Source organism: Micrasema longulum, unplaced genomic scaffold, assembly GCF_059751315.1.
Source record: "Micrasema longulum isolate JH-2025_06_02 unplaced genomic scaffold, ASM5975131v1 h1tg000480l, whole genome shotgun sequence".
In the NCBI taxonomy this organism is placed as follows: domain Eukaryota; kingdom Metazoa; phylum Arthropoda; class Insecta; order Trichoptera; family Brachycentridae; genus Micrasema; species Micrasema longulum.
Window position 1 is genome coordinate 733956 of NW_028277677.1, and position 144179 is coordinate 878134.

At 30.8% G+C, this 144179-nt stretch overlaps 1 protein-coding gene across 1 annotated transcript; it reads left to right on the forward strand.

Moving 5' to 3' along the window:
* Positions 1-65700: 65700 nt before the first annotated feature.
* Positions 65701-105035, forward strand: LOC148281291 (zonadhesin-like). Its single transcript, XM_088226928.1, has 14 exons — positions 65701-65901; positions 69644-69823; positions 70540-70710; positions 74941-75123; positions 76466-76639; positions 76890-77093; positions 77280-77453; positions 90097-90270; positions 94328-94504; positions 96554-96772; positions 98114-98311; positions 99504-99677; positions 100877-101089; positions 104239-105035. The coding sequence occupies exons 1-14, from the start codon at positions 65814-65816 to the stop codon at positions 104436-104438; spliced, it is 2529 nt and encodes an 842-aa protein (XP_088083054.1). The 5' UTR covers positions 65701-65813; the 3' UTR covers positions 104439-105035.
* The last annotated feature ends 39144 nt before the right edge of the window (positions 105036-144179 follow it).

The following is a 144179-nucleotide window of genomic DNA, read 5'->3' on the forward strand; positions in this document are numbered from 1 at the left end:
GTCACCTTGATATTCAGTTTTATTGCCTATTTATATATATTACTAAATGTCAGAGCATTGAAAAGTAAATTGACTGATTTAAAACTAATATATAGTAGATGGGAGACTATAATATCCCTATTATCGTAAAATTCTAGCGTGAAAGGAATCTGCACAAGAGATTATCTGCTTGTAACTTTTTTGGCTTCCATTATCCGAGTATAAATGAACGTCTCTATATCTGAAACTGGGTCCGATAACAATGAGACCCTTATGACGGTTTTCTTAAATTGAAATATTACAAGGAGATGAATAACACTTTTGAGAAGGGAATATAGAAATCTAGGCATCTACAAGGCTTATGACCTGTCATTGGCTGGTTAAGATGGTCACATTACACACTGTAATATTTACCATTCCGCTTTTATTTGAACATCTATATTCTTACATTCGTTAACGTTTTTTTATTTATTTTTAAACTAAATATTTGCGTTCTTATGATTATTTATTTACATACAAATATTTAATTTTTAGGGCCATTTTCAACGAGTTGTAAATAACTCACTATTAAAAAATGGATTTAAAGTTGGAGTAGCGTGAGAGACCAATGGTCCGTGGTTCGTGGCTGTGAGAGTGAAGTGATATTTCGGAAGAAACTTAAAACCCACTTTTTCTCTTAATCATTTGAATAAATTCTTAGCATGTGGTGACAAAGTACATTATTTTTCTTAAACTAAAAAGTTAAAATTAAATTTATATCTTTATATAATCACTTTGTAAAACGCCCTTGAGGTATTATATTACAAAAATGGCGCTATATAAGTTACCCGTAATAATAATGATCGATATTTATTGTTTTAAAATTATTTGTTTAATGAATGCCCGGCAAACGAACCCCACCACGAGACCGACTAATCTCCAGTCGATTTCCTTTTGCTGGATTTTTACCTGAGAGTACTCGCTAAATTTAAATAATGGTTTGAGGTTTGAACCCCACTTTACCCCACTTTTGAGATTCGAACCACGGTCCATTGGTCCGTGAGTTCGAGACACTAGCCACAGGACCACAACCTGATTTAATGTTTGTGAAGTTAAAGATGACAAGGATGTTAATTTCATTAATAATCTTTACTGGCAGCAGACGGCTGTGAATGTAACGAGAGATATTGCAATTAAGCGTAGAGTGAGACAAGGCTGCATATTATCGTCCCTTTATTTGTTAACTTATACTCGGACAAGATATTTAAGAATGCTTTCTCTGATGTCAGGAAGGGAATAAGAATTAACGGCGAAATTATCAATAACATCAGATATGCTGACGATACCGTTATCCTGGCTGACAACGCATGTGTCCTTCAGGAACTTCTTAGTAAAATTGACGAAACTGGTAGAGTAATGGGCTTGAACATCAATGTGGCCAAAACAAAGATGATAGTGTTTAGCCGAAACCCTTACAATAATGCTGTATAACGAATAAATGGTCAAACAATCGAGAGAGTGACTAACTTTAAATACCTCGGCAGTCAAATCACTTCTGATCTGGATCCGGATAAGGAAATTAGATACAGAATAGAAATAGCACGATCAGCATTCAATGGCAGGATATCATTCTTCTTCAGTGAAAGTCTTAATTTAAAACTGAGACAGAGGATGGCCAAGTGCAATGTGTGGTTAATACTGCTCTATGGGGTTGAAACATGGACTCTTAAGGTGAACTCCATGAACTGATTAGAGGCTTTTGAAATGTGGCTTCACCGGTGAATGCTGAAAATCCCGTGGACAGATTTAGTGACCATCGAGGAGGCGTTGAGACGAGCCAGTGCCGAAAAATAACTACTGTCCTCAATAAAACGGAGAAAACTCGCAAATCTGGGCCATATCATGCGCGGAAGCAAATATACGCTTCTACAGCTGATTACGATGGGAAAGCGTGGAGTTGGAAGGCGACAGATGTCCTGGCTGAGAAACATTCGCGACTGGACGGGAGTGCGCGGGGTTGAGGCGCTGTTCCAGTTGGTGCAAGACCGGAATGCCTACTCTAGAGTGATCGCCAACGTCGGGGAGACCTGATATGGAACAGAAAGAAGAAGAAGTTAAAGAGCTGAAACTTTTATTGATGCGGGTGAGATTCATCTACTTGTATTATTTCGCCTACATGCTAGGCAATGCCTGAAAAATATACCTTGAATCTTCATCCATTTTGAATCAATTGGTTGAATCACAAAACCAACAAAATAGTATATCCACTACTCTAAAGTATTCTCCAATACTGATGTAATCTTAGAGTATATATTATATACTCTAAGATTGTAATACGTAAATTTTTCAATCTTCCTTTAGAGTAAAATTCAGTTCCTTATTTCAAAAATTTTAACAAACTTAAAACATTGTCGACTTATGTTTTTATTCAGAAACAAAGCTTAAGGTGAGAAAAACACATCATGTTGTCCTCACCTTCAAGTTCTTATCTGCATTATTATTATAACTGTGTAACCTACGTAGAAGGCGACGCCTGAAAATATTTTTTATTTTTCATACTTCGTCTTGGACGAAATTTTGAGTTTATCATATTTTTTGTGGACAAAAACTGGATTCAACCTCCTTGGGAGTTGTTAATATTTACATATTACAACAGCAATGAAGCACGTTTTTAAAAATTCAATCGTTAATAAAGTAAATCGAATTTTCTGTACAAAAATGTGTAAAAATAAAAAATTTCTTCGTCGGTAATCTGTAATTAAACATGTTTCGAAAAAAAATAGAACAAATAAAAAACTTTAAGGACAATAGAATATAACTATTTTCTGTTTTCCTATTGCAATCCGGGCAATTGTATTTTCTGAATAACAACTTCATAGTTGAGGGTCTGATAATACTCGTAGTATACTACGAATAGACAAGCGTCATTCATCAGTTGAAGATACTTTCCAGATCAACAATGAACCATATTTGTTATTTTCTAAATAAAACTCAGGATTATTCTATAGCTTCTCTTGCTTTAGGAATGGTTGACTAGACTTGTCTTTCAAAGAGCATAAAAATAAAATCACTATACTTATCATGCACTCATGTAAAATCAATAAAATAAGTAATATACAATTAATATAAAAAATATACATTGAGGTTGGAAATTTTAATAACCAAGAAGAAAAAATAAGAACTGCTATTAAAATCACTGATTCCGTGTTTTTTTTGGAAGTTTTTTTTGATAGTATTTTTATCTAGAGTACTCTGCCAAGAAGCGAAGATAACTATGTATATTTTAAGAAAATTGTTCACAGAGTTAAAAGTCTTTAGTTTGTTTATCCGATGGTTTTACATAATTTAAAAGCTGAAGTGCAACTTTCATTGAAAAATATACTTCGTAATTTAGAAGCGAATTTTTTAACAAACAATCATTTTCGTTGTTAGTGAAATTAAACCAATAATTATAATAATAAAAATACTTTAAAGTTTAATTCCACTTTTATTTATAATTTTTTTATAAGTGACCGGGTTTTGTCGTGACCGACATCGTCAGACTGGTGCGAGACTAAACAAATTTCTATGCCATATACAAGTGCAAGCAGGGGTTGTAAATCATAATTTACTAAAAATTAAAAAAAAATATTCAAAAAAAAAAAATAATAATTATAAATAAAAGTGGAATAAAACTACGAAGTATTTTTATTATTATAATTAAAATGCAGTTACACCAAGAAATGTCAGTAGAAAAACTCAATATATTAAACCAATAATGTAATTGTGGTATTCTTCATAAAACTTGGTTGTGAAATTTCCTAGCTACCCGTAAAGTTTCTACTGTAGTATTTTAATAATTGGGATTTGAAATCTTGCGTTATTATTTTAAAATATTTTTTTCGAAATGCATTTGTTTTTATTTTATTTCGTTTATTAAGAACAACAACAGCAATACAGAAAAAATATGTATAACATTATAAGAAAAATATAAAATAAAGCCAATTAACTTTTCCACATAAATGCAATTTTACAAATCCAATTCGGTTACATATTAATAAAGATGTGCTGTGTACGAGTTTTTGTGTGTAACGATGCGTGGGGTATGGGAGAGGAGTATGGTCCTGGTAGGTACGTGAATATGTGTGTGAGGGTGGGTTTATCGAAAGGCTGAGTGTGTGCATTGATGCGAGTGAATAGAAACATCTTAAATTTATAATGTAAAAACAAATTCTTATAAGAAAACAGAATTTTGTAAAAATTATTTCGTTGTTTGTGAATTGTTATTTTAAGTGTGGGTTTACTACAATGAAATATATCTATGCTATTAGCGACAGGCGCCGTGGCGCAGTTGGTTAGACGGCCAACTGTGAAACTAGCGTCGCGGGTTCGATTCCCGCCAGTTGCAAGAAAGATATCCAAGAAAGATTTTTTTCTCAATTGGTCTGGGTGCTTTGATGTATTTTTCATTACCTCTTTCCATATCCCCCCTATCACACCTGCTGACAAGCCTCAAAATAGAGGCTTAGCGGGTTATTCCTTTGAAATAAAAATAAATAAAAATACATCAAAGGAGAGTTCTGTGCATTTCATTTTTGAATGAAAATCATCATCAAACGTTTACCCACAGCTGATGGTGCATAAGCACTGTGTGAGTAAAGTAAATGCAGCGTATCATTAGCTATAGAAAGATAAGGTGATGAGTCATACGCTTCTTGTATCAGTCCAGGAACTGTGAAGTATTCCTAAAACCACCCTATAAATAAATATTTCTTTTTATTTAAGGTGGGGTCTATGCAAGCTTCCAACGTCACTGCGTCCTGCGAATACCTATTGAGACAGGTCTCCAAAAATAGTTCTCTCCCTCAAAGCTCGGTTTTTAAAGAGCCTGGCTACTGTGTGGAGGGTGAGAGTTCTCATTTTGCTCAATCTCCCCCTCCAAGCCCAGATTCGTAAAGTATCGGGCTATCAAGTAAGGGGCGAGTTCTTAAACATCCTCAGATTGAATTATGGGTTTTAAAAGTGGTAGATTTTGTATCCAGCAGACAAAGACAGGTCGGTAAGTGGGTATATACCAGTGTTTTCCAACATTTTGTATGTGCGACGTCCTTACTGACTTAAATAGCTGGCGACCCCCCCTACCCCCCGGACTAACTTTGATTATTTACTATTTGAGGAGATTGATATTTCAATTTCAACTTGGGATTAAAATTTTTGATAAACAAACAACACAAAAACACCAATACAACGTATCCCCGTGGGGGTGGGCTGAGAGGATTGAACGATATATCACTCTGTCTTTGCATACAGACCTCGCTTCCTTCACATTCATAAATCTTCTCATGCACGCACGTCGATTATTCCGACTTTTGACATGTCCGTCTTCAAATATTAGTCTAATTCGGAAATGTCATGTCTTTCTCACTCTTCCTCGTTTTTTCCTATACCAAATGTTTAAATGTATTTTTTCCTTTTTTGGTTGTTGGAACATTATTTCGATGTCATATTATCATTTAATTTTCTGTATAAAATAATAAATATACAAAAGTTATTTAAGAGTCCTCCTCACAAAGGAAACCTGTTCTAAGGAGGACATTACAGTGTTAATTATTTTTTTTTTTTAATTTATTTTATTTCTACTATCCAAATTTGTAGTCGGCCTCGTGGTGTAATGATCAGCACGTTTGCCTACCACGCAAGAGGTCTCGGGTTTGATTCCCGACATGGTTGAAATGAAATATTTATTAAAAAGGTGTTTTTACACTGGAATATTTCATAAGCCCTGAACTGATTTTCGAAGCGTAAGACTAATCATTTTACCTTCATGAAACAAAAATGATCAAGATACGCTGAAATTGGTGCCCTATGCACCATATGGTTCGGAAAGGGAATGATGATGAAGATGAGGATGATGATGATCATCCAAATTTTCTCCAGCCAGATTTCAGTTTCTCTATTGAGATATTGTTTTTTATCAATTAACTTGATTTTATGTGAAAGCATATTAAACAATTTGGCAGAAAAATAATCCTTGTACCTTTGTAAAAATGTTGTGTTAGGGAGGAATATTGACAATGATATTATTTATCGCCCTTGTTGTATATTCATGTCCCTGTCTAGCAGAATAATTTAAGCGCTCGTATCTCAGGCACATTAAAAGCTTTAAAGATTTCTGTAGATGGGGTATTTATTGGTACCTTACGAATAAATTTTGTTGCCTTTTTGTACTTTAATTATTCGTTTAAGATGCGCAACTACAGCGGACCCTTTTCTTTTAACCCCTTATTCTAAATAAGATTGCCAAAATAAAAAGTACCTTTTTTATGATGTTTCTAACAGTCTTAAATAAAATTGAAATAATAATTTTAAAATAAGTAGTTTATATTTTAAATGATACCCAATTTAGATTCCTTACATGTGATATATTTTTTAATAAATTTATAATCGTAGGTATACTTTGCATTCAAGAGCTTTAGAGATAGAACGTCACATATTAGTTCGGAGGCTGTCGGCGTGGAAGAGATCCATCGCAAACGATCTCTCTTTCGGTCTTCTTTTATAATGTTTTTACAGCGCCTCCTGTTTGCCGGTCGCACATATTGTGAGATGTTTAGGAACGGTTGAAATGTTTTACAAAATAGTGAATAATTTAAACAATTAAATGAAAACTATGCATAATTAGATATGTTTTGTTACCCAGAAATAACAAAGAACAAAAAATGGAAAAGTAACACTTTGAAAATTGGAAATTAAACAGCTGTAAAATAATATATTTTTGATCAAACTAAGCTGTATTTAGTTTACTCAATGCAGTGCCCTCTGAACGAATGGGTGCGGAAAAGGGATTGACGATGATAATGATAATTATATAATCATGTTTGGCTGATTGTAGAAACCTTGGTAAAATATTGATCAGAAAATACACGTTTCCACAGATATTGATTTTAAAACTTACAAGTAGAAATAAATTGTCTTACGCTCTGGTGGAAAATTTTCAAATTGGAAATTGTACCAAATTGCACAAAGCTACAGTTCGATGCACAATCGTGAAATTCCGATTTCATAATATGTAAAATACCATTTCAATTATCGACCAATTTTGTTTTTCTTTTAGCTATTGGTAGGAAATTTTCGTGGAGTCTATGTGGAAGAAGATGGATATTCATTTGGGTGTTCACTTTTTTTTAAACCACAGATTGTTTTACTTACTCATTAGGGCGGGTCGAATACGTCGATTTATAAATTATCGAATCCAAACGTTGCTTAAACTTGCGTACCACAATTTTTATTTTCGGAAAAATGCTTTTAAAAAATCCTGGTCCGTGGAAATTGTAGCGCAGAGTGCATAAAGTTTGAAAAAATGACAAAAAACATTGATTTTTTTCTTAAAAAAACAAAGGTGACTGTTTATATTTTTTATATCATGTAAGTCATTTGAGTTCCCCGATGATATAAAAATTTATTTAAATATATCTTGAGTATACGCGAAATGATTTTTTTATTTCATTTGATTGAAAAAATTGAGTTTTTACCTTTTACATTTTGCAACTCTTCACCCAACTTGTCTCAGAGTCTGCAAATAAAGTAAGCGTACAAAAAAAGAGTTGACTTTATTGGAACAACCTTTTTATCGGATCAATAATGCCAAAATTCGATATCAAATCTGATGTTAAGACAACGTCCTTACTTAAATAATTATTTTATTATACATATATATTACACCCCAATTGATTTGTTAGTTTAGTAGGGTGTGCGTGGAACTCGAATTGCAGCTACCTCCTTGTGGTGAGATGTGGGTTATTTTTTATAATTACAGTAAACGGTAAAAATCCCAATTTTTCACTAAAATTAAATTTAAAAATGTCTTTAGCGTAATTTCAAGATATTAAAAAATAATATCACCAGAAAACTTAAATTAAGTACTTAAAAAGTAAAAAAATTAGATTTCTTTTTTTTTGAAAAAAAAAAATAAGGTTTTTTTTTAAACTTGAGGCACTTTGTGCTACGATTTGTGGAAAGCAGAATATTTTTGTATTAATAAGCATGCCAATACGCAAGTTTGGAGGCCTGTTTGAATTCGATAATCGTAAAATCACTATTTTCGATCCGGTCTCCTGCCCATGGCTATGCCGGTAGGTAGAGCAATCTTGTTATTTTATCGTCTCACCCAGGATATCGATATATTTTCATGACAGCGGAATTTTTCTTAGAAAAGCAATTTCTAAATTGTAATATCTAAGTCAATTTTTTTGGGTTTTTCTACTGACATTTCTTGGTGGAACTGCATTTTTAATTATAATAATAAAAATACGTTTAGAGTTTTATTCCACTTTTATTTGTAAATTTTTACCAGTGACCGGGTTTCGTCGTGACCGACATCGTCAGACTGGTCCAGTCTGACGATGTCGGTCACGCCGAATAAAACTATATACATATTTTTATTATTATAATGACCTTTTCAAATATTAAACATACCGGTTTTGTAAAACAGCTGGTAATTTATCGATTATAATTTGGAAGCTGTATTTTCTGTAACGTTCTTAATGCCAATCATAAATAAATGAACTGAAATGAAATTTTAGACTCAAATGGTTATTTTTTGTATGGTAGAAATATTTCAGTTGTTTCAAAATATCTAGTGCGTTTATATTATAAACACGTATATTCGTATCAGATATTTAAAAAAAAAAATCATGCACCTATGCATTAAATGCGTTTTTTAATTAACCAAAATATTTATATTTTGGGTATATTTTTAGTTAATACCACTACTAATTCTAATTCCTTATCTCCTCTTTAAAACGTAAGGTAAAGTAGCTTAATATTTAACTTCTTCTTCACATCTTCTTCTTTTCCACATCCGCTCCTAAGTGGAGCATGTGGAAATCACCAGTTGCCTCCAGGAGACCCTATCGCCAGCCAGCACTCGGTTCTTCCCATGTCAATCCAGCGCCCCTGAATTCCGCCGAATAAAGTCTAAAGATCGTCATTGACGGCCTCCAGGACGGCGTGAGCCCGCAGGTTTAAAGAAGAGGCAACTTGGGTTTGGGTTCTCCTGAGGCATGCGCAGCACGTGTCCAAGCCAGGTCCTCCGCCGCATCCCCAAGACGCTAGTTGTAAGAGGCTGCTGCGTCCGTTCTCGGACTTCAAAGTTAGTTATAAAATCGAACCACCTTATACCTAATATTCTTCTCAAGCACTTACTCTCAAAACTTAGAAGTTTGGTGTTTTAAGCTTTAGTAAGGTGCTAAAATTCGCACTCATATAGGAAAACTGGCGTTATACAAATGTTGAATAATCGGCATTCCGTTTTGACCGAGTACCTATAGACTAGAGTTCCAGACTACACGCATCATGTTAAAAGTTGCTCCAGCAATTCTTAGGCGGGTTGCGAGCTCTTTATGCATGCTTCCATCCTCAGTTATGTGTAAGTATTTAAAGCTGTCAACTTTCTCAAGTTTAAACAAGGCATAAATATTATGTTTTTTATGTTTTTACCCATTTTTATACTCATAATATGCGTTCTCTGACATACCAAAGTGTGCAGTTTTTGTAGTTTTTAAGTATTTAAGTATACGTAGCAAATATTTTTCAACGTTTTTTTAACTTCTTCGTTTTCGGTCGGATTGGAAAATATTGCGTAAGCAATAAAGCAGCGATGTGAATACTGTACACTAAGTTTAATAAATAATACATAGGACACAAGTTGTGTAAAACAAGGTTCGAACATTTTGATTTGGAGTCTGGGACATCACAACAAGATCAAAATAAAATCTTATTTTCAAGCTTGAATGTTCTAACCCTTTTATCCTCTTAAGATTATTCTTTTAAACTACTTTTTGATCTGATTTAAATCAGGTGATTTGGTATGGTCAAGGCCCTTTACTACCAATATTCGAGAAGTATCATAGATTTAGCAAGTTTCAGCGATATGAAAATGGAGTATTATTTTCCGATAAACCCACACGCAAGCTAAATTGACCACAGCAATTCAGATCACGTTTTTCTCCGATAAATATGGCGTTATGAATTTCTTTCGTAAACAAACGATATTCTTCTTCGCTTTTTAAGAATCGTAGTAGCCTTAAGTAGATTCTAGAGAAAGGAAAAATCTTTTCCGTTTTTCTAAAGAAAAGGATTGTAATCATACCTGCTTAACAATCGTAAAATTCACGGAAGATAAACAAATATATGTTTTTTTATAAAAACATATAGCACTTTAAGTAATATAAAAATATTGATAATGCCTTAAATTAACTAAAATAAGATCCGTCATATCAATTGTATATACAGCGATGTTCATAAATTTAATAGTTTGATAAATAAAAAGGCAAATCATGAAATTAGAAAAATCATCGGAAGAAACAGGTTTAATAAAAGGTGTACTAGTGTTTACGGAATAGAAAAAGGTCATCTAAAATTGGTGTATAAAAAAAAGGCAGAAAAATCATAATTTCCGTTTTTATGACTGCTAAAAAACACAACTTTTTCAATTTTCTAACATTTTTAAATGCACCTTTTTTTTATGACACATTAGAAATGATTTCATGAATATAATATGTTGATATAATATGTTTTGTCATAAACTATAAAAACACCACCAAATCTATCGTCCATAGTTTTTGTCATTTTTCCAATTTCAAATGACTTTCAAATTTTATTGTAAATAATCTCCTGACTATATGAAAAACAAAAATCAAATACATCTAAAAATAGCCGATAAAAAATACATGTATATTTTATTAAACACATAATTATGGAATTTTTTATTTACAATGAATTTTTGTGTGAGTTTTTTTTATTGATTAATTTCTAAGTTTTTTTTATTGCAGTGTTTCTAAATTTTCACCTGTTTAATTTGCTTTCATGACACAAGACGTGCAAGATTTTAAACATTTTTATTTGAATTTATTTAATGAGCATTTTTTTCTTATTTTGTGGCATTGCGCATATTTAGTTATACATAGAAAACAATAATTGGCCTATCCTTTTGGTTTATTTGTAAATATTGTATTTTTTTATAATGAAAGCTATTGTTTTCTTTTAATAAATAAATTTAAAAAAATATTTTTTGAACAATTTATGACAAAAGGATTTCTTTATTTTTAGTATATCCGAAAGCATATAGTGTATAAAGGGCTAGTATCTGAAGCGTAAAATTTATCACCTTACCTTCCATGTAAAAAAATCTAGATACACTGTAATTGGAGTGCCAATGAAGTGCCCTATGCACTTCTAGGTTCTCAAATCGCACCGTACCTCGATATTTTTTTGTTACACGAAGGTAAATGGATTATTCTTACGCTTTAGGTAAAAATTGGAGTATAATTATTTTAATAACGTAGCTTACAGCTGAGTTCCTAAGATTAACTAATCAAATATTTCGAATAAAAAATCATTATCTAGCTACAATTTTTTTTTATCTCGTTTGAATTAGTCTTGGAACTATACGAATGAAATTAAATAATAACTTATAAGTAAATAATAATGAGATATGTATTTAAATAATGTTTTTTTTACGATATTTACTTTAATTCCAAAAGTCTTGAAACGATGCAAGATTTAACTTAAAGCCGCTGTTATAAAAAAATGGCTAATTGCATTGATCAGAGGTTGAGATAAAAAAAATATCACGCAGTCAGGTGAATAAATTCGTAGTCAGAGCTTTAATAGAGTTTCATAAAGCATACGTATTTGAAAGTAAAAGTATTTGGTAACTTTTTTTATTTTATTTGACTGCATCGTTAGTAAACGTTTCAAGTACTGGGGATTTCGTTTTGTATGTCTGCCAGGCCCGGCTTAAAAGCAGGATTATTTCTTTTTACAAAAAACAAGTTAGAAAAAGCAAGATCGTTAGGTCTTTTGTAACCATCTTTTGGACGAAAAGTGCAGAAACATGTTCATTTCGAACATTGTACGATAATCTATAATATAATACAAATGGATTATATGTACGGCATATTCTATCGAGAATTTTACTTTAATATTTATTATACCACGACTACGAATATCGATATTCTATCGTACCGATAAACACGTTTAGATGTTTTGTAGCCGCAAAAATTTTACACTAGAAATGTGTTATATTGATTTTAAATATTTAAAGCATAAACTTTGTGGTAAAAATTTGGGAAAACTAACAGTTTAGTGCAGTGTGGTAAACTGTTATTTTTTAAACATCTCCACGAAACAGCTTAATTTGTGAAACAGTAACTGTAATTGCTACTTTTATTAAAAAAAACAAAATGCCCACCCCTATTCTAAACAGCAAACAACCGCGATCATTAGGAAAAAAAAATACCATGTTTATGAAATTGTCGAACAGGCGAGCTAATATAAAAAATAATACTAGATTTATTAATATAAAAAAGCTCTGCCTGAGTTTGTCGCAAACGAAATAGGTACTTCATAAAAAGTCATGAGATTCAAAAGAATAAGAAAAAGAAAAATAACAAATAACATGACAAATAAATTAATGAAAAACATACATTTGTATACAGCAGATAAAACTATAGTATTTACAGTATAATATGTGGATGTCACTAAAACTGTCATTAAAAGAAATGTGTATTCTTCGAATATTGCGATTTTTCATATAATTAGTCTGTGAGAGTGGAATGTCGAAGAGTACAGAATGGTGAGTTCCACAGACAGGGACTCGATATGAAACGCTGCTAACAACTTCTGGGCTATCAATAAGGTAGGTTATTAACAATTTTAAAAGAAAAGCTCCTATCCAAAATTATTCGCCGAGTTTCGAGATTTGGAGTTTTATGAAAATCAGCGGACTCAGTCCTACTTGAAAACGTAACATTATTTTAAAAATTAAATTGTGTAAGAAAACAGTTTTGATTATATTCAATAAGATTTTTATAAATATTATATCAAAGATTCCAAATCGGAGAACCATACTCTAGGCAATACGTACGTACGAAAAAAAATTTGCTTAGTGCGTCAGTTCTTGTAAAAGATTTGGTTGATCGTATGACAAACCCTAACATTTAGTTAGCTTTTTTTACAGTATTTTCAGTATGTTTGTTGTACGTAAATTTACTGTTAACTACAACACCAAGTTCACGGACTTGCAAAGAAGAAATTATAATCAACTCGTTGATTTTATACGAATGGTTTATTTATTTAGAACAACCGCGGTAAAAAATAATTTGGTGACACTTTTTAATGTTAAAAAACAATCCGATTTTAATACAATACGTGTTTAATCTATTAAGGTCTTCTTGAAGATTTATACTGTCTTGATCATTATTAATAGGTAAGTATACTTTCTAAAAATACTGAATTGTGTGATGTAAAGAAACTTCTACATTGTAACGAAAAGATTTGATGTTTTATGTTAGAAATATTATCTGCTAGAAATTTATGCATACTTAAAGGGAAATTTATTTAGCATAAAACTACAAAAAAGCAATTCACTAAATCACAATGAGAATATGGATTCACCCCTTAAATGCAAATCTTTTCAGTCGTAAATTTCTGAATCTAGGATTGGGTAAGTGTTTAAATTATATATGTTTATTACAAAGTGTTTTATCAATTATAAATTTTAAATATTAATTCCAGACAATATGCAGATTATTTGAGTTTAAAAAAAAAATTCATGCTTCTTTAATTCATTGTCTTCAAATCAATTTTATGCAAAACAATTCACAGAAGAATATTGAATTTAATTTTGTACGAGGGTTGCCTTTTATATTTCGTGATTATACTTAAGAAAAACAGAAATTTTATATCGAAAATGGCTTTGTTGTTTTTCGAGATAATCTCCATTATGATTAATACATTTATGCATCCATTTGAACCAATTTTTTAATCACCTTTTCCCCTCTGACTGAGGTACCTCTGAAACATGCATTTTGTACGACTGTCTTTCTCATTATTTATATTTATGTTAAAATCTCCAATAATTACATTTAATTGTCTTTCTATAATGTTGTGTTAGCACCATTCGTCAAAATATTCCATAAATTCATTTTGTCTAGCGTTTGGAGAGCGATAAATAATAGTGGATAATCCTTGGTAAAATTTGTTTTTATTTTAATGGACAATATCCATACAACTACTAATGAAATATTTTCGTTGGATTTATTTAAAAAAATAATATTTCTTCTGAGCAGCATTATGATTCCTCCAGTATATCTGCTATGTGATTTGCTCCGAACCGATAAAAATTGTCTTCTTTTCCTTGTTTACTAAATTTTTTTTTTGTTTTTTATATTTCCAATTTTCTCAAGTACACAGAAAATTAATAGCACCGTGCAGGGGGGTTAAGTTAGGTAAGGTTAGGTTAGGTTAAATAGGAAAAATAGTCAACGAATGTACAAAACATGTATAACATTTTTTTCAAATACACTTTTTCAAAAAAAATATTATACTTACTATCTAAAAAACCTTTAGTTTTTTATTTCTTATTTACATCATATCAAATATACTCAATCGCAAGTATAAAATACAAAGAACGAGGAGCAAAATTCATAACAGGGGTAAGAATATATATTTTTTTAAATAAAAATAAATATTTGCGTTCTTATGTTTAACCAAAATATTTAACTTTGGGGGCCATTTTCAACGATTTGTAAATAACTCACTATTAGAAAATGGGAATCAAGTTAGGGTAGAGTGGGATTCGAACCACAGACCTTTGGTCCGTGAGTCCGAGACACTAGCCACAGGACCATAACCTGGTTTAATAAGAAAATGGCCTAGAATAAGAAGGACTGGGTAAGCAGAGGATCGAAAGACTACCCCCGTTTGGCAAAGACAAAACAAAAGAACGTGTGCATTCCACTCGGAAGAAAGCAAAGTTTCAAATTGATTGGCATTTCACAGAAACAGCTGCCTGTTCCACTATACAACCCACTTAGAGGGGCGCGCACCTGAGAGACTCCTTAAGTAATAAGGTCTGGACAAACCGACGGAAGAATGCAAAATCCACGTTGATGGCATAACCCCTATCAAACTATTCAGCATCTCATATCTGATAGAATACAGTGCCACATGATGTGTTTTGCCGAATGATTACCATCTTTACCCACACTTAAGTCAGGGCCGAGTCCAAGCTAATAAAACTTCCGCCTAAACTTCCCATTTCCCGAAAAAATACATTCTGCTCACTCAAATTTATAATACACATTTGGTCATGATATTCACAATTACAAAACGTGTTACTCAAGGAATCTTCATGTGCCTAAGTTTCGCTCAACAAAGTTCGGCAGTAGGTCTTTGGAAAATATTGGCCATTCCGAATATAATAAACTGCCCGATGAGCTAAAACACGAAAAATTTATTAAAAAATCCAGAAGTGTCGCAATCAAAAAATATTTCTTAAATCTTTTTAATAGTGATAATTATTAATGTAATTTATATAGACAGTGTAAATTATTGTGTTTTACATTTCTTATACAACAATGTTTTCTTTCTATTTCGGATGTATTAATATGTATGCTATTATATATTGTCAAAAAAATGTTTTTTTTTATGTACGATCCCAAATGAGTTTGTTCGATAACTCCTGGGAGTATAATATGTACTTTTTGTATTATATGTTTTATAAATAACAAAAAATAAAAAATAATTTAAAAAAAAATAATGATAGTACGTCGTCAAAAACTAACGCACTGGCGTATTTAAAAAAAAATCCTAAGTAAAATTTCAATGTAAAATATAAATGAACTTAGTTTTTTAACAGACATTTCATGATGGAACGAAATTATAATAATAATTAAGTATCATCATCAAAGTCATAATTATACTCCTTTGCCGTACCTAATAGTATATTGGTACACCAACCGCAGCGTACCTTGAGATGATCAGGTGCCAGTCCAGGTATCATGATATATTCTAGTTTAAAACGTAATTTTAAGTAAACGTTTTGTCAGTCATGTCAGGAATCGAACCCGAGACCTCTTGCATGGTAGATAAACGCACTGACCATCAGAGCATGACGCGGACATAAAATACCAATAATAAAATAAAGGGTTTTTATAAAACCTTTAATTATTTAATAACATTTCGATTGTGCTTTAGGTAACATAAAATCTCACACCAAACGCGAGAGTTTGTATTTTTTTGGTATGGTATTTCGTTTCGTTTTTTTAACATTTGTACTTTTTGCCTTATAATTATTTAAAAAATGTATCTGTTGATAAAATATTTTCGACAAATAAAAATAAAATATTTTGATTGCTTTATAAAATTTTTTGATAGCTAAGTTTCTTTTTAGAGTAGTCAAAACTCAAAAACGTACTTTATTACTAGGAACTTTTGATTATAAATAATTATTTTGACGCTGCTTTTTTATTACGATTACGATTTGTCATTACCTAAGTTTGAATTTGTTGCTTGTCTTGCTTAAGCTATAATTTTCCGTTGATTTAGATTTTAGCAAGTGCTTTAACAGCCTTGTTTTATGGCCAATTTCAGCAGTTAACATTTATTGGTCAATTAAGGTTCTAACTGACTTAAGGCAAACGTTCTAAATACATTTCAATTTAATGGGTAATTATTTTTTCTTTTTATACTAATCCGTATAAAATTTGTAAATATTTATGTGCTCTTGAATTTGAAACTCGTGATCAAATATTTTTTGTTTGTCTAAGAACTGATAAATATAATTTTAATTATTTCACTGTACAACGTACCTATCATCATTTCTCTAACCATCCTAAAATGACCTAATAAGAAACATTTGTAATAAGAACAATTGAACGTAGTTATGCAGAACGCAGCCAGTCCACAAGATTTGAAAAATGAGATATTGGGGTTATCGGATGCAGTAAGGTCAATTCTATGTTTTGCTAAAAACAGCTAAACCACATTTATACTAAAACCTGTATCACTATCTAAAAATAGTGTCGATCACAAAAACGGCATTTCTTAATTTGTAGAAAACACCCACAGGACTAGAAAAATCTTACGCTTCTTAAAAAAAATATTTAAACTGGTCGAATACATAACTAGATTCTTGTTTGTAATATTTAAAAAAACTAATGTATTCATTGTTTATCATTTGCCGAAAACAAAAACATTCTAACTGATGTGTAGATTTGATAATTCACTTCTCTCACAAAGGTGCTATTATATAAGTTTAACTCTTCTATGGCTGGCTGCTTTCTGTATAACTACGTTCAATTGTCCAGGGTTCTGTTTATATCTCACAAATACAACTTTATTCTTAATCTGCCTGGATATAGAAAAGATTTGAACAATATATTTATTTTAAAATAAATAAAACAACTTTGTTTTTAACCACTAATTTAATTTTTTAATCGTTTTCAGACATACCCTACTCTGCGTTCACATTAGAAAAGATTAAAAAAGAATATTCCGTAGACCAATAATCAAACAACCTTTCAATATAGCTCATTATACGATGTTCCATTGTAATGGTCACCCTATACCTATTAAAATCACACCTTACCCACAGCAAAAATATTTTCATAATATAATCTGTGCATGAAAAGGTTGTTTATTAAAATGTATGTTGTGTTGGTTTTATATATTTGTGCAACAACTGTGGTGAATGTGTATAGTGAGTTTAACATGTTAGTTGAATATGTGTCCTGACGAAGAGACCAGTAGAAAAATCGGTAAGTGGTTACATACAAATATTTAAAAGTCGGTTGAATTACCTTCGAATTCGGTTGAATTCGGGTTTACCGAAAAATCGATAGAGTTGGCAACACTGGCTACAAGAATGCCGAGGTGATTCAGGTGACACAACATGTAAGACGTGGGAGACTAGGGCGTGGAGTTGGCACGTGGGGTGTCGCGGAGGAGGGAACCGACGTGAAGTGAATGGGACATCCCCCAGCAAGTGGCTACGTTCAAAATGACAGGATACGATTGCAATGTGTCATACATAAAAAGCGTCACGCATCAGATACGTCACGCTACATTTTTTTATTTTTTTATCTGATTATCTATGATTATATTGTTTTATATTAAATTTGAATATACGGAAAATATAACGATAGATAAACCGAATTTGATATTTTTTGTTTCAATGAACGTAACTTTTTTTTGAAAAGCAGTTTTGAGGTTTATTTACCTATTTTTGATTTGGTAATCGTGGTTAAAAAGCAAAAAAAAAAATTAGAGGAAAAAAGGGCGTTAACTACGTATGAAGATAGAACAAGGGCGTGTGCTTTCCCATCATCTTAAATAGACTGACCGATAAAGAAAAAAGTGAAATTAATATAAAAAAAGCAAAAACTGTTTTGAACATGTTTCCTCAAATTCGAAATTCCGCGTAAAAATAAAAAAAATAAGTTTTGTGTATCTAAAAACAGTATTTAATTTTTATTATTTTCTGTATTCCGTTTCCTAAAAATGACTTTAAAAAAATCTTATTAATACATAATATTCATTATATTCATCGTTCCCTTTCCACACCTAATGATGCATAGGGCACTGCATTGGTACACCAATCTAAATGTAGTTTAATCATATTTTTTTTCATAAAGGTAAGATGATCAGTCTTACGTTTCAGGTACCATCCCAGGGACTATGAATTTTTTTAGTCTAAAACATTTTAACATTTCATGTCAACCATGTCGGAAATCAAACCCGAGACCTCTGGGATGTTAAGCATACATGCTGACCACTACATCACGAGGCTGACTAAATATTTGGTATTGGTATTGTTTAAAGATTCGAAGAACGAAATCTCTGCTAATAAGCGGCGTTTGGAGTTTGACTGGCATTTAAGTATGCGCGCAAAAAAAAAGTTTTTTGTACAATACAGCACTTCTGCCAATTACAATGTACATAGATTATATTACAATTTTTTTTCAATTATGAAAAAAAGTTGTGTACGGGGTTCTTTAAACCCTGTCATATCCGAAACCACGATAATCAGTATGGGCCAGAAGACATATTAGCATATTTAAAAAAATATTTACAACGAAGAAAATTTAAAAAAATAAAATATTAAAAAAAAACAAATGGTTGCTTACTTCTGCAGGGGAGAAGCGAGGGGGGCGCGGGCGTGCGGTTGACAGTGTATCAAGCTTCCTCCTCCCCTCCTCGTTTCACCCCAACATGAGTCAGCAAGCATTTGTTTTTTATTTATCTTTTATTTTTTAAGGTTTATGTGGTACTCAAAATTTATTTTAATGTGCCAAAATGTCTTCTTGCTCATACTGATCATCGTGGTTTCGGATGTGACCGAGTTTAAAGAACACCTGTATATTATGTCTTCGGTGTTTTTTTCTGTGCCCATGGGTGTCCTATTTTGTATTCCGTCCGTTCAATTATAACACTCATTTCCAACAAATCTAGAATTATTTCAGAAATATTGCGCGTTAATGTGCTAATGCTTTAAAAGTTTTTGCTTTGATTCCATAGATTATAGGAAATAATCCAATGGCATCAAATTCCAAGATCGTGGTGGAAATAATGCTATCGACGATCTTGTCGCGCAGTAACTTAATGATTTCACAAAGTGTCTTTATATATATTTGGCGAACTGAACACTGATTTTTGTACCTTGGAGGATAAAACATGGATGTCCACTTTTTTGCCATTTTGAAGTTAAAAACGCAAAAATTATCGCTACAAGCTATTTTATACGTGAATAAAACACCAAAGTCTACTTTCGTCTAAACACTTTGTATCCCGGAGCCGTGTATACACGTGATTATATAACCATGCGTTGAATCCCGGTCCCGTGTTTTCATGTGGTTTACCAGCTGTCTAAAAAAGTGCATTTTATTGACATCTAGTGACTTTTATTAGTACTTTTTCGCTGCTGGTAAACCACGGGACCGGGACACAATGCATGGTTATTATAATTACGTGTTTACAAGGCTCCAAGATACAAAGCACAAAAAAAAGAATAAGGCTCTGTATATGTGCGAACATTGCAATGCGCAATGTTGCTCTTTATAAATGCCAATGTTGGCAAAACTATCATAGAAATATTACTGATTTTATTATTTCAAATAAATCTGAGAAGTTTAAATTGATTTATTTTCTGGCATTTTCATAATTATGACACTTTTTAGAAACTCTTCACAAAGCATGAAATTTCACAAAAATGGGCCGGGCACAGGGTAAATTCTATGTGTATTCCGCCGGTGCCAAAGTGTTAAAAATGCTTTTTTAAGGTTGAAATAAAAATATGAAGTCCACTTTGTTCAAATGCTAAAAACATCAGTATACATCCCACATATACTATCTAAATATGTACTTTAATTATTTTTTAAAAAATCTTTACATTTAAAGTTCATTTATCGATTGAAATTACCTAATTTGATTCAAACGCTATGGTATTTTGGAACTCACACAATCCCAAAATCTCGTTTCCTGTACATTTCGTCCAAGGTGACTCCCATGGTTAATCCTTAAGGTACAGTTTTTTAAGGATCGAGGGTAGATCAGAATATCGCGTATCGGAACGGTTGCCTGAGGGTACTCGTTGATTTCGACAATTTGTAAGCGCTGATCGAGCGCAAGGTGTTCCATTATTAATTTAAGTATTGTTACAGAGCAAAACGTAAAAAATAACTAGCATCATAAGTTCGATAAGAGAGCATTTACCAATCGAAATTTTCCTTCAAAATAAAGTTCTTTCAATAGCGGGTGAGCTGGAATAGCATTTTCGACTCAATGGCCACTCTCAGGTAAAAATTCTGATAAAGGAAATAGACTGGGGATAAGTCGGCCTCATAGTATAGTAGTTGGTATACTCTCAAGTTTCCAGGTTTAATTTCTTGGAAGGTCGATGTTAAATATTGGTTTAAATAGTAGTTTAACACTGTAAGATCTTACTCTCCTTAGTTTGGTACTTGTAGTAAAAGACTGATCACCTTACCATCCATGAATCAAAAATGATCTATCGGAGTGTCAATAAAATTCGCTAAATACATATGGGTTCCGATAAGGTATCTGTTAATTCTAGTGAACCACTTACTGACTTTTCTTTGTCTACCGGTTTCGAGACGTACCCGTCTCTTTGTCAGGACACTAATTAAACCAACATGCAAACCAACATGCAAAACCTTCTATATACATTCACCATAGTTGTTGCACAAACATTTAAAACCAACAATACATGCATTTTAATAAGCACATGCACTGATTAGGACAAACATGCACTGATTAAATTATGAAAACATTTTATGTTGTTTGAGAAATAGTTGAAAAAAGGTAAAGGGGATGGAGGAATGGGGTGAGCTTAATATATTTAATTGCATGACCATTACAGTGTAATATCGTATAAAGGACTATATTGAAAGGTTGTTTGATAATTGATCGAAGGAACATTATTTTTTAAAGCTTTCCTAATGTGAAATATTTTCATATTCCTTTTCTTCGTTTAAGCAATTTAAATCATGACTTTAATGAAAATACAAAAGTTAAAATTTTACAAACAAATAATAAAGGGTTAAAAGTAAACAATATGGAAATATGTATGTAGGTTTTGCATGTTGATTTGTATGTTGGTTTAATTAGTGTCCTGACGAAGAGACGGGAAGGTCTCGAAACCGGGAGACATAAAAAAGTCAGTAAGTGGTTATATATAAATATTTAATATCATTTAGTAAAATGTTTGACCACAAAGTTAATGCTTCAAATATTAATAATAAAATATATATTCCTATCAAAACAAAAAAGTGATATATTTAATATTTAGGTTTTCATAGCGGCTACGATTTCTACGGATCGTAGATACAAAATATAGTGGTTTAAAATTAAATTTTTGTTTCTGTACAAGGTCAGAATATACAAAAAATGTATGAGACCCATCATGACGTATGCAAGGAAGCGTGGACTGACACTGTTCCTACCAGAGGGCCAATTAAACTGCTGAAATAAAGGTCTTAAGGGCCATTACTGAAAAAACACTCAGATACCGAATACGTAATGCTGTAATTAGAGATACGTGCGATGGAGCAGATCCAGACGAAGATACAGGAGGGACTATGTAGACAGACTTGACAGACGTGTGTGCACTGCGGCCAATAAAATCCCTCCCGGGATGATATTCCAAACGCTCTCGTGGTCGTAGAAAACACTTTTATCTCGCGTATTTTGTATTTAAATACACAAGACAAAAGTGTTTTCTACAACCGTGAGAGCTTTCGGAATAACAACGCTGGACAACGTCAGCCTGGAAGAGCAACCAAGAGATGGATGAACGGTTGAACTTCATCATCTTTTGAGAACTAGTTTTCTGTCAGACAAATCTTAGGATCTCTTAAAAGATATCGAAAAATATGAAGAAGAAGACTGTAGACTTTTTCATAGGATACATTTGAAATAAATCTTATAACTTCTTTCAGTACCTACTTTTTCCAATACCGTTTTTGGATGATTTTTATGATAACGTAGCGTGACCTTTATAATTGTAGTTTTAAAACATGAACATTTTTTAACATGTAATTTGTAGATCAAATTAATATCCTTACAAATATGTATAACGCAAATAATTTAATTAAAACAGATAGGCCCAAGCAATAATAGTTGATACATCATGTATAGTATAATATGGCAACTCAGCTTACCTAAGATAATATTTAACAATTAATAATGACTTACCTCTACCGCGAACATTCTGTTTGATCATAAAATGTGTGCTTAGGATCAAAAAGCAACTCTACTTGTACGATATGGATGCAAAGTAATATTAAAATCAATACCTTGAGAATTTTAAACAAAGAGTTCCCGTGGGATAAAATATAATTATAATAATTATTGCAACTAAAATAAAGTTACTTCTCGGTAAAGTTATTCGAAACATCAACTTGGATTTTTTGACTACGAAGCCCGACCATCGCATAAGGATATTTTCGTTTTGGCGTCTGTGAATGGATTTTCGAGTAGTTAACTTATGTTGTCCGCCTCGTGGTCAAATGGTCCGATTCCTAAAATATAAATTACATCGACCAAAACACTGACCTTCTTCTTCTTCTTTTTTTTGCATTACTACGTTCATTTTCCTTTAGAAGCGGGATCTGGAAAGTACGGTCGCAGTCCCAATTTGGAACTGCCTTTTTTACTGTCAAACAGGGAAATTTGAATAAGGCGAATGTAGTGACCGTGTGTATTTATCCTCAGTTTCTATTATTATCATGGTTTGATTGTTTATTTTTTTATTTTTTTTATTGATAAACAAACAATATGTTAAAAATATGTAATAAAACTTTTTTTTTGTTAGTGTGGAACACCCATGCACACGTCAAAAAAATTAACACCGACGGCAATTATGTGTAAAAACTAACTTGAAAAAACAACAGTGATTACATGAAACTGAAAAAAGGACACTAGTATTTAATAACATTTTCGGCAAAGAGGCAGATGCTTTAATTGTAAGTAAAATATTATTCATTTAACAATTAAAACGTATTTTAAAGTCAAACAGTTTTTTGATTACTCAATTATTATAATTTGTGTTCCCAAGAACATTTGATTACTTCATTTATTTCAAATCCACTCGACAAAGAGATAACACATATAAAAAAAAGAGTTCAAATGTATTTTATTAAATGCAATTCAATTATGTTCATTAGGAACACTTTATTTTCGTTGTTTAAATACAAACATTGGCTTCCAGCGCTGCCACACACATTCTATGAACCGGCAAAATCATATTTTTACAAAAGGATTTTCCAAGTAAAACGAATTCACCACGTTCTTTGATATACAAGCTGGTATTTCCCAAGGATCGGTTTTAGGACTAATTCTAAATACCTTTTACACAGCGAATATACCAAAAATAGAGGATGTCACCATTGCAACATTTGCTGATGATACGAATATTCTAGCGAGTCATGATAACGCAACTCAAGCCTTCACCCTAATCCAATACGAGCTTTGGAAAATCAAAACATGGCGTATCAAGGCAAGCGCTGGAAAATCAAATCATATTACCTTCATCCTCAGAAGAGGTGGTTGCCCAGAAGTACGCTTAAATAATGGAGTTCTTCCACACAAGAATATTAAACACCTGGGAATGTATTTTGACACAAGACTTTTGTGGAAGAACCACATCAAAGCCAAGAGAGATCATTTGAATTTTAGATTCAGTCAAATGCAGTGGTTCATAGGAAAACGCTCCAATCTCTCACTAGAAAATAAATTACTAGTGCACAAAGTACCACATCACGTACGTACTCAGACCAGTGTGGACATACGGAATAAAATTATGGAACACAGCGAGTCACTCCAATATTGAAATATTACTACGCTTTCAAAATACGGTATTGTGAATTGCGAGCTATAATGAATGCCCCCTGGTTTGCCAGGAATACTGAAATGCACGAGTATTAACAAATGCTTCAAGTAAGAGACGAGATAAGAAAATTCAGTGTGGTGAACCAGCGAACGCTCGGTAACTACATCAGTCTGGCCAGCAGCTTACTAGATGTAAGTGAAAATGTTAGGCGTCTCAATCGTTTTAGCATTTTGGGCTTGTCAAATAGGTGGTTAGCCTATCAGTGCAATAAAAGAGAGGTTGGAAGTAACCTGATAATTTCGCTTTCTTACTCAATAAATCATTTAAAAATCTACTTATGGTCTACGACCAATTATAGATTGGAGCGAAGCAAAATGGAGGGAACATTTCATTTAGTAGACTAGACTTTAAATTCCAAACAATACACTCTCTGAAAACACGTAAAGAGTTATTACAGCTAAATGAAGAAAACGAATGAATTCATATTCGTAATCATACAAGCAAAAGCTTTGATGGCGAATTCAGTTGACTGATGTACATACTGCTAACGCTTCTCAAAAGAATTAACCACGCTCGCCTACTTTATCACCTTTGACTGCAATTTATAATTTAACTACGGGACGTGCTTATTACTTATGGACAACAAAGGTATAATAATGCCTAATGGGAACACAATGTTTGAATCTCATCTGGGTAAAATTTATGATATTCAGTTGCGGCTGCTAAGGGAGATTGTAACGAATAGCGTAATCCGTGGGGCGAAATATATAAGCGTAAGTGTATACATTAAATTATGTGATATTCTGCGGTAACACAACTTTGTGACTTCAAATTGATTAATGATAACTTCTTTGATCTAGATTATAAACAGAGTTTCCAGCACTCACACTACCAGATTGAAAATTAAAAGTTCCCTCGTTGTTCCTCGAATTGCAATTTTTTCCGGAAAACGGTCATTGAATTGCGTAATTTCAAGATTGTCCAATAACCTCCGAAATACTAAAGGAAGGTCTACAAATAAAAAAAGAACTAAAAAAGTATCCGGTAAGTCTATAGCAGGGGTCGGAGGATATACACGTGTTTAATGGCCAGACCGCGAGACTTCAGAGGAATATTCCTCATGGTAATTTTTTTTTAAATCCTGAAAAATTTCTATGTGAAATTGAAAATTTTAAATGAATGACTCGTTTATTTACAAAAGGTCGATAGGAAGACCCACGATCTTTAAAACGGTTCGGTTATATGCAGGAACAACTTTCATTGTTGATGATCGTATTATGTACATACATAACATATGAGTTTATTATAACTAAATTCAACATATCAAAAAAGTAGCAAAGCGTTTTTTTCTTCTGGTTACATCTCGGGATTTAAACAGTTGGAAAGTGGATTTACTGTTGTTTAGCCCTAGCCCTTATGTGGTGTGGAGTTGTAATAAAAAATAGATTTTATTTAATGGATTAAGTTTTTCTACTGACATTTCTTGGTGGAACTGCATTTTAATTATAACATTAAAAATACGTATATAGTTGTATTCCACTTTTATTTATAATTTTTACCAGTGACTGGGTTTCATCGTGGCCAACATCGTCAGACTGGTTAACTCCAGTCCAGTAAAACTATTAACGTATTTTTATTATTATATTAAAAAACCTTCGTTATCAAAGAAATTGGGAGTTACTGCTATTTACTTCGCAATAGAGGATAAACAATTTGGTTTCGGCATAGTAATAAATCAATTTAATTTTATTTGGAGTTATTGAATTTTCATCTCGCACACAGATATGTATGTTTTAAGTAACCCCTTTGGAGAAAACTGTGTCCCGCCTTAAAATGTCTCTAGATTTTAGTAGGTTACTAAAACAATAACATGAATATTTGAATAAAATAATTAATAAACGGTATTCTGCAGCACTGAAAAAGGAATGTGTATTTTACAATGGAAACGATTATGAAAACTTAATGTATCATTTTGTAAATTAGGTAAACAATACCAAGTTCATTTGTCCACATGCTGTCTACTATTAATGTTCAAGGCAAAAACCGCTTCCTCCCGACAAAAATAACCCGAAATGGACTAAACACAATACAGCAAAAGTATTTACCTAAAAGTGTTATTTATTCTCGCAGCATAGAAAAAACCTCATCACATATAACAGGACTACAACCTGGTTGTTTTATAATCTTAGTATGATTTGAGTATCAAATTACCAAATTTTCCGGGTTTTCATTACATTAAAAACCAGGCTCATACGTGTTGGTAATATTTTATTTTATCATAGAAATATGTTGAGTATTTGGAAGTATTTTTTTTACATTTTTTTTTGCACCACAACAGGCCAGGAGGCCTAGTTACAGTGGTGAATTACATCACAGAGCACCCAGGCTTGAGAAAAATCACATTTTTAATTTTTGTGTTCTTACCGGGAATCGAACCCGGAACCTTCCGTGCGTGAGTCAAGCGTCTTGACCACTACACCACGGAGGCCGCCGGGAGGTCACCCAATACCTGATTCACCCGAAATAAAAAATAAAAAAAACAAATGAGTTTTCAACACACATTTGTTTTATGATTGAATCGGCATTAACTTTGTGAAAAAACATGATTAAATATACAATTAATAAGACAATTTGTTCTTAGACCGCATGATTAGGAAGTTAACTTTTTAATCATAAGAGTTCTAGTCACGTAGTTTATTAAATGCGTAAGCGTTATTTCAATACATAAGAGTATATAAAAAAAAACAATTTGTTGTACCACGTGTAATTCTGTTGTTTGTAAGTTTCCGAATCCCTACAACTTTTTTTTAATTTGGGAGTTATGTGGGTACTTTTTATTTACTACATGCAGATATGTAAATTTATTTCCATCACAATAAACCAAGAAATCCAATTTCAGTGGCGTACCCAAAATTGAGAAAATATATTTTTTATTGATTTCTCACCTGAATTTCAACCCAGAATCCAGTTTAAGAGGGAAGCACCTTAGCCATTTTACCTCAGTAAAGACCAGATTAAATTTTCAATATGTAACAATAAGATAACATAAAAACAGACGAACTGTCAGCAGTGGATAATTAATTTTACTAAGCAGACTATAAAATGGAATGGCGCAAGACTCAGTAAAAACATAATAGGGTTATTAATCCTTTTAGAAATGAATGAATTCCCGAGGACATGAAAAATATTTTCAATTTCGTATGTCCTAAAGGATTCATTTAAAAAATATGGTATTTTAAATTTATTGTGTTCAATTTTTTTTTCTTTGCTAAATTAAAAAACGTCCGATGTTTTGACAAAAGGTTGGTTAGATAATAAATCAACAAAGTTCATGAAACATGTCTTATTTTTTACAAGATAATTGGTTCATTGAATTAAATGAGTTTAATTTTAGTAAAATAGAAAATCTTAAAGTTAAATAAAATATTACTCATAAGGACGATATGAACTCGCATTGTACCAAAAAAACCAACGAGAAGCTAAACAATCTAACTATTCTGTATATTTTGGTTACAAACTAAATAGTACCGTACTAATAAGAAAGCACGAAATTAAAGATCTTGGGATTGTTTTAGACTCTAAACTGCTTTTTGAATCGCATATCTATTAAATTACCTTCAAAGCATTGAGCATGTAAGGTTTCATAATTCAAATGAGTTGAGTTGAACGGATATTTTTATCTGTTATATTATCCATAGTGTTGAAGTGCTTTATCTGTTTAGGTTTTTATTGTTTACTTTTTAGCATTAACACTTTACAAATTTACGCTCAATGCTCATTGTTTGTTTTTGTAAATTTATTGATAATTTTAAGTTGCCAGAATTTCACTCGTCCATGCACTTTGTAGCTGCAAGACGATTAGTAATCTAGCTTCAATAGGTAAATGTTATCAACTATCAAATATCCAAATTAAGTAACTGAGGTCTAGAATTCCAACCATTTATGCGCTCAGTAGCTGCAAGACTTTTTCTTATCTAACTTCTATTTTAATACATTTGTTTTTTAATTATTTTTTTTTAAATATCACTTAGTCTATTAACTTTATTGTCAAATAAAAAATGTAAATAGGATCTAGATTTCTTATTGTCTATGCGCTCTGTAGCTGCACGACGTGGTGGGGTATTTATTTTTTGTACCAACTTTGTACACTTTGTGGAAATCTGTTATTAGTTCTGAATTTATACCCTAAATCTGTTTGTTTACTGTAAATATGTATGTAGAATTGTTGGTTTCCGAAATAAAATAAAATAAATTAATAAATCAAAAATAAATAATGTCGATTACTAACATACGCTGAAAACAATTGAGCCATACTTGGGGAAATACCAGTAATAAAAAGGTAAACTCGCTGTTTTTTAATTTCGGTGGGTATGCGAGTAAATATATCTTAAATTTTGTGGGTCATTATTTGAACGAACTTTCGGGCTGCCTTGTTAATAAAATACTTCATTGGATTTACTTCTTCTTCAGTATATTTATTACTCTGAAACAATTTTCCTGGGGCTTTTAAAAAAAGATAATTTAATTTGTTAAAAGTTCAACCCTTGGTTTATTGGTTTCGAATGTCTTTGTCTAATTGTTAAATGTAACATGACTTCATGGTCATAGTATCAGAATGTTGAATATCCGTCTCTTTGACTATTACTGGCGGGGAAAGAATCAGAAAACTAATGTTTCCCGAGTGCGAAGTCAAGCGGCTTATTTATTTTATTTATTCATTTCACTGTTGTCACAAAGCGCAGAGGTTCATTTTTTCAGGTTCTAACTTGCAAGTAATTTTCTGTGTCAACTAGCGAGGTTTGAGTTGACTGTATTTTCCAAAATATTAATTAATTAATGCGATGCGACTTAAGGTGGCGGTGGCTGGTTTTTATATTTGTTCATACACTATTAAACTAAACAAATATTATCTTTAAACGTTTTAATGTATCGTATTATCATCGCTATGATTTTATTCATTAAATTACGATAATTACTCCAACCATGACGTCACGAGTTGTCGTTGATGAGTTGTGCTGACATTTAAAAGTAGAACCACGTAGCTGTAAAAATATAATCAACATTATAAAAAGGGCTATCATGACACATAATAACGCTATAATTGATTGGTTATTCACAAGAACCTGTGTCGTTTCAAAGAACATTTTTTTTATTTTAAATTTTATTGATAAACCCTTACGGGTTACATACATTAAACAAAATATTTTTACTTTTGAAATTCATATTCTACTGTTAATGACGATATTTTTAACGTCTTTTGTGTAAGTTTTTTGTTTAGTTTTATCTGGCAGTTTATTGTATAATTTCAGTCCCTGGTTTATTGATCTCGACTGTCCTTGTCTCGTTTTTTTTTTTTTTTAGCAAAGAAATATTTGCTTTCTTATGATTTACCTAAATATTAAAGGCCATTTTCAACGAGTTGTAAATAACTCACTATTAGGCAATGGGAATCGAGTTGGGGTAGAGTGGGACCTTTGGTCCGAGAGTCCGAGACACTAGCCACAGGACCACAACCCGATTCAACCCGTTTTAGAAAGTTGAATATGTTATTTTTCTGATATTCTCGTATTGTGTCCATGTTTTATACAATTCTTTTCAAGTTTCAGTTCTTCGTCTACAATTACATAAGTGGCCAATTTATGAATACATTTTAGGGATTCTAGTTTAAAAAGTTAAGTGGCATTTAACTGCTTAGTTTGTTTAAATAGTTTTTTAGTTGCTGTTAGATAGGGTAGGTCATAAACTAACTTTAGTTATTTTGCAGTCTTTTAAGTCTGTTAATGTCATTTTGATTTTCTGTTCCCCATAGTAGTTGCATATAACATAACTAAGTTTTCACAGAGACTTCATACATTAGATTTTTTTCCGTATTTGGAACAAAGTTTTTGATTTAAAAAAAAAGACTCGAAATGTCACCACTTTGCCAATTCAATTGTTTTTACGAATCGTCCATGTCAATTGCCTGTCTATTGTTAGTCCTAAATATTTAACATGTCAGTTAGTTTGTTCATAATTTATGTAAGCATAAAAAAACATTTTTATTAACTTTTTCGTATAATTTTGTAAAACTGCGCAATTTAAATACCCTGATTTTAACTAAGTGAAATATTTTTTTTATATACAATTCCCGTAGCACTGAGTTTCCTCATTTTCGTTAACAAATAAGACTAGGGAAGATGGACTGGGATGGGGTAGGATGGGATAGACAAAAGACTAACGCGGGATAAAAGGGCAATTAGGTGGGTATGAATTTGCGGCAATAACAACTGACATCAATGCATACGCGTAGTCAATTGCTATCTCGCATATCGGACGAAATAGTAATTACTAAATAAAATTAGATTTTTAGTTAAATTTAAAGAATTAGTTATTAGAAAAAATCTTTTAGGGTAAAAAAAAATTACGTACAGTATTGTGCGAATTAATGGAATAGGAGTAACTTTTGTAATTTTTTACGAACAGCAACACTCATTTGTCAATTTGACAGTGGTTAAGCACTAAAAATTATGACTTACGATTCACGCACTTTGTAGCTGCAAGACGATTAGTAATCTAGCTTCAATAGGTAAATGTTATCAACTATCAAATATCCAAATTTAGTAAATGAGGTCTAGAATTCCAACCGTCCATGCGCTCAGTAGCTGCAAGATTTGTTGTTATCTAACTTCTATTTTTACAAATTTGTAAATAGGGGCTAGATTTCTTATTGTCTATGCGCTCTGTAGCTGCAAGACGTGCTGTAATCTAGCTCCTGTATATCATAATTGGAGATGAGGAACAAGAATCCCAACCGTCCATGCGCTCTGTAGCTGCAAGACGTGGTGTGATATTTATTTATTGTACAGCGCCCTTGAGGTGATTTTCACAAAAACGGCGCTATTTAAATTATCCAAATATATATATCTATTACTCTTTTGGGAACTCAAATTGATGTTTGTTGGTGAACTATCTGTCGTTTTTTTACATTTTCTCAAAAAAGGCTAATTTTATAAATTGCTTGCATATTAATTAGTGTTTTTGAGTTGGTTTAAATCACGGCATTTTAACCTTAAGTGAACATACATCAATAACTCAGAAGAAGATTGAAAATGAATGTTTTGTGAGTCAAGGAGCAGTCAGCAAGATTATTAAGCAGAAAAGAGAAACAGGGCCAGTTGAAGCAGAGATAATTGGGAAATGTGGAAGAAATTAGAAAACTTGTGTCCACGATGGAATATATTTAATCAAAAATAGTAAGTTAAACTCCAAAAAACAAGTTACGAACTTCAACGAAATTTGGCAGCCATATGATAATGCCATATGATAAAGCCACATGACAATAAATGACTCAACAGTATGAAGAAGATTCATTGAATCTAGAAGAAAAGAAATTCGACCACAGAATAAACAACTCCTGACGGCACGTATGATGAATCAAAGGCTCATTTGGGCTAGAAAATATACCAAATGGACTGTAAAAGACTGGAAGAAGGTGCTGTTATCAGATAAAATCCACTTTCTCGTGCAGGAATATCACACAAAATTTGTTAGAAAAAGTGAGAATGAAAAACTTGCTGATGCTCATATTGACCAAACGGTGAAATATAGTGTGAAGAAGATGTTTTGGGGCTGCTTTTTGTATATGGGGACCGGATCTTTGATACCAATAGAAGGAACGATGAATAGCCTGAAGTATAAAGCTCTATCGGAGCAGCACTTGAGTACAGAACTGAGTAAATGTTGTCCTAATGGTAGGGCTGTATTTCAACCGGACTTGTAACATATCGAAGTTTATGATTAAGTATTTCAATGATAAAAAATAACTCTTTGAGACTAGCTTGGAAATTCACCTGACCTTAACCCTATAGAATATTTGTGGGCAATGTAAATCTAGGATACAAAAATTGAACTGCACCACCAAGATAAAGATGATAGAAGCTGTTATTCAGATGTGGTTTTGAGATGACAGAATAAAAGGGAATTGCCGAAATTTAATTGATTCCATGCCAAAACGTGTTCAGTCTGTTATAAAAGCAAAAGTAGGACATACATCTTATAAAATAAAAAATATTTTATGATTGTACGCTACCTGTAACTCAAAATATTAATAAAAAACATATTTTATGATTTTGATGAAGAGATTAACAAAGCTTTAAACAATAGATATTCAAGTATCAGCATTATTTATTGTAATCGTCAAACTACGCCTGGAGGCGCAATTGCAAAGTTATTTTTAGTAACTGGAGTATACTGATAGAAATACATTTTTATAAATAAAAATAAAAAACACTAGTTAATATTACTTTTGCATTGCCCAAAATCCATTGAAAAGAAATGAATGGTTCAAAATAAAATAATATTACACGATTCTATATAAAATTATAAGAAATGGAAGAGATGTATCTGGTTGGGATCCACCAAAAACGAATGTTGATTGTAAACATTAAAATACAACCTTTTTGATGTACCAAAAATAAGTCTCCTTCAATCATTTGTGGCATATGCATGCATGATTGTTAAATGCAGCCCTGGCATAAATACACAAACTAAGTAACTATGTGTTCGTTTTCTATTCATAACTTTTAAAAATATTTTACTCTAAAGAAAATGTTTATTTATAAATATGTCAATGGCCGCTATTTTTAAACAGTGTCACATTTATATTTTTTAACAGTGTTTTGTATTAAATATTTGAAATTTCTAATACAACCTTTAAATTACTTTCAGTATTGTTTTTTCCCCTTATTATAATATTATTGTACTTGAAATAATTAAAGTTTTCAATTGATAACCTTAGCATGTAATATAACACGAAAATTTCACTGGTCCATTTGAATTAAGTCTAATTTTGAATACTCTAAAACTATAAAATTGTTATGTATGTTGAATCCTGAAAAAAAGAAAATAAAAAAATATATATTTGAACTTCTTTTTTACGACCGTCGAGCTTATCTTTACTGAAGTTATGGTCTTTTTTAACACAAATCCAAATATATGTGACCCATCTGCATTGCTTTAAACAAATAAAAAAACCACTTTTAAGTTCTAAGACTCAACTTTTTACAGATGAGAATTTCGGGAAAGAAATTTTGATTTTTTGAGTTGCGTCACTTTTTTTATCGGATGTTGGATATTATTATCTAAATATCTAAAGCTGAATTTGAATTCCACAATTACTACAAAATGTGAGATTGAAATTCGACTAATTAAATTATTTCCTAAAAAAAGATTGATAACATTACTGGCATTAAAAAGAATAACGAACGTGAATTATCGTACCAAGTGAATAAACCAAAGTTGTTATTCTTTTGTGGTTGTTGTTATTTAAATCATAAATCTCAGTGATATTTTAAGTACTAATAAAATCTTAAAAACAAGTCTGGTGATAAAATCCTTTAACGTTAGAGGTGACAAGCCATCACCGAAAAGCGAAATTTAAGCATTACCTAATCTCGCATTTGAGCACAAAAAAGGAAAACTAATCTTTCTTCTTAGTTGAAAAAACAAAGAGGTAACACTTGTATATTTATAAGAAGTGAAAGGAGTTTTTACCCTAAAAATGTTGGAAGCTTGTGATGTAAGAGTATCAAACATAAATCTGCGTTATTGTTACCCCTTCTTTTATACTTTTTTATCATCTTTATTCCCTTCTCGCACCTAATGTAATAATAATCGTCGTAACGGTGACTAGAGTGTGGTTTCTTAGGAAAACGGTGTTATCAACACCATTTAACACTGTTTCCCTAGGAAACCACTCTCTAGTCGACGTTACGACGGCTATTCACCGCATCACCGTTCACTACGGCCGTTAAGATACGGGCACCGCTGTCCTAGGAAACCCTAGCTTTAGCGGTGAATATTTTTGCCTGCCAAAATGAGCGTAAACGTGATGTGGACTAGTGGGATTGACGAAATGTTGATTGATTTTGTAAAAATCATAAAGCTTTATAAAATTAAGTACGTATCTTATATTTTCTAAAGATGTTTCGCTGTTTTATCGCAAAGCTTACAATTTTTTATTTAGTGTGCCTTTGTTATGTTTAACCATATCTATTAAATACGCTTTTTCTTTTTAAAAACGTGAAGAAGATATGTAATATTTTATATGTATTTTATATATATATTTTGTAGACACTATAAATAACATATATTAAATCGTGTAAATGAATGCCTCGACACGGGTTGTGCCCAGTGAGGTATTTATTTAAAAAAATTTTTTTTTGTAAAACGTGAAATAACACGGTAAAACTATGTACGATAGATGCACAAATGTTGAGATCCGTACATTATGTAAGGCTGAGACAAGCATTATCGACAAAATCAAGAAAAAAGCTCTGCGCTGGTTTGGACATGTAGAACGAATGGACAGCGAGAGAACGGCCAAGAATATTTACAATGCGAATGTTGATGGATGCAGAAATAGAGGAAGACCGAGAAAGACATGGCATGACCAAATCAAACAAATACTTAAATATGGACATGTCAAAAGTCGGAATAATCGGCGCGCGTGCATGAGAAGATGTATGAATGTAGAGGAAGCGAGATCTGTATGCAAAGATAGAGTGTTGTGGCGTTTTATCCTCTCTGCCTACCCTTACGGGGAAACGGCGTGATTGTTTGTTTTGTTTGTTTAAGTAAAATTAAGTTTTCTGTATAAAAAACAGAATATGCATACAATTTTTTCTTTTAAACATGTTTAATTATAGGTTACCGACGAAGATACTTTAAATGCAAACATACTCATTTTCGACAAATATCGTTTTTTTTTTATAGGCAGTCGAAAATAACTCGATAAGTCGAGATTAACTTCACACTGTAATCGAGGCCCTGGACGCCGCATCTTATTACGGTCACCGTTCACCGCATATTCCGGCAGCTAGAAGATTGCACAGCTTTTCTAGGAAACCACAGCTTTACAATTCGGTACTTGAAATTTCGTAAAGAAACCGTAAAACGAGTAGATAAACTTTTGAAGTAAATTTTTCCCTAGAAATGGTTTCAAAGAAAAAAAAATTCGTCTTAGAATATATTCGTATTTGTCAATGCCGGGATTAATGTTTTAATTAAAAAACATTTTGCTTTTGAAAAGGAACTCAAAACTCTGGTATTTGTAATGCGAGTGGTGAAATCCAAAGCAACTAGATAATTAAGTCGGTAATAACATTTTAATTAAAAATATTACGTAATCTTTTGAAATACGTTTTTTCTTTGTATAAAATATTATGATAATCAGGTAAAACATTAAATGGAATTCAAATGAAAGAATCAAAGAGAAACGAAATTGCTAAAATACGTTCATGCAGGTATACAAAACACATATGTAGTTGGCATGTTTAAACAAGCTACATAATGCTTTTTGTAATTTTTTAAGAAGGAAATATTATGTAGATGTCACGGTCTTTGGCTCGTTTAAGTGATCACTTCACTCTGGTAATATTCGCCGATCCGCCATTGGCACTTATGCCTCTAACTTATGCCGACAAGTTTGGCCATTTCGAATGTTCAGTTAATTTTTGACAGCTGCTTCGCTTGCACGTGTTTCGGCTCCTCTTTGATTTTTGCCAATTTCAAAAAATGAATCAATGAACCAGTATCGAATTTTGTGTGCAAAACAAAATTAAGTGCGCGGACGCACTCTAAATGTTGACTGTGGCATATGGTGAAGCTATTTTGGGCCGAAGCAACGTTTATCGGTGGTACAAAATGTTCTCAGAGGGCCGAGAAGATGTGAACGACGAAGAGCGTGCCGGACGCCCGAGCACGTCAACAACAGACGAAAACATTGATAAAGTGAAGAAAATAGTATTGGCCAATCGTCGAATCACTGCTAGAGAAGTTGTTGAGGACCTAAACATATTAATTGGGTCGAGCCATTCGATTTTTACCGATGATTTGGGCATAAGACGGGTTGTCGTGAAATTCGTACCGAAAGTGCTCAATTTCGACTAAAAACAGTATCGCAAAAACGTTGCTCAGGAGCTGTTAGACTCTGTCAGCGACAACTCAAATTTGCTCCAGAGGGTTGCAATTGGTGACGAATCATAGGTTTATGGTTATGACATGGAAACCAAAGCTCAATCATCCCAATGGAAGCTGCCGCACGAGCCGAACCGAAAACAGCGCGCCTGAAAAAAAGCGTGCCAATATCTAGTAAAAAAATCTGCATCTTAATTTACAGTGACGAAAGTGGATTCCTCCCGACAAACATTGGCTGAGGAATGATTTCGGTATTGCGCATAATTCCTCATGTTCTTTATGACAATTTTTCCACACCATTACTTGAAAATGCAAGACCAAAACATTCGTCAGAAAACAATATGGTGATGAACTGCATTACTGGTAGTTTCCGAGTAAATAAATCAAAAGTCTAATAACCCGATGGACATCGTGTCCTTGACTTGATGGAATTCGCATGATATATTATGAAAATACATTCAGCTATTCCATACTGTGGCGGTTCAAATTTCTCAAGCGGTCGTATAAAATATTAGTTCTACCCAATGAATAAATAAAAATATATATATATAGGATAGAAAAGGATCCTGTCAAATTCAGAAAATTATAACTATGGACGCAAGATTAGTTTTCAATGATGGAAATTACAGATTATAAGGCGCTTACCGGATTAACCGAATCCCTTTATCGTCTCGGCCGATGTACGTCTTATTACGTCTCCGCTATTTTGCCCTGCTTACTATATAGAATTGAAGCACACGGCGCCAAAAGTCTACCACAAAAAGTATTGCCCGCGCAAGAAACAAAAAAAATGTGAGGAAGTACTTAAATATATTCGTCACAGTATATTTACAAAAAGTGTTGTACATTTGTGAATTTTTAATTTACTTGTACATTACTATTATTATGCGAATTGTTTATAAATCATCTGTTATTTTTCCAAATAAATAAGGCGTAGAGTAAGTGTAAATAATCTTCGTTTAAGCAAAACCGAGTTCAGTAATAAAACCTTTAACTTTTTACTATTCATATTCACTTTACATGAAACTGAAAATATTTTTGAATGGCGTAACATCTACTATTTGTAAGGTTTTATGAGCTTTTTCAGTATCTGATTTAAAAATTAATGAGTTTTTCCGTTTCTAAATCTAATTTGTTTGATCTTGGTTTTATTGTTAAAGTAAAGTAAATAATGGAAAACAATGTTAAAACTAACTTTTGTGATGGTTCGGCAAAAAGCAATCGACAAAATAAGACGATTAAGGGCAACTTCGGGTAACAAATTTTACCAAACGGAGGCAATCCAGTTGGCAAGGACACAAACTTCGTAGGTATGATGCTTTAGTCAAAGCTTGCCTGTTTTATAGGGCGTCGTGTCAAAATTTCTAATTTGGGACGTCCACTGCTGACAGATCGTCAGCAGTACGTTCGTACAGATATGGGAAAAGTGTATAACAGATGTGGATATATATAAATATGTATTTATGTAAAAGGTGCCCAAACTGATCGAAAGAAATATTTTTTTAAATAATGTGAAAGCGCGAATATTCCATGCGTTTGTACAAAGCTAGATTTGCAATATTTTTTTAAGCAATGCTGTACAGAATTACATTGAATTCGTATTTTATAATATTTAGATTCAACTTTACATTTCGTTTGAATAAATATTCCATTTCTAAATAGCATATTTTAACTTCTAACAGAAAAGTAACATAGAGGACGTTTCAATTTAACTTTAATGCATTTCTTCATTCCTGCTACGCGAGATTTATTGCTGTTTGCTATCAAAAGATTTCTGGTATCGATTTAACGTTATTTTGAATTTGCAAATAAATAGCCTCATTTAATTGATTTATTTAGTTTGTTTGTATTAAATAATACTATTTACGTATTTGATATCTAAATTACTACGGTATGTGTGGCAGTTGTTGAATTAAAAAAAGCAATAAAGAATGCAAAAATATATTAAAAAATCAAATAAACAAAATTATAAACATTTAAGTTTTAAGCGAAACTTCCTAATGAAAGTTCATTGTTATTTATTATGGAAATAAAAGAAGAGTGATACTTTAATCTACGAATTTGGAATGTCAGTCCACCAGTCTCGAAGATATCGCGAAAGCGATGAAACCGGTCACTGGATATTTCAAATATGTGGATTGAAGTGTCACTCGTCTTTTAATCCTATTTTAATAATTAATCAACAATATTTCTAAAAGTAAACTCCTGTCTAGTTTGAGTAATAAAGATTAAACCCACCCGACCCCGCTCTATTTAAAATAAAATAGGATAATATCAATTAGTAAATTATACCTTGATAAGAAAGCTTGAGTAGCTTCGAAACGAACGGGTAAAAAATAAAATTAATAAGTGGTTTTATTTATACAAAGCTGTTTTATTTGAATAATTTAGATTTAGATTTATTTATTTAGGACAAAATACAAGGTTTTCAAACATTACATATTGCATTACATTACATATTTTATTTGTACGAAATATTCCCAATCATTAAAAGTGCTGGTATGAGGGGATATTATATATTATATATAGATATTATAGTATATATAATAAAACAATAGTTTACATAAAAAGTCGGTAAAATAACATCACATATCACTCGTCACATGGGCTGTAAGAACTGATTTATTTAGGTGTTTTTTAAGTACGTATATGTTTTGTATATTTTTTAGGTCATTAGAAAGTGAATTGTAAAAAATTATTGCTGTAGACACAAAAATGTTTCTATTTCTATTAGTCCTAGGTTGTTCGCAGGTTAAATTATTTGATGCTCTTATATTTATTTTACGTATGTTGTAGTTAAAATTAAATTTAATATTTGTCTTTATTTTATTCTTTTTCATCTAAAATATAATTTTTATTTTTTCTGTGTAGATTAATTCCTATAGATTGAGCATTTTTGTTATTCTATATAAATCTGTGGTTCTAGTACATTTATTAAAATTAAAAATTACTTTGAGTGTTTTATTCATTGTTCTTTGTGTTGATTCTTGAATTTGTTTACTACATTGCGACCATATTATTAATCCATATACAAAATGTGGAATTATAAAAGCATTGTAAAAAATTACTCTTGTACTTTTATCAATCAAATTATAATGAATCATCACAAAATTAGTGCTTGAAATATAGATTTTATGCTTTTTAAATTTATTTACATCTTTTTTATATTACATATTATCACACTGTACCCACATTTCTGTTATTTTATAAATGAAACCATTTTACAATTCTTTATATTTTTTTCTTATTGCTGATTCTTTATTGGTATTGGATTTTGATATTGTTTTTTTCTCTATAAGGTGATACGTTGCGTATTTCTTTTTCGTTCGTGAAATAAATATATTCATCACGATGTTTCCCGGAAGGAATAGAAAGAGATGATATAACAGAAACGAGTTTAGAAAGCAACATTTCTCTTGTTCTATTTACTATTTTCACGCACGCCCGCCGATTTCTCAGACTTTTGACATATCCATTTTCAAGTATTTGTTCAATTTTGTCATGGAATGTCTTACTCTTTCTTTTTTATTTTCTGCATCCATAAACATTCACATCTTTAATCTCATAAGCCCTTATTTTTATGTCCATTCCTTTTGCATGTTCAAAACACAGCAACACCCATTCCGTCATGATATCAATAATGCTCTAATGATAAAAGCTGGTCTCAGCCTTACACGCATCTCGATATTTTAGATTTTATTTATAAATAAGCATTTTACGTAAATAAGTAAAAAAATAACTGTTATAAGGGCTTGACAAGGCATAGCCCAAAAAGCCTTAATAAGTTCACTTATATTTAAACGAGTGTAATTTTGAATAAATAAATAAATGTATAATTATCAATAAGTAAAGGAAAATATGTGATTAATAAAAACGACCAAATGATCAATAATTAAGTGATGTATGTATTAAATGTCAAATACCAAAAAGTAACATGCCGTTTAATATTATGTTAATATTTTGATAGCTTAGTTATAATTTTAAAGGAAACCAAACAGGTTTTGTACTCCCGACAAACTGTCACACCCAATTTATGTTTATCCCTCCCCAATTGTTCTCAAATATTCTGATTAGACATAGACTCAGAACTTAACATGAAACGAAAATCTAATTAGGCTTTGGAAGATTTCTTAAGACTGATTAAATATTATACATTATCTAGGTGTGATTCAGCAATCAAATAAAAGTTTGTTTTGTCGTTTACCTTGGTTTTTTAAAAGTATACGCGTATCTAAAAACCAAATCATTTGAAGCTGTAAACGTAATTAATTGATGATGATACTTAAAAAACATTTTAAGTTTGTCCAAATATTTGATAAAGAAAGACCAGCATGTTACTGAAGCAATGTGCTGTACCAAAACAAAGAAAAGTTTTGCCTAAAATCCCTTCAAATTCATGGACAGATGGAGGCGGGTATGTCTAGGCCACATACGCTCGATGGAGTCGGGGAATGTCAATAACCGTGAGGAATTTCTGCAGTACCTCATTGAAGATTTTATCTTCGCTATGCTATTGCATGTAATAATGACTATGGAATTTAACTGATACCTAATAGAGAACAATAGTTGTCCAAAAATTGTCCACCTCACAGGGCAATAGAAATTGTATGGTACACCAATGGCTCCAAGAAAGATGGACAAACGGGTGCTGGAATAAAAATAAAGAATAAAAGTTACAAAATACATAATGCAGAAAATAGAAAACAACACAGCTTGCTTCTCCAGAAAAAAATACACGTTTCGCAGCGAGTTGTAATTGAATTAGCATATTATTCAAACCAATTTTCAATTCAGGTTTTTACATCGAAGTATTAAAACATTCACATATTCACAAATCTTTTTTCAATTTTCCGGTGGTGGTTTTGTGTGAACCGCCAACTCAAAGTTATCAAGCTGGAAATAAAAATTAATTGGTTTGTAGAATTATGGACATGTAAAAACATTTAATAGACATTCACTGTTTTACAAAGTTCAAAAGTAGAGTTCGATAAAATGTAATGCGAATTTTGAACTGAATTAAATGAGCCTTCTTGTCAATCGAATCGAACTTGACATATTAAATTATTGATGGGGAAAAATTAAAAATACAATCTGCTCTTATGGAAGTCAACATAGGAAGCGGCCTTGCAAGGGACCGCCATCGCGCTAGATTATGGACTTATGGACTGGAGAATTAGGGACCTCGATATGTGTTAGAAAATGTGCTGCCTCTAATAAATACTAGTTTTTGTTACTTACGGGGATGGCCTTCTCCATTTCGAGGCATTTAGAATAAGTATTTAGTTTTAATAAATTAGTTAAGAGATTTTTTAATTACCATTGTTTCGCGCTGCGCTGCTGCCGCTAGACTGCCGTGAGAGTCGGATGGGGAGATGCGTATAAACGTGGAGGGAGGGAGACGGATAGAGCAGGCGGGCGGCCTCCTCTACCGATCTCTCTCTCTCGGTGGTGAATGTTGGGGCACGCAGCGCCGACGGTATATAACATGTGTTTTTGAAAAAAAAAACAAATACCTCACTTCCGACTGTAGCAAAAAAAGAGAAGACGGCCCGGCCACCTCACCAATTGTAAAGGACCGCACCCAGCCAACTTCCGTGGGTGCCCTTCATACTCCAAACCCGCGATGCCACAGCTCACCTTCACCCGAGTTTTATGGTGAGTCACTACAAACATACCTCCCCCACCCTCTCCTATGCCATTATTACTTCCCTATTCTCTGCACCACGCCCTCAGCCTCCTCAAATCAACCTCTCTCCCATCCTTCCACGCTCCAACCAATCCCCCCCCCCCACATCTAACCAGCTCCCCCTTTCTGGTATAGACTATCTTCTCTCCTTCATCAACCTAGAACGAGCATTCACCGTTCTCTATGATCTCCTCTCCGCCTATTCTCAGCCCCATCACCCTCAGAAATAATCTCTACCCTCATCACCAACACCTCTGCAATTCTCTCAATTTTCAACTGCAATGGCTAATTTACCCCCCTCAAACTCCTCTCCATAGTATTCTGGAATGCAAATGGCCTGCACCAAAATAGGCCTGAACGTATACATTTCATCTCAAAACATAAAATTGACATCCTCCTTATCAACGAAACTCATATCAAACCGTCACACTCATTCAACATATCTAACTATCACACCATCCGCAACAACAGACCCTTAGGAAGAGGCGGAGGTACGGGGATTCTAGTAAGGCGTAACATCACCTTTTCCATCAACCCCACCCCTCCCCTCATCAGCACTGAATCCACTTCAATTACAGTTCAAACTTACAACTCAGGTCCCCTCATCCTTAAAAGCATTTACATACTCCCTTCAAACCTTCATATCCCAGACATCACCTCTCTCACCTCAGACATTCTTCCAACAATCATCGCCGGCAATTTCAACTCAAAACATAAATCATGGAACAGCCGGCGCGACAACACAAACGGCATCTCTTTGATTTGATAACTTCCATAGGGATTTTGTCAGGTCCATATGCTTTTCTAGGCTTAGATGTTGAGATAATAAGTAATATTTTTGATTTTAATATTGCAGGACCTGTATTCTAACGTCAATGCAAGAATAATGAAAATAGGTTCTTATGCAATCTTCCCATATTTTTAAAATTACAGGATCTTCGAAGATCAAGTTATTGAGTTCGTCTGTAAGACAGATAGGCTTAAGTTTCTAACTAAGACCAGACAGTTCTTTTAGTTTCTTGTGCAGATTAAACGCATCACGTATTTGGTCATATTGTTCCAATTCATAACACTGTCTCTTCATAGTACCACACGTATTTAATAATTGCAGTTTTGAAAATAATGTTTAAAAAGTATTGGAATTTTTTTTTCACGCGTCGCCTAGTAGGTGGATCGGTTCAGATGGATGAATCTCACCCACATGATAAAGGTTTTGGTTCTTTTACTTCTCAAAAGTCAACAGATGGAAGAGTAGAGAAAATGTGGATGTTCAAACATAGGCAGAAAGGTGAATGTTAAACCGTGTGTAAAGTGGCCACATACACCAGCCAATGATAGGTAATAAGCTCTGTAAATGCCTAGACTTCCATATTACTATCTCAAAAATATCTTTCCCTCTGTTTAGATCTAGATAACTAGGGAGAAAATTTTGCCTCTCTGCAAACATTTGGACGTACTCAAAATATTGTTCATATAATTCACATGACATTTACCAAGCATAATCTTTAATTTAAATACGATTATTTAAAATTATAGTACAGGTTAATTTGTGAATCTTTATACAGCTCTCCTTAAAAGCTGTTGTCTTCAACATACGATAGTTTACGTAGCTGCCACTGGTACGTTTATTAAATGCCCCATACATGGAAGCATTAAATACGAAATTACTTTTTAGTTATTAAATAAAACGAGATTTATTAAATACTTCATATAATAAAAAGTAAACATTTACAACTATAATAATAAATAAACAGAATTGTTCCAAACACAGGTTTATTTTGTAATTTTTCTTACAGATACTATTTTAATATTTCTCAAACAAAACCATTCAATGTCTTTATGCCTCGTTTTAATACAGGCATAAACTTCCCCTTTTCGCTAGCTCCGCCCGTAGTTGTAAACAAAGGCTATCAAAATTTCAATTAAATGCAATAGAAAAGATAATTTAATTTTATGATTATATTTTAAATAAACTTCAGAACCAGATGTTTTGTGTATGTTTTCAGATCATGATGTCTACTACAGCGAGGAACATACGTTTATAAAAAAATTATACCCAACAATATTTTTGGTGGTCTAAATGTTTGTAGACAGGCTTGACTTCACTCACTACGAAGTTATTAAGATCTACATTTATTGCAACAAAGAGGGAAAACATCTTTGAAATAGGAACGTAGGACAACGCAGAATAGCGAATGTTTCACAGTGAGTAAAATGGCCACTTTAAACAGCCAATGACAGGACGTAAGGCGTGTAAATGTCTAGACTTCCATGTTCCTTCTTTTTTCTCTCTCCGTTGCAATGAATTAATATCTTGATAACTCCTTATATTCAACCAGCCTGACTAGAGGCCTTTGGACATACAAAAAATACTGTTGATTAAAACTAGCCGGTCTAAAAAAAGTATGAAAAATAAAAATAAAATTTAGGGCTTTTTTCCCAGGTAAAATAATTCAGCCAGATGAATAAAAACTTCAGTTGTCCTATTTCACAAAAGTCAACCGATAGAAGAGTTGAGGAAAAGTGGATGTTTGAACATTGGCTGAGTGGTGTATGTTACACTGTAGGAAAAATGCTATTTAAATCAGCTTATGACAGGTCATAAACACAGTAAATGCCTTGATTACCACGTTTCTTCCTGTTGCAATAAATCAAGAAAGTTATGCGCCCCCTAGAAACACTTAAATGCTATTTTAAAAGTTTAATATTTAAATTGACCATCATAACCAACAATATTTTTAATAAGTTCTAGATTTCATCACTAGAAATTTTACCAAAATTGATAGATATTTCAACAGAGATAGAGAACATTGTAAAGAGAGGTATATTGAAGGCTGAGCATTTATACGACATATATCATTGATATATGTGATAATTTAACATTTACCATTCTGCCTGTCTTTAAACTTCCATATTTTTTATATTATTCATCTAGTTGTGGCAAAGACTTTAATATTTTCCTTTTATGGAATTTCTATGCTACATAAAAAAAATGAAAGCAAATAAAAATATCTTCCAGCATAGTGAATCGAACATTTCGAACCTTGAAATTGAATAAGTTGATTAAATACGAGTGTAATAATATGTTGTCTGCCAGTTTGTGCCTTTATATCTATTCGCGTACTTCAAAGTAAGTCAATGGTATTATTGTAATAAGGAAGGTTTTATGGTTTATCGAAATTCAATCAATTTGAAAATATTTTGGAAATAATGCTGAAAAAAAAATGATTTAACTGAAATATATTTACATTGTTGGCGAGATAGAAGAGAACTTTTTATTTTTGTCAGCGATTTTTCAGGACAGCTTAGGGTTAGAAGTTTCATCTACATTTTCATGTTTCCACTGTACAAGTTTAACCGTTTATACTACCCCTACTGCAATAGAATAAAATTCTAAGTTTAGTCCAAACAAACGAACAGTAGATAAGATTTTATTTTCACGTTATTAACTCTAACCCCTGAAGCAGACATCAGATTGAGAGTTTATTCGACGATTGAAACATCATCATCACCATTCCTTTCCACACCTAATAGTGCATAGGGCATTGCATTGGTACACCAATGATTAAAACAGATTAGAAGTATCGAGTGTTAACATAAGTTGTGTTTTTTTTTTCAAACGAAGAGAACGATAAGACACGACAAAACAAATTTAAGTTCAGGTTCAGTGCCGAAATACGGCGTTTATTGGCAAAAAACAAAAATAAATACATACAATACAAAATAAGTATTTGACATCGAATTAAATTGCAAGCAAATAATCATAGCAGCTTCACTAGATATAAAAATACCTGTTCTAAAGCTACATTTATAATATACATTTTCACTATAATATATGATAATAACAATTATAGTACAACATTGTAATAAAAATAAAGAAATAACAAAAATAAAATACTAAAAACATTTATGAACAAGTAAAAAAATTTAAAACAATGATAAAAAAATAAATACGATATAAAAGATTATATGAGAAAAAATATATAACAATTGTTTTAGCATGAACAAAACCACTAGAAAGACCCCAGCCTTTAAAACGGGTTTTTAACATGTGGAAGGATTGATTTAACTGTCAATTATTACCAAGAAAATTTACATTGATGTGCGTTTTTATTAAAAAGGTGCGTTGGTTTGTCACTGTTATCAATAAGTAAAAAAAAAATATGATCGCGTGTAAGTTGGATTCGGTCCGGTGTTTCGGCTAACATTGCAAGAGCTATCTTAAGGTAAAACTGTGTGATTTGTAGATAAAATGTGTGTTTATCTACTAGCAATTCGTACCGTGTCGCAGTCGGCAGCAGGCACGTTTCGTGTCATTTTTGTTATGCGTAGTGCTAGAAACCAGGTTGAGTTTAATTCCAGTTCATCGATCGTCTTTGTTTATGTTATTTGGGTGTTTATGTATTTCAATTTATTTATTTATTTTTTACGAATTTATTACAACAATTTATAATGAATTATTTAAACAAAAAAATATTAAGTAGTAAAAGTAAACATATATATTTTTTATTTTTGCTGGTGGTTCATCAAAATTGCCTAACTAGGGATAGCTTCCCCGTTCTAAGGCAGTAAATTATGGATTTTACAATAATATCAAAAAGTAATTACAGTTTTATTATTATTTGTGCTTTTTCAGTCTTAAAAGTTAATAATAAATTTACAATGAAAACAAAAATAATACCAAAATCTCTATATCTTAAGTCCTAAGTCCATTACTAGTAAAACAAGAAATCAGCTTACACCCTTCTACATCGAACAACAATTTCTCTGATTCCATCCGACCAATATAGATTAAAAATGCAGTCAACACCTTCCTCAGCCTGGCAATCCCACCACATTTCCATGAATCTGGGATAAGGTTATGTATCCTCGGGCCTATATAATATTGCTGCCTTTGAGCCAAAAAAGGATTAACTCCTCTCTGTCGAATCAAATCCTTATTGGAGTGTCTAGTATTATGAACATGACAAACCGTTGCGTATTTTTCCCTGTTGAGGTGCGTGACCGCTACTGATCTCAATAAATATACTGTTGACGAATATCCTGAACTTGAAACTCTTTGAAGAGTGAATCACGTGATATGTTTTTTTTAATATAACTCTTATCACTGATTTTTGAGCTATAGCTGCTGAAGCCATAGTCGTTTTAGTTCAGTTTTTTCAGCCAATCAGACCATACGTCAGTATTAAATTTCCTCTTTTATTATTCTTGCACTGTAATTTCTAGGTTATTAGAAAATATTCGGTTCGAAGGCGAAAAGATATCCTGTCTCTATAAAGTGTTCCGCTATCGCAGATTTTTTACTGTGGCCAAAATTACATGCTTATTTATTTACATAAGTATTCATTTTTTATATTCAAAATCAAATTAAATTAATCATACCCAACATCAATAAATTAAGAAGTTTTAGAAAATTTGTTGATAAGGATTCATGCAAAATTATTTTTAACACAATTATTGAATCACACATAAGCACTGTGGCAGCATATTATTTATATAAAACCAAGAAAATTTAAACAAACTAACTGTATTACAAAACAAAGTGTTAGGAATCATTTTGAAAAAAAAAAAACAGAAACACAAGTATAAATTTTATGTTAAATTAATTTAAAATACTAGCATATAAGCAAAGAAAATTTTACAATACGATGATGTTAGTTTATGATATTATGATATTGTGATTTTTTTTTGAAAACAGAATTTTGGAAAAAAATTGATCAAAGCTTAAATGAACATAATCACATTACAAAAGAAAAGGAAAAAATCATACTCTCATTGAGAAAAAGAGCAAAGTCACAAAATTAAATTTTATTTAAGGCTGTTAAAAAATATTATGAAATGGGAAAAACATTTATGAAGAAAAAAAAAACTAAATTCAAGCAAAAGGTTAAGAAATATGTGTTAAATAATTTATAAATAAAATATTTTTACATTGTCATTTTTAGAGCACACAACAATATATTTATGAGTGGCTTATTTCAAGATTAAAAAAAAAAAAAGTTTTTAAAAAACAGAATATTCAATCATTTTTATCGTATGAACTATGAAAAGTGTTTGACTAGTTATACTGCATTTTAATTTAAATCACTGATCACTTTAATAAGGGTTATCTTAGAAACTTCATACGAGCCATGCCATATATTGCACGGTCTGTTTGTAATGTCACAACTTATAACTTTGGCATTGTTCCAATTCCATTCAATGGTTTTCTTGCCCCTTAGAGAGATGGAGTGCAGAACTTTTACTTTTCTCTCATTTAATCCCAAATGGTCACTTATGTTGATGCAAAAGTAAGGAATCTGGGTGAGTTGTGGATTTTATTACTTGCATTGTAAAATTTCTTACATAAAGCATGCTAATATATCTGTGGGCGGGAGGAGCAATTACACGAGTCAAAACGCTTTACTTTTCAGGAGAATGTTTTTAGTGTCTTCAACATTTTTTTCTCAAAGAACCTATTATGTTTTTTTCTTATGTTTTATTCAATGTGTCACTGATCCGTATAAATATCCAATATTTCTAAAAGTAATGTAAACCACAAAAAGTTTCAACTTATGTGTAACTGAACAAAAAAAAATTGAGTTTAGGCGCAATAATGAAAAAATCTAGTCAAATGGATGTAATTGGTATTTAATCAATAAATAAAAACAACATTGTTTTTAACTTTTTTCTATCGACCGGTTTCAAAGCTATACGAGCATCTTTATCAAGGCATACTTAACTATGAATTCTATCCTATTTTATTTTATTGATGTTTACTGAATATTACATATTATGGAACAAATTAAGAAAGTCTTTTTGTATTGTAAGGGTGGGAAGCGTAAAATAATAATCTTACGAACATGCAATAGTTCATAAGATTATTTTTATTTTTTACTTAAATACCTTGAATTATATAACTATATAAGGACATTCAATCCATCTAATCTTTACATTCGTTTTAAAATGCCCTAACAAGGCGAAACAATTGTCGCGAAATTTCTGTTTTTAAATTTGTAAATATAAAATAAAGTGTTCAGTAGACTCAAATAAGTGTTTGATTTCTTATAAGTTTTGTATATTACCACTTTTCCTGGTGTTCCGACGTGTCTTGACGAAGAGACGGGTACGTTTCGAAACCAGTAGACATAGAAAAGTCGGTTAGTGGTTATATACACATACTAGTTACTTATTTAACGTGTCGGGCTGCCACTCCAATATAAAAATATTTAATAACATTTGTTATACTAATAAATTTATTTTGTATGATAAAGTTTATTGATAATTTTATCCTTAATAATAATAAATTTATGTGTTTTGGAACACGTGTAAACAGTTTCATGGTACAAAATGTGCAAATAAAAAAAAAGACTTATGTGTTCGTTCCCCCCGACAATATATTGTCCACATTATTTATTTGATCATGGTTTATTTAAATAGAAATATATTTTTTTATTTATTTACTGGATTTTTTGTTAGAAGAAAACAAAAGATCAACAGTAAAATAAATCTTTAACAAAAATTGACGAATTTTTAAAATGTGATTATCAATAAAAATTTGATTAAATCTTACCGGGGGCATAAAATAATAAGCTGTTCTGTATTATGTTTTAAAATTCAAACCAATTACAAACATAAAATAGGAGTAGTAAAAATATAAAAAATAAATAACAATCTAAAACTTGTCGCTCTGAAAGAGTTCACTCGAAATATGTTTTCATTCGGAAAACGTCAATGTTTTTTCTTTAGTGTTATGAAAAATTATCTAACGGCAATGTCTGATAAATGAACTGTATTTACCCAGTAATAAGAAAACTGACATTTGTTAGAATACACATTGTTAGAATATTTTTTCTTATTTTATTTAACATTACTGTAGTGAAAGTTGTTTTGATTTATTCTGTGTTTTTTTTGTTAAACACATTCTCTTTTAATATTTTCTCGATTAAAATAGTGTTTAAATAGAGAAAACGATGTTGTGAAAAAAATAAAACTATTAATAACAAAAATAAAATGTATTTTTTAAAATATTTACCACATTTTTTTAAAATAGCGTTGAATATTTTGTATTCAAACATTTACAATGATTAAAATGTTTTTTTTTTCGATTTCTAAATTATATATTAAAACGCTTGTATAGCTCTGAAACCGGTCAGAAAACAAAGTGTTTTTATTTTTTTACATCAAAATTGAATTAAATAAAATATGAACAGAAAATGAACATTATGCACAATACAGCTAAACATTTGTGCGACTACCGTATTCGCCTCAACTTGCTTGCGCTACCTATACTCTTGCGCTCCAGTGTTCCTGGCAAACCAGGTCCACTATTCTGAATCTCCTCTGCCCCCATTTTTTTTTCATGACAGGTTTATATTACATTTATTTTATTTATATTTTACAGATTTATTTATAAACAGGCACTATCAAGTATCTAGAAGATATTTCTTCAGTTCTTTTTTTTTCATTTGAAGATTTTTCATGTTAATGATGGTTTGTGGGAGATCATTGAACAATCTTGGAACAACGCATTTTAATGTTCGCTCTCCGAAGTAATTTGTAATTCGGGGAACAGACAGGGAGCCCTTAGGTTTTAATCTAGTGTTGTGAGTGAATTTTAGTACAGCCTGTTTTATTATGATTGTATTTTATATTTGACGATATGATATTTGTGTCATTTTTACTTATTTATTGTGATACTTTAATATTATACGAGTATTCAACTGTGTACATCGTAGGTCTTCAAGCCCAAGGGCCGCCTGCAGCCATCAATGTTTATTCAAAAACTTCAAGCAAAAAAAACTTAGAAACAATAGCATTCGAAAAGACATGCCCATTTAAGAACGTTCACAGGTGTCAAAATGTTTTTTAATTTGAAATGCTTGGAAATGTTCATTGAATTCATTGGTAGTTATTGTTATTAATATTCCGTTATGTCTTTCTGTACTTGATTGCAATTTGTTCTAAACATTTTAAGAGAATAATAATCAGTGTGGCCATATATAAAGCAAAGTATAGTCGCATGTCAAAGATAAAAATCCACAAATAAACCACTCAATAGCAGTCCACGGGACATTCGCTATCACTTTACCTAATGTATTTAAAATTTATACTGGAAGAACAGCTGTAATACCCTAGTGATTAGATGTGTCCCAAAATAATTGTTTAAGGATCACACTAGTAATATTTTTTTAGTGAAAGGTTGAAGCGTTATTCTTTATATTAATAAAACATGATTAAAGATTTAACGATTTTAACAAATCTTTCAAATACGTGGTACAGCGGTCAACATTTTGACTGTTGTAATTACATCGAAACAACCAAACAAGCAAACCATTACGCAGTTTTCCTATAGGGGTATGCAGAAGGATATAACTCAATAATACTGCATCTTTGCATACAAACCTCCCTATATCTATATTCATAAATCTTATGCACGCGCATCGAACATTCTGACTATTTATAAATATAAATAAATAGATAGTTTTGGATGTTTTTTCATCGTTTATTAATTCGTTCTATATGGTGAAACCAATTATCATGTTTTGGTAGAAGGCCTCAATAAAAGAAAAAAAAACAACCCAGCACTACTTTTTTTATTTTGTCAGTAATGCTTTTTTCAGTCTTATATAATGCACAGATCAAAATCAACCAGTTTTGTATTTAAAATCCCCCTATTTTAAATATATAAATTTTCTCCTTAAAAAGTCCCTTTGATAAAAAAATAATGAAGGCAGAATCAGATAGTACCTAATTGATGGATATGATGGAGGTTCAAGATAATGTTTGAAATATTTGCATATCTAAATAAATATTTTTATATCTCGATTTACATGTATTTTTATATGTACTTTTGGCGGTCTTTCAAAAGAAACGAAAGTCTTTACAGTAGTCATTTTTACGCTGTAAAATCGCTACACATCATTGATTATTCATCACGTAAAGTACATTTCACATTTAACCAATTTATTGTGCATTAAAATACATGGGTTATATATAAAACCCAATATAGAAAATAACGTAGAATTTAATTTTTTCCAGACTGGTAAATATTATTAAATGATTAAGTAAATAAATATTTGATTACACAAAAGAAAACCTACGTATTTTAATGGTAACACGTAATTATAATTTATTTTTTTCTGCGTTTTAAATCTTGAAGTAGGCACCCAAAAACATATTCTTGTGTGTGTTTTGATAATAACATTGAAATTCATTTGATTTTGAATTGTGAAACACATTTTTTTTTACCTTCAGTTTGATTTTTTCCATTTCTTCTAAATGTTTTCTCCCATATCGCAAAATTGTTTTTCATCATCATCATTATTCCCTTTCCACACCTAATGGTTCAAAGAGCACTGCATTGACTCATAAATCGCGGCGTATCTTAATCATTTTTGTTACATGACGAAAAGATGATCAGTGATTGAAATATTCTAGTGTAAAAACACCCTTTTTAAATAAATATTTCATGTCAACCAGTTCTGGAATCGAACCCGACACCTTGCATGGTAGGCAAACGCGCTAAACACCACGAGGCCGAAAAAAAAAACTTTTACTGCTTTAAATAGAATTGTATTTTGTGACTTCGCCTTTTTTCTAAATGAAAGTATGATTTTGTTTTTTTTTTCTGGTATCGTGATCATGTTCAAGTTGGCTTTGATATTTTTTTTTCCTCCATATTTTTATTAAAATTAATAATTTTATGAAAAAAGGTCATCGTATTGTAAAAAACTATTTATTTATATACATATTAATACTTTTGAATCATTTACCATCAACATTTCGGTTCGTATATATTAAAAAAACAAATTAAAAATTTCGTAATATCAGTAATTTATTGAAATTTTCTTGGTTTGGTTCAAATAAAATGCTGCTACAGTAGTCAATGTGTAGTTTAATAATTGTTTTGTAAAGACTTTTGTATAAGTCCTTATCAACAAATCTTCTAATTTTTTTCAGAACATTTTTTTGCAATGTTTTTCATTACCATCTCAGTATTTTAAAGAAATGTTATGTTTCGATTCTTATATTTTATCCAAATATTTAATTTCAGTTACTTCATTAAGCTTTGAATTATCTTTTACAATTATAAAGTGTTGATTTGATAAAGTCACTGGTAAATTGACCTAAAGTTGCTTTGCCAGCAATATCTGTCCCGAAGCATTGTTATGCTGGTTATTACGACGGCCTAACTAAGCCAAAATTCGTCTCTTATTTTGAAAACAGTACTTAAAGAAGAGGCAGATTAGACATTGCATAGATCACTGCTTAGATTCGAAAGGCGACTATTATATTCAATCTAAAAACTGTTTATATTATTATTACCCTGATTCTTAATTAAAACTGATTATAATATCAATATAACAGTATATTTGCACATTATCACAATCAATTTTTTTTACCAGGAGAAAAGATGATCATTTTAACGTCTTACGAAATATCGCACTTAAGAAAAAATCTGTTCTAAAAACATATAATTTTAAAACGCAAATACATAAGTATATATTTTTCAACCTCATGGTGTAGTAGTAAGCGCGTTTGCATACCGCGCAAGAGGTCTCGGGATCGATTTTTGACATGGATTATTTATTTGAAAATGTGTTTTTACACTAGAATATTTCATAGTCCCTGGCACCTGAAGCCTAAGACTGATCATCTTACCTTCATGTAACAGAAATAATCAAAAAACGCTGCAATTGGTGAATCAATGCAGTGTTCTATTCACCATTAGGTATAGAAAGAGATGTTGATGAAAATAAATAATTAATATTGAATGGAATTTTCGTGGATCTAATCTAGTATTTTCTGCGTAGTAACTAAACTTTCTTACTTTTATACCATGCATAAATAATTAAAATATACTAATTAATAATTATGAAAGAGAAATACACACTGCCAATAAAAGATATCACGTCTCTTGCCTACAAAGTATAAAAAGTTAAGTAATTACTATTTCAATATCTATAAAGTAATATCAGGGCACCAAAAGTTAAAAAATGTTGTAACAGACGCGACGCCGACGGGTCAAGGCGTAGTTATGCAAAAACAGAAAAAAACTTACCGCTTACAATAATAGATGTCGCTTATTTTCTCGATATTTTAATTTTCTACATAAAATTCACGTGCATGGGAATATAATATTCCAAACAAGCATATATAGAGAATCTTAAACTGTCATATTTGAATATGTAGATTAACTTTCTATAGAGAGGGTGGTTAATATTACACAGTATGTGAAGATGATACGACTCTCGTAGATCAAAAGTACTTTTTCTTTTTTTTTCTTTTTTTTTTTGGCACCACAACAGGCCAGGAGGCCCAATTACAGTGGTGAAACATTACATTACAGAACAACCAGGCTTGAGAAAAATCACATTTTAATTTTTGTGTTCTCACCGGGAATCGAACCCGGAACCTTCCGTGCGTGAGTCAAGCGTATTGACCACTATACCACGGAGGCCGCCACGGAGACTGTAAATGCCTAGACTTTCATATTCTCTACGGCTTTATTTTTGTTTTTTTTTATTTTTTTAAATATCAATATACGTATACGGGGGAAGGGGGTATCCAAAATAAACCAAGATTATGTTGCGGTACGCGGAGTTTTTCTAGAATCTGGTTTGCCGGTGGATCGTGTAGAGTCAGTATGCCTAGTGACGTCGCTGGAAAAGGTTCCGCTTGGCTCGTGTTATTTTTTTTATGACACTAGTTTTGTGTGCTCGTTTCGTGAAGAATTTTTTCCTGGCGCAAAAGAGGTGAAATGAAAATTAATGACCAAACCCGCTCTAAACGTCCCTATACGGCCCGAATGAAAAACAGATGTCTGAACACGAAAAAAGTTGTGGAGCTGTCTGAAGTGACTTAAGAGTTCAATGAAGGGAATTTCAAGCAAAAATTTGGGGATTAGAGGGTGGTTGCCAAATTTGCTCTTACACAGCCCTCTCTGTGCGCCAATTTTTGATCAAAAACGCTATGGGCGCTGAGCTTCACCGCCTTCTCTATTCACCTGATTTTGCTCCCAGCAATTTCTTTTTATTCCCCCAAACGAAAAAAAAACATGAAAGGATAGCGTTTTGCTGACGTTGCCAAGGTGAAAATAAACGAGAGAGGAGATTAAAAAAAATATTTCCAACAATGAAATAGAAGATTAGACAAATACATTACCTTCATTGGAGAGTACTATGAAGGTTATTGAAAGATTTTTATTAAATAATCAATTAAATATTTAAAAAAGTGTTAGTTCAGTTTCTTTTGGGTACTCTCTCATATTAATTGATATTATTAGTAAATACCAATATGCGGAGATTTTTGTATTTAAAATAAAACCTCCTTAAAAACAAATATCTGTGCATCTTACACAATAACAGATAAAATCAAAAAGCAGCTAGAGTTGAATTGGATTAATAAAAAATATAAACATTACATAAAGACATTTTAAAAACACATAAACTTAAATATTTATAACATATAAGAAATTGGAATGTAGAACGGAGATGATCATTACATTATTTTTCAAAAAACTCAATGCAAGTGATTTATTAATAATACAAGCAATACATTTGTAAGTGATAATCGCAATAAATTTCTTTTCATGTTCCCAACCGTGTCACTAGAAGTCAAAATCTGCTATTTATCATATTTTCTAAAAGCAACTAAAGTAACTAGTTTTTTTGCACCCAAGTCCAGGATGTGTAGATTAGTCATTTTGTCACAGAACTTGTAATTTTTTGGGACAGATCTTTTTGCCAATAACACAGCGTGGGATGGAAATGGATTGACATGAGTTAGCTAGAAACCTTATTTGTTAATCGTGTTCATGAATATATTGTATACCATTATTTTATTGTCCTTGTTTGTCTTTGCTACATAGTTTTATGTTCATTCTGTTCAATTTTTTGCATTTTTTCAAATAACTGTTAAAATTCGCTTAGGCCGTATTTATAGAAAAAAAAAATCTAATAACACATAATTTTGTACTATATTAATTAAGAAACTCTTGATTGAGTAGTCACTCGAGTTTTTTTTACTCTTGCTACATTTAATATTAAGTTAAAGAGCTATTGGAATCAAATTGAAAATTAAAGCTGGATATATTCAAAGGTATTATATATTTATTAGAAAAATAAAAATACATATTTAATTTTCTAAACAGATACCATTCGCGGGTTGTGACGAAACCGGCCACTGGTTATTCCAAATTAATGGATTTAAGTCACTTTATTTTTTAATTTATTTCAGCAGAGAGGGAAAACATTTTTGATAAGGGATATGGAAGTCTAGGCATTTACAGGGCTTATGACCTGTAATTGGCTGGTTTAAGTGGCCATTTTACACACTGTGTAACACATTATACTTTACTTTTACTTTACTTTACACACTGTAGACACAGTGTGAAAAGTGTAAGCCCTGTAAATGCCTAGACTTCCATATTCCCTTCTCAAAAATGTTTTCCCTCTCTGTTAAAATATATTCAAATATGAATAACTCCATAGGGAGGAAATCCAGCCAGTTTGCAAGCATTTGGACATACTCAAACATTGTAGCACTCTATTTTTATTTAAAAAAAGAATAAATTATTAAATGGGCTTGTTTTTTCATGAGGAAATAAAAATAACAGTATCAGTCATGCTATGTTTTATTAATACTTATTTTTTTCTCATAAACTCAGACTTTGAAACAACAAAGTTAGTAGAATAACGTGATAAATGTTTTGGTGGGTTGTAGTCCTTAAACACTGTAAAAAATATTAATTATAATTACTTTATTACGTTTTTCTATTGACATTTCTTAGTGGAACTGCATTTTAATTTTAATTGTAAAAATACGTATTTAGTTTCATTCCAATTTTATTTATAATTTAAACCAGACATTTTTCTTATATACTAGTGCAAGCAGAGTAGTTACAACTTTTACATTCACTTGAATATAACATAGAAATTTATTGAGTCTCCTACTAGTCTAAAACAAGAGCTATGTATAGCGTGTGAGCTCGCCAATATATGACAGTAAAATTTTTATTGTCTTTGAATTTCCTAGAGTTTTAACCATCGAAAAAAAAGAAGATTGCAAATAAAATCAACAGACAATGGAAATTTGATGTGTATTATTTTAATAGATTGTTTATAACAGAAAAATACATAGAGAAATATGCATTTTTATTTTTCGTAATAAAAACAGTCTAGTAAATTCGAATAAATAAAAATACGCTTTATATTAACAATATTAATTAAAATGCAAAAATAACATTGAATACTTGAAAAATAAATATTACTGAGTGTTACAAACATAATTTAAAAAACGGATAGCGATTAAAAGTAAAAACTATCTTTAGATAAATACATAAACATTATAAAACAGGAATTATACAAATACAAAAATAATATTGTAACTAGGCGGCTACCTACACGGTTAAATTTCGAAACACCACGCAATTTCTTATCTCGGCTACGCTATGTAAAATGAAAAAAAAAATTTAAATTAATAATTTCATCACGTCATGAAGTCGCCCCTGGGTAGCGCCTGCTAACGTCAATCAACAAAAACATCCTCGTTTTAATTAAAATATTTCGGCTACGCCATAAATCTCTTTTTTTAAATAATTTCTCACGTCACAAAGTCGCCCCTGGGTAGCGCCTGCTAACGTCAATCAACAAAAACATCCTCGTTTTAATTACAATATTTCGGCTACGCCATGAATCTCTTTTTTTAAATAATTTCTCACGTCACAAAGTCACCCCTGGGTAGCGCCTGCTAACGTCAATCAACAAAAACATCCTCGTTTTTATAACAGTATTTCGGCTACGCCATGAATTTCTTATAAAAAATGTCAAAACATCACAAAGCCACTCTCTGAGTGTCGCTACTGACATCATTTACAAAAACATAATTATTTGTGCTTTTTTCAGGTACGCAACATTTTTTTTAAATACACCTACCTAACCGATAAAATACTATTAGTAATTAAACCAAGGTGTGCTTTAAAGTTCCGTATGGCCAAATAATATTATTTATTATTAGAATATTATTGACATGTAGTTCAAGCATTGCTGCATTCACGTTGCTTTACTTCTGAGAGCTCAACTGCTATGTTTTTCTATGGTTATGTTAATGTCATCTGTCATGTATTGGCGAGCTCACAGGCTATACTTACGCCAAAACAATGTTGGTCACGGGTAAACATTATTATTATTATTACGTATGTTTTATTTTATTCAGAAAACATACTTCATAGTTTAAGAGTATACAAAATTCAACTCAATTCTAATGGACAAGTGAAGTTTATATTACACGCTAAGGTTATCAATCCACTGTTTTCATTATTTACGATTCGATATTATAAGGGAAAAAACACAATTGTTAGTGATTTAAAGATTAATTTAAAATTAAAAACAAAGTCAAAACAATAACAAGAATTTTCGTATTTAAAGCAACCCTAAAAAAGTTGTATTTAATATAATTATTAGATAATCAGTATTTACATAAGTGAAAGTAGTAATATAAATTAAATAACATACTAAAGTAATTAAAATATAAGCATTTTGTGCAAATGGAAAAAACAAAAACAAAACATATTTTAAGGTATTTGGAAAAAGAACACATGAGGAGCAGTAAAAAAAGATACATTAAGAAAAGTAATGTATTTAAAAAAATAAAAAAAATAAATATAGAATGAAACTAAATACATATTTTTATCAAAGTTTGATTATGTCCAAATGCTTGCAGACTGGCTGGATTTCCTTCCTAGGGAGTTGTTCATATTTAAATTTATTTCAACAGAGAGGGAAAAAGAGTGTGTAAAGTGGCCACTTAAACCAGCCAATGACAGGCCATAAGCCCTGTAAATGCCTAGACTTCCATATTCCCTTCTAAAAAACTTTTTTCCTCTTTGTTGAAATAAATTGAAACATATTTTTATTATTATATGAATTATAATTGGCTTACATAGATAGTATCGAGTTGTTTGATAACCACTATAATATAATTTGTTCAAATATCATTAATCTAAAAACTAAAACAGCTGTATTTAAAGAAATTTTGTATTAATTATTATCTTTGGTCGTATCGCAGCTATGCAGATATTTGATAACAAACAATGCTGATTTTTTAATGATTATGTATTTATCTAAAAATTCTAAAATAATGTTTAATCAGTTAGTATCTATGTTAAATAGATTTTTTGAAAACTTATAACCACTTCGATCAAATAGTATTTCTATCTCCGGGGCCAATGGGAAGTTAACATTTATCTTCAATTTTATAAACAAATTAAAATTGAGTTTTTTGAAAATCAAAATATGCATACATTTTTTTCTTTTAAACATGTTCAATTATAGGTTACTGACGAAGATACCTTAAATGTAGAATATACTCATTTTCGTACACAAATATAGGTTTTTCTTAGATAAATTTGTTAACTTTCTATTGTAATAGGAGCCCTGGTCGATGAAGAATATAGTTCAGTAAAATAAAACCAGAAACCTAGACGAGTGTTTTTAACTCGATGGCTGCTCTAAGGTGAAAATCCGGAATAAGGACATTGAATGAAATAAGGTCATCCTCGTTGTTAAGCTGTTGGTGCGTTTGTCTACCATTCGTGAGGTTCTCGGTTCGATTTCTGGCAGAGGGACGTTAAATATTGATTTTTAAATCAATGGGAAATATTAAAATATTTACATCTAAATAAAAAAAAACACACTAGTCTCACCCTATTATGAACTACATACATATCTAACTTTAAATAATCTGTTTTAGATAATTAAAATGAAGTGTAAATAAAATATAATGTACGAGTATGTACATTTGTAAATATAATGTTTACACATAATATATAAATATTTACATATAAAAATGAATGTAAAACGAACTTCCTCTCAAAAAAAGAGTTTTCACTCTTATGGGAGGTCAAAACGTTATTATTTATTATGCATGTACATTTAAAAAAAAAAAATTACAAATATATTTTTGACAACTTTCCCATTAATAAAAAAAAGGTTGCCTTAACTGCAATATTTCATTGTTTTTGGGCTGGTACCTTAAGCGCAAGATCACCTTACCTTCATATAACAGATGAACCAAAATATGTAGTGCTGTATGCACCATTAGGTGCAGAATGAGGGAATAATGATGAATTAATTATACGATAAAATATTATTTAAATTCAATAAGCCTTATTCATAAACCTGGTTTAAAGTTACGCCTAGGCATAGTGGTAGAATTAGGATAGAAATACCATCATTATTCTACCACTATAAAAACACTTGGCATAACTGTATACCAGGTTTATGAATCAGGCCTAATACTTTTGAAGAAATTTAAACCAACGTAAATTTATTTTTAAAACATAAAAAAAACACATAAAAATCGTGGTTTTTTTGTGGGCAAAATATTATGTGGTTAAACTTATTTCAACATGTTTTTTATTTGGTTATTTACATGTCTTTATGTCATTTTCTAATGACGAGGAACACGAAAAACTCTTTAAATTATACTCATAAAATATTTTTTAAATAAAATTACCAGAGAACATAAATTTTATAACGTAGTCATGCTATAATATCATCACAGAAATCTAACACGATTTAAAAAAAAAAAAAACTTTTTTTAATTTTTTTATTTTTTAAAATTTTTGTTTTAAAACAATTAAAACAATAAATATTTCGCACATCCGGAATCGTAACTAAAAAAATCTGATTTGCAGTTAAGTATACATAATAAAATTAGGTATAAAACAACTTTTTGAGTTAGTAAAGAACGATGTAATAAAATAACGGACACAGCAAACTACAGTGACAGCTTTCAACAACCGGAGGCAATACGGTTAGCTTGACTATATATTGCGGATACCTCTCTAAAGCCTTAATCACGCATGCCTACTTTACAAGACATCAGGTTCTCGACGTCCTGGACGCTAACTGTTCGTCGGCGAACCTTACTTGGGAGGACGCATAGGAGCTGGGAGCCGATAGAGATGCATGAAGGCTTTTTTTATCCATCACATGCTCCAACTATTAATGGACATGGAATGATAATGATGCTAAAAAAACCTTAAAATGGTAAAAATGACAGTCTGCAAGCATACTGAAACATTGTAAAAAATGACATTTAAGCTTAACGACTTACCCGTTTGATAACCGTGTAACAAATTTACACTAAAGATAGGATTACGTTGTTGTGTCGTGTAGTGTTTTTATGTGTTGGAGAGTTATCTGGCGCATATCGCATCTATGGTTATTGTTCATTGTACATCTTTATTCCACTATTATTTTGTTCATTGTAGTTATTTGTTCATTGTACATCATGGCGCCATTAAAAAAAAATAGGAAAATCATAAAATTTGTAGCCTTGTGTAGTACGCAGTATTCGGCCAAATACCGAATATTGAAAATAATAGCCGAATATGTGTGGCATCTATATCTTTCCGAACTCTTGAGTTCTTAGCACAATACATAAGACAACATGTACCTAGGGCCTTTTAATATCAGGAACTTGCAACAATTCCAAAAAATTAAGAATGTGTGATTTTTGCCTTTCCTTATTTACTTAGTTAATTTTATTTTTATTTACCTAAGTATTTTAAGTATAATATTAAAACGCTAAGTAATAAACTAAATTGATTAGAAAAACAGTGTTTACCTACTTCACAAAAGTCAACAGATGGAAGAATTGAGTAATGCGGATGTTCAAACATATGCAGAATGGTGAATGTTACACAGTGTGTCATAAGCCTGTAAATGCCTAGACTCCCATATTCCCTTCTAGAAAATTTAAATAAGTGTTTACCTATATCGTTTTAGGTAATATCAGGTGTATTTTTTTGCGTAATTCAATTTTTTTGCGTATGTTTTGCACCGTATAATAAAATAAAACTTATTTTTATCAAGCTAAAAATAAAACAAAAATATTACCGAAAAAATAAATATTTTGGTAATATTTTCATCAAAGAACTACCATTGTTCGAACACTCAAATGAATAAATTGCTGTACATAATTTAAAAACTGTTGACTGAATATTTTTATTACAGAGTGACGCATCAGATACTCAGTACAATACGTTATGTATGAATTACTGCGTACTAATGAATCAGATTTTCAATGTTATTTATTTCACTGTTTTTTACATAGTTTTTGAAGAAATATCTGTTTTTAAAATAACCCTTTCATTCTTATAAAAAAATAATTTTAATTTATTGGAACAGAGAGCGACAACACTTTTGAGAAGGGAATATGGAAGTTTAGGCATTTACACGACTTACAATCTATCAGTAGCTGGTGTAAGCGGCCACTTTATGCACTGCAATATTCACCATGTTTGAACATCCATATTTCCTTAACTCTTTCATCTGTTGACTATTAATTGTATAGTAAAATAATCTGTAAACCTTTTAACAATCCACAAAATATTTTGCACATGTACGCAGTATCCGCAAATATTGCTCGACTGTCTGGTCTCCTCAATATTCCAAAGATATTTTTAGTATTGGAATAATTTAAAAATAAAACTTGAATCACCTAAAATATCGTCAATATTTACAATTCAATAACTATAAAGAAGAAGCTGTAGTACCTACATCACAATTTCAATACCTTACAATCTAGAAGAATCATCAATGATACCGTCTTCCTTTACAAAATTTGCAATAAGAACTTAGATTGCTCTCAACTGCTTGAGAAAATTAAAATTCGTCTCCCTCAACGTACAACTCGGCTGCAACAATTGTTTCATGTTGGTATTTCAAGTACGAATAATTATAAGAATGCATCTTTTCCCATACTTCAAAATAATTATAACACGTTTTTTACTGAAATCGATATATATTTCCTCACTCTAAACAAATTTTAAGAAAATGCTTAAACCTTAATTGAAAATAATAAAAAAAAATAATTTACGCGTGGAATGATGCGGAGTGGCTTTTTAAAGGAACGCTTTTTTTCATCTTTTTTTGACATTGTAATTAGTAATGTTTAGAAAACTATAAATGGCCTATTATTTTAGTTTATTTTTAAATATTGTATGTTTTTTGTTATAATGGCTGTTGTTTTCTTTTCAAAAATAAAATAACTTAAAATCATTCATTGATTTGAGTCAGATTTCTGGCGGAATCATTTCACAATGCCCGAAAATGGTTTTCAATTGTTATGTTTATTTTAATACCATTCTGTTAAATTAACAATATTTTCATTATACTCGTCCAAATCAGAATCTAGTCTTGTCTACAAACATTTAGACTTATTTAAAATATTATTGAATGATTTTTTATTTTGAAATCAAGGACAGAGATTTACTTCTTTCATTAAATTCGTATTAAATTGTTATTATTTCTAAACTCTAATTCACCTGAAAATGTACTATGGAGTGCGCATTCTAACGCCCCGTACCCCCTATAAAGTTGAATTTTAAAATTCATTTGGCAATACGAAATTGAAAAAGCTGCAAAAGGAGAGAAAATTATATTTTTTTCATTCCTTTTCTAAATAAAAGGTTATCCTTACAAGAGCACTTCTAGATATCATTATGAAAATCATTCTCCCGAGATTGTAAAATCTCCACTCATGCGGCAAAGATGTATGTAAGGTATCTACCTATCAAGAACATTCTGATAATAAATATCACAGGATATGAAAAAGGTAATTTGTTTTTGATCTGTAACATCAATCTAAGAAATTGTCTTGAAATTCATAAAACTCTGTTGAAAGACGAAATACACAAATGAGAAAACGCCAAACTTACAAAGAAGTACTTATATATAATACGTAGGGGAGGGTAGGGCATGATGGGGCCTTTAAGGTAATACGTCGATAAAACGCGTTTCTTTTTTTAAATCCTTTAAAAGAAGTTTATTTTTATAAACTTTGATCCTTAATCTAACAAACGTGTTACAAAAAAACTAAAAATAAGATAAAAAAACTAGTGAAATAAATCAATTCAAAACAGTCGTAATTATCCCGTCTTTCCCCACTGGTGGGAAAAAATGGGGTACCGCCTACTGCGGTTCGCAACTAGGACAGACAAGGATGATGTCTTGGTTTTTTTGTCTACTCCAGCGCATGAACAGTGTGCCCAGCTCTGGCACATTTGACACGCTATCCAGCCTTTATTTGACTCAAAGTATGACCCTCTACAAAACAGCCACTGTGTATCATCTTCATCATTTATGGAAGAAGAGTTACGTCTTGATCGTTTCGATGGCTACTTCATTTTCATTAAAAACTGTATGTTAAGGACCCAAAAAAACCTTCACCTTATCTATTCTGTTATTATTTTGCCTGGCCAATACAACTTTTCGCTCCAAAGTAGTTTGAGGAATTGAATAAAATCTTGCAGCAAGTTTATACCTTTTTTCCACTTCTAAAATGTCTTCTTTATCTCGATTCATGCATTCCTTTGACCGACTCCCCCTCTTGATCTTTCAAACGTAGTTTCGGACCATATTCTGCTTACACAAAGAAAATAAAAACTGTTACTACATTGTGTTCAAGCAACCGTACCAACAAGGTACCGTTACCCTGTCTTGCCTCTTTTACTATGCTTGTAAACAACGCTTATTATTTACGAAATACAATATCTCTGGAAATAATTTATTAACTTACTGTAAATTACAATACTTTAAGTTTGTAAAGCGACTATCAGCCAGTTAAAATCGCGATATGCTTCTTTTAATGTCACAAGCAGCAAAACTCGATAAAATAAAATAAAAATTGCGAAAAACACGTTTAGTCTAGCTGCGTATCGGAGCGTGCATACATGTCCGCTGCAATTGCATCATTGGTGGGAGGTCTAAGGAGAGCATCAAATGGCGTAATGTGCTCGGAGCTATTTGGCAGATTTCGGCTTTTATCGCAGGGCCCCATCTTGCCCCACTACCCCATCATGCCCCACCTTCCCCTACTAAGAACGTTTTTCGTAAATCACTCGTATGACTTTGTTTTTCTTTTATTCATCCAATGGTGTATCGGGCACTCATTATGCTTTAAAAAAATATGAGAATAAGACGTTTATTCACAATATAACATTAAAATTTATTTTATACACCTAAATGATTACCCGCAAAACTCAATCTGTTTTTCTGTATTAGTATGCCGCGCATAGTACATGCTGGTTTCCGACATTTCGGATGGCATTTTAGCGTCCATCACTAGGGTTTATGTTATTTGTATAAATATACGTATAACATTATGTATTTAAGGTTTATACCACGTCACAGTCGTTGCTGTAGGATGTTTCCATGACTGATTTAAGCTGTGAGCAACTCGATAAATTTGAACGACTTCAGAATACATGCATAAGGTACATTTTTGGTCGTAGAAAATATGACCACATTTCTGATTATCGCAGGCAACTGAAATGCCTCAAAATTAGACAGCGGAGAGACTATCACTACCTCTCACTTCTCTTCAATGTACTTCATAGTCTTAACGCTTCTATATACCTGCGTGAAAAATTTCAACGCTTCATGGTTTACCTTTTCGTTCTAATTCTCAAGGCATTCTCTTAATACCCATCCACAATTCCTCTTTCTTCTCTTACTCATATAGTGTCCATGCGGCTCGACTGTGGAATCATCTCCCGTCCACCATCAAAGATGTTACTACATTATCTCTGTTCAAATCACGTCTGAAGAAACATCTCTTTTCCTTTTTCCCATTGAGTAATAGTTTTGATTTAAGCTAATTTATAAACAAGTACGTTTATTTCTATTTTTGTATATCTTTGGCTTTTTAATCTTTTTTTCTATTGAATATGTTCTGTAACTTGAATTTTAAAAATAAAACTTTTATTTTATTGGTTGGTTGGAAGAAATTGCCATTTGGCAATAAGCCCGCCAATGTACAAATAACATTACGTACAAAAAGTTAAATAAATAAAATATTACTTTTGGGATCATGTTCCAATTCAATTGAAAAACTGACCCCACTAAAGTATATTACACAAAAACACATGGCCGTGTTTGAAACTGGTTTTTGTTTGAGATCATTCAAGTGTTTATGACTTAAACACTCGCGAAATAGATTAATCGTGAGTTTTAATTTTCAGTGAATATCTTATTAATTGGTGGAATAAAAATGTCGAGTAAATTGTTACTCGTCGCAATTTTGCTCCTAGTTCAATCATGTTTTGGTAACCTAAATGAAACTATAAATAATGATTCCGGTAAGTTTTTTTATTTATTTTTTTGTAAATTGTGCACAAATTTTAATATTTTTTTAAAATTGTAAATTTCCAAGTCGCGGGTACCTAGAAATATCACTCCCTCGGGCCTCACAATTAATGTTTTGCCATTCAGAGCAATATAAATTTTGTAAAAAAAGAATCAGTCACCCAAAATAATGCTACCAAAAATCGCACAAACTTCACAGTCAAATTAAATATTGAAGCACAAAAGTTTGATAAGTAAGCGATTAAAATTGAATATTGGAGAATCTGTAATTTCATTAACAGTCAGCTGTCAACGACTGTTACATGCTGGTAATTCGGCCCTCTCGGGACTCATTTAATCAGCCCTATGGACTTTCTTAATCTGTTCTCGTGGTCTTATTAAATCGGCTCTACGGGTTTCAGCTGATCGGTTCTTAGTTAATAAAAATCTCAGCTGTGGTACATAAAGATCTCAGATGCTCTACATTGGTTATTCATAATATAAATTGAAATCAGTATTTATAATTCTTAACGTACTATATGTTATTCTTTAAAAAAACATATAATTTATAGATATTTGATTAGACAAATCCATATGCATAGCATTTATCTACAATTACAGAATTACATTTATCATTTGATATTTAAGAGTGTTGGACAACTAATATTTTTACAACGTATGTCGTTTACGAGTACTTAAAGAATATCGCTAATTAAAATTGATTCATATGCGATTATTTACAAAAGTTGGGAAAGTTATATTCCCAACATATGAGTTGATAAATATCAAACGCCAGTATGTCCACAAAAATCCACCAAAATATCCATGTGAACCTACTAGCTTCTGAATTGTGATAATGAGGACATGTTTAAATTTAAATAATAGTGAAATGATGTAATTTTATTTTGCTACACTTTTGGTTGGGTGGACATACTGGCGTTTGATATTTATCAACTCGGATGCGGGTCATAGGCATAAGGTACACAAAAAAGTTTACATCTATTTACATACTAGCATTGTGTTTAACATGTATGTAACTGATCCGTTTTTATACGTGTCATATTATTTAAATCGCATATTTACAAAGAAAAAACGCGCAAATTATTGATTGCATTTATTTCATTTATTTATTTTACACAAAACTTATTATTTATATTATTTATGAATGAACACCTCATTGGGCATAATCCGTGTCGAGGCATTCATTTATATTATTTTTATTTTCTGTTCTGTAGTTGATATTTATAATAATATAAGCGCATACCTACATAAACATAAATGTATGCATAGATGTACCCCTACATATATATAAAAATAAGAAAATCAATAAAAACAATGGCAAAAAACATTATAGTAGAAATATAATGCACATAGATATTGTGCAGATATTGAGCCGAGAAGCATGCCACCGTCGCGGGCTATTTGGCTCCTCTACACCGACCAGCTGCCGATCTTTCGACATCCGCACAAATACCTGTATGATTCCGAGTTCAAAAAGCCAATTATTTTGGTGGAGTGACCATCTTAAGGCAGTTCTCGGGACTCAAATCCAGAAGCCATTTTTAAACAAATTTATTTATTTATTAGTTAAAGATTATGTTAAGACTTAATTTAACTAGTCCAAAACACTCTATTCCTTTTCTTCACTAAATAATCCAAATGCGAAATTCTGAATTTCATAATTAAAAATTAAATGTATTTTACTGTAATCAAATGGACTGAATAAGTCCGTAAATAAATAAATCAATAAAATAGCTATTTTAGATACATATTTATAATTGTCCTCTTTTAATTTAGGTATTTTTACACTTCATGTAAACAAAATGCAGTTTAATCGAGAAATGTCAGCAAAAAAACTCAATCTATCAACTAGATACAATTATGCAGTAAATTTCCGAAAACGGTGCACTAAAGCCGAAAGTACATGTCACATCAATAAGTTTGTTAACTGTGAAATTGTTTAGATCTAAATTCAAGTGCGTACGCATTGACAATTAAGTAAATTTAACATTTTATACTTGAACAAATGCTAAACAAGGCATAACAACTATGCTCAACTCGAGAGAGTTCTACGATGTCTAAAATACTAAAAAACAACTGCATCGTTATGTGTAAGTTATTTAAATTTGTTATAACAAACCTACACTCGCCAATAGCAATAATAATGAACCGTCAAAGATAACGCAATATATTCAATACAAAAAATTGATAACTTGTTCACTAAATTTATTGATTTATTTCACAGTTTTATAATGTACAGAGGTTTTTTTTTTTCAGGTCCCGACTAGCTAAGAAATTGCTGTGTTTAGGCAGGACCTTACTTTGATTCTTTAAAAATTATAATAATTTTAATAATATCAAAAAATTTAAAATAAACATAAATTAGAAAACATACCGAAAATAATAAAAATTTAAGCATAAATACAAATAAGAAAATATACCATTAATAATTAGAAAATTAGAAAAAAAAACAATAACCGTAAATATTAACCTTTCCGAACCTGAACGTGATAAAAATCCATGTTTACATTATATGTATTTTATTAATGTTTACTAATCATATGTTTTTGTAAACTACATATATCTATCGACTGGTTTCAAAGCTATACAAGTTTCTTTATCAAGATATAATTAACTGATAAATCTTATCCCATTTAATTTTAACAGTGATTCTATATATAATCGAATAAATATACATCGAAACATATGGAGCTAATAAATGTTTTTTTCTTCTAATGTTGTTCTTGAAAAGATGGAAAATGTAAATTGAGATGAGTACAATCTTTAGAACTAGACAAGAGTGGACTAAAGAAAATATTGTTAATTTTATTATTTATTGTTTTTTACTTATAATAAATCGCTTCCATCTGATCATAATTTCATAAAGATATTAGATTAAAAGTTCTTCATGTTAAAAAACAAATAATAAAATTAGACAACTTCTTTGAAATTAATATTTCGATTTAATAATCACCATTAAAATAAAATAGAATAAGATTCTTGACAAGTCAAAACCATAAAAATTTTACACGTAGGACATAAAGATCAAGAGTTAGATAGATTAAAAATTTTAGAAATAAATAGTATAAAAATAATAGCGATAGAATTTTTCTAAGTTAGCAGATAGAATTACAAAACTCACCCTTATTAGTCCCTTTAGTTGGACCCTGTACAATACTGTACATTGTAATAAAACAATAATGTTTTTATACGATAGAATTCTCTCTTACAGTACACCGCCATCACATATTTCAATAATTTGTCCCACTCTATTTCATTGAAATATTGCGTATTGTATATCTTTCAACTTATTTTTAAATGAACGTAAACTTAAGATAATGTTTGGTTTTATATAAATTATTCTTACACTGTATAATATTCACCAGTTTGAAGATGCCCATTAGAGAGTGAAAGCGCTAATTGGTCAAACAAATATGTGGAAGTGTACCAAGTATTTAAAAATTAATAACTTATATGTAAATAAAAGTTATGACATCATTAAAATAAGATTCATTAGTTATTATCAAGGTATAATTAACTAATGAATTCCATCCAATTTTATTTTTACAATGTTTACATAATATTACGTCGAACCTATGGAGCTAATAAATCAAGTCTTTTGGTTTTGTAAATATACCTTGATAAAGAAGCTAGTGTAGCTTTAAAACCGGCGGTTAGAAAAAAAAAATAATAACTGCTAAAAAAAAAGTTGTGTTATATTTACTTTATTAAGAGTATTTCTGTAATTTTTTTTAGGTTCCTGCAATGAAAATGAGGTTTATAGCGCGTGTGATAACCATGGTTGCCAAAATACCTGCGCGCAACCTGATCTCAGCACTAGGTGTGATATCAAACCAGGATGCTATCCAGGATGTATTTGTGTTAATGGATTCTTAAAAGATGTCAACGGAAAGTGTCAGCCTGAACACCTATGCTGTAAGTTATTTCAACTGAACCTAGTCTATTAAAAAAAAAAGTTTTTGTACTTGATCATTCTGATTTTAAACCCCGGATTGATTATAGGATTGATAAATACCCGCATCTCGTTTCCGTTCAGTTTAGTGCTCAGCGTAATGAATAGATAAAGAGGAAATTTTTTTTTAATGGTGATGCACCGCACCTAATGGTTTTTCAAAATTATAGATTCAATTTCAAATTTTAAAACTTTTATAAATCATACGTCGCGTGTGAATGATCTACATAGCAATGAAGAACTTCAGCCCTTGGGAAAATTGGAATAAAAAAATGTTTCCTTGTAAGAATTAGTGCATTAAATTGTACCAAAAGTTTCTTGAAAATGTACGAAATAAAAAAACGAAGTATTTTGAACGACGTCACTGTTTCATATAAATCAACCAATGATAAAGACATCCTGATTGCTTATCGCAAACGGACCAATCGGTGGAACGATTATAAAAAAAACTACCGCATTATTTAAAAAAAATAAGAGAGATATATAAAGTCTTGTACCCTATGTTGACTAGTGTGACATCACATTCACACAAAAGTTCCATGTTAACAATATCAATAATCGAACCCAAGATCAAGACCTCATAGGTGGTCACAACCAGTGATTAGAAATATTTATTCATGTGTTAAGGTTCGTTTGAAATTGTTGTCTTTGTAACAAACAGTTCGTAATTATTTTGTAGCCTGTCCCGAAAATGAGGAGTATTCAGACACAGGTAAAACTATTTGTGAAAACACATGTGAGGCGCCTCGTCAATCAACTTACTGCAAAGCTAAGGCTGAACCAGGGTGCGGATGCTCAATTGATTACTTGAGAAACAAGGACGGTCGCTGTGTTCTTCCTGCAGATTGTGGTAAGTAAATATACGGTTTCCTTTATTTTTACTCCAAAAATGTTTTGATTTTTGTTTTTCACTGTCTTTATTCAATAAAATATACACATTATTACAATATTAATACATCATAAAGAAAACGAGTATTCTATTCAATAATAGTTTGTTGGAAAAACTATTGGAAAAACTATTCAATAATAGTTTGTCATCGGGTGCTCAGACATGAATTTTATTTTATAATCAAATAAAAGAGTACAGACGTAGGTTCGAGAAAATTCAATGGACATTTCTTAGACATCTTAACTGGAGATGCAAGAATACCGATATCAATTTTATGTCTTCCTGCAAAAAGTACCACTTGCTTACTTTAGAAGATTGCCGTCTACTATTAGACATGGGAGTGCTTCATGACATACTTAGTGGACGCCTTGATAGTCCGGCTCTTATGACGGAGTTATTATTGAATGTCCCTGGCTACCGCACCCGTCACACGTCGAGCTCTCTATTTCATGTGCCAGCAGTTCGTACGCACTATGCCCAGAACTCTCCACTTATACGTTTTGCTCGTGAATATAATTTGAACTTTCCCCTTATTGATCCATTTGATTGTACAAAAATTGCATTTAAAATGCTCGTCTTAAAACGTACTTTTTTATCTTATACTTAGTTTCAATAATTAAGTCTTATTTTATCTTATTTATTTTTTGTATTTTTTATTTATCTCTAATTTTGAATATTTTATATATATTTATATTTATATTTCCGACACTTGTGCAATATTTACACACACGTCCACCCTCATTCCAATATAACACCTACTCACCCACCCTCTCACAAACTTACACTCACACAAACACACTAGTATGTATTGTACGTGTATTTAATGTATTTCTGTGGATATCTGTCATTGGTTTTATTATCTGTATATTTTATTTGTTATATTTTTGTTACTAGTATAACTGTTGATATCCCCAATAAAATAAAAAATAATACTTTATACGTACATTAAAAATTATAATTAAGAAGAAAAAAAAACTCAATAAAACCTGATAAAAATGGTTTAAAGAATTTTTTTTGAAAAGTAAGAAAATAGAGTAAAATAATACAATTAAAATAAAAAAATAGCCATTTACTTGGATATATTTCAAAGATAAAAATATAAACACATATTTAAATAGTGTAGTCAAAACATAAATGTAATCAAAACAAGATAAAAAATAAAACAAAATAAATCAAAAGTTTTAATTAATCTCTTCAGAAAAAAAAAATAATAAGAAAATTGAAATAACCTATTAAAATTAAGATCTAAAAAATGTAAATAAAATAAAAAAGAAATAAAAGAAAAGGTTAACCTAAGAAAATAACAAGAATGTACCCTGTTTAATAAACGTCAGATTTCTAATGTTTTGGTGCTACCTCCCCCCACCCATCTGTAGATGACAGTTTTTCATACCTTACTTTTGCCTTGCTTAGGCCTGCGACCCCCTTCGCAAGGCTTCACGACCCTTAAGGGCGCTGTGACCCACAGGTTGAAAAACACTGTTTTACATTATGGGGTAGGATAACGCAACAGTAAAATCAGTGTGACGATTAACGAAAACGTTGTTGAAAAAATATGCTACCTGTAGCTAAATCACAAATAACTATCGACGTGCTTGAAAATATTCTAAGCATTTGAGGGATCTCAATGAACAATAATGAACATGCTTAAGTTATCGCAGTCATAAGTCAACGCGTGTGTAATCTCTAAGTCAACGCTCGTGTCAGTTTGTTTTTTGTTTTCCTCGTAAATAAATACAGTTCGCTGGCAAAAAATCAGCGTTTAATATGAAAAATAATGCAATATATTGCATTTACAAAATAGTTAAGAGTATCTAAAACAAAAAAGTGAAAATTAAATTACAATTACTATGGCGACTGTTTTTCTTGACATTTGGCTTGCCAACCGTGGGCTAAATGCAATAAATAGCATAATAAATAATAGATAAATAAATAAAAATAGCAATTTTGAAATATTTTCCATATTTACACCGGTGAAATTAAAATATTTTATTGCGCAGCAGGATTACACGTCGCGAAACGTAAATATTTTGACATTTAATATAAGGTGTTCACGGATGTTGCATTGTGATCGCGAATACAATTAACAACCATGGTGAGAAATTGTTATCACATCGATAGTTATTTGTGATTGAGCTACAAGAGACCCTAGATTCCCCGTTAGACTCGGAAGGGTTAAAAGTAGAAAATTTATTATTTAAAAGCCTGGTATTTGAACAAAACATATCAAAGTTATTTACAAGCAATATTTTGTCATGTTAGGACCCCGTTATAACTTTTGATTATTAATATTAATAATAAGAGTATGTAATTGTTTTTTTTATTAATCTCTAAATTTATCATTTTATCGGAAAGGTAATTTACATAACATCGCTTTTTTTATTAAATGCTAATCGTACCGATCATTTTTACATGTGTTTTTAACGTTCATTAAATAAATATTATTTTAAGCACAAAGAAAGCAATTTGGAAAAACGGATAAATTTATGTAAATGTAAATTTTATTAATTGATTCACGATAGACGTATCAAAAATTGGAATACATTAGCATGTTTGTCTCACGCGAACGAGAAAATAAATATTCCAGCCCAAAAGTGTTTTTTTTAGTACGTGGGGAAGAGATGATATTGATTTTGAAAAATAATCCACAACACCTAATCGAGAAAAAAAATCTTTTTGGATTTTTTTCTTGCAACTGGCGGGAATTGAACCCACGATGCCAGTTTCACAGTTGGCCGTCTGATCAACTGCGCTACGGTGCCTTTATTGAAGTATTGAAATAAATTGATAATTTATATTCCAGTTCAAGTAAATGCGTATGATTTTAACATTTATTATTAAAGGTCTTTAAATCAATTTAAATATTTTTCTTATAATTTTAGCGACAAAGAGATTGTAATATTAGACAAACGTACCCTCAAATTTGATTTACTTATCTACTTCATCTAATTATATTATTTATATCATTGCCAAATTGTAAACTTAGCCACACTAGGCTGTTAATTAAATGCCGGTATTCAATTAAATGGTTAACGAGCGCTTAGTCAAAATGTTGAAGGCAACGTTTGGCGAAAAGGCTAAACGTCGCATTGCCTTTTTAATTTTAATACAACAATCATATTTCTTATATTTTTTAATTTATTAGGTTAGGTTAGGATAGTTGGGTTAAGTTTAATAATATTTATTTAAAAAAAATTAGGATAACTTAATTCTTAACTAAGCTTAATTAGTTAAGTGAAAAAACAATTTGTATTATTTTTAAACTTAATCCAACCTATCCTAACCTAGCTCGACTTTTGGTTAAACTATTTTCAAAAGTCTAGCTTTCAACCAGCCAACATGTTGAACGTAGAGCTATCTTAATTCATTCAACGAACTGCCTAACCATTCTTTTGAACACCGGCATTTAATAAACAGCCTAGCTACCCAATTGAGTGGCTGATTTAACTGTTTGGTGGCCTTATTTACACTTATATCAGGCCACCCAATGCCTAGCTATTTATATCTTAGTTTATCCTAGAAAGAGAAAAATTTTTGCGTTTGGAAAAGGATATTGCTTTTTATTTTTTATTAATATTTCTTTACTTTATTTCATTAAGTACAACATGCTTGCATTTAAATTTTATTTAAACTCCTTCCATTTTACTATTGCTTTAAATATTAGATATTTTAAATATAAAAATTATATTTGAAGCACTTACTTTGTGGTTGGTTATTCATTATAATAAAATTAATTTATAACAACTTTATTTTTAACCATGTATAAACTATTATTAGTATTAAAAAAATACAACCGGGAGGGATAACATTTGAGAGAAGGGAATAAGAGAATTTAGGCATTTTCAGGGCGTATGACTTGTCGTTTGCTTGTTTAACTAGACTTCTTTATTCCGTTCTTTAAAATGTTCTCCATCCCTGTTGTAATACGTTAACCTAAATGACTCTCTAGGGGGTGAAATCAAGTTTTTTGTTTACAGACACTGGACAAACTGAAAATATTATTATTGTCACGTCATACAACTTATGACATCGCCCAACTTTAACTTATCAGTTCAGTTGGCTAGCAATCAATTCCGATATTCAATATTGAAATATTTTTGTGTTTGCAGTAGATAGTTATAATATATGTTTTGTAGTAATTGAACAAATAATCGCTTTCAAATATAATGCGGCTAATTTTTAACATTTAAGGTGAAGGATGCGGTGGGGATCCTATGGCAGTATTTGACAAGTGTGGAGATCCTTGTCCAGTAACTTGCAATAACAAGGATAAAGATCGCATGAATTGTGACTGCATTACAAGTGGAGGTTGTAAATGCAAGGAAGGATTGGTCAAAAATATTTTCAATAAATGCATATTTCCCGAACAATGCCGTAAGTAAAATGTTAAATAAATGTTTTTGGATAATTATTGGAGAAAAAAGTCAAATTGAAGTAAAAAATAACGATTAATATATTATTTTGTAAATGCGGTGATAAAAATGTTTATTTATTGTATTAAGAAATTTGAAAATATTTTTCTGGCTTACAGTTGGATGAATGGCACAATAGAATTTAATAATACTTTTATTTTTTTCACAATTTTTTTCTCCTTTTTCATTATTTACAATTATGTTTAAATTACAAATTATAATGAATAATTCTGACCGTCCTTGAATTTCACTTTTCACTGTCACGCAGCTTTATTAGCTTCTCGACAAAAGAATGAAAAAATAATATTCTTAATGACTTTTTTGAATAAAAATAATAAAATACATCCATTATAATATGAATCATCTAATAAAGTAAACACAATTAATGAAACCATTTTTCTTCCACCATTAGAACTACTTTTATGTATTGACATTACAATTTTATTAATTTATTTTTGTTTTTAAAACGATAATGTAATGTAATGTAATTATTTAGATAGTTGAAAAAACACTTAAACAACCAGTAATGACGTAAATTATACTGTACAAAAATAATTTCATTTACTATATCGTCGCCTCAGTTCGTTTTTGTCCAACAGGCCTTTTTTATCGTATTTTCCATTATTCATTTGATTGAATTTTTTGATATTATTTTTTACTGTCCACCATTTGGTTATTTATTATACTCTTATTTTTTATATTTAAAAAAAAAAAATAGTTGCGTTCTTACGGTTTATCAAATTATTTAATTTTGAGGGCCATTTTCAACGAGTTGTAAATAACTCACTATTAAAAAATGGGAATCAAGTTAGGGTAGAGTGGTATTCGAACTATGGACCTTCAAGCCACGAGTCTGAGACACTTGTCACGGGACCACAACCCGATTCAACCAGATTCTACATATTGTTATTGAAAAATAGCTTGAAGTTATTAAAATCAGAAAATCTTTTTAAGAATATTTAATGTCTTAAAAGAGCTATCTTAGAAAAAATATTCGAAATTATTGGATTTTCTCTAAGGGAAGAGATAGATTGCATCAATTTATTTGTTTTAATAACCATAGTAAATATAATACACATATAATTTTGCGTTTATTCCAAATGGTGATACACAATTGAAGTTCATGTTATAATTTTTATTTTGTGTATTCTTAAATAATATGTATTCATTCATTTTCCCCTTTTTTGTATCCCAACTCAACACAGGACTGTAAGTCTCATGGAGTGTAAAATACGAACATATTATATATTTATGAAATTTTTGCACCTTTAAAATATATATATATATATATTTATATTTTTTAGCAACTTGTGGTCCAAATGAATTTTTCGCATGTGGATCAGCATGTGACACCACCTGCGCTACGCTTGGAGATGTCTGTCCGATAGTAAACATTAAGTGTAATGAAATGTGTTATTGTGTAGATGGATATGCTAGAGACAAAGCAAATGTATGCATACCTATTAAGCAATGCCCCCGTGAGTATGAGTTTTCATATAAAATAAATAAATGTCAATTTATCCATTGCCTTAATAATTTTTAAAAGATACAGCTTTTTATACAACTAACAAAACGTATCTAGATTATGACAGTATTTAATTGAAAATTTCTTTATTATTAAACTCATTAACCTCTAATATTTATGCCCCGTATTCTTTCAATTAAACTAATAATACACACATTATGAAATTGATTGTGATTCAGGTACAAACTTTTTTTTTCATTTAGCCAAATTCACCTGCCCCAAAGACCAAGTATATAACCCGTGTCCACTGGATTGTCCTGAAGAGAAAACTTGTCAAAGTTATTTAGATTTGGTGGAAGTTATTTGTGATACTGACACTCCTCGAGCACCTTGCAAGCCCAAATGCGAGTGTAAGACAGGACTCATAAGGAAGGTTAAAGATGGAGCTTGCGTCAAACCAGAACAGTGTAAGTGTGACGTAGAATACACAATTAAATTATTTTACACCTTTTACACGAAACAATATAAAAACGCTTTTTTTTATTTTAAAAAATTATCTAAAAGTAAAGGTATCCGATAGAATACAGTTCCGTGTCACTGCTAATTGTTACTTTAAATACAAACCTTGTAAAAATTTTTTTTTTTTTTTAAAGGCTGCAGCGATCCAAACGCGGAAGTTGTATCCTGTCCAAATCCCTGCCCAGGAGGAACGTGCGAATCCCCGACTTTCGCTAACTGCAAAGCTCCTTGCAAAATCCGAGGTTGCCAGTGTAAAAAAGGATACGTAAAAGATGCAACTGGAAAATGCATCCTTCTTTCCAAATGCCGTATGTACTAAATGAAATACTTTATACGGTGTGGTTAACAGCAACGAGAAATTAAAATGAGGAAATATAATACTTTTACGTACATTTTAACTAGACAGATAATGTTTATTATTTTGCGTAATTTTAACGCAAGTTCTAAAACATTTTATAATTTTTTTGAGTCCACGTCTATCTACCATGCAAAAGGTCTCTGAAATGAAATGTTTTTGGACTTAAATATTTCAAATCCCTAGGCTGGGATATCATTTAATAAGCGTAAGGCTGATTATGGCTTGCCTTAAGATGATATTGAGATAACCAGCGATTGGCATACTATCCACCATCAGGTATAGCTAACGGAATGATAGTAATTTTTAAATGATTAACAATTATAAAATGTCGATCCACGTTTTTATAAATAACGTCACCGTTCGTCAGCCGTTCCGTATACTGGTTTGAGAAAATTTGTAGCTGTTTTTCTGTTAATTTGTGATTGATGACGACACAGGTGTGTGTTCAATTTCCACGTATTTTTGGTACATTTCAGAGAAGTTTAACTGTTCCAAGTTTTGTTGTTTTGTAAAGGAAAACGTTTTTTGAATTTTCGGGTATTACTAAACTTCCTCATTAACAGCGGTTTGTAAGTCGTTAAGAGAATACGCGGTCTAACTTTTCTTCATTCAAACGTATTCCCGCATTTTTTCCCTGGATTGACGGAACTAGAGAAATGATTCTATTAGACAAAATAGATATCTACCAGGCGTGTCCTTATTATTTGTTATTTTTGATAAATTATATCCACGTACAGCCATTTAAAAATTCATTCAAAAACCGTTAAAAGCGTCTAGTTTTTTCTGCCGTTTTTTATCCTATGGCGCACAAATATGGTTTAAACAAACAAAACTTCTTTTGGACGCAAAAAATTTTGGTCTTATAATCCTTTTTTGAATAAAATAATATCGTATTGCGTAAACCGGGAATACGAGACCTCGATTTTGTCAATTTTATCTAGGCATAGTCAGTCTAACGTGCAGTCCCCTTTTTTGCACAGAACAACAATATTCAAATACTTATTTATTAAACCGATCTCAAACCGCATATTCTTTTAAACTTATAAAATAACCGTGTGATTTCTTTTATTGCTTGGAACATAAAACGACCATCTAATGCTTTGTTTGGTTTAACGTGTTGCTTCACCGTAAATTATTAAGGTTGAACAATTGTGTACATAATTGTGACTTTTGTAAATATGTTTTTGGTTGAAATGCGCAACGAGCGTAACCTATTTGAAAAATAATAAACGCGTTTGCTTACTTTTTATTTAATGCTTGATTCACTCATTGATCATCTAAATAAACAAATAAGCGCCATTGTTTTATTAATAAATAAATATTGAATATCTTATAATATGTCGACATGTAAAAAAAAAATATTGAACACATTTTGTTGTTTTATTTATGTTACTTTAACCTTCTTACATTGTTTTATAACCCTCACCCATTGATATATATATATATATATGTATACGCTAGATGCAGCACTAAGCACCTGTCTTTGTGTTCCATTTAACCTAAGTTCCAGAACCTAAGAGAAAGGTCTCATAAGTGCGTTGGGTCGTTGCAGCGTCAACGCTGCGTCGTTTTACGTATATTTTTTTGTGACATGCCACATTATGCGTTGCGTCGTCGCAGGCGACGTTTTAACGGATCGACAGACGAAAGTCGAAGCGGGGGAAGGGTGATACACTGCGCTGTCGGAGCCAGTGTTGCCATATATTTATTTGTATATATATACGCCCAATGGGCATTTTTATGGACACATTTATACATAGAAAATTATTATAGAAAATTAGAAAGATTCAATGATTTATACTAGACTTTGTGGGAGTGGAAGCGGGAGATAGGTGTTTACAATTAAATTTGATTCAGTGATCGTTTGAAAGAAGATAACTTGTTATCAAAGAAATCAAGACTGGTATGTTTGTTGACAGACCTAAAAAATTCTGGGCATAGGGGAATGAAAACTATAATTAGTTCTATGGTTATCGGTAAGAAAGAGTAAGTTTTGTCTGAGGTTTCTAGTTGGGATATTTAATTTTATTGAGCTCAGTAATTCAGACGCATCAAATAGTGAGTTGAGAATTTTAAATAGGACTATAAAGTCGGATTTATTTTGACGGTCTTAAAGAGAAGATATATTCAAGGTAGTTTCTAACTCATTATACGTATATCGGTCTCTGGATAAGCCCAACCTCCAGCCTATCTTTCTTAAAAATCGATGTTGAACTGATTCAATATTCTTGATGTGAACATCATAATATGGAGACCAGATAACAGAGGAATACTCTAGGTGCGGGCAAACTAGGGAACAGAAGAGTGTTTTAAGGATATTGATATTTTTGAAGTCAGCTGTGCTTCTGTTGATAAACCCAAGAAGTTTAAAGGATTTATTGATAACATGTTCAATGTGAATTGTAAAAGAATATTTAGTGTCAAGTATGATACCCAAATCCCGTATACTAGACACAGATGATATATATACAGATTTTTGGCTACCGTGACAGATAACAGATTTTACTGTTAGTTTTATTTTCTAAAAAAAGTAAGTTTTCCTATAAACTACCATATTTTCTTACAAACAAATATAAAAACTGACCATCGGTATTTACCGCAGGTGTGGCATACAGTGCGTTGATTCGTTGCGACGAAGCAACGCAACGTACATGAGGCTTTTCTCTTGTAACTTGTTCTCAGTAAACGTGAATTAGCGTAAAAAGGCGCGACATGCAGTTTTGAATCCACAGAGAACTGACACAGTTAGCTTTTTTTACTCTACTACGCGTTTGGCGCGGCAATGCTTATTTTTCGAAACATAATTTGAAAATTTTGTTAAATGTTGGATCATCTCTATTAAATCATAGCTCAACGCATTTATTTTTATCGTTAAATACAATTTTAACATTTTTGATCATTTTTATATCTTTGATTAATACTATTCAAAATCTTGAACGAATTTTTTCGACTCAATGGCCAAGGTAAAAATCCAGTAATCCATCAAATCCACCTCGTAGGGTAATAATTGGTGTATTCGCCTACCATGTTTGAGGCCCTGAGATCGATTACTGGGAGGGTCAACATGATATATTTGTTTAAAAGATGGTTTTGCAATGCAATATTTCATTGTCTATGGTTGAGCACCTAAAGCGTTAGACTTACTTTTTTTTATTATGTATTTTTCTAATACAGTACTCTATGTACCAACAGATGCGGACTAGATTTCAATGATGATGATGAAAAACAAATTGTAAATGGATTTATTAAACATGTTTTTATAACATGATAGAAAATCGTAATTGGCCGCGTAACATACAAATAAATTTAAAGTCCTTTTTGATCTTAAAATTGATATTGGTTTATGCGTAAACACAACATTTTTTAAAACGCATACAAACCTGTTTAATTTTTATTAAAAATATTTTTTTGCTTTCCAAAGTTATACTTAAGGAATAAAAAAAAATTATCAATCTGTAAAGTAAATTTAATAAACCAGCCTTTTGACTTCGTGTAAATGCTATTAAATGTATATCAACTCGATTGGACATTATATTGTTTCGTTTATCATCAATAATTATTTTTTAACGATTGAGTCGTGTATGATAAAAAAAATAAATAACTAGTTTTCATAACAAGCTTAGTGAAAAACACAGTACTTCATAAACTTAGCTATTTTGTTGAAAACAAAGTAATTCAATCAAATAATGATATATAATTTGAACCGTGAAATTAACAAGCAGATTTATGTATGTGCTTCATTAATTAATCTAAGAGTATTAGTTAATATGACAGTGTAATAAAAACAAACCTTCACGCCGTTTCCCCGTAAGAGGTAGAGAGGATAGAACGTCATATCACTATGTCTTTGCAGACATATCTCGCTTCTCCAACATTAATTCAACTTCTCGTGCACGCCCGCCAATTATTTAGCCTTTTGAAATGTCCATCCTCAAGTATTTGTACTGTATTTTTTAACAATTTTTTCAGCAAACATGTTAAAATGTTTGTAGACTTGCTGGAGTTATTAAGATCTAAATTCATTACAACGAAAAGGGAAAACTTTTTTAAGTAGGGGATATGGAGGTCAAGGCATTATTTAGAGAGCTTATGATCTGTCGTTGACTGGTTACGTGGCTTTTTGTAACGCGGCCACTTAAATCACTCAATAACTGGTCACAAGCTCTGTAACTGCCCAAACTTTTATATTCCCTCCTCAAAAATGTTTTTCCTATCTGTTGCAACATTTTTTAAATATTGTTCATAGGTAGACGTACATATATATAATTATAAACATATACACACATATATATAAGAACACATATATTGTCGGTTAACTGACAGTAGTAAGTAACAAATTTTCATATTTATTACATAAATTTTCATTTAGTTATACATGCAATAGCTTTGATAATTAGTAAAAGTATTCGCATATATTTTTTGTTTTTTTCTACACACATTTTATATGTATACATATAAACTTACATATGCATTTTACACATATATACATAAACATATATTGTCGGTTTACTGATAAAACCCTCTAAATAACAGAACTTAAGAAAATTAGTTTACTTGTTTGTTTTTTATTTTCGGTTTCAAATTTATATATTTATTACAGCAATTTACATTTAGTATATATATACAACAGCTTTGATTAACTGCCTAACTAGGGATGGCTTCCCCGTTTTCAGACAGTAAATATATATTTTTTCGAATCTGTTATTTTTGTCAAAAATGTTATTTACTTTAAATTAAATGAAATAAATACATAATGTCAAATAAAAAAAATTAGGAAAACTAGAAATTTATATAAAATTTCATAATAATAAATTAGGCAAAGATTCATTCATATATCATCAAATATCTGACTTATAGTTAAGACATTTGTTTAACTATTTAGAAACGAGATTTATGGTTATAAAATATTTTATAATTATGATATATCATTATAATTAAGCTAAATATGCAGTTATATGTAAGATAAAACCCTCTAAAGATTTACATTCAGAGGATTCTGAGGTTTTGATTCAAAGTAAGTATTTACCTCTCAAAAGTATTTTTTTAAATTTCACTAGAAAATTATGAACTTCATTTACCATATATGTTTATTTTTAATCTCATAGACTAAAACATTTCAAAGGAACTATAATGGTTTTATAAGCATGTTACATGTCTAAAATATGGATAAGAAAGACCGGAAGATACTTTTGTTGAGTAAGATATTCAAATTTATTTTTCTAAGTATGGGCAATAATGCACTTACAAGGATTTATCGGTTTGCTAAAGATATGTATATGTATACACATATATTTATTAAAAAAATAGAGAATGGAATTATTTTAGCATACTGCTGTATTTTGTCCATTCAAAAATTAATGAGGGTGAATTGTTTCTTTAAAAATATTTACCTGGTTGTTTGATACATCATATTATATCTATCTTCATCCATTCTAAAGTAATAAAAAAATATTTTAAGAATTACATTTAAGAACTGCGTAAAAACCAATCATAAAAGTCGTGTGTTATATTTTATAATATAAACGCCATCCACAGTTGATACGTTAATAATAAATTCTTGGAAGAACCTTCAAGGTAAAATGCGATAGGTTAAATAATGTTACTAACGTTTTTGACACCAAATGGATAGTGCAATATATTCCTTTTAAAGAAACCGAATTGTATTTTCCTATTAAGGACATAAAAAGTAAATCACGTTTACAATTTTTAACGTGATTTTAAAAATACGTTTCTATATTTCAGGGTAAAACCGGTTAGGACTAAAAATTTATAAAACTTGTATGTTAAATTATAAAACTATTTCCAGCCTCTAAAAAGTGTGAAAAAAACGAAGTATGGAACCCATGTCCTCAATACTGCACATTCGATAAAACATGTCCAATGTTGTTGCAAGGTTTAATACCCGATTGTGCCCGCCCTCCCCCTAACTTTCCTTGTAATCCCAGATGCGAATGTAAAGAAGGATATGTTCGTATCAACGGCGAATGCGTTCCACCTGAAAATTGTAAGTCAGAAATAATAATAAACAAACCTGAAAAGCATTTGAATAACTATCATAATCGATCAAATAAATAAAAATAATAAAAATGCATTGAAATTGGTAGTAAGTAATTGTAATTCACCACTTACCGACGTTTTTATTTCTACTAGTTTCAAAACGTACCCGTCTCTTCGTCAGGACACTTATTACACTGACATGCTTATCCCTCTATACTCCTTCACCATAGTAGTAGTTGCAAAAAAATAGTACACATCAAGTGGATGTTGGTGTTAGCTTCAAACAGCATGTGTCTTATAAGCATGTTGGTTTTATATTTTTGCGCAACTACTGCTATGGTAAATACGTATAGTGGAATTTTCACGTTGGTGGAATTAGTGTCCTGACGAAGAGACGGGTACGTCTTGAAACTGGTAAACAAAGAGCAGTAGGTAAGTGGTTATATTATACTCGTATAATTATTTACTTAAATTTAATAAAACGTTTCTCCTGAAAGTTTTAACCCTAGATTCATAAACTATAATGGTATATCCTTTAATTATGTTTATTTTATTATAATATCAACATTTTGAATTGGTCAACTATATTATAAAAATCCCTCTCCTCCACTCTTGAGGCTTGAGAAAAATCCCATTTTTATTTTTGTGTTATCACCGGGAATCGAACCCGGAACCTTCCGATCGTGATTCAAGCGTCCTCACCACTTAACCACGGGGGCCGTTTATGCGTTGGCAGAAATGACATTTTTCAAAAGTTTTTTTTGTGCCTCGATGTTTATTTTGAAATTCTTTTTATTTTCCAACATATTTTTTTTTTCAGTTTTCTCATTTTTGGCACCCATGATACTATAAAATCGTTAAATAGTTTCGAAAATAGTTAAAAAATCGTACTAGAGCGAATAACTGGAAGAAAAAGAGCTCTTGTTATTATTTGTAACGTGGATGACACGTTACAGCTTTTAATAGGTTAGAATTCGAGATATTTAAATGAAATTGTAAAGAAACAGTTTACCGTAGAAATATAATTCGTATAATTATTAAATTAATTCATTTGAATTGTGCATTTTGGTAACTCACGTTACGTTGTTTTGAGGTTAGTTTTCTTTGTTATTCTTGTAATAAAAACCTAAAATTATGAAAATACATTTTAGCAGTATTTAATCTACAGAGAATGTTTTATTAAAACATATACTTTAAGTTATAATAAACAAAAAGAAAATAACACTCACATGAATACATGTTTTGACAATATATGTTTTGACAATTTTTTCAATAGTTAATACACACAGAGAACACCCGTTGAACGTTACATCCACAAATGTATTTAATTTGCGAGAAAGTTAAATGATTTTTAGGTGTAGATAAAGTTTCAGTAAAAAAAGAACCGAAAAAGTAATAAAATAAAGCAAATATTCATTAAATATAAGAAGAGATGCGTATATATACTAATGAATTAAGCCGCAAAATATTTTTCAGTTTTCACTCACTTAGAAGGTTGCAAAAATTCTTACCCATTAATACTAAATGCACCCTTGTACAAGCATTACTACTACCCATTTTAGATTACGCTAATGTTTCCATGACTGGTTTAAGCTGTGAGTTTATTGGTTGGTTGGAAGAAATTGCCATTTGGCAAAAAGCCCGCCAATGTACAAATAACATTATGTACAAAAAGTTAAATAAATATATTTTTACGGTCACTATTATTGTTTATATGTTTTTTCATTTATTGATCTCGCCAGATTGAACGAATCCAGCTTACATTGGATAATCCGAAATTCTCATCCCTTAACCTTCTTACGAGCTCTTTTTTTTTCTCATGTCTTATATAGTATATTATTTTTCTCTTTACTCTGTAACATGATCTCTCATTATATTTGTGAAAAACTTTAACTGGATGTATGTACTATTTTTTATATTTTGTATTCTAATACAACAACTGTTGTTTTTCGTTAATAAATAAAAAATAAAATAAATAAAATAAAAACAAAATAAACATAAAATAAAATGAAAATATAATGAAAATAAAATAAAAATAAAATATTAACAAAATAAAAATAAAATAAAAATAAAAATAAAAATAAAAATAAAATAAAAATTAAATTTAAAAAATATTTTGGGTTACACATCTCTGATACACCTTACTTATAAGGTTACCTTATTTAATAATTATGGGAGATATTGAAAAAAATCTACATAGATTAATTGAAAAGAACTTTTATTTCGAATTAAAACATAAAAAAACAATTTTAAAAAAAAATCAAGGCAAAACTGGTTACTGGATGATTTAGGTCGAGAAAAATCGGAAATTTTACCAAAAATAATTTAATAATAAATCAATATTGTATAACTGTATAGTATATAAACAAGTGGGTAGTAATGTTATTGTTTATTTTTGAATAAAAATGTCTGCCTTAAAACAGGTTGTACCTAGTTAAGCAGACTAGATATGATCCAGATAAATCTATTACCTAAGTATTTATGTAGTAGATAAAGTTATTGTTATTTTTGTTAATAAACTTTGATTATCATTATTATTATTCTAGGCACTAACTACCGCGATGTTCCATGCAAATTGCACGCCGCGTGCTGTGACAGTTTAATTACTTGAGGGTGTATGAGAGACATGTGTTAATGAATCTAGGGTTAAATAAAAATAATATTTTAAATATGCAATTTAGAATGACTGATATCATATTATAATGATTATACATATTATAATATTAAATACGTATGTATTAATTATTATAAAAATTAAAAAAATATCATAAAGGTTGCGAGGATTCTAATGCTGAGTTAATTAAGTGTCCGAACCCATGCCCCGGGGGAACTTGTGTCCAGCCTGAATTTTTAAAGTGTCGAGCTCCTTGTAAAGCAATCGGATGTCAGTGTAAGAAAGGATACGTCAAGGATGAAAAGGGGAAATGCATTCTTATTAGCAAATGTCGTAAGTCTGGCAATTTATAATACTAGTTCATTTATTTATTAAAATAATCAAAACAAATCATCATCATTCCATGTGCGCTTCGTAATTTGAGCACATAGTGTCCACATAGAAAATCCCACCCAGTTACCCGGATCCCTTTTAGAGGTTTTGTGTCTTCTTTTCACATCCGCACACTGCAAAAGTAAATTTAAAGCTTAAATAAACAATCATTTCTATTTGTTTTATTTTGTTTGTTTACAAATTATTTGCATTACCAAAAAATTACATTTACTGCTTTTAATTATTGTCAGTGCACCTCAGTATATATATATTTAAAAAAAATGTTTTTTATGTTAGCTTATATTTCAGTCAGAATTAAAACTAATATTAACACCTACTTTAATAACGTATTTATTTATCATCATCTTACAGTAAACATAACGTTTATTCTTAAATTCATTTTAACTCTTTTCATTCTTCATACATTCAGGCATCTCTTCATACATTTTTTACACATGATGCAATTATGGAATATTTTATTGCAGCCTTGTTCTTTCCTTATACATTTACGGTAATTTACTTGTGAACTTTTAACATAAAATTTTTGTTTAACTCCATCTTATTAATGAAGTATTTAAGCATTTCATTGTTTAAAAAAATACATGAAAACAAGCATATAATGAGATAACAGTATCCTATTGAGTTCTTCTCGGATTTTTCCTATTTTATTATTTCTAAAATTCTTTAGCACTATTGTTATGGCTCTATTTTGAAGTGCTTCTAATTTATTCGAATTTAAGTCATTGGATATAAATGATATTATTGAGAAGTAATCTTTGTGTGAAATAATTACAGTTTTATAAAATATAAGTTCTACAGTATTTCTATTTAATTTATTTCTCAATCTACCTAAAAGGAATATAATCATATGTATATCGTTAAATTATTCGGCACCATCAATATAATTTTCCCCAAAATAAAACATTACTGTTTTTAAACAAATTATGTGTGTCTTATTAACAGTTCAAACCATGTTTTAAATTCAAAATTTGTATCGGTGTCGATAATGCCAATATTTTTCTATCGACGCTATCGATATTGTATCGACTGAAGCGTGTACCGATGCATTCCTAATTTATATCTTATAATACATAAATGTATAAAAAAGGAGCTTCCGTTTTCATACATCTCAAGTAAAGATGGTTTTTTAAGAACCAATTTTTTAATGACTAATTTATGAAGTGCTTGCGTATTAAAAAAAACCCTTTTAGGTGAAACAAAAGGATTTTTTTCACGATTTTTCCCTTAATATTTCATAGTCCCTGGACTAGATCTCAATCACGAGACATCATCTTAACATCATTTATCAAATAGTCCAGATACCCTACAGTTGAAGTATCAGTGCAGTGCCGTATGCACCGCTGGATGCGAATAAGTGTGTGATGATATTGTTGAAAATAAATTTTAATAATATTTTATGCCAACCAAATAATCGCATTTTAAATGATATAGAAAATATTTATGTTGGTCGAGAATTGCACATAAAATAAGCAATTGATAATATTTCAATATTTGATAGTAAACCACAAAATCTTTTCGCTTACTTCCGGTAATGAATACCTTTTCAACACAAATTCAATATAAAGCAGAACTAAAACTTTCATCGTTTAATTTTAGCATCAAATTGTAAGCCAAATGAAGAGTGGGATTCGTGTCCAAAGTATTGTACATTTGATAATACTTGTAGATTCTTAATTGATAATGTATTCCCCGTTTGTGCGCCTCCTCTTCCTGACTTTGTATGTAGACCAAAATGCAAATGTAAACAGAATTTTGTTCGGAATGATGGAGACTGCGTTCATCATAATACTTGTAAGTTCGTGAAATTTTTTTAATAATTTACTAACGTTTAAAAAAATTACTGGAATTAAGATAAACAAAGAAATCGGTTGAAATTATCAGTATTTATTAACAATAGGGAAATATAACTTTTTTGACATCAGATAACAAGTAATAACGGTCTATGAAATACTGTCCAGTTAAAACAATTTTTTTTTGTTACTTTTTAAAAATCTTTTAAAAATGTATATCGGAAAACATTTATTCACAATATCCATTTGATTGTATATTTTAATTTATTTTTACGTTACTACCTTTTAGCCTACAACCCTTTTTAAAATACGAAAAAAAAAAAAAAAAATTTTTTTTTTTCCTTAAAGGCAAACCATATTTTGACAGATTACACTTGAGAATTCGAAGAAGTCACAGTGTATGCGTCAAATTGTATTTGACAGTTGAGTAAACAATATGCGCATGCGTCATATGACGCGGTGGATACATTTCAGAATAAATATTCCCATGAAAAATAAATATTCACATTTTTTTTTTCATCTATAACTTCTGAAAACTTATGTCGACAGGAAATTGACTTAATCTGAAAACACGAAGAGCCGGATTAATATAACCTCGGTAGATAAAGTTAGTACTTAGAAAATTTTACCACACCATCCCGCCTTGATACATACTGATTAACATAGCATTTGCAATTGCCCTTCCCTGATTGCAAAGATTTATTGTATGAGATTTATTTTAAATTAGGATTTTTCGATACTAAATATGTAATTAGGGTTAAAGACATACATTGAAGTAGAAAAAACATCAAACCTCAGAGAAAATATGCTGTTATGGGTAATTTAACTTAATTGTCTTTGAATTCTCAAATTAATAATATCGACTGCATTCGTGAAAAAAGCTTCGGCCCAGACTTTTGAAAACAATAGTTTTGTTATATATTTAATGTATTTTGAACTGATAACATGGGTTTTGTATTTCACACACATTCTGGCACAATTTAGGCCAATAAGCGTTTGCGACTTGTCATTTTAAGGGATGTATATTAATTATCTGATGTTGTTGGTAAAAAGCATGTTTATAAAAAAAAACAGCTTTTGAAAATTGGTTCTTTCTGTGTTGTGTGTGTTTTTTTCCAAATACAGTCGATATTTTTCACGTTAAATATAATTTGATTGAAACAATAATTACAATATTTGAGTTTGTCCAAATGTTCGTAGACAAAAGACTGGATTTCACCCCCTCGGGAGTCATTAAGATTAACAAACTACAACATAGATGGAGAATATCTTTAATAAAGGAATATGGAAGTCTAGGCATTTACAGGGCTACCTGTCATTGGCTGGTTTAAGTGGCCACTTTACACACTGATATACAAACCAACTGGTCCAAGAAGAAGTTTAAAAATTGGAAAATTGTTTTCAGGCGTTGCCTTGCATGTAAAATAATTCAGTCAGATGAATCTCTTCACAACATTAAGCAAAAACCTTTGTAGGTTTCAGTTCTTTAACTTCACTAAAATCAACAAATGGAAGAACTGAAGAAATATGGATGTTGAAACATAGGCAAAATGGTTAATGTTACACATTGTGTAAAGTGGCCACTTAAACGAAACAATAATTATTTGCACTAATTATTATTTTAATTATATTTTCGGTTTTCATATTTTGCTGTAAATTTTTTTATCGGCAAATTCTGTAACTCTTTGTTGTAAAATGATTAAAAGCAAAACTAATCGATCACTGGTTCTTCCAAATTTATGAAATTAAGTATCACTTGTCTAGTTGCAAAGCTAACTGATTTGTGTTGATAACATAAGGTTGTCAAGATCCAAACGCTGAAATGGTTTCCTGCCCAAATCCTTGCCCAGGAGGAACATGCTATAATCCAGAATTTGCTCCGTGTGATATGTTTTGTAAAAAAATGGGCTGTCAATGTAAACAAGGATACGTTAAAAATGAAAATGGGAAATGCATACATCTTAGCCAATGCCGTAAGAACACTTTTCTGTCATTTTATTTCATATCGTTTTATTTTATTCTGGAAACCAACAGTTCTGCATTATAAACATACATTTATTTATAAAATATAGCGTACACATAGAACGAATACATTTCTTGACATTATAAAATATAATGCCAGTATAAGATAAGAAAGAAAAAAATAGTATCATAAGTCACACCGTTTCTTGTAGTTTTTTTTATAAAAAATGAGTTGGCATGCGCGGTACGTTGTTATTTTTAGCGTCATTGTGCCAAAAAAATATCATTTGAATGAAGGAATAAAATAATAGCCAGTAGGAACAGAGAAATCTGTATTTTCCACGTTATGATATGTTATGGTGAAGAAAATATAATATGGTTAAAGCGAATAAAAAATGCAGAAGAAGAATTTTAAAATAAAGGTGAACAAAAATATTAAAAATAACAATAACACACATTAAACAAAGAAAAATAAGTATCCATGCCATTGCAGATAACGGATTTAAACGAAAATAAATGAATATAATATTATATATAGTGAATATATAGTATAAGACATTAAAAAATACGCATATTTAGTATTCTAGCACGCAACATTTTTATGCTTATTTCACCGCTGGTAATGTTATAAAAATATCATTTATGAAGTTATTTATGTAATTGCGTATTTTTTTATTTATTTTTTTCTACATCAAATGTTCCCCCAAGACAATTAGGATTAGTTTGTCTTCAGTAAAAGGTAAGTTTTTTTTTGTTCATTTGATTTTGAAACTACATACTGGTGGCAGAATAACATTGTTTATTTCCTTAGTGCAGTAGTTTGCGATTGAAATACTAATTGTACTCGTATGTTGTGAAATCAAAAGAATTAATGTTTATTTTTTTTAATTCATTACATTTTAACGCAAATTTAAAAACGAAAAAAACGTAGATATTTACATTATAAAAGAAGTATCAGTTTTAGCTAACATTTAAAATGGTATTTCAAAGATGACCTCTACTCCTTAGCGGCTTTAAAACAGGTCAAAATTAAAGATGACCTCCACTCCTCAGCGTCTTTAAGACAGTTCAAAATCAAAGATTACCTTCACTCCTCAGCGGCTTTAAGATGGGTCTAAGACATTATCGAAAAAAATTTTCATGGCCTTAGAGTTTTTGTTACCTAATTTTAATAAATTCAATCACAATCATGCAACCGTAAATCCTGATGCAATTGAAACAAGTTAAACTTTTATAAAACTTTGAATATTCCCAGTCAAATATTCATGCTTTAATAATCAGGGACAATATGTTAATTTGCTGAGATCATTAATTTAAAATTTTTATTTTTAAGTTTCCTTATTGCTTTTATCTAAAAAATGTATCAATAATGAGCTTTTCAACCCTTGTCTTGTCCACTGTGCATTTGACCTAACTCGTAAAAAACTTTTGGATGGGATTATCGAACCTTGTCTATCCCTTTTGCCTGAATCCGTGTGTGAACCAAGGTGTGAATGCAAAACTGGATTTGCCCGAATTAATGGAAATTGCGTAGACCCACAAATTTGTAAGTACCAACGAAAACATTCAATATTCTCTTTGGAGATTTACTCCTAAAAGACTGTGCTCAAAAATCCCTCTTAGAATAGTGCTGAAACGTCGTGTAATATTAAACAAAGGAAGAAATATTTAGAGGTACTTTAAATAGTCGTTGTAACTGCAATAAGTTGTGTCCATGTCAAATGAATTTCAAAATTAACAACAGATAATAAAAAAATATTTTCATTTTACCCATCTGCTCGGCTCTTGTTTTGTTTAATTAATAATACAGTAACTCATTAAAACAAAATATAGAAATAAGAATAATAAAAAGATAAAATCATCGGTGATACTTCTTTACCGCGTAACAATCAATCGATTTTTTTGGCAGGATTACCTAAAAACTGTTCTGTTAATATATTACGTACGATTTTAATCAATCAAAAATACTACTGGAGTATCATTATTTAGAGTAAAAATAGCAACAATTAAAATTAACGGCTCTTAGTCCCTATGAAAAATTTATTTCAGTTTCAATGGGATCGTGGTCTCGTGGCTAGTGTCTCTGACTCACGGCTCAAAGGTCCGTGGTTCGAATACTCTACCTCAACGCGATTTCTATTTTCTTTTAGTGGGTTATTTACAATTCGTTAAAAATGGCCCTAAAAAATAAATACTTTGGTAAATCATAAGAACGTAAATATTTATTTAAAAAAATAAAAAAATTCGCTGTATTGTAGTATCACTGACGATATGTTGCTTTATTTATCCAGGATGGACACATAGAAATGCCTTTCATAACACATTTAAAATATTTTCTTATGACAAGAGAGTTTAAAAAAAATGAAACTTACACAGTTCTTTGACTAAACATTTCGTTTGATTTATTTTGAAGTTTGCAAATATGCAAATGCCGAATTATCAAACTGTTGTGCACCTTGTTTGTAGACCTGTGATGGAACTTCTGACGCAGTGTGCAACGCGCAATGTTTTACCAAAAATGTACCTGCAAAAAAGGCTATGCAAAAATTAGCGCTGGGAAATGCATACATAAAAGCCAGTGGAAATACAATAAGGATGGTATTCCCATCCACATTCTACTACTATACCTAGGCGTAACTTTATGTCAAGTATATGAGTAAGGCCCAGTAGCGATTGAGCTTAATTTGCATTGCCTTTGCTTAGTAATCAATCAGCTTAATATTTTTAACATTTGCCTTATTGATCGACTTAATCCTAGCTTAAATGTAAATATTGATACTTGTGGGTGGCGCTTATTTTCTAAAACCATTGTTAATTTCTTTAATTTTAATGAAGAAAATATAAAACTAATTCAGACAAATTATACAGGGTGTTCTTTAAACCCTATCACATCCAAAACTACGATGACCAGTATGAGCAAGAAGACATAATGGAACATTTAAATATTTTTTTTGAAACAAATAAAATTTAAAAAAATAAAATGTAAAAAAAGCAAATGGTTGCTTACTTCTGCAGGGGTGAAACGAGGAGGGGTAAGAGGGGAGTCTGACACTGCGCCGCGCTCACCTCACTTCTCCCCTGCAGAAGTAAGCAACCATTTGTTTTTTTAATATTTTATTTTTAAAATTTTTCTTTGTTCTAAATATTTTTTAAAATATGCTAATATGTCTTCTTGCCTATACTGATCATCGTGGTTTCGGATGTGACAGGGTTTAAAAAACACCTTGTATAGTATCTTGTTAAACTTGATTATATTACGTGAATCGACAGTTTTTTTATTTATTTTTATGTGGTTCTGAAATTTTTGGATTTGGAAAAAAATAATAAATTAGAATGTAATTTTATGAATTGACTCCTCTTTTTCGATGCAATCTAGAAATAAAATATTTTTGTCCAATATACGTATAAGTACTTAAATTGCCTTTGAAATATTATTTATGAAAATATTATGTTATCAAATTGAACAGTGCCTTATATTTATTTATTTTACTTTTTGTACATAATGTGAATTGTTCATTGGCGGGTTTTTCGCTAAATAGCATTTTTTTCCAACCAGCACATAAAATAAAAGTTTATATTATATACTTTAAGTTACAAAAGATAACCAATAAAAAAATGCTATAGATGTACAAAATTAGAAATAAATGTACTTGTATATAAGTTACATTAAATCAAAACTATTATTCAATGAGAAAAAGAAATAAAAAGGAATGAGGAAAGGAGGAGAGATTAAGAGAGATTAATTGTATACTGGTCGTAAGTATTTAAAGTACAATATAAAACACCATGTAATTGCTAATGTAATAAAAAAATAGGTAGGTCTTAATTAATTGGTTCCACTGCAGTTCCAAAACCTTATTTATTTTTGGCAGCGGATGAAATAAAAACTGCCATGACGATAGTCAACCTAGACCATAGAATGGCACATAAAAAGAAGAAGACTTTGAATCTAATTTGGCAAATATTAGAAAATACAATTTTTATCAATATAATTAAGTATAATTTAAATGCTTTAAATAGGTGGACGGTTTTTCAGTTTTTCAAATATAAATTTTGTTGATTTTTCAGCAAAACCTGCCTGCGATAAGCCGAATGAGCAGTTTTACGACTGCGTGCCATGTGTGGCAAGTTGTCAAACCAAAAACCCAGTCTGTGTGGCAGCTTGCCTTAGCGGTTGCGCGTGCAAGACCGGGTACGTGAGAACAAGCGATACTAACAGCACCTGCATCTTAGAGAAACAATGCGGTGAGTAAGCTCGTTAGTCACACTGTGCATTCTGCTAGGATTTTATTGGCAATGAGCCCTACGCCCGTTGAGAAAGTGGAAGTCGACAGAACAAAGACAAAATATTCAAGAACAGAATTATTTTAGACTAGTTTTTATCCGCGGCTTAGATCAGGTGGTATTAAGATAAAAATATTAATGTAATTAATTAAATCAATAACGGATTTTGTTTATCAATAAGAGTCTTCCCTATGGAATGATATATTTTATCGGGATTAAAAGAAGCTTGGTCTTCCAACTTTCGCTGTGAAAGAAAGACGACGATTAGTTTATGGTGACGTACCATCGTTATTCTGATCACAAATCCTTCTGCAAAACTTAAATAAAAGCAAATCAAATTGATTAATAGATAAAACGAGTCAATTATTGAAATCCCACCTTACTGCCTACTCATTTTAAAATAAAGTTGCTCATTGTTTACATATAACATATGTTTTTAATTGCATTTTTTTTTGTTCGGGATAAAAAATAAGTATTTTATTTTACTTTTTACCTCTTTGGCTATCCCTATGCAAAAACTTATCTCAATCGGTCTCCCCGTTGAGACGTGAATGAAACACAAACAAACACACTTTCGCAATTATAATATTCAGTATGGATTGTTACTCAGGAGAGACGTGCAATACCAGTTTTATTTAATTTTTACATACGCGGGTATATGGGAGAATGGCAATCTGTTCCAACTAACCAATAAAATAATAGTTTTATTCAAACAATTTAAGCTTCGACACGTATTCGAGAGAAACTACAATAAAAATTATAATAAAATACAAATTGCAATACCTATTTGGATATTAATTAATTTATGTCAATGCTAATATACTATGGGAAAAAGAAATAAAAAGAGAAAGAAAAAGAGGAGAGATTAAGAAAGAGAACGGAGATTTTTCTTCAGACGTGATTTAAACAGAGATACTGTAGAAACATATTCGACGGTAAATACTGTAGAAACATCATTGACAGGAGACGATTTCACAGTCAAACCGCATGGACATTATATGAGTTAGATAAGAAAGAGGAATTATAGATGAGTATTAAGAGGGTGTTTTGAAAATAACAATGAAAAGGAAAACCATGAACTGATCAACATTTAATTATTTTTTACGGAAGTATATAGGAGCGTTGACACAACGAAGTAGAGTGAACATAAGTGAGAGGGAGTAATAGTCTCTCCGCAGTCTTATTTGGAGCCATTTCAGTTACCAACGATAATAAGACATGTGGTCATATTTCCTAATACCTTAATTTACTCAATGCATATATTCTTATTATTTTTTTATTTTTATTTATTTTATTTATTTTATTTATTTTATTTATTTCATTTATTTCATTTATTTCATTTATTTCATTTATTTCATTTATTTCATTTATTTCATTTATTTCATTTATTTCATTTATTTCATTAAATTAATTTATTTTATTTATTTCGTTTATTTAATTTATTTAATTTATTTTATTTAATTTTTTTATTTTACTTATTTTTTTATTTTTTTTATTTTTTTTATTTTATTTATTTGACTTATTTTATTTAACAACTATAGTTGACCATACAGTGTATATTTATTATGTGCCTACAAACAGAACTGCACATAACCTGCATAATATAGGCTGCGGATTCAAAGCGCAACATCATAAATTGAATTCATTTTAAAAATTTCATTTTTAAAGGAAGTTAAAGATATGTTATTAATATCAATAAAATTTAATTTCTGATTACACGTATTGCAAATTCTATTTACAAATGAATTTTGAAAAGATTTAGTGGAACATTTAGAAATTTTAAAAAGAGATTGGTTTCTGGTCTGCGTTATTCTGAAGACATTCAAGTTTATTGCGTAGTTTACAACTTAAATAAGTGATGAAAACTTCAGCGTAATATAGAATGGGTAGTAGGAATGTTTTTATAACCACAAATTTATATTTTTTAATAAATTTCAAACTTGGTTCAGCCTTTTCTACAAACGTTTGGGAATATCCAAAATATTTTTTGAATTTTGTTTTTGTTTATAGCAATATCTAAAGTTTCTCCCCCTGCATCAGTCAAATGTGGCGAAAATGAGACATATGACGCCTGTCCACCAACTTGTCCCCTTGAACCAACTTGTGCTCAGTTATTCATGGTTGACCAACCAACTTGTTCTCTGACCAAGAAAGGATGCTTCCCAGGCTGTCGATGCAATAATGGATACGTAAGAAACGACAATAAAAAGTGTGTTCTTCCACCAAAATGTAAGTATTTTATTATTGTAAAATGCTATTATTTTTAATATGGATTACCATTACCATTAATGTAAAAGTCACTTCAAGGGCGCAGTATGATAAGTATATCAACTCGTCTCATAACGTCTTCGAGACTTGCACGGGTTAAACAGTATTTAAATCTTTTCATGCAATGGCTTGAAGGTATCTATCGGTTCTCTTAATTTGGAAAAATACATGTCAAAGATTTTTTTTTTAAATCAGCATTTGATTCAGGCTGAGGAGAGGATGTCAAACTCTGGCGCTGCTTAAATAATATGTTTGGAGATCGTGCTTTTGCCTTAGCTGGCCCCTCTGCCTGAAACCAACTACAGTAAAACTCCAATTATCCAGATAAATGAGTGCCAGACGTTATCAAGATATGCAGAAATAATGAATCAGATTAACCACGGAATTAAGGCAATGTTTTGAAAAAATTTACTCTCAGATGACTTTATTATTGCTTTCGAAATAGTACAGCGAATTGAAATCACATCAAAAACTTACTTTAACATGTCCAGCAAGGTTCATTGCTTTGACGAAGAATCTCGTGTCTAGTTGTTATTATTACATCTCTTTTATTTACTGATAACGATCCGGATATTTGACAATCCAAATGACGAGTTCAGATCAACAGAGTTTTACTGTATTGCCTTTACGCTTGCAAATCATTGACAGTCCTAGTCAGTTCAGATCTTAACTGAAGCCGCATTTTTTTTGTTTATCGTATGTCATGTTTTGGACCAATGTGAACTGGCGCGTACCAGTTCTACGTTTTTAATATGGCCAAAATTACACTATTCTCATGTGGTGTGTCGTGGCGTCACAAAATAGCTCCCCAACACACCGATCTACAATGTAACCATGTAACAATGTAAACCTACTTTGATAATAATTGTAAAGCGTCCTAGAAGTGACTTTTCATAAAAAGGCGTTATAAAAATTATAGAAATATTATTATTAAAGTTAAATCAATCAATTTTTTAAGAAAACAAGTACTTTTGTGTATGTGCAATAAAGTTAATTTAACTTCTCGTGAAACCATAAAATAAATTTCGAAGTATTTATTTGTGGTCTTTATTTTGACCTCGATTAAAAATAATTAGTCCGTAGTATTCGATATGATCTACAACATATCTTTTAAGAAGTTCTTTAAAACCCTTAATTTATATTTCAAATTCAGGGTTCTTTTGATAAATGATTTTTATTCGTTGCATCTCTTAATAAATAAAACAATTCAAGTTCAAATTCTCTCAACCTTAAAAACCTTTTTTATAATTTTTTTAAAGGGAAAAGTTGTTTATAATCATGGATTTATTTATTTTATTTTAGGTTGTTCTGACCCCAATGCAGAATTGGTTGACAAACCAAATTGTTGCCCTGGAGGCACATGCGCTCAACCCAAGCGTGATACAGGATGTAAAAAAGGATGTCCTTCTAAATTGTGTCAATGCAAAAAAGGATTCCTGCAAATAAGCGAAGACAACCCAAAGTGTATTCCTGAAAAGGAATGTAGCAAACACACCGTTAAAAACAAATGATTTTAGATTATTCTGGAATATCTCATATTTAAAAAATAAATTGTATTCAATGTAAACAACGCTTTTTATTGAACGTTTTTACCCTTTGCCTGCTTTTTAAATTAAGGCAAAACGGTGTATCTATTTTATTAGATTTATTGCAACCAATTGCTTCGAAGAATTCAATTAAATTTTGAATAATCTGCAGAATTAATTTGTTTTTTTTTCTAAAAATGCGAATAATTTCCCCTGACAAAATAGTTTTTTCAGATTTTTTAAAATAAATTTATTGCATAAAATTAGAATACGTATTTCAAAACAGAGAATCTGTATAAAACTAATGAATAAAAAATGAAAACGGAGTATTCTCTGTTTATAATAGTCTCCATCTAACATGGCTCAGTCTGTTCTAAAATGATGAGAATAGGTTTCTTTATATTTTTAACTTTTTTATATTGTCAAATTAAATTTCTACTGTTTTGTATTTGTTTTCTGTTGAAATAGTTTATTTTTTTAATGTACATAATTTAATGATTATTTTTAAGGTCTTTTACGAACATATGTTAATTACAGCAGAAAAGCATTAAAATGATTGATATTATTAAATGTTCATGGTATTGAATTAAATTTATTTTTTAAAACGCGCATTTTGCTATTTAAATCAATAATAAGGTGTACTCAGAAATAAGGTGTACGTTTCAAATTTGTAACAATATCATACCTTCCGTTAAACGCCTATGTTCATTCGCACACCTGACACGGTTCATTCTACGTTCTAGTCTCTTTTACATTTAACAGACACATTGGCTTAAAATTCATATTTCTATGTTTATTATTATAATAAACCCAGACAATCATCTAACTCAGCGGATCCCCAATTGATTTGGCGGCACCCCGTTCCGACAATAATAAAGTAAATCGAAAAAACGATATTTTTAGAAAGATATTTAGATTTATTTAGATAGACCCACAACACCTTATTGTTTGCATGTTTTAAAAAAGGCAAAAATGTTTCGAATTCAAAATTTTTGCTGCATTTATTTAATTTAAAGAATGATTTTTTCCACTTTCGACTGATTGTTTTCTTCGACAATGCGCCTCCTAACCCAACTCTCGGAACCCCAAGGTTCTGAAAAACATTTTTTACAAACCGCTAATCTAACATACTGAATTTGAAAAAACTGCATTTTTGCTTTTTACAGCCAAGAAATGTACAAAACCTAATCAGGTATATAACAATTGTGGCACAAAATGTCCCGCGACCTGTGGAAATAGAAATCCAATTTGCACCGAAGAATGTGTTCCAGGATGCTTCTGTAAAGCTGGTTATATTCTTAAAGCAGAAAATGGAGAATGCATCCCCTTGGACCAGTGTCGTAAGTAGATATTTTATATATATTACATTATAAAGGGTTCATTTCCGGTGAGACCACAAACAATGAAGTTGATTTTGCTCAAGCCTGGGTGTTTTGTGCTGTAATTCATGATTTTAATTAAGCCTCCCGGTCTTTTGTGGTGAAAAAAATATGTATTATTAATAAATAACCTTTTTATAGGGTTAACATATAATAATAAAGGTACCTACGTACATGAAAACACTTTTTCATTTTATTAGAAATTTGCAACAACACAATGTTATGAATTTGAAAACACTATGGCATGTTAAGAAACCTAGCTCTGGCGTCCAACTCTAAAGCGTCAAAGTGGTTTAATTGTTTACAGTAATAAATAAAAATAAAAAATGACTCCACATTTTCGCGGTTTTAAGTTAAATACACAGATATATACATATTATGTAAAATTTATTTGATTAATTGAGACCCTAGTGTCAAACTTACGGAAAAATTCATTACATAGCATCATTGTCAGCATTATGCTCGTATACCGATTTTCTTGAAATATTAATTAGTCAATACTCAGGGCCGTCTTCTCCGTAATGGCACGCAGAGCACGAGCTCAGGCTCCCGGCCTGATGGGGGCTTCGAAATGTCAAGACAAAAAAACAGTTTTTTTTTTACTTTTTAAAAGCGTCCTTGGGCGCATAGAGTTTAAAGTTCAGCCCTGTTAATACCTATGACTTTTGCTAAAATATTATTTTCTTTTGTGGCTCTAAAAATGTTCAATGTCCGGGATGAACATATTAAGTTCTCAAAAACAAAACCTCTTTTGGGACAAATATTAATTTTAAATTAGATTTTATTCTAGGGAAGAAACTATTGCAGGAGACTGCGGCAAAATATTGCAAAAATTAATTAATCAGTTATTATTATATTCAGATAATGATATGAAATTCAAATAAGTGGTTTAATTCTTATTTTTACATTTAAATATAACATGGTTTGTATATTTCCACTTTCCGTCATATTGTATTCCGACTCAAAACAGGGGTTTCGGTCTCATGGAGTTTGGGATACGTTACTATTTTATGTAATATGTAATATGCTTTTGTGATACATAAATAAAAAATAAAAAGGAAAAAAAAAATGCTAAAAGATTTATTTATCACTGGAAAAGAAAAATACAAATTGAATTATGACGACTCCATATTTTTCAATAAAATATTTGACGATTTTAGCTAAAACTTTACCCCCACGGAAGTGCGGAGTAAACGAAATATTCAACCCATGTCCGTCGCCTTGTCCACCAGAGCGATCATGTTCTAGTGTGTTCTCTGGATTGGAGCCCCTTTGTCCTGTTCAATTAAATCCAAGTGTTTGCAATCCAAGCTGCTTGTGTAAATCGGGATATGTAAGGAACAATCAGAAGATTTGCGTGCTGCCGGAAAAATGTAAGAAATTCATTAATGCTCTTAATAATTTATATTTATCGATATTTTTATCGACCATAGTAGTTGAGATTGTTTAGTTAACTTTATCTATATAACAAGTTGCAAGTTCAAAAGGTGAAAAGTAAAACGTTATTCCCGTTCTGTACAGAACAAGTACACGAGTTATAGATACAGTCCATTGAGCAATCATTTAGTAATAAATGGGGGTTCTAACTACTAATATAAAATTATAAATAAAAAATAAAATAACTTTGTTTTTACCCACAATTTTTTTTTTTTCACCGACTGGTTTCAAAGCAAACAAGCTTTTTGTCAAGGGTTACGTAATTAATGAATTTTTTCCTATTTTACTTTTTTCATGTTTACTAAATACTACACGTGGAGCCAATAAATCAAGTCTTTTCCCTAAAAGGGTGGTAATTTGAATATTTTCGAAACTAGACAGAAGTGGGTTGAAAGATATATTGTTTGTTTGGTTATTTATTGTTTTTTTCTTATTATGAATTGCTTTTTTGATTTGTAAGATTTCTTAGTTGTAAAATTTTAATATTTTATTTTTAATATGAAGAACTTTTAATCCAGTATCTTTATTGAAGTTATGATTATTTTCTGATTAGTTTCATAATATGAAAAAATAAATTAATAACCAAATAAAACAATTTTTCTTTTGGTCCACTCCTGTCTAGTTTCAAAAATATTTATATCAAATTACCACCCTTTTAGGAAAAAAAGACTTAATTTTTTTTTCTTTTATTAGGGCCTACTACCAAAACTTGATAACATCGACCAAAAAACTAGTTACATTTATAAACATAAGAAAAACATAAACAGACAGGAATAACAATATAGATACAAACAAAAGACAAGAAAAATATAAAGAAAAGACAAAGTACAAGAATAACATCAAAATACAAATTGTAATAATAAACACATATCCAAACCAATAAAAATTTCAACATAAATTGAAATAGGCACTAACAGAAAAACCCACCAAAACCTGATAGTGCCTATTTAACAGAAAATAGAAACTTACAGTAAAATTAGAAAGAAGATAGAACTTAATAACTAGAAAAATTACAACAAAATAATCAAAATAATAACAAACTTAATCTTATTTTAATGATAAATTATAACTATTAAAATTAAAATTAAAAATTAATCGTCGGAAGTAATAATGACAAAATATTTTACATAAACCTAAAAATGTAAGGTAAATTTATTGTAAAAAATAAAGAATTAATTTAAACACAATTATTTCAATGACACAATTATTACAAATAATAATAGGGAACAGTTTGAACTTAAAAAATATATAAACAAAATTGATCAATAAACAATTTGTACAAGAAAAAAATTGAGATAAATGAATTGGAAAGGTTATAAAAAACATAAGTAAAATATCAAATATTTTTTTCCTCCCAGTCATTAAAGGACATGTAAAAAAATGTGATTAAGATCTCCAATGCCTCCACATTCGCAGGCATTGGAGTCAAAATTTTATTTTTAAAAAGATGGGACGGAGTGCAACAGTGGCCAGATCTGATACGGCAAAAAGTTACAATCCTAGACCTATTGAGTTTACACGCGCTATTGTATCAAGGTTTAGAGGGAATATCAGGCTGGATATTACTATAAAAAAATCCCTTTGACAATTTAGAAAAATTGATTTATTGACTTGATTTATTGGCTCCACGTGTAGTATTTAGTAAACATAAAAAAAAAATAGGAATGAATTCATTAGTTACGTAAACCTTGACGAAGAAGCTTGTTTGCTTTAGCATCGGTAAAAATACAAATAATAAAAATAGTGATTGAAAACAAACTTGTTTTATTCATTTTATTAGAAACACAAAGTTAGTGCTTCAAATATAAAATTTATATTATAAAATTCCTGACAACTGAGGATAAAAATCGAAAATTGTATCAATAATTGAAAAAATAAAATAAATTAAAAAGCAAAAAAAATATTAACACAAATAAACTAACCAACAAGCCTCCACGCCATTTACCTGTACGGGTTAGCAGCGACGATAGAATGTTATATCACTTTGTCTGCATACAACAGGCCTTGAATTTATGTTTATCAAATGATACTCATTTCTCTTTTTACATATAAATTTGTTTGACCAACAATATTTTGAGTGTGTCCAAACATACAAAAATTAAACTAACTGGACCAAGAAGCAAAATAAAAATTGAAAAGTATTTTTAGGCGTTGCTTAGTACGTGAAACAATTCGACCTAATGAATCTCACCCATATCAATAAAGGTTGAAAGAATTGATGAAATGTGAATTTTCAAACACAACCAGAATGGTGAATGTTACATAGTGTAATGTGGCGACTTTAGCTATTCACAAACAAGTCATAAATCTTGTAAATGCAAAGACTTCAATATTTTTTTGTCAAAAAGTTTTCCATCTGTATTTTGAGGAGTTTGTGGTCTTGTTGGTAGTGTCGTGAACTTTAGATCAGAAGGTCCAATTCAAACCCCGCTCTAACACTACAAACTTCCTATTTCCCATCACGATTATTAATGGCGAAAAGAAAATGATCCTAAATCGGAATGTTTAAGTATATCGAAAGAACGCTTACATTTCTGCCGTCATACGGAGAAAAACGATAACAACGGGTTTTGTCAAGATGAACTGAGAATAGATCTGGAACCAGCAAGAAAAAAATAATGTTTTTACATCTACAAAGTCCAAATCTGTTTTTTTTTATGTCATGTAAAAATACCTTCAGGTAAAACGGTGCGATATCCCTGAATATATTCCGCAACTAGGCCGACTTCATATATATTTTTTACAAAAATTAATGGAAAAAACTCGTTAAAAATGTAATTATAAAAATAGTGTTTTCAAAAATAAAACTATTGAAAATAACACATTTGGATTTCGTTTCATGAATACAAATGTTTATCTTTAATTGCTGTGTTAGATAATAAATAACCTGTCCATATAGCTATGGCAAAAGAAGATCTTCGCTCTCGACAAAACGTTAATTTCTTCAGAATTTACTTCGACGAAGTTAAAGTTCTTCTTCAATTAAAAAAAATATTTGAACTTGATAAAAAAAACACTTTTCAATTACACGAACAATCACAGAAAATTAAGAGATTTTTACCTTTATTTAACCTTTGTCTTGCAGGTTGTACGGATCCTAATTCTGAATTAGTTGACAACGCCAACTGTTGTCCTGGGGGAAATTGCGCAAACCCTGAATTTACACTGTGCAAAAGGTTATGTCCAGCAAAAGGTTGTCAGTGTAAAAAGGGTTTCCTGAAAAAGTCCGATGAAGACCCTAAATGTGTTCTCGTTAAAGATTGTAGTAAATTTACTTTTCCCTAAATATTAATGAACGTATTTATTAATTTGATAATCCTTTTTGTACATAACGATTTATTAAATAGACGCGATATACGCGTGTGATAGTTAGCATATTATTTGGTGGATAATTGCCTTTCTTGCCTTAGTTACAGTCTTCTGTCATGGTCAGACGTGACAGTACAAATTATAATGCCGCCACGTATGATGTAAAAATGATGAATTGAAATAGTTAATATAATTATGTGCATTCATTTGAAAATTTTAAAATTGAATTAAACGTTTTTTAATGCGTTTTTCACAATAAACATATTTCTCATCTATTGATGTGTTTAACGAAAGTATTTTTATCAATAAAATTTTATGTAAAAGCTCTATATACCCACCCATAACCAGCTGTAATTCATAAATATGTATATTTACCAATACACATTAAATATATTTACCAAATACACAAGTAAATACTTTAACCAATTTTTCATCAGTTTGATTATCAGTAGACTAAAAGATATTGTTTTAATCAATAAGTCTGCCAAAAGGCATATTTACATAAAGTTTAAATAAGGTAATATTAAAGTAAATGAATAATTACACTGACGTGACGGCTGCCAGGATTAAAAAGAGTAATTGGATATTTTTTTTGTAGCGACTATACAAATACCGTATCTATTTGTTAAAAGTTAGTGATGGTTTTAACATAATTAGGTTTATTTCTTTAAACGTGTTAACTGATAATTTACAATAAAAAAAAATTAACACAACAATAAAACAGTTTGTAACAATTTCGCTTTTAATTTATTGACCAATTAATCCTTTCGCTCTAGATGAGCATCTTTAGACTGGTAAGTGTAAAGTTTTTTAGCATTTTAATAAAATAAAGAAACCCAACCAAAAGGTATTCACAATGCTACCGCCTCACACCCTCACACCCACCCTCCCACCCTCACACATTTACGCACACAATTTACACACATCACTATTTTTGTAACTTTTTTGTATTTTTTTCTTAACTTAACTGGAATTTACAATTGTATTTCTGCGGAACACTTTACTGGCTTTATTATAAGCTTTTATTACTGAATTTAATATTTCTATATTGTAATGCTGTGGTTCTTTTATAAAGTACATAAACAAGAAAAAATATCAATCAATATCATTATCAATGGAAAATAAACATTAAGGATGAAAACGATATTATTATAAAATATGATACATCAATTGTAGGTTCAATTATTATAAGTAAAACACAATTTTTAAAGAAAGTGGTTCAATATATAAAAAAAAACAATCATAAATATATTTATTAAATTAATTATTTATTCCAAAGAAATAAAAATAAGAAAGTATGAAAAATATTTTTATTTTGATTAATTAGGTTTTGAAGGACATTATTTTTTGATTAATAATATTGTAGAGTCAGCTTAAATCTTTCATGAACTTTGCAAAAAAAATAAAAAAATATTTCAAGTAGTAAAAGTAAGGGTTATCTGTAGAGCCCTTAAAAGGCACAGCAGATAGAACAAATACCATGCTAGAATGAATCTTTCCGAAACTTCTAGATGGTAGTTTTGCAGTGCAGATGAAGAGACAACAATACACGTTCTATTTGAATGTGATGCTTCGCATCATAAAAGGAGCCTCATCCTCAGGGGACCACTATTTAAACCTGAGGATGTTAAAGAGCTCGTCTCCTACGTAATAGCCCGATACTTTACGGATCTGGGCTTTGAGGGGGAGATTTAGCAAAATGTAAACTCTCGCCTTTAACACAGTAGCCAGGCTCTTTATTTAACTGGGCTTGGAGTCTGAGAACTATTCACGGAAACCCGTCACAACAGATCTTCACAGGTCGCAGTGACGTCAGAAGACCCCCACCACTAAGAATGAGAAGAACATTGTAACACTATATTTATTACTGTAGGGTTTATCTTGAAATTTCAGTTAATTGGTTTCAAAGAATAAAAATAAAGTGATATAGGCGCTCGAAAAAATCATTGAGATACGTAAGTTTTCTTCTAAGAAAAGGAAACAAAAGTTATTAAATGGCATTCATAACCTAACAGCAAAATGAAGATTTATGGCTGTGTACTTCTGGGAGTTGGACATACATGCACAATTTAATGTAGTAAGCATTTTGACGAAGAGACTGGCACGAGACGAAATTGGTTAACATATTATAGTCAATAAATGTAAATTACGTCAATAATAAATTGAAATTATTAACCACAAAATAATTAATTATATTTTTTTACATTTTTTTTGCACCACAACAGGCCAGAAGGCCTTATTATAGTGGTGAATTACATAACAGAATACCCATACTTGAGGAAAATCACATTTATTTTTTGTGTTCTCATCGGGAATCAAACCCGGAACCTTCCGTGTGTGAGTCAAGCATCTTGACCACTACACCATGGAAACCGCCTTTTTAATTCTTTTTAGATCCTCAAATCTTTGTGATATGGCTTTTTTAAAAACCAACAAAACATTGTTGACATATTTAAATACTTTTTAAGGATGTTTAAAAAAAACGAAATTGATATTAGTTAGTCTGATTGTGGACTCATTAACTTGGAACCTATGTTGATTTAAAAGGAACAGAGATTTTCGTATGTTCAAGACTACTACTAAACTTTAAAAAAATTATAATTGTATTGACACAAACTGCATTCAATTCAAGGTACCTCTTGAAATTCAGGCTTTGCTATCAAAGACTTTTAAAGATTTTGTCAAGCACAGACTGTTAGGAAGGAGCTACTATAGAGTCAAAGAATATTTGCAGGACAAGACAGCTTGGCATTAGATTCCTGTTAATTGATTTTAGTTTGTTGATTTAAATTGAGTTGTTGATTTAAATTTATTAGTTTGGCGAGTTTAATTTACTAATTGTTGAATTGTATTACACAGTTGTAATTTATTGATGTTTATAAGTGATTTAGTGAATCCTTTGTAAAGAATGTACTTAACTAAATTAAAACTAAACCAAACCATGACTTTATTTAAGTATTGATGTAATAATAAATAAAACATTATTAGTTAAGAGTCATTGCTAAAATATTTTCTCATTTCATTTTTAAACGTCTTTATAGCTCTAAACATTAATAATATATGCGATTTGCCCCTTTACGTAAAAATAGATACTTTTTATTTATGTTCTTTGTTCGACGGCCATTTTCACATTGGTTTAAATTCTCTCGGGAAATCAAAAACACTTCTAAAAAAGAAATATATTGTATTTTTATTTCATTCTAATTTGATTTTACCTCCGAATATAACATTTTGAATCGTTCTATGAAATATTCTAGAAATACCTACATAACTTATATCCCAGTGGTGTATACTGCCCTCAAAAACTTAAGGGTAGCTATTTGCAAAAGTCATATTTTGAGAAATTAAACATTTTAGCATTTATTAACTTTATGAAAATTAAATAAAATAAAAATATTAATAATCTCAAGTAAAAACACTATATGTCAATCGTTTTAAAGCATAAAACCGGTATGTGTCATATATACACAGTGTTTTTACTTGTGAATCACTAGATACTGTGTTAAAAAAAAAAAAATTATGTCGTTTTTCGTAATTAAATATTTTTTTTAGTGCTTTTTGCTTGTACTATTACGGGGAGGCATAGAAAATGGATTGTCACAAACGTATATCCTGGCATACAATCCTTGTTTCTCCCGGGTTCATGCATCTTGTCATACAAGCCCTTCGGTTCTGCCTACTTTTGACATGACCAGATTTAAGATTTTGGTTTATCTGATCATGCCACGTCTTTCTTGGTCTTTCACGTTACCTTTAATTCTCACCATGTATACCTGTTTTACCATTTTTTTTCTCATTCATTCATTCTACACGACCATACCATTTTCGAGACCCTTTCTAAATCCAATTAATCACTTTTTGCTTTATATAAAATTTTCCCAAATTTCTAATAAAACATTATCTTTTGTCTTGGTCATTAGACATATGAAAAATATGATCAGTCTTACGTTTCATGTGACAGTCCAGGCTCAGTGAAATATTAAAGTGTGACCCACTTCTCAAACTTATACTTTGTGTCGACCTTGGTAGGAATCGAACCCGGTGCCTCATTTCCGGTAGGCGGACGCACCAACCACATCACGCGGAAAACCCTCTACTCGATTTCCCTTTTCAGGATTTTTACCCGAAAGTAAAACACTTACTTGCTCAGGATTCTGGTTCAATTTCACACACACAGATATGTTTATATTTTTTATCCACCCAGACACAGAAAAAACCTATTTTGAAATCGAGACATACCTATTTTAAAATCTATGTAGGTATACAAGCATTATCATAAAAAAGGGTTTTACCCATTGCAAATACTGGATGCAAGGTAGCTTTGTGTTTCAAACATTATTCCATGCAATTATGAAATGAATCGGGTTGTGGTCCCGTGGCTAGTGTCTCGGACTCACGGATCAATGGTCCGTGGTTCGAATCCCACTCTACCCCAACTTGATTGCTATTTTCTAATAGTGAGTTATTTACAACTTGCTGAAAATGAACGCAAATATTTCTTTTTCTTTAAAAAAAATAAAATAAAAGTAAGTGAAATATATATAGAGGCGTTCGATTGTGACTGGTAGGACATTTGACTTCAGAAATTGACAGACGCTGGGTGGTTGTAACTATGTCATCAAAATTCGAAAAGTAGTAAATTTTACGCTAGTCTATTAACTATTTTATTATCTCGCTTTCAAGCAAAGGCCAAAATGCCGATGTGTTCTGTGTATTATTTAAATAAATTTGACTGGTGGGATATTGGAAAATCCCACTCTCTGCCTTTGTGAATTTGAAGGAAAATTTGAGCCAAACTACCTAATACTAATCAGAGATTTTTTTGTATTGTAAAGTATTTGATATTAAACACATCTGTTTTAGTAAAAATAAAGTCTAATAACAGTTATAAAAAATAAAAAAATTGTGACCGGTGGTACAGGACTTCATGACAAGTGGGATTTCTGAATAAACAAACAAACAAACCATAACGCCGTTTTGCCGTAGGGGTAGACAGATCTATCTTGGCATTCAGACCTCGCCTCCTCTACATTCATACATCTTCTCATGCACGCACGCCGATTATTCCTACTTTTGACATGTTCATCTTCAAGTATTTCATGGACTTGATCGTGCCATGTCTTTCTCGGTCTTCCTCGTTTTCTGCATCCATCAAAATTTGCATCGTATATCCTTTTGGCCGTTCTTTCGCTGTCCATTTGCTCTACATGTTCAAACCAACGCAGCACCCCTTTCTTGATTCTGTCAATAATGCATGTCTCAGCCATACACACTTCACGGATCTCGACATTTGTGCACCTACCATACATCGTTTAACCACACATTCGCCTGAGGGATCGCATATCTAAATAATGAATATGTTTGAAATAATAGTTAACATAAACAAAATTCCATTATTTTTTATTTCGATAAATATTTTTGTACATGTTTATAAAATAAAAACGTTAAACTACATATATATTATTAGATGGAAATGGAAATTCAAAATTTACGACATTTTTCCCACTTTGTATGGAATGCCCCCCCATAGTGGACAACAAAGAGAAAAGCCAAGTGACTGCAGCTAGAAAAAAGTAAAGCCACGCCGATATTGAGTTTATTTTTCTTTTAACTTTAATATATTTATCGTTTCAAAAAGGGTTATAAATGTATGAAAAGATGCCTGAATGTATAAAGAATAAAAATAGTTTGAATGAATTTTAAAAAAAAGTAAGTACTGAATTTACATTTCTTATACTGGCAACTCACGTAAGACTGTAAATATTCCGTTCCTACCCGAATCTTTCCTTTTTCAAATTGCTTTGATTCTACCGTCTTTTGAGAACGTCACATGAAAAGTGTTTTTCTGATAAATCCTTATCATATCCTGCATCTTCACACTTCAAAGTCTTATTAGTGTTACATAAACAGCCTAAAGTAAACATCTCATTATCTACATCTACATAATGCGGTATTCGTACAATAGCAAAAAAGAAGTCCTTCGTAAAAGAAACAATCGGAAAAGCTTAAAAGTGAGTAGACCTTTTCCACACAGTCCACAAAATTATAATTCCTGCTGTTGTCAGTGTACAATGCCTGAAAGTATTCAGTTGACCATACAGTTATGTTTACTGTAAAATGATGTAAACATATGTATATGCAGTTAAAGGAATAGTAAATATTAGTTTATATACTAATTGAAATATAAGCAAACCAAAGAAAAAAACAAAAACAATAATATAATTATATTAATATTTTTAAATAGTAAAGTTTCTTTAACAATGATACTACAAAGCTCTTTAATAAACTTTTCAGGAGCATTCAGGGAACGAGTGAATTGATTTGTCAATTATAATAATATGTCTAGATTACTCTAATGGAATAAACGCAATTATCTTACTGTAATAGAATCTACGCAATGGAATATACGAATTGTCAATTATAATAATGTCTAGAATACTGTAATGGAATATACGCAAATCTCCCAAAATATCAAACTTATAGACTTCAATCTGTTTTCAATGCATCAGCAAGGCTTATTACGGGAGTAGAAAAATATTCTCACATCTCACATCTTTGAGATTTGCACTGGTTAAAAAGCTCAGAGAGAATAAAATACAAGTTTTGCTGGACAGTATTCAAATCCCTTTATGAAATGGCTCCAAAATACCTATCGGACCTTTGTATTAGGGAAAATACATGTCAAGAAAATCCACTCTTAGGTCAGCATTTGATTCAGGAAGAGAAAAAGTTGTCGAAATCCGGCGCTCCCCAAACACTAGATTTGGAGATCGTGCTTTTGCCGCCGCCGGCCCCTCTGCCTGGAACCAATTGCCTACAAACTTACGAATCATCGACAGTTCCAGTCAGTTCAGATCCCAACTAAAATCCCACTTCTTAGACTATCATACCCTCAATTTTAAATCTGGAACTATAATATATCACTATAGTTTAGTTAGAATGTAAGTTTAGGTAAACAATTGTAAACCACCCTTGAGGCGATTTTTCACAAAAATGGCGCTACATAAATCAGCCAAATATTATTATTATTAATATTATATCCTGTGATCAATTTTTGGGTGTAAATTTTTGGCAACAGCTAGGTAAAACATTTTTGGGAAAAATATATAGAAGTCTAGGCATTTACAAGGCTTATGACCTGTTATTAGCCGGTTTAAGAGACCACTTTGCACATTGTGTAAAGTGGCCACTTAAACTACTCAATGACAGGCCATAAGCCGTGTAAATGCCAAGACTTCTATATTTCTTTCTCGAAAATGTTTTTCCCCTCTGTTGCAACAAAAATGGATCTAAATAACTCCCAAGGGAGGAAATCCAACCTGCCTCCATACATGTGGACACACTCAAAACATTGTTGAATTCTTGCGTCATTTATTTTCTTCTGAGATTATATTTGCTAGGAAAATACTTTTTATACATACTCGTACGTATATAAAAATTATTGCAATGAAAATTTGAGCGTGCACAAATTTTCATGGGACCTTAGATCGGTAAATATTTCAATGGAGGAACCTTTTCAAAAAAGAAAAGGAAAAGTTGATCACATAAATCTACATTTATTTTGTATTTTTTTAAAAGATAAGATCATTCTTTTCTACCCATTTTTGTGACAATTCTTTACATGTCAACATCTTAAACATACATTTTTAAAGCTAACCTTTTCTTCTAAAACTTTAACATGGCAAATGTTATCTTTAAATTTTACCCTACTGAAAACATGTTCACCTTTAAGAAAGGTTTTGCTAAACAAAATTATATATTTCGTCTCCAAAAATAAATTCAAATATTGAATTTCTGGCAGCACTCAACATTCTCATTAATAACGCGTAGTTTTTTTAAAAATATGCTCGCAGAAAAATTATCAGGAACGTGAAGGTTCGAAGAAAAACATAAAAGCCTTTTATTTATTGAATTTATTTATTTTGAGAAAACGTGCCATTTAAAATAAAAAAAAACCAATGTAAAACAATATCAGAAAAGGCATTCTCGGGTAAGGCTTCTCCGTATCACTCCACTGTTAAAAATAAAATATGGAAAATAAAGTCTTTCATAATGTAGGGTATTAAAAAAATATTTATATAAATCACACGAAGTATATACATAAAGATATAAAATAAATATAAAATTTGTTGAATATCTAAATTTGTTGCAACAGAAAGTGAAAACATTTTTGAGAAGGGTATACGGAAGTCCAGGCATTAACAGGGTTTATGACATGTCATTGGCTGTTCAAGTAACATTCACCATTCTGCTTATGTCCATATTTTCTCAACTCCTCCATCTGTTGACATTTTTGAAGTAAAAGAGCTGAAACCTTTATCAAGTGGATAAAATTCACCCGCCTGAATCATTTTAACTACTAGGCGACGCCTGAAAACGATTTTTCAGTTTTTATGCTTCCCATCTGTGGTTCGCACTCTGCTCTACCACTACTTGATTCGCGTTTTTTTAGAACTCGTTGAAAATGGCCTCCAAAATTGAAATATTTGGGTAAATCATAAGAAAACAAATGAAAAGTCGATTTGATTTGATTTTCTATTTCAAATAAAGGTACTAATTGTTTTTTTTTGTATTTTTATTCTCACTTATTTCTTTCCCAATTTAGTTTTTTTTTCGGCTTTTTTATTTTTAAATTATAGTCGAGTTTCTAGTATTTTAATTCTTTTTTTTTTTTAATTATGTATTTACAAATTGTTTAAAACCTATGTAAAAGGCCTTAAGGTGATAAAAAATAAATCAATTTTAGACACATTTTTTTCAGTAATGCTGTTTTTTCTAATCTAACTAATTAATATATTTACATCTTTTGAACGAATGAAATGTTTCTTATTTATTGATGCTTTCTAGTGGTTTATGTTTTTTCTTGTTTTTTCTTTTAGTTTCCTGTTTTTTATCCATCAAAAATATTTTAAATGAAAACGTTCTATCACGCTAATATTAAAATTGGAAATGAACCGTAGTACTGAAAAGGTTAAATTAAAAAACGGTTTTTATAAAATAATTTCTTACGTTTTTGCCAAAAAAATGGCGCGAAAAAGTTAAGATTAAACAACCGAGTTTGCTTATTTTAACGAAACTTAAATATTGTAAAAAAATTTTGGTGCAAGCGACTGGCCCCGAGACGAGCAGACGCAAATTTACAATTTTTATCTTGCTAAACTAGTTATTTTAAGAGTTTACAATTCTTGGTAAAAACGGAATATTTTTGATGAGTTTTTTTTATATATGTCCGTTCCTATGTATGCTTTAATAATAGGAATATTTCATTTAATTCTTATAATAACATATTTTTTAACTTTTTCCATACATTTTTTTAAAATTATTGAATGTTGTTATGTATACAAAGTGTGATAGTACAAATTTATCTAATGCTAAACGAAAAAAAACTAATTGTTATAATGCCTTTCAAGATCGAGAAATTTTACAATCCGTAGACAATTTTTCTGCCTTTGTTGTTAGTAAAATCTTCCATAAAATACGGTGTGACTAAAATATTTGCATTGTGAGATAAATTATCATCTCTGTTTACTTTTTTCAGTTCAAAGGATATTTATTGCTTTCTGAGGAGACTCGAAACGATTTTCGTTTTCCAAAACCTACCACATTGCGTACAAAGATATTTTTCTTTTGTGTCAGAAGTTATTATAGATTGAAAAAATATCAGTTTGATAGTACATGCCTTGTTGTCCATACTAAATTGAAATCTAACAATATGAGGCGAGTCAAAACAAAAGGCGTTTTATTAAAAAAAAAAAATACAGTTATATTAATTACTATTATAGTAAAATAGCTGTATTTCTCTTCATCCAAAATGACGAAAAAATAACATCTTGAGTGTAAAATCGGACTAGACTTCTGCAGAGCAATTCCGAAATCTCTTTATGGGGTAGAAGAGGGTTCAGGATCGTACTGCTGGACTATAGATTTTGACTCGATGGTTACTCAAGTAAGAATCCTGAAAAGGGAAATCGATTGAAGTTAAGTCCACCTCGTAGAATAGTTGTTAGCGTGTTAACCTACCATGCTTGTGGTTCCGAGTTATAAATAAATATTTAATATTTCAATATCTTCAAATATGCGCACCTCCTTTTAAGATTAACTTACTTTTATTTGACAAATAATTAAGATACGCAGTTTTTTGTCAACCAATGAGATTTGCATAATCGATTGTTGATAGGTTCAGATCACTGATTGGATCTACACCTTTCTGCCATTGTAATCAAACAAGAGGAAAAAGGTGTAGAGCCAATTTTACCATTTACAATGATACGAAGATTGATAATCAGTCAAAAAATAAAGATTCAAAATGCCATATAAAATAAAATAAACGAAACAGCAGAAAAAAATCACACGATATATTTGTTTTAAAAATACGAATGAAAAATAATTTTCATTACAAATATTGTTTTTAAGCTAAACATGTAAGAATATATAAATAGTTTTTTTTTTTTTAAAGTCATTCAAAACGGACTTAGCAATAGTATAAGAGATTTAAGATAAGGCAACGGGAAACCACTCTGGTCATCTTTTCCCAGGAATCACTACGGCGAGTACATCAATAAGCAATCGTCCTGGATGCGAAATGTTAAATTAGCGCAGGACAGATACATATGCTTTCGCTGTAGTGATCGCCTACGTCGGGGGGACCCGGCAAGGCACTAGAAGAAGAAGAAGATAAATTCATAGTACTTTTAATGTATCCATCATTACAATATTTTAGTGAATAGAACCAACATGTCAAAAAGTTCCCAATACTTTTTATCAAATTATTAGAGCTACTAATTTAAAATATTTGAGCAAAAACCATACCAGCTTTACCATGATTAATTAGCTGAAACATATGTTGATTTTTTAACAATGTAAAATTACTTTTTATGATCAGCCTGATTTATATTTATTATTATTACTAGATTTATCTGACTTAAATTTTTCAGCAAGTGTTAAAGATATTTTAGTGTTCCCAGCTTTGTGCGTTTAGAAAATATTTAATTAAAGCCTAAGCAGATATTTTTTAAAGCATTCAAGTTGTTTGTATTATTATTTATATTTACTAATTTGAAATTAAGAATTCAAACGCCTTTAACTAACGATTGATTGTTTAGATTTTAGATGATACACCGTAGTGCAGCGGTTCCTAAAAGGTGTTCTGCGGAACCCTGAGGTTCTGTAGAAGGGTCGCAGAGATTCAGGAAGTTAGGGCTTATTGTTGTAAAAAACAGGCAGTCGACGCCGCGACGTCGGCGCTTTAACGCATTTATTGAATGTCAAAAAATCCTTGAAATAATATTTCACAAAGGGGTGACAGGACATCGATTGGGTACAAAATTTATTCGCAAATCAGACAAAACCATCAATATGCCGTGCCGGAGTATGTGAATTTGGTCGATGTTAAGAATTCATCATCTCTAAATCAAAAATTTCGAATCGGGTGATTCAAATTTGAATGACTTTTGGTATGAACTTAAAATGACGTTGAGAAGGCTATCATGGTTCTGCTTCCGTTTGTATCGTCTTACCGATATGAGACTTTTCAGCTAACGTCTACTTTAAAAACAAGTTTTGATTTAGACTGGATACTGCTTCAGATCTCCGTATTCATTATCGGACATTATACGTAATTTTCTTGCTTTTATAAGTAAAACTATTTTTAATTTTTTTGACAGTTAATACGTGCAGAATTTTTTTTAAACTCAAAATATAGTATTTCTTTTCAAGTTAAACATTACAACGTACACACAATAAGAGGTCATGGGTATTAAAATTATAACTTTTGTCAATTTACTGTTTTATTATCGAAATGGTGTTCTCGACATCTTGGACGTTTACTGCTGATTGTTCGTCGGCAGTTTATGTCAGAACTACGGGACGCCAACTTTTGAGAGGACGCTCAGGAGCTGGCAGAGAATGGAGATGCTTGAATGCTCTTTTTTGGACACCATATGCTATAACTAAGAAGCGGACATGGAATTATTATTATGATTAATATTACGATTTACGACATTGGCCCTTTTAAATTCAAACCACAGCGATACATTTTATGATTCTTTCCCAACTTTTGCGAATAATCTCTCAGGAATAAATTTTAACTAAAGCTATTCTGTAAGTACACACGCACAACTTACAATATTTTGTACAAAAAATATTTTTTTACAATTAAATGTAAATGTAAGTATATCTGTTCTGCGTAAAAATGCAATTGAAGATTATTTGTTTTGCCTCTATTATATTTTTCTACACGCAAATGTCGAGATTTATGTTTGCGATTTATATTTAATACACGTGTCTATTTGTCATTTTAAGGCTATTTTTCTTTTGTTTTCGACAAGATGGTGACCTGAATATTAGCAACAAAGGTTTTTTTTTATTTACCGAGTTATACCACTGGGAAAACTATTAATAAAATTATGCATATTGCAAAAAATGATTTTCATAAATGTGCATTTTTTTTTTGTTATTTTATTTATTTATTTAATTTTACGATACGCCCAAGGGGCATTTAAGAAAAATATACAGGTAAGTAGAAACATAGTAAGTAATAATTTGAAAGATAAACAACGCTTTTTTGTATACAAGAGATAAGTACTCCATTAATTTTGCACAAATATTTTTTAGACGTTGCCTAGTGGGTGAAATAATTCAGCTAGATGAATGTCACCCATATCAATAAAGGTTTTAGATCTTTGACTTCACAAAAGTCAACAGATGGAAGATTCAAGAAAATGTAGATGATTAAACATAGGCCGAACGGTGAATGTTAAACAGTATCTTAAGTCATAAGCCATGTAAATGCTTATACGAGGGGGGATACAAAAAAAACGGGGATTGGTGTCATGCCGTTTTTGGCCAAAAACAGCTTTACGGAGAGAGCGGTGTGGGCCGCGCGTCGCTTGTGCGCCAAAGATCTGCCCTTTTCTTCCGGATACTCTCCCTCAATCTTTTCAAAACTTCCAAGTAGAACCAATTATTAACCTCCTACTCACCGGATCTAGCCTCTCGTGATTTATTTTTGTTCTGTTGTGTCCAGACTCAAAAGGGACATGAAAGGAAAGCATTTTGCCACTCTGGAGAAGGTAAAACAAAAATCGCTGGAAAGCCTAAAAAACATCCCGATAAGTGAATTTAAGAAATGTTTTAAACAATAGAAGGATCGTTTGCAGAAATGCGTTGTGGCAAAGGAAAAATACTCAGAAGGTGATCAAAATTTGGTGTAAAAATATTGAAAAATAAAGAAGTTATGATGAAAATCCCGTTTTTTTGCTTCCCCCTTCGTACTTTCATATTATGTTTATATTCCGTTCACAAGAATGGTTTTTACTCTTTGTTGAAATAAATTTCAATTCTAATGACTATAGGGTGTGAAATCCAAGCATGTCTACAAACATTTCGACATACTCAAAATATTGTTAAAAACAACAGAATTTATCGGGGTATTATATTAATACTGTCTCGTTTCATTAAATGGGTAACCATATTTCTTCAAACCATATAAAACTAGTAATAATTGTCTCTAGCTGCTTAATGTCTCTGAAAGTTTATTTTTTCTTTGTTGGTACAAATAACGTGTCATGTGATATGAGGCATAGGGTTATTACTATTCCGAAGGTCAATATTAATACGCCAGTTACATTAGACAAGGAGTCATAAAATTTCCTTTTATTACCGTTTTATACCGCGCAAATATTCTCAACTTATGATTTACCTGTTAAACTAGCACGTTAAGGTTGATTTTCACATAAAAATGGTTATTATCGATCACCTGTAGGGTATAGAAATATATCTTCAAAATTATGTTCAAATCATGTATATAAAGTAAAGAGAGTATCATTCAAATCTTAATGTCACACATGTACATTAGCCCTTGTGTGTATGATGACACACAAGTCTGCATGAAATAAAAGACTAAGAAGGTATTTAATTATCTCCTTGTATATTATGATCAGCTTATTTATATTCAAATTTAAAAATCGATTTCACAATCTTTGATTATCGCAAAAAAATTGTAAATCTCATTTGAATCGTGGCTTAGTAAAGGGATTTCATTCGTTTAAAGTATATTAAAAATGGCGTCACGCGCGTTATCGTTTTAAGTTTTGACAGTTTCCCTTAAATTTTTATACCGTTGGAAACCATTTATTATTGAAATAATTAGGTGAGAGATTTTATTTTAAATTAGGTTGGTATCCTATCAACAAAATACTCGTACAATTAGATTAGAGCGTGTATACAAAAACGTTATATTCACATGATTTCATAACCTAGCCTAGAGTAAAAGAAGAAATAAAATGTGGATGGATATTTTAATTCTCAACACTCTCTTAATACCCATCCACAATTCCTTTCCTTTCCTCTTTTATTCTCTAACTATATATAGTGTCCATGCGGCTCGACTGTGGAATCTCTATTTAAATCACGTCTGAAGATACATCTCCTTTCTCTTCTTTAATCTCCCCTCCTTTCCTCTTTCCTCTTTTTCTTTTTCCCATTGAGTAATTTTTTACTCAAAAGTTTTGATTTAAGGTAATTTAATATAAGAACAAATTCGTTTGTTTCTATTTTTAGCTTTTAAATATTTATTTTCTATTGAATTAGTTATGTATAAAATAAAATAAATAAAATAAATAAATAAATAAAATAAATAAAATAAATAAAATAAATAAAATAAATAAAATAAATAAAATAAATAAAATAAATAAAATAAATAAAATAAATAAAATAAATAAAATAAATAAAATAAATAAAATAAATAAAATAAATAAAATAAATAAAATAAATAAAATAAATAAAATAAATAAAATAAATAAAATAAATAAAATAAATAAAATAAATAAAATAAATAAAATAAATAAAATAAATAAAATAAATAAAATAAATAAAATAAATAAAATAAATAAAATAAATAAAATAAATAAAATAAATAAAATAAATAAAATAAATAAAATAAATAAAATAAATAAAATAAATAAAATAAATAAAATAAATAAAATAAATAAAATAAATAAAATAAATAAAATAAATAAAATAAATAAAATAAATAAAATAAATAAAATAAATAAAATAAATAAAATAAATAAAATAAATAAAATAAATAAAATAAATAAAATAAATAAAATAAATAAAATAAATAAAATAAATAAAATAAATAAAAATAAAATAAACCCATTAATGTACAAATAACATTATGTACAAAAAGTTAAATAAATAAATATTAAGAGGGTGCTTTAAAAATAAAAACGAAGACGTAAACAATGAACTGATTAGCATTAAATTTTTCACAGAGGTATTTAGGAGCGTCAAGAGTGAAGTACAGTGAACAGAAGTGAGTTTATTATTTGCTGTGTTGACTTACATACTCGTATATATGATGCGTGAGGTCCTTGGTTAAGTTCCTGAAAATGTCAGCATTAAATATTGACTCAATATAAACAGCTCCTCTGGGAGTTGAATCCAGTCTTGTCTACAAAAATTTGGTCAAACTCAAAATATTGTTGAAAATTCCACCTGGTCCATGAAGAAATATAGAAATTGAAAAAATAAGATTTTCAGGCGTTGCCTAGTATGTATGTGAAATAATTCAATTAGATGAATCTCGCCCGCATAAATAAAGGTTTCAGCTCTTTAACTTCTCAAACGTCAACAGATAAAAGAATTGAAGGAATATAGATGTTCAAATATAGGCATAATGGTGAATGTTACACAGTGTGTAAAGTGGCCACTGACAGGTCATAAGCCCTGTTGATGCCTAGACTTCTATATTACCTTCTCTTAGATGTTCTTCATCTCTGTTGTAATATGTTAATTACTTTTTATTTATTTATAAAGTAAACAGCATAAGGTTATGTATGTGTGTAATGTGTAATGTGTAATGTATTAATTTAGATAGTTGTACAAATAAAATTTGAACACATAGTTATACATCAACTAATAAACAATATATATACAAAAATAATTTCAAAAACAAAACATTGTTTTTAAAATCCAGACGCTTTACCTATATGAATGTTTGTTTTTAACAAATATCATCGCCATCCAACGAAAGGATGGTATAGACCCAGCATCCCTAATCTCTTTTGGCAACTCAATAAACATCTTAAGTCCTTAACGATACAGATTGTTTTGAGTTGTCTGGATTCTTGTTTTGGGGAGTCTGAAAGCTTTCACCTCCGCTCGTAGGATGGCGATGAATTTCCTTATTACGCTGAACATCACAAAATATGTATTCGGAGAAATATTAAAAAAAAAAAAAAATTGTATGGAATAGCATATCGGAAAAAATTGCCTTCATGACTTTGCTGGCACATATGCACTCTTTTGTCGACATTTTACATGACCGTTTTGCATAAATGTAGCTGAATTTCGTTTGTAGTGCGCTTTTTTAACCTCCTTCAAAGCGTGAGTGGTCGTGGGTTTGTTGAAATAAATTTAAGACTTTAAAGAACCCCAAAGAAAAGAAAATCTAATGTAAATGGCCAGTTCTGATCATCTAGTGGGAAATTACACGACCTAGAAATGAATCTTCCAGTAATTAAATTGTTTCGTCGGCTGTAATCTTGCAATTTAGGCACAACAATCTGGATTATCATTTCGGGATAGTGAACATTATTAAATGTTATTGCCTGATCAGTCGCATATTTTTGAGGAAGAATAATCCGATGATGCCTCCAGCCTAAAATTTGCACCAAACAGTGACATGCTGTGGATGCATTTGTTTTTCAACAATCACTCGTAGATTTTTTGAACCCCAAATGCGACAATTTTGACGATTAACGATGGAATCAAGATAAAAATGAACTTTATTGCTAAAAACAGTTTGGTTCGAAAAATCAGCATCAACTTGTATTATTTTAAAAATAATGCTCAACAGTGAAAGCGCGTTTTTCATTCTTGTTGTTCAATTTTTAATAACTCGGGTCTGTCAGATGTCATGCTGTCTTTTTTTATTGGCAATATTTTTCCGCACAAATGGTGTAAAATTCAAATTTGAGTTCTGGAACATTTTTACGTACGGTTTAAGCCAATAACAATTTATAATAAAATAAAAGAGACGTTGGGAGAACTGATGACGTATTGACCTTTGAGTTTGTATTCCTTCGGAACAATTTAGTTATTGTTCCTTCATGCGCATCTAACAGGGAGTCACGTCACACTGAACCCTATAACAGGTGCGAGAGACCACGTACTGGCATTTAAACCATAGCAGCCATCCTCTTACCTTAATATAACGAACGATTGAGAGACGTTACGTGTGGTATTTTAGTCAATTGCCTTATGCACTACCAGTTGCTAAGAGGGAAAAAATGATGATCATTTATCTCTCACGGCCATATTCTCAAATGTTTAAATGTCCGACGGCAAATGTCGGCTCACAAATTTCCGGTAACTTTGTAGTTATGCAAAAAAGTAGACGACTTTCCTTTAATAAACTGCAAGAGGCATTATTTAATGGACGCAACAGCGAGAATTCCTTTTAAATGGGCCATATTTCCCTATTTTTCTGAAGTTTAATGGCCCAATTTGCAAGCCAACCCTCCATTTACCCCTCAACAACATTCATTTCCCGTGTAGTTTTTAGAGTCAAAAGACTTTTCATAATACTTTTTAGCGTAAATAGTTTGAGTCTAACCAAACCATTTTAAAACACATCAAGAGATTCAAAAAAGTTTGTTGTTTATTTGGATACTTATCATTTAATGTTTTATTTAGTATTTCCATATCAATTGTAAATAATTTACTGCTAAGTTAAGTACTGTCTACTCATAAATAATCTTGATGTCTAGTGATTTAAAAAATAACCAAACCTCAATTAAATAACTAATGTGTAAGAATTGATTGCTGAGGATTCGAGTTCCTATTCCAATTTAGAGATTGACAGAGAAGACACGAAGTTGCTGTTTGATATTTATTTATTAGATGGATAGAAAATATATGACACCGTGTTGTAGAGGGCGAGAGTAATGGAGATGAGGAGTTGAAGTAACTGCACTTGAACTACATACTGGAGCTAAATGACTGCGTCGAGCAGAGTCTTCAGACAGGCTGGACTGCCTAACTGAATTGCTGGGTGTTACCACGCCTTGGGGTCTCTTCATAGGCCACGTTTCTTTATTAAATTGCCACCAAAATTTAAAGTACCAATTTCAAAATATAGAAACAGGGCGTGCGAATTAAATAATTATTTTTTCCAGAAGTACTTTAAATAAATAATGTTAATTTATCCTGAGAATGCGCATCTTGAATATATAACTTTTAATATTTTACCGTTTTTGCTTGTATATGTAGTTTTTAATACTATTGAATTGTTATTTGTGTTTTTTTATACTTCCTTAGCTTGTATTATGTATATGTAATTTTAATACGTTTTTGATATTTTAACCTGCATTGGGTGCGTATATTTTGTTAATTTAAAAAAAACTTTTTTATTCTTGTAATTTTTAACATTTGAACTCTGGTACTAGTTAAGTTTGTTTCATTTTTAAACTTTTTAAATTTTTAAATTTTTCTTTCCCAGATTGTATAATGTATACATCATTTTGAATTTATTTCCATACCTTGTATTATGTTTATTTTGTTATTTTTAAATATTTTTCATACCCTTTTTATTTGTAGTGTATCATGAATTTTAATCTGCTTTTGTAAATAATGTTATAGTTTAAAATATAAAAACGTCTTTAAATAAATTTGTTATCTGCATGTCCCTAAATGAGTTTTAAAAAAAACTCCTTAGGAATATTATATAAAATTATGTATAGTATGTTTTCAATTTAATAAAAAAATAATTAAAAAAATGTTTATATCTCGATGGTAGGGATGGTGTTAACGTACTGCAGAACGATGTTCTCGTCTTTCTGCGCAATACTGTAAGAGTTGCATAATTTGTTGTATTAGATTCTATAGAAAACTATGACAGTGCTTCATTGGCCATTGCACTATTTCAAGTAAAAAAAATTTGGAACATAGATTTTGGACTATGAACACTACAAGTGCATGAATGTAATTAAATTTTTGAAAATACTATGCAGATTAGCATTACAAATAAAAGTGCGTTTTTTGTATTTGTAAAGCCGTAATTTTCAATAATGCGAGCTACCGATACTCGTAAAAAAAACTAAGTTTGATGAAAAGTAGATATGCCAAACAAAACGATTTCAATTGAAGGCTTGTCCGCAGGCGAGAAAAAAAGAAAGAAAGAAAGAAAATACGCAACAACACCCAGATCAATTGAGAAAAAAAACTTTCTGTGATTTTTTCATGCAACTGACGGGAATCGAATCCGCTACGCCACTTTCAAAGTTGGGCGTCTCATCAATCGGGCTACGGCCCGCGTTCATTAATAGAAGTTAATAGAAGTTCGTGAAGCCTAGCTAGGGAAGGGGGGTAGCGGAACCGAGCAAGAATTAATAGAGATTACCTAAAGATATCTTAATAAGTCTCAAGCCATTCTTACTGTCTTTAAAAAGTTGCCATACTTAAATTCTGATATTTAAAACTGTAAAAAAATAATAAATAATTTTAATAAATAAATTTATTAATTTTTTTGAAGCCGAGGCATAAGCTTAGACACGATCAAATTTCCGAAGCCAAAAATTTATTTATATTTTTTTTTTCTTTCAATTCTGCCATACAAAACTAATAACATATTTAATTTTAATATAACAATGTAGAGATAACTTACAAAACATATAAAAAATAAAAAATAACAAATTTAAAGATAAAAACGTCAAAAAAAATTTCAATTAAAGTACCAAACAAACATGAATAAAAATAATCAACTTGTAAAGAGAGAGAGAAAAAAGAAACAATAAAAAATATAGTAAAATTAAAATAGTAATACAATGATATTTCGCAAAAGTTAGATAAAATAAAATAAATTATCTCATATAATGTCCTTATTTTTATAACGATTCATAAAAAAACACGTCTAACCTTACATTTACTAAAACGCCCTATCTCTTCTTTGATCATCTCTATTTTACGCAAATATTTTCTATAATAATGCGATTGCTGACCTGATAGCCGGCCAGATCTGCAAAACAATTATATTCATTTTGTCGCCAATTAGAAAAAAAACAATCATATCTCTTCTCAATTAGAATTGAATTGGCTTTCTTTTGTCCAACTGTCCAGTATAAAAACTTTTGATCTCATTTCCCTTTTTACAACATTCTTCACTATCACAATGAGCGGAGATATCTATATGAAAATGCTGTTTACCTTTCTGATCACTGACTATCAATTCGTTCATCAAACAAAAGAACTCTCGGCATTTTACGTCATTTTACTTTTTTTTGAAAACTCGTTCACTGTTCAGACTGCAAGAACAAATAACCACAAAATGTGAAAGATCTACTTACATTATGCGCTCTTGAGAAACATCTTAAATGTCACTACCCTATTTTTGCATCGCTACCGGCATCCCCTTTCCCTCTTACTCTTTCCCGTCATTTTTTATTTACTGCTCTTCTCACAATCCCCTCCCCGCATTTATTTTCCACATTTCCTCTCCCGATTGTCATTAAATTATTTTTTTAATGGATGTGATTTGTATTATATTAATTATGATTTATAAATTTAAATAATTTTCGTTAACAGTAAATGCTTTCGGAAATATTTTGAAAAAAAACTCTTATCTCTCAAAGTCAACACAAATGTAAATAAACAAAGCAGAAATTGATTGTATCTGAGTCATATCTACGTCCTATAGTTCTGACATAAAGTAACGTGGATTTACAAGACAGCAAGAATCTTGTAATGTATGAAAGCAGACTTGTCTAAAAAAATCCTGTCACATGTGAAATCATTGTACGTAGTTAAAGGTTCGATAAAACAATATGCGGTATATTTTATTTAACAATTTAAATACCTTATTACAAGAGTCGGTTTTTTTTCTAGATTGGTACGCATGTTTACAAAAAGCATATCACTAATCGGCCAATTTAGATCAGTTGTCGGTTTTAAACAAATTTGTTTATTTATTTATTTTTATTTGATAAAAAAAACTACAGTTTTCACATATATTGTATACAGAAAATAAGAATACATACAAACAAAAATTGTTAAAACACTCAATTTATGTTTTCCACAGTGGTGTAAGCTATTGATTAAGTACATTATCGGTATAAAAAAAAGCAATTTGACAATTAAGAAATGTTAGGCACTTAGAAGATGCAAATAAAATAAAAATACGTATGTTTATATACAGTAATAAGAATAAAGTAAATGTAAATAAGATAAATTTAAATTTAAAGAATAAGAAAAGAAAAAAAGTTATATAAAAATAATGTAAAAGTTACAAAATATAATAGTAAACATACGAGTACAAACATAATTAATGAGATCGTATAACTAAACGTGTGAGACGCGTTTAAGTGTGATCGGTAAATATTCAAAATTATTCCAGAACTGGTATTCCAAATGCTCTCGAAACCGTATTATCTCGGGTATTTACATACAAAATACGCGAGAAAAACAGTTTTCTTGTGCCGCGAGAGTGGTTCAGAATAGTACCTCAGAGCGAAAATCAAAAGCTCATACCTTGCGCTTTATTCGCGATTTTTTTTATGAAAACTAGATCACAATGATTGAACAGCCACCGTATTCACTGAACTAGGTCTATTGTAACTTTTTTAGCTACTAAAAATTATGCGAAATATTAAAAGATGATGTTCCGAGGGGATAGAGGAGTTGAAAATTGAATCACTGACGGAACTAAAGGCCATACCAAAAAGTGCATTCCAGAAATATTTCGACGATTGGAAAAAACGCAGACACAAATGTATTACATTCAAAGAAAATGACAGAAGAATTAATGAAATTTTTTAATTTTATTTTTTAAATACACTAATATCGGGAATTTTTTGATCACAGTGGCTAAGAAAAAACGTTTTTCTAAAGTTTTTAGATATTTTTTTTATGCAATTACAAATTTCATTATGCTTTTCAAGAACATACCCGTAAATCGATTCTTCAAAAATACTGACATTTATAAGTTAGCAGAGTTTGAAATTGAATAGAATATAAATTGAAAGAACGGGTATTCACGGATACTTCAGAAGCTAAATAAATGCTGAATAAACACTAAAGTTAAAGTAAAAGCGCGCTGCGAAATGGCCAGGATGTTTAATTAAATGCCCGACAGGTGGAATTCATGAAGTTTTTCAAAATACCATTCCAACGGTGCCCGTAAAAAGGAACGCTGATTTTCATAACTCAACTTCAAAGGGTTATTTTTTTATCTTTAATTTCATGATTTCATGAGAACAGAGCTTAAATGAAATCTAATACAAATACAGCATGGCGCAAAATAAGCGTTGTGGTTTGAATTTTTTATACAAAAAATATTTAAACTTGTCATTCTACTAACTGAGATAGATATATTCGAACCATTAGGAATTGGTTGCATCGTCTGCGTAGCATATGATGGAAACAACCCTATTTTCCTTAATTCTAGATTAACGACTTTAATCTTGAAAACATATCAATATATTTATTTTGTTTGTGTAAGAAAAATGTTATGGCTCATATAAAACATTCAGTTATAAAAATGTTAAACTTGCTTTGTTTTTTTTTTTTCATATGGGAGTTGCTTTATTATTTACTTTGCTTATAATATACAAGGTTTATATTTCAAAAGTGGATTTTTCTGCAATCAAATTTCTTTAAATTTATCTAAACTGTTGGGATCAGGAGGGATATACTAATGTGGGCCAATCAGGAACTTCTCAGCATTTACTTATGTGGAGAGGAAACCACTCAAAACTCTTCAGGAGAAGCCGGCCTGTTGGCAGTAGTCAACAGGCCTTCCGTTCCACTACAGGAGTGTTCGGCATTTTCTTACCTACTTTGGTTTATTTTTTTGGTAAAAGGTAAACTTGCTTTGTTGCATTGTTGTTCTGAATATGTGCTTGAAATTTTAAAAACATTAATTATTTAAGCTCCGAATTAAGTTGCAGTTACTTCTAGAAATGTGATTTATATGTATTATACTAAGCATTATAAGATTTACAAATAAATAAAATGTAATAAAAGCGATACTTATCATAATTCTATTTGTTTTTAATACTATATTTTTAGGGATTCTTTTGAATTAGTTGTGAAAAATGACATCCCGCAAGTGGTGGTTATTTTCCACTTCGCAAATATTTGTTCTTCCTAAAACATTATTTATAACCGTTAACAAAATTTAAAAGGTTTCGGGAGCCTCGATTTCAGTGAGAATGTTATTTATATATTAAATAATGGTTCTGAACTCGTTGATGTTTAGTCGTTCTTTCAAATATTCCGAAAGAAAGTAATCAAGAGTGGTGTATCAAGTGATCACGGAGGCCAATTGAATTCGCTTCTGCGAGAAATAACGCGTTCGCTAAAGATATCTCTCAACAGAACCAGCGAGTTCTTTGCAGAATGCACTGAAACTCAATCTTGCTGAAATTACAGGTTTGAATAGTTTTCCACAGCTGGCCTTTAAAAAGTCTAACATAGTCTGGTATTGGGCACAACTTATAGAAACAGCGACACATTCGTTATTTTCAAAGAAATATGGGCCAGTGATCCATGCGAACGATACACCACGCCAAACAGTACACTAAAGTTGGTGTAATTATCACTGATGAACTACTCTTGGCTTTTTCGTAGTTTTGTTCCGTAGTAGTATCCTGTAGTTTTGCTTATTTACGAAGCCATTTAATTCATAATGGGATTCGAATGGCGTATGGTGAATGAAATCTGGATTTCTTTTTGCTTTTTGCTGAAATAAATAGCATAATCCAGGCGCTGCTGGTAGTTCGTCAGCCTCGATTCTTGTTTCAGCTGAAACTTATATGGGAACGTGCGTAATGTGTCCAAAACTTTGTGTAGCGACCTTCGTGATTGCTCCATTTGGGTCGAACGTCTCCTTATGGACGTTGATGGATTTTCATGCGTACTATCTCGTACGTGTTCAGTGTTGAGTATTTTCATCCGTATGCTGTTAGTCGTTTTCCGGCAACAGAAAAGTTTCTTACTGTTCCTTGCAATCAAAAATCTGCAACCAGGCGGTTTGTTGTTGGCACATATTAAAATATCGACGATGGATACGCTTGAGTTGATATGATGGAACGTTGATTTTCAGAATAACGTTGGTTCGTTGCTCAATTGTGTATTGGTTTATTTTGAATTCTCCAAGTCTTCTTTATGAAGTTCTAAAATACAATAACATTAAAATATGCAAATAAAAAAGTAAGAATTCACACCAAAACTCTTATTTTGTTACAACCTGAACAATACAAAACTACAATGTTTGATTATGTCCAAATGCTTGCAGACTGGCTGGATTTCCTTCCTAGAGAGGGAAAAATTTTTTCTGAGAAGGGAATATGGAAGTCTAGGCATTTACAAGGCTTATGACCTGTCATTGGCTGGTTTAAGTGGCCACTTTACACACTGTGTAACATTCACCATTCTGCCCAAGTTTGAACATCCACATTTCCTAAACTCTTCCATCTGTTGACTTTTGTGAAGTAAAAGAGCTGAAACCTTTATCACGTGGGTGAGATTCATCCGGCTGAACCAAATCACCTACTAGGCAACGCCTGAAAACAATTTTCCAATTTTTATACTTCTTCTTTTACCTCACAAAAGTCACTTCACAAAAGTCAACAGATGGAAGAGTTTAGGAAATGTGGATGTTCAAACATGGGCAGAATGGTGAATGTTACACAGTGTGTAAAGTGGCCACTTAAACCAGCCAATGACAGGTCATAAGCCCTGTAAAAGCCTAGACTTCCATATTCCCTTCTCAGAATTTTTTTTTCCCTCTCTGTTGAAATAAATTTAAATACAAAACTATTCTTTTTTACTATTAATATTTAAATCATTGTGGTCAAATATTTCAAAAACGTTGGTGTTAGCTTTAATAGCATGTATCATATAAGTACGTTGGTTATATATCTATTCTACTTTTATATACCTTTTTTCTTAAAAACTAACTATTGGTGTTTTCATTGTTAACCTAAATATTTCCATTTTAGGGGGCCATTTATAATAACTTAACATTATAAATAACTCACTTTTCGAAAATGGGAATCAATTTGTAATAGGTTGGATTTCAAATCTCAGATCTCACGTCAACAATTCCGTGACATTAGATATGGGACCACAATCCAATTTGTTTGTAAAATTTCTACGGTTATGGTGTAAAGTGTGATTTGCATGTTATTGAACAAGTGTCTTCTAATGGAAACGTAGATTTTTTTATTTATCTTTACACAAATTAAAATCACTACTTCTTTTCTAAAATTTAATAACGTACTAAGTGTTATTCTTTGATACATTACCTCTGTTACTTCAATACATTTTATATTTTAACTTTTTGTTTGTTGTTAATTTGCTGCATACAATGTCATAATTTAATGTTTGATTTTCTTTGTTACTTCTTTATTTTCTGCTTATTTTATGTATCTATATTTCTTCACTCGTGTACAGGTGTTAAGTATTTTGTTTCATAATAATTGTTTTTTATTATTATTATACACTTTGTTAAAGGCGTAAGCCGTCGAAATAAATAAATAATGCAGGGAAAAAATACGGGAATATGTTTCTATGAAGAAAAAGTTACCTTTAGTTTTTTATAAAGTAAAATCGATGAAGTTTTTTATTGAATATGAGGTGTCTTTTCCGGCAACTCATGGTTGAGTATGTTTTGAATAAAAAAACATATTTATATACACATTTAAGTACAGAAAAGTCGATTTTACTTTATAGACAATTAATGATAATTAGTTACAACAGAGATGGAGAACACCTTAAAGAATGGAATATAGTCTTGGCATTAACAAGGCTTATGACTTGTCGTTGGCTAGTTTAATTGGCCACTTTAAACACCGAGTAACATTCACCATTTTGCCCATGTTTGAACATCCATATTTCTTACATTCTTCCATTTTTTGATTTTAGTGAAGTTAAAGAGCTGAAACTTTTATTGTTGTGAAGAGATTCATCCGACTGAATTATTTCCCATACTAGGCAACGCCTGAAAACAATTTTCCAATTTTTAAACTACTTCTTGGACCAGTTGGTTTAATTATTGTAATTATAAAAAAATATTTATCTTGTACTATTTCGCGACAAATTGATCATGTTTTATTATCATTGGTCAAATGCTTAACGACTTTTGAACCATGTTGATAAAACATCTGTGATTGAGCAACTGGGATTCCTATGATCTAAATATTTTTTTCCCAGAAAATTTAAAAGTGAACCAATAAATTATCTATCTCTTAAACAGAATATTAAATTGAAGAAGGTTAAAACGTTATGATTGCTTTTTTGTTGATCTTTTGGTGGCTTTTATAAAGGGCGTCAGAGTAAAATATTTTTTGAAAAAATGATGATTTTCATTTTAATTGATGATATTAAATTTATGTAAAAATATCGTAATAGAAATAGATTTTTGTGACTAAATTCAAAAAAAATAAATGCGGTTTTTGTTTCCATACGCATTTACAAAATAGTCACGATGAAAAATCCTCAGCCCTCCATAAAATTTGGCACAGTCACTGGAAAAGGGGTAACACAGTATTCAATTAAATTTTTGCAGTTAATTCAATAGAACATTTTAAAAGAGCAACTTAAATTTTGTAAAAAAAAACACTGTTTTTTAGTATGTCTTAACGAAAAGCGAACTGTAGCGAAAAATACTAATTTCATTCAATTTTGTAAAAGGTTGGATATATTTGAAGGCAGGAAAGGAACAACGATATGGACCTATCTTTAATACGATGAGGATGGACTTTAATTTTGGGCACTGGGTGATAAAAATTTCTGATGAATTATTTAACGATGTTGACAACGAAACGCGACGAATTCAAGAATTTTTAGGCAATCTAATGTAATGTCAAAATGTTGATTTGTTTTGTCCCAAATCCAAATGTTCTAATTTTGTATTTTTTCTATCTTGATGTAAGGTAGGTTGGTTTGGGTTGGGTCAAAAGAAAGATGGGAAAGAAATGTAATCGGCCAGGACTAACATCGATAAATGCTGTTTTTTACTAAACAGTTTGAGTAAAACCGATAGGCAGACCCACTGTTTTTAAAATGGTTTTCAGGTATGTGGAGAGAAGATTTTTTTAACTGAAGCAGTTTTGTTTCACATAATTTTTTTTATTATCATCATCATCATTCCATATCCACACCTAATGGTGAATAGGGAACTGCATTGGTTCACCAATCGCAGCGTATCTTGATCATTTTTGTTACATGAAGGTAAGATTATCAGTCTTACGCCTCAGGTACCAGCCCAGGGACTTTAAAATATTTAAGAGTAAAAACACCATATTGAATTAATATTTCATATTAACCCTCTCGGGAATCGAACCCGAGACCTCTTGCATGGTAGGCAAATGCACTGACCATTACACCACGAGGCCGACAAAAAATTATTTAATTTACTTTTCTATTATAATACTTATTAATTAAATTTTCATTAAGACGTCTAGCAATTACCGTTTGAATTCAAATACATAAAAAATGTTCATTGCCAATTGTATTCCTTCGGGACTTTGAATAATGATCAAATAAAGTAATCCTCTTTTCTCTTCAAAGATTCAGGTTTATTAATTAACAGTACATTATGATAGTTACAATTATCAACATCGAAGATACAATAATTAATCAGGTAGTTACCTTTAATTAACAGAAAACATTTAAGGGATCTTAAATTTGATTATACAACGCATAATACTCACATATTTTTGCTTGCGTAACACAAAAGGTAAGTGCGTAAAATCATACATATTTTTTTCTCTACTTTTTGGTATTTTAATAAATCAAACAAAATTTTTTTCAAACACAATTTTTCTGTGGGTTCCGTGTCAGTACATCAAATTCCTTTTTTTTTAAAGAAAATAAATATTTGCGTTCTTATGATTTACTCAAATATTTCATTTTGAGGGCTATTTTTTAAGAGTTGCCAATAACTCAATATAAGAAAATGGAATCAAGTTGAGGTACAGTAGGATTTGAACCACGGGCCTTTGAGCAGTGAGTTTGAGACACTAGCCACGAAACCACAACCCGATTCACCCCCTAGGAGATGATTAGGATAAAAATAACAACAGAGATGGAGAATATTTCAGAGAAAAAAATGTGGAAGTTCAGGGTCCAAGTATAGGGCGTTTGACTTGTCGTTGACTGCTTTAAGTGCAAACTCTGACCATTTGTTTACACTAAACCTAAAAAAAACTAATTACACACTATTACGGCGTGTTTATTTCTTTTTAAAATAAGCATTCGTATAAAATATTAATTTAGAGTTGAAATAAATTTACATCGTGAGTAAGAAAAATATTTTCAAAAAAGTAAAAAATTAAATAAGCTTTTACTAGATAAACAAAACTTAAGGTTCCACAAATAAAATCATTTGTTTTTTTAGAAAAATGGCGTTTTATGATTCTATTTCCACAAATCAAATTTGAGTTTATTTAAAATTTCAGCAAATGTTTTCAGTTTTCCAAGAAATTTTATTTCAAATTTAATGAAAATACTTTTGCTATCTTATTAAAAAATACTATCAAACAAACAAAAACATTTATCTGAAGTTTAAAGAAAGTAATAAAATTAAGAGAAATAAATATTCAAACATGTTTCAGAAGGGAATAAGGTAGTCTAGGCATTAACAGGGCTTATGACTGTCATTGGCTGGTTTAAAGGGCTACTTTACCCACTGTGTAACATTCACCATTCTGCCTATGATTGAACATTCACATTTCCTCAACTCTTCCATCTGTTAACTTTTGTAAAGTAAAAGAGCTGAAACCTTTATCATGTGGGTGAGATTTATCAGATTCCCTTCCCAAAAATGTTTTCCCTCTCTGTTGCAACAAATTTAAATATAAACATATCCTCACGGAGAAATTCTAGCCAGTCTGCAAGCATTTGCACATACTCAAAACATTGTTGAAAGAAATATCATTATTAAAAGAGTTCGTAAAATAAGAGTATCCAGTTTCCGGTCTGTTTTTAAGAATGTTTTTTACAAGGCTTACCTTTATTTTTATCGGTTGAGACAATTCATTGGATTAAAATTTATAAGGATAACTAATAATAGTAGACAACAGTCGACGGTTACTTGCTTGGAAATTCGGCCCTTTGTGCTTCATGCAATCAGCTCTCCGGGCCTGTTTTCGTTGGCTGTCACCGATAATGCGGCTATCGCCAATTGTACGTGCAAATAAATTCTGTCCGTTTTTATCCAAATCAAGAGAACAATCAGACATAACTAAAAAAATCCACCAGAAAAGGCAATAGGAAACCACTCTGGTCATTGTATATAATAAACAGTTGAATGGAGTCATTATGGCGAGCATATCTAATAAGCAGTTATCCTGGCTGCGGAATATAGGAAAACGCAAGGCCAAGATGCTTTTGGTCTAGTGAACGCCAATGTCGGGGAGATCTAATAAGGCACCGCAAGAAGAAGACGAAGAATTTTTCATAGGATCTTCATAGTACACATTGCAAATGCGCGAGCCGCTTTGTTCCCTCAATTGAACGCGAATAGAAAAAGGGATATAAAATGCTCTCTTTCGGTTACTTAACATTCCATTTTTAAGGCTTGTCATTAAAAAAAAAAAATATGTAACCTAAAAGCAAACACAATATCTTGTGGAGAAGAAATGTTCCTTTCGAATGACATCTTTACCATTTTTTTGCTTTTGGTGCTCTTTTCTAAATTTGGGAAATAACAAACACAACATACAATATCTTAAAACGATGTTTATTTTATTTTAATAAAAAATCTGTATTTGTTCTACCATTTTATCAAAACATGCAAAATGCTAACTACTGCATTTTGCTTAAATGGAAATTGCACAGCCGGAAAATCAACTAACGATCTGTTCTGATTCTTTTTCTAATGAAACAGATTCCTTACTCTCAATCTTAATATCCTGAAATCCATTTTATCGTTGCTTGCTTTTTCTCAGTTAAATTAAAGAGAACCCAGCCTTGGAACCATTCCACTTTTTACGATCTTACCTATAGGTGATAAATTTACAGTTTCAGGAAACAGTAACTAGAAAAAATATATAAATACGAACTTTACGATGGCAAAAACGATTTCTAAAAGGTGGCAAATGGAGTGAACAAATGAAGTGGCAGAAAAAATAAGTAGTTAAACACGAAAAAAGATCTTGGCCCGAACTGTTCCTTATCTTTAAAGTTCCGAGAAAGAAAATAGAGTAAATGTATTTACAGTAATGAAAAAAAATCAAACTTCAATTCCCAAAAGCCAAATAAAAAAAAAACTAATCTTAAATTTGTATAAAGAACAAAAAATAGTCTATATTATTGTCACCCTTCTCAAACCAACTATCTTTGTCACTCACCGGTACCGCGTATGCATAGACTAGGAAATGAATGTACCCTCTCATATCGACATTTTTAACTCGAGTCTGTGTGAATTCAAATCATCTCTTTTGAAATATTTTACGATGTTCTATAGTAACGATTAACGATATATTTGTAAAAGTTACTTATGCTAATGATCTGCTTTTAATTCATTTCACGTTCATAATATACCGAAATTTCTATATATTTTGTATGCTGACATACATCATAGTATATATATGTTTTAATGTTAATGTTGTTTTTTATTTTTGTAAATCCAACTAAATTTATTTTATTCTTATATTTTATATTGTTGAAGGGTTTTTGTGCCGTATAATAAATAAATAACGTTTAAAACTCTTTTGTTCGCATCACGCACAAAAAATCAATATTTTGGGCTAATAAAGACAACTATAAAAAAAAAATTTAGGAATAATCATCATAATTCCCCATTTTGCACCCACTGGGGCATAAGGCACTGCATTTGTAAACAAAATGCAGCTTATTTTGATAGTCTATTATATGAAAGCATGGTGTCAGTCTTTTTGAATTATTTTTTAAATATTTATTTTATTTTATTTATTTACTTAAGTTAGTTAATATTACATTGTATATTTACAATTATAACAAATACTTATTAAATATTTCTTACATAACTACATTATTACAATAAACATAACATTTTTTTTTTAAATCCGTAAGTTTTCTTTCATTCTCCATACTTTTAGGCATCTCATCATACAGTATTGGCTTGTTTATTATGTACAAGGCTTATATTAACTACATAAGATATGTTTCTTCAAGGTGATTAGCCAATCACGTTCGAATTTGAAAAAAAAAACTGTAATTTACGTCCACGAGTCAAACCCAAAAACTCACGAATGGTAGGCAAACGCGCTGACCACCGCACAACGAAGCAAACCTATCTCCAATAGATTTACTTAGTCGGGATTGTTATCTGAAAGCTGCAAACCATAGCAAAGTTGCAAACACTCGACCAGGGTTCTGGTTCTAATTCACAAACTGAACTATAATCTTCATCACTGCGCAGAAACATAAATTAGCAAGCATTATTATTTTTATACAATTCCATTATGGCACAATTATTATCTGTCCCAACATCCTAGAAAGTCAAAATTATTATTTACTAAATCAAACGGACCCAGTGGTGAAAAGGCCATTAAAAAACGAAGAAGAAGAAACGAAGAAACGGGCCCCGTGTCTCAGTTGGTAAGACGGCCAGCTGTGAAACCGGCTGCGTCGCGGGTTGCAAGAAGGAAATCCAAAAAAGGTTTATTTCTCAATTGGTCTGAGTATTGTGGTGTATTTTTCATAACCACCTTCCACATTCTCTCTTTCCCACCGGTTGACAAGGCTTTAAAATATAGGTTGAGTAGGTTAGTCCTTTTTAAAAAAAAGTAACAGTAATGTGAATATTAAGACACGCATTAATATGCACAATAAAAATTACTACGATATCAAAATACAATACAGATAATGCGAAAAGAATGAGAATAAAGAGTGCGTTCAAATCTTTGACACTGTTGGATCTGTGAGATCCATTATACTTCGTGTATTTGTATTTCCTTCACGTCTCCATGGAGCGACCGATTAATATATATTTTTTGCAAAAACATAGCCAGAGAAATGACAAATAAAATAAAATACTTATTTCTTATCCCGAATTAAAAAAATAAATAAATATATATATATACATGTATATAAATAAACTATGGGCAACATTATTCGAAAATGAGTAGGCAGTAAAAGGGATGTCAGAAAGAATAAATTCAAAATGAATTTTCTAAATTTCTATAACTGCTTTGCTTTATCTATGGTAACGCATGGTTAGGAATGTGTACTTCAGGAACTACTTAGTAAAATTGACAAAACTGGTAGTGTAATGGGCTTGAATATCAATGTGGCTAAAACAAAGATAATAGTGTTGAGCCGAAAACCTCACAAAAATGCTGTGTTGCAACTGAATGGTCAAACAATCGATAGAGTGACTAACTTTAAATACCTTGACATTCAAGTCACTTCTGATCTAGACTCAGATGGGAAAATCAGATGCAGAATAGAAATAACACGATCAGCATTCAATGGCAGAATATCATTTTTCTGTAGTGATAGTCTTAATTGAAAACTGAGACAGAGGATGGTCAAGTGCTATGTGTGGTCAATACTGGTTTCATATAGGAACAAAATATAAAAAAAAACAAAACGTATAGTTCGCTAGGGATGAAAAGAAGTGGAATGGGAAAATGTGGAAGAAAGAGAAGAAGAAGAAATAGTTAGTTAATATAAAACACTGAAAAAAGAAATGTACATAAATATACACACACACACACATACATACACACCCATACATACATATACAAACATAAACATGCATATATATATATATATATATACACATATGAACATATACGCGTACATATATTTATAATTAATGATAAAATAATGAAAACTAAAAAGTAAAAAGATAAATAAATAGTAACTAAAAGTTTTGCTCTTGTGACGTCTCTATCGTAATTTGAATATATTTTTTTAAACAGTATTTTCTTTCGTTGAAAAGATCTATCACGCTAAAATGTTTATCGTATGACGAGCATACTCGATAAATGTATTTATTTTAACCCAGATTCGATTGTTGAAGAGATGTTGAAAAGAGATGAGATTCAGTGGAATATATTTCGTTATTCAAGATTTTATATAAATACACCTGCTGTTGAACCATATATAAACCATTTCCTTTCAACCTTTCGCGCTGTTTATTGCATTTTTAGTGATTATTTGAGTTCTTGTATTAGTAATTGTAAAGTTTTTTTATTATTATATATTTTATGGGATTATTGTTTAATCATTTAATAAACTAATCAGATGGTGAGAAAATATTACACCATTTTTTCACGATTACACGGCCAGTTTCAATATAAAACCCCGATGAGTAAGCTGTTACCCTAATGAATTCAGTCCAATGTAATGTGTTACAAGCAATTTGCTTGTTAAGGGAATGTAAGTATTATGTCCCTGGTTTAATTGAAATGAGTTGATAAGAACACTGTGATAAACGCGGTTTCCGAGGAATAAACCACAAGTCTCGTAAGAATTTTGTTGGAATTTAAAAATGTAAATTTGTTCACACTATTCAATTTTATTCAAGCACAAAAATTAAGAAACTGCAGATAAATAATTACAGGATGATTTTAAACATTTGAAAATATGGTTCCTTGATGAAATATGGACAACGTAAGTAGGATTATATTATTTCAAAAATATTTAATATCTTGCCACTTGTCATAGTAAAAATAAAATTATGTTTTTATTACGTACATAAGTGGTTAGTAGACAGAACGTTCTTGTATTGATTTATTATTTAGGTAAAACATTTTCGTTATTTTCTTAGGTTAACCTTATCTTTTATTTATTTCTTATTTTATTTACATTTTTTAGATATGTATTTTAATAGGTACTTTTAATTTTTCTTATTATTTTTGTTATTTTCTGTAGATATGAATTAAAATTTTTGATTTACTTTGTTTTATTTTTTATCTTGTTTTGATTACATCATGAGCACACAATATTTTACAATATATATGTGTTTCATTGTTTTTCTTATATTTAAAATATATTCAAGTACATTGCTATTCTTTAATTTTAATTGTATTATTTTACATCTTACTTTAAAAAAATATTTCTTTAAAATATTTTTTTATTATTTTATTTTATTTTATGTTTAATATTTTTTACGTATACAGTATGATGTCGGTACTTTTTTATTTGATTATTAATAAAAACTAATGTCTGAGCACCCGATGACACACTATTATTGAATAGTTTATCGGGACAAAATATATTTTAATACTTTATTTTCTTTTTAATGTATCAATATTAAATAATGTGTATATTTTATTAAATAAAGACTTTGTGAATCAATGCACATTAGATTGCCAAATGCCAAATTTGATGGAGAACGCAATACGTCAGAATGCAATACAACACTACCAATATGATGTATTAGATAATATAAGTAAATATGTTTATTTAGGATCAACGATAGATTGCCATTGTACATGGGATACACATTGCACATTTACAAAAATTACGTAAAAGTCTGAGATCAGCAGTAAGTAAAATGCACATATTGAAATATCATGTCTCTGCCAGTACTATACTTTAACAATAATTTATTTGTCACAATCGGCTTATTAAAATTCATCGCATGTTGGTTTGAAATTTTTGTGCAACAACTATGGTGAAGGCGTATAGTAGGTTTTGCATGTTGGTTAGTATCCTGACGAAGAGACGAGTAAATCTCGAAACCGGTAGATATAAAAAAGTCGGTAAGTAGTTATATACAAATTTTTAATAGCATTTAGTAAAATGTTCGACCACAAAGTTAATGCTGTAAATATTAAAGAGATCGTATTTTATTTTATATTTTTTCTCTTCACATGTATTGTGACTTCAAATATGGGTTTATAGATTCCAATTTATTTCTGACGCATAAAAACCCTTTTCAATATATTTATATAACAGTTACTGACAACGCAATTAAAATAAATAATATTTACCATATATTGTCAATTGAATAATTCGAAATAGATAATTGAGTTGTAACAAAGAAAGGTTTTGGAGCAGACGAGACGACAATAATAATAATTAGAAAAATATTTAAAGTAATAATAATAAGAGTAAATTTTATTCAAGTAAAATGGCTAAATGGTGCAGAGCCAATTCTACCATATACTAAAATAAAACACATTTAATTTAATGTACAATGAAGAGATAACTTACAAAATATGCATAACATAAAAAATATGTATAATAATGTATGACATGTGGGTAACAAAATTTTAATAAGAAATATGAAAGACGAAGATATCCTTTAAAAAATTAAACTATGGTCAAAACAAAAAAATAATAAAAATAATTAACTTGTTAGGGAAGAGAAAGGGAAAAAAAATAGAATGATTTTTTGCAAAAGTGAGAAAAACTAAAATAAATTTTCTTTTGTTATGTCGTCATGGTGGTCTCAGCATTTGCCATTGCTCGAACAAGGGTGAATGGATCCACCCTGCAGTGGCTTGGAAAATCTTGTTGCTGGAGCTTTTCAGGCGTTCCTATAGGCTGCAGGTTCTTTGGCGAAGTAGGGCAGTAAAGGTATTTACCCGTCCAGCTGTAAACACTTAGGAGGCACTGCAGTACCTAGGCAGTCCAAATAATTGCATGAGTGCATTGTTATTGGTGGCCCTTAATTTATTCCACGCTGCTTGCGTATAATTGTTCCATAGTTATTTTGCATACATGAACGTCATATACCATGTAAAGAAGAATTGATTTACTTCGTCACTGCACTGCAAGAAGCGTAAAAGCGTTAATAAATCAATAAATGAAGAAGTGTAAAAGTACTTGAGGAGAGGCAGCAGGCTAGCGACCACACGTGAGTTAGGTATTTTATACGGCACTTCAAGCGACGCGACGACCGTCCAGCTCCTAAAAACTAAATTTAATGTTGACAGTATATAATTGAAGACATGGGTGGATGAAAGCGTTATGTACATAAAGATTTTATGTACAGCTTTTTCATATAAAACCAACGGCACCATCATAAAGTATTAGAAAATTAATTTTGAGAGCAAACGAAGTTATTCTTTTATAAATAGTTGTAATGATGTTCGAAACATTAACCTTTTTGTTTTTGTCTCAAAAAACTATTTTCCACTAATGTCTTATATTATTTATTCGGTTTACTCCATTCAAATTTATATGAAAATCAAGCATCGAGTACGGCTAAATAAATATTTAATTAAATGACCATTGGCATATTCATACACATAGACATGCCCTGAGCTCTCATAAATGATATGTGCTCAAATGACACTTAACTCATGCTCAAACGCTCAGTCATGCCTAGCGCGTATTTAGTTGTTCTTCTAGCCAGGCGTGACGTTTAGAATCGAAACCAAAATGCCGGCTTGTGTCATAAAAGCATGTAAAAACGTTTTGGATAACATTGTAAAAAGGATTGTGTAACTTTTAATTCGTATATATTTGTACATGAGTGATTGACAAAGCTTAAAACAATTTATTTTCAAATATAAATAATATTTTTTGTAAATGTCAAACTACGCCTAGCGGCTTCATAGCGAAGCTCTTTTTACTTACAGGGTAGCACTGATAGGAACGCGTTTTTTAAATATAATAAATATGAGTTAATATTATCTTTGCGATCCCCAAAATCTAGTGGAAAAAAATAAAATAAGGAAATTATCATGAATTTAAGGAAATAATCTGATTGGGATCCACTAAAAACGAATGTTGATTGCTTACGTGAAAATGCAAAATTTTAAAACACAAAAATGAGTATCCTCTTATAATTTTTGGTAGCATATGCATGATCATTGAATGCAGCAGCTCTGGTTTAATGAACAGACGCATAAATACGTTTTCGTGTCGCTACTTTTTAAAATGTTTTACTCTATAGGCACGTCTATGTATTAGTGCGTCAATGTAAATGACAGAAAAAAGAGTTCTCGCGCGTCGCGGTGGTGCATATTTTGCTGGAAAATATGTACATATAAAATGCCGTGTAATGTCGCAGTTGCATTTCATCAGCAACACTACCAATAGTCCTACTCCCTAGAATCCATGAGTGGTCTCTTTGAGCCCACGAGCCCTGGGCAATGTGACCACTGGCATTAACACCAGTGCCATAGCAGATAGGGAGAGGATGAATGGCGAGTGTCCGGCGCCATAAAGCGGGACCCCTCCAGCTAAGGGTAGGTAATCCCGACAGAAAATTCCACCGAAGAAGGCAACGGGAAACCACTTCGGTCAATAATTCCCAGGATATCACTATGAAGAGAAACCAAACAATGGCCCCGAGTCCCGGGCGGTCCTTAAATGGACCAGGGGTGCGAAGAATCACCCGGCTCGACATAGAACTGTGGAGGAGCTGTTTCGCACTGCTCAGGATAGGGAAGCTTTCTCTCAAGTGATCGTCAACGTCGGGGGGACCCGACATGACACGTGAAGAAGAAGAATAAGTATTATGGAAAATTTGCACATTAAATATCTTGGTCTGACTTTTAATTTTCCCGAGAGCCAAGGATTATTTTTGCTTTTGCGCTCATATTCAGGTATGATCATATGTGTGCAGGTATTAGGTACAGAAATAATAAATTAATTTGTAACAATTAACTAATTTTTCATGGCTTAGATATTTAAAAAAAAATAACACTCAACTATATGCCAGTGGTTACGCCCACAGCACACTTTGTTTGCCTATTTTGCGTCCTGTAGTGGTCAAGCATTTTAACAAATCGAAAAATAAATATCGTGTTGTTTAATAAAAAAACTGGCAGTATAAGATTTTAGGCAAATATTTAAATAGTTATTTCCCCACTATCCCTTAACTTGTTATTTGTGACTAATAAACAGGTCCATCGAAATATTTAAGCGTTTGTAAATGTACAGTAACTTAGAAAAAAACGCCGCGTTTGACAATATGCCGCACAACCATAAATCGCGCAAAAATTCCTTAGTTTATAAACCGATGACGTTGCAAAAGCGCTCATTTATTCATCATTGATAGTACTTATAGAGAACGAACCGCATGGTTAACAGTTATAAATACTGAATAATACTGAAAACCCAAGGTAAACCTGAAAATGCATTCACTAAAAGTTTTTGAAACTATGTTTGTTGTTGTTACTGTATTAAAAATAGCCGTAGTAAATGAACTATAGAAAACAATTAGAAAATGAAGTCCATGACTCGCAACTCTGTGTTAGTTTGTGAAGCCATTTTGTATGCGTTTTTTTGACGTAAACGTCATTCTAAAGAATGTTACACGGTGGCTATTTGAGGTTATGTGCCACAGTGAGATGGGGTTTTATGATAGCGTGCTTTGATTTATACCTTGACAGTAAAAAATAAAACATTGACAAGCATGGTGGACGGCAAAAGCACTGCAAAAAGCTGCAAATGATATTATGAACAATATTTTGAGTTTGTCCAAATTTTGGTAGACAAGGATTGGATTCTTAATAAAGGTTTCAGCTCTTTAACTTCACAAACATCAACAGATGAAAGAATTGAAGGAATAAAGATGTTCAAATATGGAAGAATGGTGAATGTTACACAGTGTGTAAAGTGGCCACTTAAACCAGCCATTGACAAGTCATAAGCTCTGTAGATGCCTAGACTTCTATATTACCTTCTCTTAAATGTTCTTCACCTCTGTTGTAATATGTCAATGATATTATGCATAAAAAAGGCTCTAATCGCAAGATCTCTAGGCATTTCAACGTATCTGGACGCACATTAATGCGGCGCATATATGATATTAATTTTGAGAAGATTCCTATTGGTCAAAAGTGATATTTGGGACAAGAAAATGAGAAAAAAATAGTTGCGTAGGCAAGATAAACTTTTGTGAGAAGTGTGTGTATTAATTTTTTATCGTCCCATAACACCCCACTAGTTGGGTAATATCGCATTTCAACTGTGTTTTTCTTTCTTCAATTATTTTTATATTTTTTAAAATTTCTTTATACTATTTAATTGTGAGTTAATAAAGTAATTATTTTCTGGTATTTAACTTTTGATAATATTCATTTTTCCATATCCAAAAAACAAAATCCCTTTTTTTGTTCCCATATTACTCCGACTTACAATATATTATTATATTCCTTCCAGCTGCTTTTTTTTTATGTAAGGACCTGACTGGAAACTCGGCCGTGACCTTATTTACGAATTTCTTCGCATTTGCTCAGTGAAGAGAAACCTCATTCATCATTCAGAGGAGATTGGACTACTGACAACCATCGACCGACCTTTCATTCAACTTAGGCAGTGTTCGGCAGCTTTGTGTCCTTTTGTTGTTTCAACCAATCCCATATTTTTCTAAGCATGTACAATATTGTCTTCTTTCATGCGATTACTGAATTAAATTTAACTGTAACATTTCCTCCATTCCTACTTAGTGCTTTGTTGTTCCCACTTTTCCTTAATATCATAAAAAATAATTTGTCTACATTCTTTTAAGAATTTCTGTATATTATTTGTTTTGATTTCAAGCAAATGCACAAGCAAAATGTTTAAACACCGAGACAAAAAAAAATAAGTGGAAGAGCCTGTCATCCAACACAATGTATTCACTTAACAGGGAAATATCAAATGTTTTAAAGAAATTAAAATTAATAAGGGCTAATGAAATACTGTCGAGTGAATATTTTTTTGTCCTACTTATTAGTAGCATAAATATTTTTTTTAAATTTTAAATTTTGTATTCCGTTGAAAACGGTCCATTGCATTGGCCACGCCCCTAATACGTAACGATTTGGGTAAATT

What these genes read in the sequence shown, in the direction of transcription:
- LOC148281291 (XM_088226928.1), top strand. Translation starts at nt 65,814, where the DNA reads ATGTCGAGTAAATTGTTACTCGTCGCAATTTTGCTCCTAGTTCAATCA. An exon ending in CATCCTTCTTTCCAAATGCC is followed by an intron (nt 77,454 to 90,096) that starts GTATGTACTAAA and finishes TGATAACATAAG; the next exon opens with GTTGTCAAGATCCAAACGCT. An exon ending in CATACATCTTAGCCAATGCC is followed by an intron (nt 90,271 to 94,327) that starts GTAAGAACACTT and finishes TTGATTTTTCAG; the next exon opens with CAAAACCTGCCTGCGATAAG.